This window comes from Emys orbicularis, chromosome 5 (assembly GCF_028017835.1).
Source record: "Emys orbicularis isolate rEmyOrb1 chromosome 5, rEmyOrb1.hap1, whole genome shotgun sequence".
NCBI classification, from domain to species: Eukaryota; Metazoa; Chordata; order Testudines; family Emydidae; genus Emys; species Emys orbicularis.
Window position 1 is genome coordinate 137,074,920 of NC_088687.1, and position 140,530 is coordinate 137,215,449.

The 140,530-nt window shown below is 47.3% G+C and overlaps 1 protein-coding gene across 1 annotated transcript; it reads left to right on the forward strand.

The window, feature by feature from the left end:
* The first annotated feature begins 34,053 nt into the window (after window positions 1-34,053).
* Window positions 34,054-106,702, forward strand: ADRA1D (adrenoceptor alpha 1D). Its single transcript, XM_065405281.1, has 2 exons — window positions 34,054-35,017; window positions 106,137-106,702. The coding sequence occupies exons 1-2, from the start codon at window positions 34,054-34,056 to the stop codon at window positions 106,700-106,702; spliced, it is 1,530 nt and encodes a 509-aa protein (XP_065261353.1).
* Window positions 106,703-140,530: the final 33,828 nt, after the last annotated feature.

Below are 140,530 nucleotides of genomic sequence, written 5' to 3' on the forward strand. Positions count from 1 at the left end.
TTCTTATGTTCTTATGAGCAGCCTTATTAAGCCAACCTAAGTCCCCTTATAGACAGTGCCAGGTTGACAGATGAATTCTTCTGCCAATCTAGCTACTGCCTCTTGGGGAGGTGGATTACCTACTCTGAGAGGAGAACCCCTCCCGTTGGTGTAGGTAGTGTCTACACTCAAGTGCTACAGCAGAGCCACTGTAGAGTTGTATGTGTAGACAAGCTCCTACTTCATCCTCCCTGTGCTCCACTCCCCATCTGTAAAATGGGATCATATTTCCTTAGCTCTCAGGGGTATCACATGGAGAAAATTTGTTAATGATTGTGAGGTGCTGAAGTACAACAGTGAGGAGGGCCATATAAGTACAGGTGGTGCTCGAGTGCTGTACAAACACCTAATAAGAGACGGTCCCTGCTTTGAAGTGCTACCAACCTACATAAACTAGTTTGATGAAAGGTGGGAGAAAGGCCTATGCATGCTTTCTGAGACACAGATGCAGGGACACATCCAACCCATGGGTGTCGAGAGAGGGTAAAAGCAAGACGTTTGCTCAGAGCCATGTGAATTTAGTAGAGAGGAGAATCTGGCCGGTTATGTTTTCACAGGCCCAGTCTTGGTAGTCAGCCAAGGAAGGGACAGAGTGCATTTACTGTGTGAAAGGGCATTGTAAACATCCACTAACTATTTAAAGGGGTTGTTTAGTCAGGTGCCTGGGCTTTCACTTTCCTGTCTTCCTTCCTCAGGCACTGTACAGCCCGTATTTTAGGGGAAAGATTTGTTCTTTGCACAGCACCTCGCGCTCCCTTGGCACCTGCTGACAACACAAACTGAAATGCAGCATAATCAAACCCTCCTGCTGGGAGACACTGCTAAGGGAAATGAAAGGATAATAAGTTATCACCACCAAATAATGCGAAGCAGCCGGTTCACTGATGGAGCAATGGCTGGTTTTTGGGAGGTGTGGTTCTGATTTTTCTAGCTACGCTCAGAAGGACAAACTCCCCACACCAAACACATCCTAAAAGATAGCTATCCATAAAGAGTAACACATAAAGTATCTACCAGAGGTCACCAAATGAAATTAATAGGTAGCAGATTTAAAACAAACAAAAGGAAGTATTTCTTCACACAACGCACAGTCAACCTATGGAACTCCTTGCCAGAGGATGTTGTGAAGGCCAAGACTATAACAGGGTTCAAAATAAAAGATAAGTTCCTGGAGGATAGGTCCATCAATGGCTATTAGCCAGAATGGGCGGCCAGGATGGGCTGGGATGCAAAACCATGCTCTGAAGTGTCCCTAGCCTCTGTTTGCCAGAAGCTGGGAATGGGCAACAGTGGATGGATGACTTGATGATTACCCATTCTGTTCATTCCTTCTGAAGCACCTGGCATTGGCCACTGTCAGAAGGCAGAATACTGGGCTGGATGGGCCATTGGTCTGACCTGGTATGGCTGTTCTCATGTACCAAAAGTTCGTAATTTTTTAAGATTCTCAATCATTTCGAGATGTATGTAAGGGTAATATTTCAAAATAATATATTCATGTTGAAAGTATGCTTTGTAGACTTGGAATAAAAATTAGTCAGTGAGGTAATGTGTCTTGGTGATGGCCATTCAGGCAGGACAGAGTTGTATCCTGTCCTGTTTAGCCAGGGATGCAATGCAAGGCTCAGTTGTTTAGCCTTGTTCAATACCAAAACTTTCAATGGAAACCCATCAAAGGCAACTGCAAACAACCTAAACCACTGAAAGGTAAAACAGGAATATTCCACCAGACAGGGGATCACCTTGTCTACAAATAGAGAGAACAGATTGTTTCAGTGTAACTCAGAGGAGGGAGAAGTACTCTGAATCCTTTCACTGAGAAGACTTTTTGAGGAGAGAGGTGTTCTCATGAAAAAGGGGATCCTGGTTCTTGTGACTCCAAGCAGCTCTGCAACAGACCGGACTTTTGGGGGAAATCTGCTTTATTATCTAGGGAAGGTAGCTATTGATAAGTGTAGAGCCAGGCTTGCATTTTATGATTCTGTTTGGTGTTGTTACCAGTTGTTTCCATCAATCTCTGTCACTTCTAGTTAAAGCTTAACTCTCTCTTAAATAAACCTACTTTTGCTGTATTATAAGTGCTCACAAGTGCTGTGTGGGTTACAGGAGCAGTAGTTTAAGGTATAACTGGTAAACTGAGGCACACTGCACCTTTAAGGGCAGAGAATCAGGGCTGGCCTTACCATGAGGCAAACTGAGGAGCAATGGTCTCAAGTTGCAGTGGGAGAGGTTTAGGTTGGATATTAGGAAAAAGGTTTTCACTAGGAGGGTGGTGAAGCACTGGAATGGGTTACCTAGGGAGGTGGTGGAATCTCCTTCCTTAGAGGCTTTTAAGATCAGGCTTGACAAAGCCCTGGCTGGGATGATTTAGTTGGGGATTGGTCCTGCTTTGAGCAGGGGGTTGGACTAGATGACCTCCTGAGGTTCCTTCCAACCCTGATATTCTATGATTCTATGACCCAGAGTGTAGAAAATTGTGTCTGCTGCTGGTGCATATGTATTCTCTCTGCTCTAGATGCACAGAGATGGTGGAGTGCTGTGCTGGAAGAAGGAGGGCACAAGAGATATTCCGTCTCACCTTTTCTCCTGCCTGCCTGCTATAACAGAAAGCAGCAGGAACTGCAGGGAGAGAGAGGAGGAGGAGCCTCTTATGTACCTCTCTAGCACCCCCAGGAGCCTGGACTGATTAACACCAGCTTCTCAGGGAGCTTCCTGTTTACTGCTGCTTCCCTGAACCCACTTGAGGAGAACAGGCAGTCAACTGAAGTAGTAGGAGCCAGTTAGGCCCTTAAGACACTGATATCGTCCCTCACTCAGACCCTGCTACCAGCCTGCTTATTTGTCCCCTTCAACTGAGTGTTGACAGCCACTATAGCTGGCACAGAACAGCAGTCCTGAGTGAAAGAAGAAAACGCCCCTCTGGGGCAGCATTCAGAAGAAGAAAGAAAGCAAAGGAAGCTTTTCTATCTAAGCAGGAAGGAGCTCTCCTGAGATACATAGACACAAATGTTCACGGTGAGCCTTCCGGCCCCAGTGAGGATGTGAGTGGTGAGGAGATGCCTGATCTTCCAGTTAGTCAGAGTGCAGGTGACCTGGCAGCTACTGCAGCATCCATATCTCCATCTCAAATGGATGTAACCATGTACATTCCTGAAGAAAAGTGTAGATCAGAGAAGAGTGTGGTGGAGGCGCAAGAAACAGCTGCTGCTGAGTTTAGTTCCTTAAGTCTAGATGATCCAGGACTGTGGACCCACTTGAGCAGTAGCCTGAGGGACTTCCTTGTATTGCATGGGCCACAGCAAGTGAAAAACTTCATGTTCCCTAAAGACAATGAAAATAGAAGTTTCCATCCAACATATTACTGGCGTGAAATCCCCAATAGTGACAAAGTGGAGAGGCCATGGCTTATGTACTCAAAAACCCAGAATGCTGCATTCTGTTTTTGTTGCAAACTCTTCCTGTCTAATGTTCCAGCCACATTGGGTTCTACAGGAACAAAGGACTTGAAAAATCTGGCATGCCATGAGAAGGCAGAGATTGATGGCTGAGTTTGATGCTGTACTCCAGGAGCATCTAAGAAGAGTCGCCACCCAAGAAATGTACACACACCTCTACCTTGGAAAAACAATTCAAAATGAGATCATACAGTTACTGGCAACAAAAGTCAAACAGAAGATTGTGGCAGATCTGAAGTCAGCAAGATATTACTCTGTTATTCTGGACTGTACACCTGACATCAGTTATTGGATCGTGTTAGACTTTTCTCTGCCAGACTGAAGAGCCCATTAGTGAATATTTGTTCCCCGTGTAGATATTTATAGACTGAAATGGTCACCCCTTAGCCTTCTCTTCATAAAGCTAAATCGATTGAGCTCCTTGAGTCCACCACTATAAGGCAGCTCTTCTAATCCTTTAATCATTCTTATGGCTCTTCTCTGAACCCTGTTCAATGTATCAACATCCTTCTTGAATTGTGGGCACCAGAACTGGACACCATATTCCAGCAGTGGTTGCAGCAGTGCCAAATACAATGATAAAATAACCTCTGTATTTCTATTTGAGATTCCCTGTTTACGCATCCAAGGATCACATTGGCTTTTTTTGTCCACAGCATCACACTGGTAGCTCATGTTCAGCTGACTATTCACCATAACCCCCAAATCTCTTTCAGAGTCACTGCTTCTCAAGATAGTCCCCCACCCGGTAAGTATGGCCTACATTCTTTGCTCCTAGATGTATACATTTAACCATGTCAAAACACGTTTGCTTGGGCCCAATTTACCAAGCAATCCAGATCTCTCTGAATCTGTGACTAGTGCTTTTATTATCCACCACTCCCCCAGTTTGAGTCATCTGCACATTTTAGCAGTGATAATCTTCTGTTTTCTTCCAGGTTATTGATAAAAATGTTAAAGAATGTACGGCCAAGAATCAATGACACCCCACAGGAAACAGACCCACTCAATGATGCTTCCTCATTTACTTTTACATTTTGAGACCTCTTCACCAGGTTTTAATTTATTGAATGTATGCCATGTTAATTTTATATCTTTAAGAAAACTAGAATCAAAATGTCATGCGGCACCAAGTCAAAATAGATTATGTCAATACTATTACCTTTGTCAACCAAGCTTGTAATACAGGTCTGTCTCATCTTACGCAGGGGTTCCGTTCCAAGGTTAGCGCGTAAAGCGAAAACCGCGTATAGCCAAAATTCCATTGAGTTCAATGGCGGGCGAAATCGCCCGCACTCCAGGTATAGTATTAAAATTGTTATTTTTCTCTTCTTTTTTTTTGTTTTTTGTTTTTGCCGACCGCATAAAGTTGAAATCGCGCGCGTAAGATGCGACAGACCTGTATCATATAAAAAAAAAAAGATCCTATCAAATTAACTATTTTCCATAAACCCATATTTTGCATTAATTACATTGCCCTCTTTTATTCTTTATTAATCAACTCGCATATCAGCCACTCCATAATCTTGCCTGGGATCGATGTCAGGCTGACAGGCCTACAATTACTGAGGTCATCCAGTTCACCCTTTTTAAAAATTGGTACAACATTAGCTTTCTTCTAGTTTTCTAGAATTTCCCCAGTGCTCCAAGACTTATTGAAAAACATCATCAACAGTCCAGCAAGCTCCTCGGCCAGCTCTTTTAAAATTATTGGATGCAATTTGTCTGGACCTGCTGATTTTAAAATGTCTAATTTTAGTAGCTTCTGTTTAACATTCTCCGTAGATAGTAGTGGAATGGAAAGTGCTATTATCACCACCAGGGAGTGATTACCCATTCAGACTTCAAACAGCTGGCTAATCCAAGCTCCAAGGGCTTACTCCGGGGCCCACAAGCCCGCTACACAGCCCATACACACAATAACAACCAACCAACCCACAGATGAACCAAACCACCACTCACCAAGGCCTGCTACCTCCAGGTACAGAGACTGCAGCTGGAGCTACTCCAAACCTCTCCTGTTAGCTGCCTCTCTTCCAGTTCTCCATCACAGACAATTTTAAAATCATGATTGGATGTTTTTCTAAAAGATCTGCTCTAGGAATTATTTTGGGGCAGTTCCATAGCCTGTGATATATAGGAAGGCAGACTAGATGATTACAGTGGTCCCTTCTGGCCTTGGAATGTATAAATTTCCAGTATATCTTTGCAGGAATCCAATCTCCACTTTGACGTGCATCATGCCCCTAGCAATCCAGTTCTTCACACGCTTCCATCCCAGTTAAAGGGAGCACTTTTACATTTCCTTTATTTGATGAATCTCCGAAGAAGGGACCGGGCTGGCGACCCTGCCACTACTTAGATCCTTCTATCCTCTTCCTATTGTGGGGAGACACTCAGGGCCAGATTTTCAAAAGACCTCAGTAGCTGGCAACTCCCAATGAAAATTCAGCCCATAAGAACCTGCTGCAGAAGTGTCTCCAGCCGCTGAAGTGGAGCAGCTTCCGGGGAATGCTTCTGCAGTTGCTCAATATTCCCAGGGGAAAGTTTCCCCCTTCTACACTCCCTCTGCTCATTTGTCCACCACCCAGACCAGCTATGCTGCCTCTGAACAGCGCTGAAACACAATGGGGGTTTTACCAAGGGAAGGACAAAATGATTTGGCTACTGTTGTCTTTTGCCTATATTTTAGCTTCTCCTTTGACCAGCTTGCCTTGTTTGGGGATTTGGTTTTCTTTAATGCTGAAATATACTCTTATGATAATAGAATAAAACACCCTTGTTTTAGGAACATTAGAGGGGGTTTTTATATTGGGATTTTTTTGTGCACTGTATTTTACCTAATGGAAAAAACACATTTGTTAAAGTCCATTAAACCCTTCTCCAAATTTTCATCACCAAAAATAAACAAACATGTATATGTAGCTTGCTGCTCTGTGTGTGCATTTGTTTTCATTCTTTAAAATACGAAGGTGAGAATACAGCAATTAAAATCAGTCTGCATCTGTCTTTCACCATTTAATGAACAATATGCAATCAGAGATCAATGCAAGCAGCCTAGACAGTGACTGTCTGCTCATATTTGGAGGTAATCAGCATTAATTGGATGGCTGACCGCATTTCAGGGGCAGGGGCATGCTTTCTGATTGCAGGTCTTTGACATAATTGTGGAACAACATGCCTCTAGGGGGACATTTCCTAACCCCTGTCAGTTAGTAGATGGCTTATTCCCAGAAGCATTGGGATTTATATCCCGCATATTAAAAGCACAGTAACTTAGTGGTTTTGGAGGTTCTCATTATCCACATAAATGTCTAAAGTTTTTTGGGGTCTTTCTAATATCTTGGCCTCAATGACATCTTGTGGCAGTGAGTTCCACGTGTAAATTATATGATGGGTGATGGTGGGGAGAAATATACTTTTGTCACTTTTATATCTGTTGCGGCCTATTTATTATTCTGATGGGAAAGGGGGATGAAGACTGCCTGATGCACCTTCTCTGCACCACTGGCTATTTTATAGGAATCCTTCTTGTCCCCATTTGTCCTGTCTAAACAGTCCTACTCTTGTAAATCTTGCCTCATATGAAAACTCTCTAGGCCTCTAGTAATTTTCTTTGCCTGGTCCTGATACTTCCTTTTGCTGCTCTCTTTTGAGATGGGGTGGTCAGAACTGAGCACGGTATTCCATCTGGAGGCGGATACTGTTGACTTATATAAATGCATTCTAATATTTTCAGGACTATTGAATTACTCAAGATGGCAGTTTCTGTGACACAGGCTCTGCAGGTAAGAAACCAAAAAAAATAGAATATAATAATTAATAATGCTTTACATTTAGGGGACAGATCCCCAGTGGGTGTAAACCAGCCTAGCTCCAGTGAGTAGAGTCATAGCTCAATCACAGGAGACAGGACAAAATACACTCGGCTGAGCTGTGTCAATTTACACCAGCTGAGGATCTGGCCCAGGGGTTATATCCTTTGAGATGTTTGGCTATATAAAGTACTTTACACATGGACTAGCCCTCTGTCACAAGATTCACCACTTACCTCTGGGGCGCCTCAGTGGGGCTCGTCTGGGGATTAGCTCTTGGCCAGTCTGACGTCCCCTCTGGTGGCTCACCCCATGGCCTCTCTTCCTTTCTGGACTCAATTTCCCCCTCTTCATGGCTTGGCCTTCTGGGCAGGTCACGATAGTCCTCCCCTTCCAGGGTATCAAAACCCTATTCGTCCAATACCCTGCCCAGACTGTGCCATTTCACCAGTGGCTAGTAGGGGAACCCAGGGCTGTCCCCTATGACGGGTTCCAGCCCAGGGAACCTATTACTAGCAACCACAGTCTATGCAATCCCAGGTCCTGTTGCTGTTTCCCTAAGCACCCTCCTACCTTTCTTCTTCTCTTGCTCTGACCCACCTCTGGAGCTTTCTCGGCTCCTGGTGGCTCCTCCACCTGTCTAGGGTGACCAGATGTCCCGATTTTATAGGGACAGTCCCAATATTTGGGGCTTTTTCTTATATAGGCTCCTATTACCCCCCACCGCCTGTCCTGATTTTTCACACTTGCTATCTGGTCAGCCTAACCCTGTCTCAGGTTCTTGCCAGAGACTGTATTCCCAGGCAGGGTCACAGCATTCACTCCTTCTTGTTCTTTTTTTTTTTTTTTTTTTTTTTTTACCAGCTCTCCTCTCTAGAGAGTGACCACAGAGGTTTTTTCCTGCCATACCCTCTTGCTTGCCACTTCCAGGCTTTATACCAGCTCAGCCTGCCCTGCTTCATCATAGCTTATCTGCCCTTTCTCTCCTCCAGGTGAAGCTTGTAACGAGTTAATTGGCTCTTTTTACTTACTCACCCCATCACACACACCCTCTGGAGAGGGGAAACTGAGGCACGGAGCGCTGAAGTGACTTGCCCCAGGTCACCTAGGAAATCTGCAACAGAGTTGGGAATCAAACTCAGATTTTCTGACTCCCAGCATCTTGCTTTTTAACCAGTCTCACACTTGCTCCCTCCAGATATCTGAGCAGGACTGTCTCTAAACAGAATGCTCTGTGCCGTGTTGCAGTGCATTACAGTTACTCTTTAAGGAGAGACCCTCTCTCTCTGCCTATTTCAGAACAGGAGGAAGTTCCACATACAATAACATGAGCTGGAGGCTGAGAAATATTAAAGTAAGAACTGGGGGTGCAGTGGACGTTATTTTTGCCTTGTTGTTTTTCATGTGCCTGTCCCCTTCGACCGTTCTCTTCCCTCCTCTGGCAAATTAAAAAATGTTGAGGTTTCATTTTCAGAGTGTTTTTAAATTGTTTTTTAGATGGCTTTCAAGTCACTTTCTGTCCCGCTGCTGATATAACCCATATATTCCCATTTCTTTCCAGGTGTGAAAGGATGCTATGCAGCTGAGGTAAACGTCTGCATTCGGGGCAGATCATCAGTAATCTGATTTCTGAGGATTGCAGAGCAGAAACGTTCCAAGAGCCCTCGGGTGGGAAGTCCTGTCTCCTGGGGTTGTACCTGTTTTGCAAAGCAGTACACTGAGGCACTGAAAAGTTGGATGATGGACCTGAGGCACAAAGAGAGTGAGGCCCAGATCCTCAAAGGCATTTCAGCACCTAACTCCCTTTGTGGATCTGGGCCTACGTGACTCACCCGAAGTTACACAGAAGCAGAGCAGGAAGCCCCACCCAAATCTCCCAAGTCCGTGTTCTAACCACTGGACTATGCTTCCTCTCTGTGCCTTCCTTGCCTCATTATACTGCGTATGGATATGATCCTGCAAACCCTTACTCCTGTGAGCCAATGGGACTGAGTCCGGGTTTGCATGATCAGGATGCATATACCTGAGAACAGCACGGTCCTGTACAGGAGTTGGTGAGGAGCACCAAGGATCAGCCCCAAAGGCATTGCACCACTAGCATATGATTGAGTAGGCTGGGGGTCGGGAGGGACTTTGTTTTTGTTTTGTGTTTGGACCACGCCTAGCACAAGGGGGTCCTGGCATATGACCTGGGCTCCTAGGCACTACCTTCTGACAAATACTATGCATTAATAATGTTTTCACAATCCCATGCTTTCTGCCCCCTTCTTTGTCACCTGTAAGGATCAGGAAAGGAATCTTCTCCCCACCACCCCCAATGTATTCTGGGTTTGTTTTTTTCTTCTTCCTCTGAGGCATCAGAGATGGCCACAACTGGAGATGGGACACTGGACGGGGTGAGCTGGTAGTCTGAGGGGGTGCAGATGTCTGTCTCTCTCTTAGGCGCTTGGCTGGCGGGTCCTTGCTTACATGCACAGGGCAAACTGATCGCCATTTGTGGGGGTCAGAAAGGAATTTTCACCCAGGTCAGATTGGCAGCAGCCTTGGCGGGGGCAGGGGGGGGAGTTCACCTTCCTCTACAGTGTGGGGCACTCGTCGCTCAGTAGGTTCATCTGGGTATCTCTCACTGCCATTGCAAGTGCCTCGGCACCTCAGTCCCTCCTGTTCTCTCCCAGAGCACACAATAGTTTACTCTCCTGAGGGCTATAATACCGTGGTCTAATTCTGGTGTTGCGCTTGCTATGGGGGTGGCGTCAGTGGCCTGTGCTATACAGGAGGTCACACGAGATGATCTGGGGGTCCCTCTGGCCTTTAGCTCTCTGACTCCGTGCCCTGCACTAGCCTCACTCCAGCCTCATCACTGGCCTGATCCAGCCTGGCCTCTGCTTCCTGATCCAACCCCCTCCCCCGAAACCCTCAGACTCTATCTGGTTTCAACCTTTGGCATGTATCAGGACTAAGGTTACCACCTGGCTGGTATCTGACTGGCCTGGCTAGGTTTCTTATGGATTTGCTAGTTGCCAAAAAAATTTAATCTGCAAGATTTTTATTTTTACGTGGGTCTAAAGCAGGGGTCAGCAACCTTTCAGAAGTGGTGTGCCGAGTCTTCATTTATTCACTCTAATATAAGGTTTGACGTGCCAGTAATACATTTTAACGTTTTTAGAAGATCTCTTTCTCTAAGTCTATAATATATAACTAAACTATTGTTGTGTGTAAAGTAAATAAGGTTTTTAAAATGTTTAAGAAGCTTCATTTAAAATTAAAGTAAAATGTAGAGCCCCCCCAGACCGGTGGCCAGGACTCGGACAGTTTGAGTGCCACTGAAAATCAGCTCGCGTGCCGCCTTTGGCACGCATGCCATTGGTTGCCTACCCCTGGTCTAAAGATTTGCATTATTATCACAACACACTGGGCTATCTAATGTTAAAAGTTTCTGTGTCCAGCTAAAGATGCTGCAGTGTTCCCATTTTCGCAGTGTTAAGAGATAACCGATCAAAACTGTTGAAAATACAGCAGTTGTCTGCCCACCAACACGCAAGTGCCCCAGGTGTGGTTGTGAGAGAGGTTTTGAGTTCACACGACAGTGAGGAGACGTACGAGGCATATTAAATAATGGAAGATCAGGGCGATGGTGCAAGTGATCCTACTACACTCTTGGGGCGGGGGAAAAATACTCAAATCAGAAACTGCACATTCAATGACCACTGGCTAAACGAAACAGACTACAAAGACTGGCTGGCAAAATGTGCTGATAAAACAAACACCCCCTCTTCGTTATCAACGCTAACACATATAGATAAGATTGATATCTCTCTAGATTCTATGAGTTGCCTTGTGGTTAGGGGTTGGGGTTGCACTGGGTTTGTTGTGTGGGGCGGGGGTTGCTTTTTTGTTTGTTTGTTTTGCATTTCAAAGGGGGTAACCCTAACCTGGACGCTGGCTACAGTTCTGATCTTTGTTTGTCTACAGACTCTGATCTTGGCACTAACCCAGCCCGTCCCTGTATCTTGATTCCAGGTCCCCCCTTGGCTCAGGCCCAGTCCTATGCCTAGCTGTGATCCATGCTCCAACCACTAGGCATGATTGTCAGAGGCAATGACATCTTCTAGGAGAAAATCTATTACAATCTGTGACAGCTCGTTGACTGATACCAGCAAATGTTGAACGTGGGCATGTCATTCGAGCTGCCCTCTGTATTTACAGCCATTCACAACGCTGGAGAATCGGGTCCAGATGAAATGGGTAGCATGACAATGACAACTACTGGTTTAAAGAAAATGAAAGCTGCTTTAAGACCGAATGGGTTATATACCCAGCTTCTTCTAAGCAGGGCCGGCTCCAGGGTTTTGGCCGCCCCAAGCAGCCAAAAAAAAAAAAAGCCGCGATCGCGATCTGTGGCGGCAATTCGGCGGAAGGTCCTTCGCTCCGAGCCGGAGTGAGGGACCATCCGCCGAATTGCCGCCAAATAGCTGGATGTGCCGCCCCTCTCCGGAGTGGCCGCCCCAAGCACCTGCTTGACAAGCTGGTGCCTGGAGCCGGCCCTGCTTCTAAGACAGTCTGTCAAAACCTTCTCTCTGATTCGAGGCTGATTGGCCTTGTGTGTCCATTTTCAATTTGACTCAAAGAAATGAGACTTGATTGCATGCCAAGCTACACAAGTGTTGTCAAAGTGTAAAAGACAGGCCACTTGTCTGTCAGTCGTAGGTAAAAACCACCTAGGATAGAAATTCTGGACTTGATGCAGAAATTATTGGGTGAGGGGTTTTTGGCCTGTGTTATGCAGGAGATCACTCTTGATGACCTTTTGGCCTTAAGATTTAAGATAAGCCTGTTTTGGCTAAATATTGTAAATAGCAGTGTGTGTGTGTGTGTGTGTGTGAGAGAGAGAGAGAGAGAGAGAAATTAGATTACATTAGGTTAGTTGCCGAAATCTTATTCATTTACATAACTGGAATTCCCATTCCCTCCCCGCTCCCAGGCAGAATGCAGGAGAGATTATACGGTGGTTAGAGTGGCATAAATGTTTTATTGACATGTTTATGGGACTGATTGCTCAGAGTTCATCACAAATAAGTGCCCGTAAGACTTTACTAGCACACTGAACTATCTTGTAGTCTGTCCCCTGTATTTTCCACTCCATGCATCTGATGAAGTAGGTTCTAGCCCACGAAAGCCTCTGCCCAAATAAATTTGTTAGTCTCGAAGGTGCCACAAGGACTCCGAGTTCTTTTTGCTGATACAGACTAACACGGCTACCACTCTGAAACCTGTCCCATGTGTTATAGAGCAATTGCAGAGTGATTTAAAATGTTTGCTAGTGTTTTCTTGAAGGCAGTGGAGATTAGTGGATAGCTCACTGCTCTGGGATTTGGGATAGCTGGGTTCTATTCCTGGCTCTGCCCATGAACTGCTGGGTGTCCTTAGCGAAATCACTTCACTGCTTTATGCCTCAACTTGCCTATCTCTAAAATGAGAATAACCACAAGTGTAGGGCTGGCAGGGACATCCAGAGGTCATCTGGTTCATACCCCTGTACTAAAGCAGGACCAAGTATATCTTGACCATCCCTGACAGGTATGTGTCAAAAGCCTTACTAAAAAGCAAGATGTGTCTACTGCTTCACCCTATCCACTAAGACGTAAGTCTGTCAAAGAAGGAAATGAGGTTATTTTAGCATGATTTCTTCTTGACAAATCCATTCTGGCTATTACTTATCACTCTATTATCCTCTAAGTGCTTACAAATCAATTGTTTAACAATTTGTTCTGGTATCATTCCAGGAATTGAAGTTAGGCTGATTGGCCTATAAGTCCCCAGGGCCAATTTGTTTCCCTTTTTAAAGATAGTAAGTTTGCCACTCTCCAGGCCCTCACTTGTCCTCCATGAGCTCTCAGAGATAATCGCTAATGGTTCCAAGATTGGTTCAGCTACGTCCTTAAGTACCCTATGGTGAATTTCATTAGGCCTTGCCACCTTGCATACATCTAACTTATCTAAAAATCTTTAACCTTATTCTTTCTCTAATCTCGCTTGTGTTCTTTCCCACTGCCTCCCCCCTCCTTGTTAATACTAATTGTGTTAAATATCCGGTCCCAATTAACTGTTTTTTAACACTGAAGCAAAATAGGAACTAAACACCTCGCCCTTCTTGGTGTCACCCTTTATTACCTCTCCTTCCCTGCCAAGTAATGGGCCTACACTTTCCTTCATTTTCTCTTGCTCCTAATGTATTTAAATAACCTCTTCTTGTTGCTTTTTATGTCCCTGGATATGCCTTAGCCTGATTTTGTCCCTACATACTTGCACTATTTTTTTTTTTATTCATCCTTGGCAATTTGTCCATGTTTGTATGGATAGCAATGACTTTTTCTCTGCCAATCTAGGCTGAATTAAACCCAGAGTCATTGATGTCACAGACCTGTGAAGGTGTTATGCAGTCTCGGGGTCCTTCCAGACTCCACTTTGCCCCTGGATACCCTAATGATATCAGCAGATAGCTGGCTAGGAAGATGTGCCACTTCTTTTCAGATGAGGACTTGTCCACAGTAGTCCAGGTGCTCATCACTTCCATGCTCAACTACTGCAACACACTGCACCTAAGGTGGGAAGTGGTGTCATGGAAAAAGCTACAGATGCGCCAAAAAATGGCAGCCCATGTACAGTGTAAAACAGGGTGCTAAGAACACACCTGTCCAAGGCTTTGCACAGTAGACAGCTCCCTGCCCACTACAAGATTTAATTTGTCTTTGATCCAGATCTTCAAGGGACTAGGCCCTAGCTACTCAGAGACCATCTCCATGACTATGACCTAAGATGATCACTAGAATGATAGTTATCAGAATCAAGAGTGAGATTCATGGCTGGAATAGACTGGACATTCTCATTGGCTGGCCCCCAGTTGTGGAACTTCCTCCCATTAAGCATAAAAGGACCTTGGATCCCACCATGTGCCAGCTAAGATGTACAGCTTCTCTCTCTTTGCACAAGATTTCTCTCAACAATAAGCCAGCAAGAGTCCTTTCTTCCAAGGAGAGAATTGTGTGTTTGGGGATGAAGGGGGGTGTGAATTGAAGCATGCTGCCAATGGTGTCCATGAGGAAGAAATGGAGAATGTATTCTTTTGAATGGTCTGCCTGCATATGGTACTTTATTAGAGCTAGGATACCACAGGGATGGGTAAGTGAGGCAAAGCCAGGCTAAATTTGATGTGGCAGAATAGATCAGAAATGTCTATAAATATTCACCTTCTTGTATATAGTTTCTTCTTCACAACAGATTCCCTCTTATTAAAAACATGAGGTGAAAGTTTTACGGCGTTATAGTTAGAGTAGTCAAATGTTTTCAAACAAATTTGCTTTCATTGAAAAATAGCATATTTGAAAACAAATCTTTGCAAAGACATTTTGGTTCTGTGATGGAGTCTACAACTCTCCCTTCCCCTCCCCCCTGCCCACCACACACACAAAACACAGGTACACAGGTAGGAAGGGGTGGATAAATGTCAGTGATGGAGACACACACACGCGCACACACACACACACACACACTCACAGCTGCTGTAGCTAATGAGGGCAAATCCAAATATAAGAAGAGAGGAACAGGATGAGAAAGGGGCAAAAGAACTTGAGAATTCAAAGGAGCAACTACTCTCTCCCAGATGAGCTAGCACCACATTGGCTCTGAGAGACTTATAACCTCCTGAAAGTACAAGGCGGTAACTGGAGATAGGAGCCCTGAGGACCAAAGGCTTTCATTTATGTTATGTTTATGGACTTTTCCGTTGATCAGATTTAAGCCACTGCTGCTTGGATCCAGGACTGACCTAGGCCACTTGAATTGGGACTTTGCACAAGGCAGTCTTTCACTGCTGACAGGTTCTAATGAAATATTTTGATTATACAAAAACTTAAAAAAAAATGTGTGCTGTTTTTGCAAAAATGCAGGTGTTTTTTTAATGAATATTTTTTGTTTGTCACTGTGCAGCTTTTGACTGGGTACTGGTGTTGTCGTGTTTTCCTGACTGATTGGCTAAGTGTGTATATAAATGCTTGATACACCCATTCCAGTTCTGTCCCACATAGGGGTCCCTGTTTGTAAAGGAGGACACTTACTTCTTGAGTGCCTCCTTGCAGCTGGGTGTGGTATTGTGGATCTTTCTCCACTCCTGGCACCTCTGTAGGTTGCTAGTCAACCTTTGTGGGTCTTCAGTGGTTTGGCCCTCCAGCCAAGTCACGAAGTCTGAATGAACCCCTTTCAGGATATTAGAAACCAATAAATAGTCTTTGCCCTCATTAGGCCCTACTTCAGCCCTGGCTCTGGGCCCTTTAAATTCATCCCCTGTTCAGGCTCCCAAATAAACCCAGTCTCCTTCTTGGGGTTTATTCCACTTTACCTGTGGTGTTGGGGGAACCCGGCCCCACCCACTTCCCCGGATCCCAGCCCAGGGATCCTATACACAGCAGCCACGTAGTGCTCAACTTCAATCCTTTGCTGCTATTTCCCTGGTCCTCTTCCTAGAGGGTCCTTTTACATCCACCCCTGTTTCAGGGCCAGTGTCGTCAGGTTGTTCTCTCTCTGCAGTTCCAGCTATATAAGTTCAGCCAGCCATTAACTCTGTCTGATTGCCAAGCTCCTTTGGCCAGAGAGGAGCATCTTTCTTCACTCCTCTGGTCCCAGTCAGGAGCTGAACAGTTAAGGTCAGCCAGCTTTTTTTTATCTTAGCCAACAGGGCCCTGCTAGCCCCCCTTGGAGGACCAGATCTCTGTATTTTCCAAAATGGCTGCTCTGGAGAGTTCTCTCTAGGCAATCTTGGAGGACGCACCTTCGCTGCTATTTTCCTCCTAGCTGGTTGCTTCCTGAGATGGAGTGTAATAAGACCCAGGGGCCTCCTGTAGGGAGCCACCTGGTCATACTGTGGTTTGGAAAATTTTAGGTAACCATGGAAAAAATGTAAAATATATACATTTCAAAAACTTCAAAATAGAAATGTTTTTGAAATGTTTCACAAATGAAAAGGAAAAATTCCAACCAACTCTAGTTATAGCCTTTCTCCATAAGTCTAGATTATTTATTTAACTGTATGCAGCTTTCCCTTTAGGCTCCACATCAATACATACGATGTGTGTGTGTATATAAGGTAAGCTGGTTTAATTGAGAATTTTAGAGGGCAAGCAAATTGCATTTCTCTGCTGAATTTTAAGAGTATATTTGTCCTGCCAAAAAATCATTCTTTAAATGCCTCCAAATGGGAAATCATGTTTAGCCTTTATGGGACTTGCCATTACTAACCATAGGCTCTGAAAATAACAGCCTTTGCTACAGATATCTGCTCATGTGACATCTATAATTTATAGTACTTGTAAATATAAACAAACCTAATGCCAGGTTTAGGTTTCCAAAGGGCCTGGGAATGGAATATGCTTTAAAAATGATCATTGACCAAGAATCACAGACTAATCTGTTTAAAGGATAAGCCTTTGCCCTGCTTGATCCTGCAAACACTTAGTCACGTGAGTAGCTGTGTTGGACTCGGTGAGTTTACATGCACAAGTAAGCGTTGGCAGAATCATGCCCTTGGTTCCTTCCATTTTATTTTATTTTTGTTTAATTTTGCACAGAGCTGTCTAGATGGATGTGAATAGCTCTAACTGCATCTGATTTTTTATTTTGTTCATGCCAGTCAAAATATTACAGGACTTGGGACATTAGCACATCTGTTATCTTGTTTTCCAAACATTGTAATCATTACAGAATAGAAAAGAGATCAGATGTCCCAAAATTAACTCAAATACCTTTTCCTGTGTTGGTTTCTTTGCTGATGCTAAAATCTTTTGCGCTCTTATTTAACTCTGCAACGCGTTGTGGCCTATTGGCATTGCATGAGCGTATCTTACATTGCCATGATAACAGTAAGACTGAAACTGCTCTCTGTCACTCCACCTGCTTTAAGCTGATCCTGCTGAATTACCTGGTTTAAGCGAGAGACGGGAGTCCTAACAAGCTTGCTCGGTTTTTACTCACTTATATAGTGCCATAAGTTTTACGGGCATACAGCAAGCTATAGTCCTTACCTGAAATAACTCTGTTTAAGATATGTAAATGTGGCATAGGCCTTACATTGGTTTGGGGACTTGTTGCACCCATACAGGAGAGTTTTGCAGGAAATAAGAGTTTCCCAACAATAAACAAGACAAGACCGGAAATCTCCAGGAAGGATGGCAGCCTAATTTAATATAGGAGCAAAGTACTAGAAGGGACCTCCTGAGTCGTCCAGTCTAGACTCCAGCTATTTGCAGGCAATCCCATGGTATCATCCTGTTCATAAACTTATCAAGCTAAACTAATTAGGTTGTTTGTCCCGCACTATTCTTCTTGGAAGGCTGTTCCAGAACCTCACTCCTCTGATGGTTAGAAACCTTCTACTTTCCAGCCTGAATATATTCACAGACAGTTTATACCCATTTGTTCTCGTGCCAACGTTGCCTGTTAGCTTAAATAGCTCTTATCTCTCCACTGTGTTTACCCCCAATATATTTATAGGGGGAAATCATATCTCCTCTCAGCCTTCTTTTTTCTAGGCCAGGGGTCGGCAACATTCGGCACGCGGCTCGCCAGGGTAAGCACCCTGGCGGGCCGGGCCAGTTTTATTTACCTGCTGACGCAGCAGGTTCGGCCGATCGTGGCCCCCACTGGCTGCGGTTCGCCGTCCCGGGCCAATGGAGGTGGCGAGAAGCCGCGGCCAGCACATCGCTCGCCCGTGCCGCTTCTCGCCACCCCCATTGTCCCGGGACGGCGAACCGCGGCGAGTGGGGGCCGCGATCAGCCGAACCTGCCGCGTCAGCAGGTAAATAAAACTGGCCCGGCCCGCCATGGTGCTTACCCTGGCGAGCCGCGTGCCGAATGTTGCCGACCCCTGTTCTAGGCTAAACAAACCAAGCTCTTCTAGTCTCCTAACAAAAACTACTAGTGTATTGGCTAGTGGCTGAATAGTGTAAAAGCCTCTTATCCCACAGTGAGCAGAATTAGAATATAGAATATAATAGAATCATAGAATATTAGGGTTGGAAGAGACCTCAGGAGGTCATCTAGTCCAATCCCCTGCTCAAAGCAGGATCAACACCAACTAAATCATCCCAGCCAGGGCTTTGTCAAGCCGGGCCTTAAAAACCTCTAAGGATGGAGATTCCACCACTTATTAAAGACCAACTTTCACTTTCTGCAGACTAAATAAGCCCAGTTCCCTCAGCCTCTCCTCATAAGTGATGTGCCTCAGCCCTCTAGTCATTTTCATTGCCCTCCGCTGGACTCGCTCCAATTTGCCCACATCCTTTCTGTAGTGGGGGGCCCAAAACTGGATGCAATACTCCAGATGTGTCCTCACCAGTGCCGAATAGAGGGGAATAATCACTTACCTCCATCTGCTGGCAATGCTCCTACTAATACAGCCCAATATGCCATTGGCCTTCTTGGCAACAAGGGCACACTGTTGACTCATATCCAGCTTCTCGTCCACTGTAATCCCCAGGTCCTTTTCTGCAAAACTGCTGCTTAGACAGTCAGTCCCCAGCCTGTAGAAGTGCATGGGATTCTTCCATCCCAAGTGCAGGACTCTGCACTTGTCCTTGTTGAACCTCATCAGATTTCTTTTGGCCCAATCTTCCAATTTATCTGGGTCACTCTGGACCCTATCCCTACCCTCCAGCATATCTACTTCTCCTCCCAGGTTAGTGTCATCCATCAACTTGCTGAGGATGCAATCCATCCCATCATCCAGATCATTAATAAAGATGTTGAACAAAACTCGTCCCAAGACCGACCCCTGGGGCACTCCGTTTGATACCGGCTGCCAACAAGACATTGAGCTGTTGATCATTACCCATTGAGCCTGGCGATCTAGACAGCTTTCTAGCCACTTTATACTCCAGCCGTCCAATCAATACTTCTTTAATGTGCTGGCAAGAATACTGTGGGAGATCATATCAAAAGCCTAGCTAAAGTCAAGGTATATCACGTCCACCGCTTTCCCCATATCCACAGAGCCAGTTAGCTCATCATAGAAGGCAATCTTGCGTTCGTGTACAGGCACCTAAGATAACTAGCTGATTGCCCTTCTTTCTCAGTATGAATCAGGAGGCCTCCCCTGTTGCACCCTCCTCCTTGTGTTTCCTCCTGGTATCCCACTTCCCCACTTACCTAGTTTAAAGCCCTCCTCACTAGGTTAGCAAGCCTGCCTGCAAAGATGCTCTTCCCTCTGTTCATTAGATGGATCCCATCTCTTCCTAGCAATCCTTCTTCATGGAACAACATCCCCTAGTTGAAGAATCCAAAGCCTTCTCTCCGACACCACCTGCGCAACCATGCATTTACTTCTACAATTCGATGGTCCCTACCTGGGCCTTTTCCTTCAACAGTGAGGATGGATGAGAACACGACTTGCGCCTCAAACTCCTTTATCCTTCTTCCCAGCGCTACATAACCTGCAGTGACCCGCTGAAGGTTATTCTTGGTGGTATCATTGGTGCCCACGTGGAGAAGTAGGAAGGGGTAGCGGTCCGAGGTCTTGATTAGGTTCAGCAGACACTCCGTCACATCCTGAATTCTAGCTCCAGGCAAGCAGCACACTTCTCAAGTCTCCCAGTCTGATCGGCAGACAGATGACTCCATCCCCTTAGGAGGGAGTCATCGACCACCACTACCCGTCTCCTCCTCTTGGGAGTGGTGGTCATGGAACCCCCCCCATTCCTAGGACAATGCATCCCAGGCCTTCCGGGCAATGGGGTCTCCTTCTGATCCCTTCCCTCAGATGACTCTTCCAAACCATTCTCCGACGTATTACCTGTGCAGAGAGCCTGAAAACAGTTTCTTACCTACATGGGTTCTCCTCTTTCTTCTTCTGGAGGTCACATGCTGACAATTTTCTTCCCCGTTTTGCACTGCCTTCTCTGATTCTTCAGCATGCTGTGTCTGCAGTACCAAACGGTGACTTCTATCCAGTAAGTCTTCGTTTTCTCTGATGCAACGCAGGGTTGATACTTGGGTCTCTAGAACTTTAAGCTTCTCTTCCAATATGGAGACAAAGACGCTTCTATCCTCTGGGAGAAAGACAAACATGGCACATCCTGTGCAGGTCACAACAGCTGATTGCTCACTCTCCATATTGTCTTCCTTCTAAGAGCCTCTTCACATGTTGTATTTACTGCTCACAGAAGCCTGAAAGGCAAAAAAACTCTGTGGGAACTCCTCCCAGGCAAACTTCCTCTATTTTGCTTCTCTCCCTCTGTTCACAGCTCACTCAGTTTGCAACTGGCTGCTTTTTAAAAAAAAAAATAAGGCTGCTGGCTCAAAGCAGTTGCCCTGGCTCAAAGCCTTTCTTCTAATCAACCACTCAAGGCCCACCTGGAACAAAGCACTCCCAATTCACACTTTTCAAACAAACACATGGTCCCTGCAACCAGCACGAATGAAACAAATGGTCAAAGCAGGCAGCCACTCCGATATTCACCCCACCAGCTCACAACACAGCCCCCCTAATGCAGCACTCACCGTAGCGCCTCTCGGACGGTTCCCAGGCAAACTCCTGCTGCTTTTCTCCTCTGGAGCTTGAATCGATCTTTTAAGTATCCTGGACTGAGGCCATGGAGCACCTGGAAGAGGAGGAACGAGACCTTGAACCAGATTCAAACTTCTATGGGAAGCTAGTGTAGCGAGCGGAGGCCAGAGTGCTCAGAGTAGCCTGTCTGGCTGAGCAGAGCTGGAGTTCCCTGAGTGCTGAAGGCTTCACCCAGGTATTTTGCATTGCTGTAGTCCAGACAGGAGGTGACTAAGGTGTGGATAACTGAGGCCAGGCCACTATCTTCCAGGATAGGATGGAGTCTACTAGCCAGCTGGAGATGGTAGATTATTTTCTCTCCTAATTTGGCACTGGTGCAACTGCTGCTGGAATACTGTGTCCAGTTCTGGTGCCCACAATTCAAGAAGGATGTTGATAAATTGAAGAGGATTCAGAGGAGAGCCCTGAGAATGACTAAAGGATTAGAAAACCTGCTTCATAGTGATAGACTCCAGGGAGCTCCGTCTATTTAGCTTTACGAAGAGAAGGTTAAGGGGTAACTTGATTAGTCTAGAAGTACCCACATGGGGAACAAATATTTAATAATGGGCTCTTCAATCTAGCAGAGAAAAGCATAACACAGTCTAATGGCTGGAAGCTGAAGCTAGATAAATCCATACTGGAAATAAGGCGTACGTTTTCATCTGAGAGGGTAATTAAATATTGGGACAATTTACCAAGGGTTGTGGTGGATTCTCCATTACGGATGATTTTTAAATCAAGATTAGATGTTCTTCAGAAAGATCTGCTCTTGCAATTATTTTGAGGAAGTTCTATGCTCTGTGTTCTACAAGAGGTCAGACCCCAATGGTCTCTTCTGGCCTTGGACTCTATTAAAGTGTTATTTGTGGATGCTGCTATGTGAGCATTTAGTGTCAATGATTAATCCCAGAGCACGCCTAGTCTACAGACTGAATTGGCCAAGTGTGGGCGTGTGTCTCCAACCAAAGAAGACTGAACTGTGGCTGCAAGCTCTTCAAAATACTTTCCTCTGCTCACCAACATCTGTCTTGCTTGAGTTCAGCCACAGCCAGCTGTTCTGCATCCATGAACTGATATTGTTCAAGGACTAGACCAAATTGGTGGTAGTCGTGAGATTGTGTATGGCGAAGGGTAGGTCGAGCTGTCTATCATCAGCATATTGGTGGCACTTGAGTCCAAGTCATCTCTCTAGTTCACCTTGTGGTGATGTAGATGTAGATGTCAAAAGGACCAGAAAAAGAATTGATCCTTGTGGAACCCCACAAGTCAGGAGTCTAGTGATGGAGGTGTAGTTTCCCATCCCTTCCCGTGTGGGTTCATTGCTCCAGGAAGGGCCCTTTAGACTTGAAATGGGATCATATCACCTGTCACCTTTGTGGGAATTTTCTCCATGTTGAAATCCAATTCCTAATGACCCTCCTCCTTTCAATGTAAACTCCTACCTATTTTCGGATCCTTATGCCCCCCCTTCTGTATGATAAGGGACTGTGGTAGGGTGTTGTGTGTTAGGCCCTACACCTTTCATGTTTTCTTTTCCCTACTTGTTCTGCAACTGCTCAAGAACGTTAACCTTCCAGACGCAGGCTCATCTCTCCTTCCTGGCTTGTGGGAGGCAGGGAGAGGAGAGAGGTTGGCAAGGCACACTGGTAGTGGTTCTCTCAGTGGGGTTCATTAACCTTCGGGTTCTCTGTCTTGCCGCCACAATGCCGTTCTTTGTGGGTAATTACTGGAGCGGGGTTATTTTAGGAGATGACCTTTAAGCTGGCTAATATTGTCTCATTGTTTACGTGTTCACCTCGATCTGTCTTCGGGATAGGCACTGACTTTTTTGTTTTGTGTTTGTTCACCACCTAGAGCAGTGGGGTCTTGATCAATGATCAGGACTCCCGCTTGCTACCACAGGAAGCATACCATAACCTAATACAAATCAATATAGACGTCAATGATGAGCAAGCCAGGAAGGATTGGCAGATGCAGGATCGTTTGGATAAACCTCTCAATATTTGTCACACCTGGCGAAGCACCTCGGCACCAGCTAAATGTGCCCCAGGAAGCAAAACTTTGGCTCCCGCTGTCCTCACTAAGCAGCCATCATTGCCATTCACTATCATTAGGTTAAACTGGTTCCTGGGGAGATGTTCCCAGTGAGTGAATTTCCCAACTGGGTATATTCTAGTTAACCAAAGCCTGCTGTATTGACAACATAACTTGGAAGGACGTGAGCCTTGTTCTAGGAAATGGTTGAGCAAGTGGAATCCTCCCTCCGAGCCTGGATGGTTCATTAAACATTTGGTAAAATGAGTGAATCATGCGAGTGCTAAATCATTCCTTGTCCAAACTTCCCTCTTTGCCAGCTGCCTGTAGATCAGTATCTCTTACTGTTTTTTTATTTCCTGAGAATTTTACTAACATCAGAGCTGATTTAAAACCCCTTCACACTTGTTTCTACTGGTGAATTCACTCTGTCTTATTACTCTAGCTACGAATACCTAAACTAGGATTTGAGCAAGATATACCACGTCAGCCTCACTTTTCCAGACAAGGATAAAGATAAGGTATAAAGACAGATGTATGGCTTGATCCAATTCCCATTGAAGTCTTTCAGCTGATGTTAAAGGCAGTTGGTTTGGCCCTTTAAAGCAGTGGTTCTCAACCAGGGGTACATGTACCCCTGGGGGTACACAGAGGTCTTCCATGGGGGACATCAACTCATCTAGATATTAGCCTAGTTTTACAACAGGCTACATAAAATGCACTAGTGAAGTCAGTACAAACTAAAATTTCATAGAGACAATTACTTGTTTGTACTGCGCTATATACCCCCCCATTTTTTAATTACCCCACCCCCGGCCCCGCCTCAACTCCGCCCCTTCCCCAAATCCCCAGCCCTGCCTCCTCCCCCCAGGCTCTCAAGCCTAGGAGGGAGGGAGGGGGAGCAGCGGCGCGCAAAACAGCTGTTTCGCGCGCCGTGGCCGCTCGGGATCTCCCTCAAGACCTCGGACCGCTACCCCTTCCTACTTCTCCACGTGGGCACCAATGATACCACCAAGAATAACCTTCAGCGGGTCACTGCAGGTTATGTAGCGCTGGGAAGAAGGATAAAGGAGTTTGAGGCGCAAGTCGTGTTCTCATCCATCCTCACTGTTGAAGGAAAAGGCCCAGGTAGGGACCATCGAATTGTAGAAGTAAATGCATGGTTGCGCAGGTGGTGTCGGAGAGAAGGCTTTGGATTCTTCAACTAGGGGATGTTGTTCCATGAAGAAGGATTGCTAGGAAGAGATGGGATCCATCTAATGAACAGAGGGAAGAGCATCTTTGCAGGCAGGCTTGCTAACCTAGTGAGGAGGGCTTTAAACTAGGTAAGTGGGGAAGTGGGATACCAGGAGGAAACACAAGGAGGAGGGTGCAACAGGGGAGGCCTCCTGATTCATACTGAGAAAGAAGGGCAATCGGCTAGTTATCTTAGGTGCCTGTACACGAACGCAAGAAGCCTGGGAAACAAGCAGGAAGATCTCCCCCTCCCTCCCAGGTTTGAGAGCCTGGGAGGGAGGGGGAGACTCCAAGTGGCCGCGGAGCGGGCGCCGCTTCTCCCCCTCCCTCCCAGGCTCTCAAACCTGGGAGGGAGGGGGAGACCCCGAGCGGCCGCTGCGCGCGAAACAGCTGATTCGCGCGCAGCTGCTCCCCCTCCCTCCCAGGCTCTCAAGCCTGAGAGGGAGGGCGAGTAGCGGCGCGCGAGCGGCAGCGGAGGTGAGCGAGGGCGGCCGGGGCACATTTTTAGGGGCGGCATTCTGGCGCCAGCCATGCCGCCCCTAAAAATGTGCCGCCCCAAGCACCAGCTTGTTTTGCTGGTGCCTAGAGCCGGCCCTGATTGTTGGTATTCTGAGCAGCAAGAGTAATATATGATGCTTTATCATGGCATTGCTTTTCAGACACCACTAGAGATGCAGGTAACTCCAGTGTAACTTGCACCAGGGCAATATTTGACCCACATCATTTTTAATGGCTATGACATTAAATGGAAAGGACAGAGATGAAGGGGGAAGATAGTAACAAAAGTGGTGAATAGTGCTATTAATGCGGGACAGTTTTCACTTTGGTTCAGAGCCCTATTCGCAGTGAGTACTGCCTTACTCCAGGAATGTCCCATTGAAATCGGTGCAGCTACTTGCCAAATCAGAGTGAGAGGGACAGCGTCTGGCCCTTTGTGACCAACGACAGCAGGCTTTGCCCCTCGTCAGCATGGCTGTGGCCAAGGCAATCCGTTCAGTCCAGGCAGGGGCGTTAATGCTGCTCGGGGGGCTGTTGTGGGGAGGAGGTACAGCCTGCAATTGTGGTTAACACCACCACAGGAGCTGTGTTTTCTGATCACGCTGACAGTTACCTTCAAACAGTTTCACTCCATTATTTCCTGTTGGCTGCTAATTCGTTTGATCAGCAGCTAGACCTTCCCCCGCCTACTCTTTGCCAGCCTGCTCTGTGTCAATACCGCTCTGGTGGAAGCTCTAGGAGTAGCTTGAAAACATTCTCTTTCCCTGGCCTTGTGTACATTTTCCATCCTCCAGCTCTTCAGACCTTGGGATGCAGTCTCAGCCGTACACAGGACAGGACCACTGAAATATTATCTTCATCAGCACTGCCTAGTACGTAAGGGCTTACCCTGACTTACACCTCTATGGCTGCATTAGCTTCAGTGGGCTTCCATCAGTTATAACTCAGCAGGGAATTTGGCCCTAATTCGCTAATAGTTTAGCCAAGTTCTACTGAATACCTGCATATTTCTTTTGCAATGAAGGTAAAACCAAAAAGGAAACCCAGACATCTCTTTTCCCAGGGTGGACTGATCAGAATTTTGACCCATCATAGGATAAGTGTAGAGTTAATTTTGCTTACTCCTAGAAGAAAGGACAGCAAATGTACAGAATCCAGATTGTGGTGGTTAATTATAGCCTAGGTCTGTGCCACCTGTTTTCATGTTGTTTGTTTACGTGTGTTTGCATCTAATGTGGGTTACATTAAATATTCGCCATCTGAAATATCCTTATGTCTTCATGAGGAAGTGAAAATAAGTTAAGGGAGCCTGTAAAATGTATACATGACAGCTTTATTTTAGGTAGGGTCTATGATGCAAACTGTATCTCCAAATGTCTTAGGGCCCAATCTAAAATCCATTAAAGTCAATGAAAGGACTCCCATTGACTGCATCGGGCTTTGGATCGGGGACTTAAAGAGCTAGAAAAATCCATGTTTTGCCCAAGACGTTAACAGAATCAGGATCATTGTCCCTTTAAATAACGGCATGAAGGAAAAGAAATGAAGAGTTGGAGGCAAGGAAGCAAGGGAGAGAAGACAGGGGGTTCAGTGGAGACTTGAAATAAGCTGCACAGGCAGAAGCAAACAGGAAGGCTGTACTGGCAGCAGGAGCTGTCCAGAAAGCAGCTGTCCCATCGACAGACTGCCCAAAAGGGCCGAGCGGAAGCCGGGTATTAGCAGAGTGGAGGGGACAAGGAGGGAGTAGAGGTTGGTAACAGAAGCTGGAGCAAGTTCAAGGACGATTTTGAACTGGATCCAGAAATGAGGGAGCCATGGGAGGTGGCTGAGGCTTGGAACAATCCATGCCTGTCACAGAGGAGGGCGATATCATTTTTCCTCCATCGCCATTGGTTGCTGGTCCACTTTTGTCCCATCCTCTCCCAACAATGCAACCCCTCCACTGCCCCTCCTCACTCTCCTGTCCTGCACATTGTGCTTCTCTCCCTCCTCCTCTCCCACTTTCCTCTTGTCTAATTTTCGCCCTTTCCCCCTTTTACTCCCACAAAACCTTCCCCTTCCTACCGTTCCCCTCCCCACTTCCATCCCAGCAAGCGCTCACCCAGAAAACCCCCAAACTAAACATACAATTGGTTGTAGCCTACGTATCACATTAGCTAAGACACACTGACTCCAATGCCTATTCAGACATTGGCATTCCTCTCTTAACAACCACACCGTCTGATAACCATTATCCTTCTTTCATCCAACCCACCCTTTATATTCGCTTTTATCCATTTGCAGTCTCATGTCTTTTTTTAGATGGTAAGATTTGGGGAACTTTGAATGCTGTGAAGCAATGATGCCATTGCTATTCCAGAGCCATAATGCAAATCTCTGGGCCAGATTCTGATTCGGCATCTTTTCTCAAAGCCTGAGGCTATATCACTGATTTTGGTGCAGACCGTTAAAGGTAGAAGGGCCAGCCACGAGTTTTCCAAAGTATAAGAGTTTTCAAGATCCAGGCTTCTACGGTATCTATCCATTAGAGCGGGTCAAATCTCCAAACTTCCCAAGAAACAGACATTTCAACATTCTGAAAACTAAAACAGAACTCATTCTGAATTGGAACAAAAAGTCAAGCTTTTGAAATTTCCTGTGAAATGAAATTTCTGGTCAATCATTTATATTTTGACATTTTCACACACACACACATATATATATATTGTTTCTCTTTCTCTCTCTACAAAATATTTGATATATATATAAACTTGATAAGTGGTATCCTAATTGGTAATTGGTTTGCTCAACCAGTATTCTACGTGGTAATTAGTAATTGGTATTGTAAATGATGTAATATATGATTTTTGAAACAAGGCATTTCAGAACATTACTGCTTTATTTCCATTATCTTCTGTAGAATATTTTGTGAAAATCAGCATGTTCCTGTGAAACATTTTGATTCCAACAAATCGTCATTTTCAAATAGAAAAGTTTTCCGTTGGGAAATTTTCAGCCAGCTCTACTATTCATTTGCTCTATCTCAGCATTGATAGGACACTCATCCCTGCATTGTGTGAGCTTCTTACGGAAACCCTAAAAACACACCAGTAGATCCTAATTTCTTGGTTCTCTTCCATTCTAGAACATATTCAAGGTTTTAGGTTTGGGGCTGGTAGTTTTCCCTACACTAGACTCTATCCCACCTATAGCAAGAGCTGATGAGTTCCAACACAGCCACACTTCAATTTGGTTTATGTTACTTATTGGACAAGCTGAGTTCAGAAGCCTCTTTGCACAGCACAGGATTAGTTTGCAGTGTCATGTTGCTGTCCTGGTTGTTTTATCCAAACTAATTCCTACTCAATAGTATCTTAACTGTTAGTCCAGAGCTGGCTTAATACCGCAGTCTTCTAGGCTGCCCTAAGAATGCAGCTTGAAAGTGTAATACCTCCATAGGCGCCGACTCGATAGGTGCTCCAGGGCTGGAGCACCCACGGAAAAAAATGAGCGGGTGCTTAACACCCACTGGCAGCCAAGCACCCACCCTCCCCTCAGTACCTCCCACCCACCGGCAGCCCACTGATCAACTCCTCCCCTCCCTCCCAGCGCCTCCTGCATGCTGCGGAACAGCTGTTGTTCCCCAGTGTGCAGGAGGCACTGGGAGGGGTAGGAGTGGTGACGGGGTGTGCTTCGTGGAAGGGGTGGGAAGATGTGGGACAGGGACAGGAAGAGGCAGAGTGGGGGTAGGGTCAGGGGGGGAAGGTGTGGAGTGGGGGCAAGGGCAGAGCAGTTTTTTCAGTCTTCCCTCATAGGTCATGTTTTCTAGACCTTTAATCATTTTTGTTGCTCTTCTCTGGACTTTCTCCAATTTGTCCACATCCTTCCTGAAATGTGGCGCCCAGAACTGGACACAATACTTTGAAGGGTTGGGTCACAGAAACCCTTGGGACTGTCAACTGATGTGCTGAGACTACCTCTGAGCCCGTTTTCTTTGCCAGTTTGGGCCTCCAGAACCCTGCCTTGTTGAGCCAGACACACCAGTCTGCTTCAACACAGACCCAGGGTCTGAGCCACGCACCCCAAAGCTGTAGACTTAACTGAAAATGGCTTAGCAAGTGCTCCTGTCTCTAGCACCCAGACACCCAGCTCCCAATGGGATCCAAACCCCAAATAAATCTGTTTTATTCTGTATAAAGCTTATACAGCGTAAACTCATAAATTGTCCACCTTTTATAACACCGATAGAGAGAGATGCACAGCTGTTTGCTCCCCCAGGTATTAATTGCTTACCCTGTGTTAATTAATAAGCAAAAGTGATTTTATTAAGTATAAAAAGTAGAATTTAAGTGGTTCCAAGTAATAGACAGAACAAAGTAAGTTACCAAACAAAATAAAATAAAACACACAAGTCTAAGCCTAATACAGTAGGAAACTGAATACAGATGAAATCTCACCCACAGAGATGTTCCAATAAGCTTCTTTCATAGACTGGACTCCTTCGTAGTCTGGGTCCAGCAATCACTCACACCCCCGTAGTTATTGTCCTTTGTTCCAGTTTCTTTCAGGCATCTCTTTGGGGTGGAGAGGCCATCTCTTAAGCCAGCTGAAGACAAAATGGAGGGGTTTCCAGGGCCTTTTATATTCTTTCTCTTGTGGGCAGAAACCCCTTTGTTCTCCTGTGCAAAATCACAGCAACAAGATGGAGTTTGTAGCCACCTGGGCAAGTCACATGTCCAGGAATGATTCAGCTTTCTGCAGGCCGACGCCATTGTTTACACGTTAGTTTGAATGTTACCAGGAAAGCTCAGCTGTGGATTGGCATCTCCCAAAGTCCATTGTCAGTTAAGTGTTTCTTGATAGGACTATTCTCAGTAAATGCCCATTCTCAAGAAGCTGACCAAATGCTTCACTGAGGCTACTTAGAATCAAACACATTAATATACAAGTACATAGCCAATATTCATAACTTCAAATACAAAAATGATATACACATACAGACACCATAATGATAACCAGCAAACTACAACCTTTCCATAGACACCCCACTTTACCTCCTCTGTACAAGACCTGGTGCAACCATAGGACCCTGGTTGCAACAGTACGGTCTATACGGTCACAGTTCATTTCAATAACATCACAAATACAATACATGTTCAGCCCTATGTATTGTACATAGAAAAAAATGTATTCCCTTTTTAAAAATATGTGTCTGCTTTGTTTCCTCCTGTGGTGTAACTACAATACTAATGTTAATAGGAAATAATACCAATCACTTGGTGGTTTAAAATTTCTTATTTTAATTTTAAAAGTTACCCTGTGCTCAAGAGTGCATTTAGCACTATGTCTCCATAAAATTCCAAATGTTATCAACAAAATCAATAGAAAGCTAGAGGAGGCTGAGGAAGTGTGAGACAACAGCCTTAAATGTCAAAAGAGGAAGCAATTGTCATTAAAACTGGTCAAAACTCAGAATTTCTGTTTCATGGGATATTCTGACATTTCAGAATTTGTTTTCGTTAATTTCATCCATTCGCAATCAAAATGAAAACACATATTTTCAAATTTCCTGCAAAATAGAAATTCCAAAATAAAGTTTGTTTAGAAAATTTTGTTTTGAAAAAAGCTCAAAAATTTGTTTCAAAATGAAATGTTTGTTTCAATTTTAATTTAATTTTTGAATTTTTCCATTATTTTCCATTATTTTATGTCATGCGAGTAATAGTAGTGAATGATGTCATATCATAATATGACATAATACAGTAGCTGAAATATTTTATTTATTTTGTATTTTATTTTTATTTAATTTCATTTAAAAATAAGCATTAAGGGAAACAGCTATTTAGTACAGATTGAAATATCTTAATTTCTAGATCAAAGTATCTTCTGTTTGTGTTATAATGAAACAATTTGACACTTTCGATAAGCACTCAATGTATTAATTCGCTGAGCTGCTGTTTTCAAGGTCCTTGTGTTAGCCTGAAATCATTTTTTTTCTAAGATAATAAAAACAGCTGCTCCTCTATAACAGTGGTCTCCAAACTTTTTTGATCGTGCACCCCATCAGTAAAAAAATGTTTGAGCATGCACCCCCTGCCGTGCCAGCTCTACCATTTTTGCCAAATTAAAAAACAAAAAATGCTCGGACTCCCGCCCGAACTGACGAAGCGGAAAAAAAAAAAGCGCTCCTCCTGCCGCGCACCCCCAAGGATCCTCTTGCGCACCCTCTGGGGTGCGCGCACCCCACTTTGGAGACCACTGCTCTATAATGTAACAGATATATTACATACATTTCAAAATGTTTTGGTGCAGGACATTTTATCATACCTGTACGATGTTGCAGAAAAAATCACTTTCATTGATACGGCATTTTCTGACAGAAAACTGTTTCAACAAAAAATTTCCAACCAGCTGCAGTTGCAACTCCTTTGAATTCTTAAATAGAACAGATTGACTTGCACAGTGTTATGTACACACAAAGTGGCACCTGTTTAGTTAAACCAATTGAGTTTAACCAGTGCAAAACCCAATGTAGACACTCTTTTCTCTGCTAAAGAGTGGCTTATTTGGTTTTAGCTCAAACCTGTTGCTAATCAATTTAAATTAAACCAAATAATCCTGGTTTAAATTGAAATAAGTGGCCACACAGCCATTTGCACCCGTTTAACTAAATTGGTCTTAAATCAAACATTCAGTTTAACCATTGCAACTCTGTATAACAACAAGCACCAAGGCCCACATCCACAAAGGTAATTAGGTTCCTAACGTCCATACCTTTGTAAATCAGGGCCACAAAATCCAGAAAATTAAATAATTTTAGGGTAAAGATTTAGTGTAATTTTGATTGTGAGCAACATTCTATTCTATTCTGTTCTATGTAGGTTTTTATACCACACCCACCACCATAGTATCAGAGCACGGTCCAGTAGTGCATTAAGCAATCTGTCTACACATTAAAAAGGAAATTTAAATACTGCTTTACATAAAAAGTCAACTCCTCCTTAACTATGGGAAAATGTAGGTTTTTCATCTCTGTGCATGCACATAGATTAGATTAGATATATTTATCGAGCACGATAGACACCGTGAGATCTATCTAAAGCTGTACAGATATAGCTACAAAATTTGTTGGGCTAAGATGATAGCAAACTAAACTTGGCTTCTCAGGAAGAAACAAAAATAAATAGGACAGGTTGAAATGTTTTCCTCAAAACATTTTCTTTTAATGAAAATGGCTTTTTGACGAGAACAGAAAATTGTCATTTTGCTTGAAAGGTTTTGTTCTTACCAAATAAATAAATAAATTACTAAATAAAAATCAGTTTGGGCATGTTTGGGGGGGGGGGGTTTCAGGTTTTTGCCCTTGCCCCCTTCTTCTCCATTGGGGAAAAAAAGCTGGAACGTAAAGGAAGGAGGATGAAAATCTCCCTTTCAAAAATAAAACTTACACACACACACAACATTCAAATGGAAGGAATTGTGGGGTTGTTGTTTTTTTTTTTTTCATTTCCTTCAGAAAAATACACAACATTTTTGACCAGTTCTGCTCATAACATGAATCAGCAGCCTCTGCTCCGGCTGCAGTTAAATCACTTCCCTACAAATGTTTGCGGCCACTGGGGGGGAAAAATAGTTGTTAAAATGCAAGATAAACATAATGGAAAGCAAATATTTCCTGTGTACAGTAGGAACTAGCGTCGGAACCATGCCAGCGAAACATACAGGTCACTGCCCTGCCATAATGTATGGAGGCAGGAGGGGAAGAAGGCTCGTTAGAAACAAATCACTGGAAACGGGGCTTGGGTTTATCCGTGGGGAAAGTGACTGTATAAACAAGCCCCCAAGCAATGCCTAGACATTTTAACCACAAGCTGTCTTGCAAAAAGCTTTACAGCACCGGGGGTGATTTCCTGGTCGCGCAATAGCCCTGCCCAAGTGCCTTTCTCCTGCCCTATACTTTTGGGGGGTTGGGGCTTTGAAGGCAGTGCTGCCTACGTAGGCTTGCGCTCCGGCACCTGGCTGCAGAGGGAGGGAGGGCGCTCCTGGGGGGGGTTGGTTAAAGGAAGGCTGGACAATACCTGGGGGTTAAGGGGAGTGGTGGATGGGAGGCAGCCGGGCTGGGACTGGGAGCTCCCGGCAGGATGGGGAGGAGATGAGAGAAGCAGAGGGCGGTTTGGGGAGGTGGCAGTGCTGGGGCCGTGCCAGGTAGGGGGGTTAGGGAGGAAAGGGGGCTGCCTGGCGGAGGGGGCGGCTGGATCGAGGCTAATGGGCAGGGGGGCGCTAGCTGGAGGAGGCAGCGATGCTTGGGGCAGGAAGGGGAGCAGCAGGAGGGGGTAGAAGCCAAGCCTGCGTCAGCAGCCCTCCCCCGGGAGGGGGGTGTTCCCCCAAAGGGGCTCGGGACCGCTCCGCAGCGCGCCACGGGCACCACTCGTGCCTAGGGAGACTGGGGCAGGCCCCGGGCGGCAACCCCCTGCAGCAGCCTGGCGCTGGGCTCGATCCTCCGACTCCCTCCCCTGGAGTCTGAGCCCAGGTGGCTCTGGCGGGAGAGGATTCCAGCCATTTGCTGCCCCCTAGCGTTGGACGGGGGCCTCTCTCCTGCCTCGGTAAACGCTGAGCGTCGACTCGGTGCAGCTGCAGCAGGGGGTAGCGCGGTATATATTTAGCGGTGTGGTTGCCTCTTTCTTTAAAAATGCCCCGGAGTGGCTCCTTCCCCCAGCGCTTGCCCAGCAGAGAAGTTTTTGCATCCTCCTGGCGTGGAGCTGGAATGGATCCTCGTGGATGCCAGACTCTGGGATCCCTTTTCTTTCCAAAGTAACAACTCCCTCCTCTTCCTCCTGCTCCTCCAGCATCCCCCCCCCTCCCCGATCAGCAAGGGAATGCAACAGAAGCGTTAGGAGGAGTTTGGAGAACTGAGGTTGCCACCACCCCGGGAAGCGAGGCACAGAGCTCGCTCTCTCTCAGCCATGCCACCAATTGAATGCAAAGTTTGAGCATCCGAGGAGCTGGTACTTTCCGCCCCTCCCTCCGCCTTAGAGCTGGGTTTTCCTTTCTGCCTCCTGGACTGGGAAGGGAGGGGAGGATGGACGTGAAATTTACAAGCGGTCTCTTGTTGCATCCGTCCGGCCAACTCCTGCATCCTCAACCGAGGCATCTTCTCGGATGAAGGCGAGCCAAGGGTACCCCATGCTCTTCCTTTCCTTTTGCTCCCCCCATCGCTTCCCGGGAGACTTGCCCGTCTCGGGTGGGCTGGAAAGCTGAGACACAACCTCCCGGCTGGGGACTTGACTGGGGGTGAGTGGGGGAGGAAGAAACTCTTTGCGGTGCAAGGGAGGGCGGCGGGGGAGCATGCCCGGCGTCCCTTTCACAGTGGAGCCATCCTCCATGGAGACCGGACCCTTTTAAAATGACTTTCCCTGATCTGATCAATGCCAGCTTGAATGGGAACCGGACGGGACAGGGCAGCGCTAACCGGTCCTGGAGGGAGTGGGGGCTGCCGGGGGAGGACGCGGAGACCAATGGCACCTCCCTGCCTTTGGCCCTGGATCTCCAGGCGGTGGGCGTGGGGGTCTTCCTGGCCCTCTTCATCCTTTCGGCCATCGTGGGCAACATCCTGGTCATCCTCTCGGTGGCCTGCAACCGGCACCTGCAGACGGTCACCAACTACTTCATCGTCAACCTGGCCATCGCGGACCTGCTGCTCAGCACCACGGTGCTGCCCTTCTCGGCCACCCTGGAGGTGCTGGGCTCGTGGGCTTTCGGGCGCATCTTCTGCGACATCTGGGCGGCGGTGGATGTCCTGTGCTGCTCCGCCTCCATCATGAGCCTGTGCATCATCTCGGTGGACAGGTACATCGGGGTCAAGTACTCCCTCAAGTACCCCACCATCATGACCGAGAAGAAGGCGGTGGTCATCCTCGGGGTGGTCTGGCTCTCCTCCATGGTCATCTCCATCGGGCCCCTGCTGGGATGGAAGGAGCCGCCTCCCCCGGACGAGAGCATCTGCAGCATCACCGAGGAGCCGGGCTATGCCCTCTTCTCCTCCCTCTTCTCCTTCTACCTGCCCCTCATGGTCATCCTGGTGATGTACTTCAGGATCTACGTGGTGGCCCGGCGGACCACCAAGAGCCTGGAGGCGGGGGTCAAGAAGGAGAGGGGCAAGTCCATGGAAGTGGTGTTGAGGATCCACTGCCGCAGCGTGGTGGAGGACTCGCTCTCCAGCGCCCGGAGCAAAGGGCACAACTTCAGGAGCTCGCTTTCCGTGCGCCTCCTGAAGTTCTCCCGGGAGAAGAAAGCGGCCAAGACCCTGGCCATCGTCGTGGGGGTTTTCATTCTCTGCTGGTTCCCTTTCTTTTTCGTCCTGCCTTTCGGTAAGTGAACCCCCGCACTGCGCTGTCGTGTCCTCCCCAGCTAGGTGGAGGAGCGCGACCCCTCTCGCTCTTCGCGGTTGCTCTCTGCCATGAGTAAACTTCCAGGCTTCATTTCAAGCGCTGGTTGCAATTAAAGGGGGGCGGGGTCCTTCTCAAGGGCGGAATAATAATGCTCCTCGCCAAAGAATTTCGCAATATCTGCGCGCCCTGTTCCCCACCGCCGTGGAGTGTCCATCAGCAGCTGGCGCTAGTCTGGGTCAGAAATTGACCTAAGGGTGTGGTAAAGGGGGGGGGGAGGGGTAACACGCGTTTTATGCTGTGATCATTCTGAAACTGCCCAAACTGTCCGGAGAGCGCGGCATCATTTTGGCAAAGAGACACTGAGAGAATCAAGTTCTTTAACATGGTCTGGTCAGGAGCATCAGTGGTTACTTTGGTGTATTTCTCCCAAGTTTTGTGCTCTTGGATTGGGTTGTCCTGGTAAAGCCCTCCGGGATCAAACCTAGGACCTCTGTTGCATGAGCTAAAAGCCATGTGGCCCTGAGCTAAGGCTGTGGCCGACTCATTTAACTCTAAGTGGTCTCGGTGTCACTAGATAGGACAGAACATCACACCCAGGAGGGGTGTGGGTTACACTGGTCCTTTCTCAGTTCCCCATGAGTCAGGCTCCTGATTGGCAGCCCTGAGCCTCATCACAATAAGTTGCCAAAGACTAGAGGCCCTGAGCCAATGTCCGCACAGGTCAATGGGGAGCCTCTCCTTGACTTGGCTGGGCTTTGGATCCGGCACCACATTTGCAAATGAAGAGGGCAGACATGGGCAGAAGGCATCCTCCTCTTGACTATGGCTGCAAAAATATTGGGCTAAACCCGTGTCTGGTGTAACTCCATTGCCTTCAATGGAATGTGATGCCAGGGGAGTATTTTGGACCATGAGCCAAAGTCTTCTCTAGAATGGTAGCATTTTTCTGGGTGATTTCCCATGGCTGCTACCAGTCTCTATGCTGATTGCTGAGAGACGAAACTCTTGTTTTGTCTGCATTTCGCTGAGACCTTGTGATGGGCCAGACTATTTATCAGGGCCTATTGATTTCCTCATTCTCTAGCCTAGTGGTAGGAACTCCTAGATTCTATTCCTGAGTCTGCTTCTGGCTTATTCTGGTGCATTTGGCAAGTGATTCCACCTTTCTGTGCCTCAGTTTACCCTCTGTAAAATTAATAAAGTATAGACCCACCTACCTTACACGGAAGATGTGAGGCTTAGTTCCGAGTGTCTGGGAAGCACTTTGAAATCCACCAATGAAAGGTGCTGTAAAATGCAAAGCAGTATTAAGATTATCATCCCTGTGCCGCTTAGTGCATTTCCCCAGCCAGTATTCTAAGGGTTAAAATCTTTGTGCCAATATTGCTCTGGCATGCAGGCAGCCTCTGTAGTTTTGGGAAGAAGAGCTGGCAACCCCCTGCTCCAAAGCCAGGTTTCATTACCTTGGTTAGAAACACAAGTACTAGTTCGCAAGGTAGAACAGAGGCATCTAGGCCCATGCCAGCAGATCTTCCCCTTGGAGCAGCATAGCTAGTTCATAAAGAAAAGGGAGTTTAAATACCCCTTATTCTCTTTCAGACCCCCCAAAATATAGTTAGTGGGACAGATCCTCAGCTAATGGAAATCAAAATAGCTCCTAGAAGTCAGTGTAGACTATCTACACCAGCTGAGATCTGACGCCGCATCGTCAACCATCCCTCTCCAGTCACAGACAACTCATTAAATAAACAGCTTTAGGGAAGTCCTAAGGGCCAGGAAATCTTACAGCCATTCTGCATCAGATTTTCTCATGCCCTTAGTTATTGTTGAGTGGGTGCTGGAGGGGTCAGAATGCATCCTCTTGACACTAGCCAGGCCTTTTTCCCATCCTGTTGTCATCTGAGCCTACAGGGAGGTGTCACGTGATCAAAGGCTGTGTATCTGAGATTCAGATGACACGAAATGCCTCATTGCTTATTGTAGGCAGCATAATAGCCAGATTTGTTTAGTCCATTGGAAAAATCAATTACAAAAAGCATGCAGGGACACAGCCGCTCCGTCGGAACACTTTTAGAAGATATTTGTGGTGGTGGGTTTGTCCCTTTTAAAAATCATTTCTGGACTTACCGTTCCTAACAGCACTTTGAAAAATTGAGATTTAGTTGAGTAACTCATGGTTTAAGGTCATAGCAGGGAGCCAAGAACTTGTGAGTTCTAATCCTGCCTCTGGCCATGTGGCCTTGGCCAAGTCACTTATCTGCTTTGCCTCAGTTTCTCTTTTGTGATGATGATGGTGCTATTTTCTCTACCTCATCAGGATGTTGTAAGGATTAATTAGCTATATTTAAGAGCCAGTTCTCACCCTAAGTAAAAGAAGAAGTATAAGAACATAAGAACAGCCATATTGGGTCAGACCAATGGTCCATCTAGCCCAGTATCCTGTCTTCCAACAGTGGCCAGTGCCAGATGCTTCAGAGAGAATGAACAGAAAAGGGCAATTCGAGAGATCCATCCCCCTGTCATCCAGTACCAGATTCTGACAATCAAAGATTTAGCGTGGGGTTGTGTCTCTGACCACCTTGGCTAATAGCCATTGACAGACCTATCCTCCATGAACTTAACTAATTCTTTTTTCACCCACTTTTGTCCTTCACAACATCCCCTGGCAAGGAGTTCCACAGGCTGACTGTGCGCTGTGTGAAGAAATACTTCATTTGGTTTGTTTTAAACCTGCTGCCTCTTGATTTCATTGGGTGGCCACCAGTTCTTGTGTTATGTGAAGGGGTAAATAGCACTTCCCTATTCACTTTCTCTGCACCGTTCATGATTTTACAGATCTTTATCATATCTCCCCTTAGTCACATATTGCATGTTGCTCAGAGCATGGGACCGGGAGCCAGGATTCTCATTCACTGTGTGACTTTAAGTAAGCCACTCAACCCTCTCTGTGCCTCAGTTTTCTAGTGCACTAAATGGATGTAATGTTATTGACCTACCTCCTGGGGAGTATTGTGAGGCTTAATAGTTTGTAAAGAGCTTTGAGATCATTGGACTCAGTGTGCTACGGAAATGAAAAGTTTGATTATAGAAACACGAGTGGAATAAATTCAATCGCTTTGTATTTGACATGTGGTCACAACCTTATGCACGCCCCTTAGAAGGGCCCGGATGGTCGAAACTCCGGCATTAAATCCTACCCCAACTCTTTTGCATGCTGTTAAGGAGCCTAGGAGTTTGGAAGTTCTACTACAGAGTTATTTCAAATAGGAAACAGAGGGGAAAGATTGTCCAACAATATCTCTTTTTAATAAACATGTTTTCTGTTTCCAGTTGGAAAGTTGGGCTAGATCCTCAGTGGGTGTAAATCATTGTCGTTCCATTGAAATCAACAGAGTGATGCCAATTTACACCCGCTGAAATTCTGGCCCTTCTCCTTGGAGCGTATTTCCTAACTACGTTTTTCTTTCTCCGTTTGTGCAATTTGACAGTTTCAGTGTAAAAACGACTTTGGTGTCAGCTTCCCGGTGGCTTTTAGAGATATTTTTCTAAATTGCACACGTTCATTTATGGTTTGACTTTCAAAAAAACAACCCAGGCTGCCTTTGATTTCTTTTCATTGCGTTGCACCATTTCAAATGTGTGAATGCCTAAACAGTGCTTAGCAGGAGAGTTTTTGCAAACATACTGTGTGGCTTTACAGACACAAATATAGCCCCTCACTGGATATAAATCAGTAGAGCTCCATTGCAATCAGTGCAGCTACACCATTTCCCACCAGCTGAGGATCTGTCCTCTGTGGAAAAGAGCAATTCTTAGTGATTAGCAGGAACCTAGCAATTAGGACTGGTAATTAACTTCCTGTGTGACCCTGGACATATCACTTGACCCTGCTGCTTACTCACCAGTGAAACAGGGATAATAGTTACCTAATTTGTTGGGGTTGGGAAGCTTAACTAATGAATATTTTAAAAGCACTGTGAGAGCTTTGATAACTCTGCATATAAGTGCAGTGGTGTTATTCATTTTTTGGTCCTAGACTGATCTGCAAAAATATTGCTTGAAATCTAAATGTATTCCCTAGTACCTCCATGGAGTTTTATCAGCTGAGTAACCTACACCCTTCTTGGTATTGTGATACATATCCCCAAGCATACGATGCAATTGTCAAGAGTATTGGTGCAATTAATAAGAATATGTTTGCCTGGCTAATAAGGCACTTTAGGAAGCTGTTTGCTTAGCAAGGGACAAAACCCTAATCACACCAGGAGTATATGCTTCCCTTTCTGGGCATGTGCAGCTCCTGTTGATAGTAATAGGAGTTCTACGTTCCGATGGAGAAGAGAATGCATGGACTCTGTGAAGTAAACCACTGGAGTTAAACTTACTCTCTGGCTGGATATGCCATAGCACCCTTCCCATTAGCAGGGATCCAGGTGAATGCCTTTTGAGGCTAGGGGCTGGATTTCTAAAGGTGTTTAGGCATCTAAAGATACAGATAGGCCCCTAAATACCTTTAAAACTCCAGCCCATAATCTGTATCTGATCTCAGGCCACCTGTGTAGTGCTGTATAGTTCTGATGCTCCCCGGGGGTTGGTTGAGGGCAGGCACCTCGCTACCACCTACCCTTAGCGTGAGGGAGCCTTAGCTGCGTCTGGCAGAGGTCAGTTCCCTGACACCTCTGGGCACAGGCCGCACAAGCACGCCCCTCTGCAGGTAAGCAAGAGATATGCTCCACGCCCCCCAGCCCTCCAGCATTCCCTTGGAGCGCAAGTATTGCTCACCTGCAGCGGGACCATGGAGCCGGCCTGGGCTGAGAGGGGAAGGCTTCTGTTCCTGGGACAGGGAGCTGACCCTGGGGCAGGCACAGACAAGGCTCCTACAGGGCAGGTAGTACATTAGGCTCACATTAATTATCCTCCTTAAAGGGCAGCGTAGCCAGCTACCTTATCCTTCATGCGTGGAGAGGGCCCATTCCTGCTGTGTTTGTTATCTAAAAGGAATGTCCCAAAATCAGTTGCAGGGTAGAGGTTAGAGATGGGACCAAACTGAACACAGGATCCAGTTGTCGGCCCCCACTCCAGGCCAGAGCAGAACGTGTCAACTGGGCCGATGTCTGTTTTTACCAGTAAAGGGCTAGATTCTTACCCAGGCTATGCACCCATTCAGGGGAGAGTAAGAATGCCCCTGCCCCCTTACATCCCTGCTCTATCTGGACCTTGGGTCTCTGTGCATAGAAGTAAATGGGGCCTGTCACCTGCTTACTCCAGCCCCGGGGCACATGGGCAGAGAGGGAGGGAATGGGCGGAGCCTTGTCTCCTACTCATTGGGCAGACTGGCTGATCCAGCACAGGTACTCTGCCAGCAGTACATTGCTACCTCCTCTGCCAGCAATACATTGCTACCTCCTGAGAGCAAGGAGGGAGCGGGGTCAGGATCAGAGGCGTGTCTCTGAGGGCTTGGCTACACTTGCGAGTTACAGCGCATTAAAGCAGCCCCGGGAGCACTAGCTCACTCCCCGTCCACACTGGCAAGGCACGTAGAGCGCTCTGACTCTGCGCCTAGAGCGCTCCTGGTACTCCACCTCGGCGAGTAGAATAACGTTTGCTGCGCCCCCGCTGGAGCGCCCCAGCGTCAGTGTGAACGAGGTGTTGCATTACTGCGCTCTGATCAGCCTCCGGAAACGTCCCATAATCCCCTTAAGTCAAGTGGCCACTTGTCATTGTTTTGGATATGCCCTTTGAAAGCTCCGTTTGACAGCCAGCTGCTTATCTCCTCCGAGACAAAGCAACCATTACTGTGGAATGCTGTGTGTGAGAGAGAGAGAGGCGGGGGGGGAAGGGGGTCTGTTGCTGTCTGAACTTACAAGACAGCATGCTGATATGCTCTCACCCCCCCCAAAACCCACTCTTTCTCCCCCCACATACACACAACACGCTCCCTGTCACACTCCACCCCACCCCCATTTGAAAAGCACGTTGCAGCCACTTGCATGCTGGGATAGCTCCCACAATGCACTGCTCTCTGTGGCCATTGCAAGAGCTGCTAATGTGGCCAAGCCAGTGCGCTGGCAGCTGTCAGTGTGGACAGATGGCAGCGCTTTCCCTGCTGTGCTCTATGAAAGCTGGTTTAACTCAAAGCGCTCTACATCTGCAAGTGTAGCCATGCCCTGAGTCACAAAGCTTCCAGGTGCTACCTCCAGGCTGTCTACACCCTTACGGCAGCATTTAGAGAACAGGCACTACACATGGAGCTAAACACTGCAGGAAAAGACTCCAGCAGCAGAGAGGTAACAGGACCCTGTACTGCTAAAAATAGCACAGTAGACGTGGGAGGCGCTGCTTGGGTGTGTAGAGAGCCCATGTAAGCGTTGGCCCTGGGCATTCAGACATGTAGGGCACTGTACTCTACTCACCTAACCTGCGGCTCATTGTCTACACTGCTCTTTATACCCGTGCTCGCTGGGCTTGACGTATCTGTACTCTACGCACAGCTGTAAGTGTAGACGTACCTCTAGCATGATGCACGTTATTCACTCTGCATTGCTCAAATCTGTGCCTAGAGCCACAGCCTAGCCCTAAATTTTAAACCATCTCAGTCCAAGTCAGGTTTTAGATTGTCATTTGTATTCTTTGGGTTGTTTCTCGATGGATTAAAAATCTACCTATGTATATTAGACTGCTTTCCCAAGGGGTTTTGCAGAAAATCCAGGCTTATGGCACCACGACTGTGGCTCTGACTTCAGTGATTACATCATTTGTAAATTATGTGACAGGGAAAAGGTAGTTGTTTTGCAGCGAATCCGAGAAGGATTCTGTCAGTTTTGTCATGAAGGGGGAACGTAAACCTATATTGGATGCATGGAGGATTGTTTTAAATGGGGTTCAGGAAGGCTGTGGGAAAGGATGTATAGTCAGTATCATTAAGTATTACTCCGGTTTTATTCCCTTTTATATAAGGTGGTCATCAGTCCTAGAGATGGCAGAACTGGTATGGAAAACACAATGCACTAAGCTGAACCCTGGTGTAAATCAACTGGGCCAAATACATCCGGGGTGTAACTCCACTGGCTGATTTGGGTTTATACCGGGGAAGAATTTGGACTGCTCCTTGGTCTAAATTAGAATCAAACAATTTTATGGACGCTATTGTAACTTACAGTCAAGTCTGCTATATGACCTCTTCCGTGCCTGATCCAGGGAGGATATAAGTCTGCTAGAGATACAGCTGGGGACTTAAGGTACATCTATACTGCAAAAAAAGGCCGCCAGCAACGAGTCTCAGAGCCCGAGTCAAGTGATTCAGGCTCACATGATGGGGCTAAAAATAACAGTATAGATGTTCCCACTCAGGCAAGGTGGGGCGGGTCTCAGAGCCCAGGCTCCAGCCCAAGTGGGAATGACTACACTGCTATTTTTAGCCCCAAAGCGTGAGTCCCCGAACCCACATCAGTTGACCCAGCCGCTGGGACTCTCTGCTGAGGGCTTTTGGTTTTTGCAGCGTAGATGTACCCTCAGTCCTTCAACTCATGCTGTTGAAGTTCATACTTTAGCCCTCAGTTCGGTCCCTGATGAGGATTGAGGTGATGTTTGTTACAGCAGATCACTTGGATTTATATTTATGTATTTTGTTCCTGAAGGGGGGCTCCAAAGAGGATGGAGCTAGGCTGTTCTCAGTGGGGCAGATAACAGAACAAGGAGCAATGGTCTCAAGTTGCAGTGAGGGAGGTCTAGGTTGAATATTAGGAGAAACTATTTCACTATGGGGGTGGTGAAGCACTGGAATGGGTTACCTAGGAAGGTGGTGGAATCTCCATCCTTAGAGATTTTTAAGGCCCGGCTTGACAAAGCCCTGGCTGGGATTTAGTTGGGGTTGGTCCTGCTTTGAGCAGGAGGTTGGTCTAGATGACCTCCTAAGGTCTCTTCCACCCCTAATCTTCTATGATTCTATGATCATGAGAACAGCCATTGAGTCAGAGGGTATTTCTGCCTGGGAGCGGAAGAGGAGATGCCGAGAAGCCCATGAGAAACCCCCTTCTCTTGAGTTTTCCTGCTCCATTTTTCAGAAGCAGGAGGCTCGGATAGTATGGCTCAGCTCTAGACCTCTGGAGTCTGATCTGAACCAACCCCATCAAGACCTTGTAAACTTTTTGGAGGTTCATCCCACAATAAGGGCCTGCTGGTATAAGGCGTTGAACGTCCTTGATTCCCATTGACTTCAGTGGGAACTGAGGGCAAAGCTGGGCGAATAACTGATTGTTCAGTTCACTGGCCATTCAGAAAAATTGAAAAACAGTCTTTTTCGGGTCAACATGAAAATTATTTTTTTTTCAAATTTCTGGAAGATCGAAAAGTTAAAAAAATAGTTTTGGGTTGAATTAAATGTTTCATTTGACCCAACACAAAACATTCTGGTTTGATTTGAGCAGGGTTTTTTGAACGTTTAGGGGTTTTTTTACATAAAATTGAGGGAAATTTCTAAACATAAAGTCATCTTGAACAAAATGTTGCATTTAAAAATATCAAAATGAAACTTTTTTTCAGAACTTTATTAAAGTTTGTTTTTTTCCAACCAAAATAGATTGGCAAAAATCAACACAAAGTCAAAAAAAGTTTACACAAACCTGAATAGGCATTTTTTGCCAGAAAAAAAGTTTAGGTCAAAAAATTTTACCGAGCTCTAATTGAGGGTGCTGAACACTTTATGGGATCAGTTCCTAAAGGAGATACACCCAAGCCCTAAAAGCCTGGATCTGAACATACCTACCCAGTGCTTGAAACCTAAACTGAATGTTGCAAATAGACCTATTAATTCCGTACCCAAACTCTGACAAACGAGGATGTTTGAAATCTGGATCAGAATCCCCCTCTTTCCTTCAGTTTCACTGAGTTCTCCTAGGCTGAAGTTGAGGATTGGCCCTGCATGTATGTCTTACACTTCACTTTTGAAACGGCAAATTGCCCTTTGTCCTTTTAGTAACTCATTTGGGCCTTCCCAAATAAAGAACCAACCCACTGAAAATCACCAGGCTTATTTCATATCTCCTGGCTGAAGGTTGGGAAAGAAAGAGCACCAGATGTTCTTGCTGAGGTTAGAACAGTCTGGGATACATTTCCCATGTGAAAACTCCCTGATAGTATTAAAAAAACAAAAGGGTTGTCATATATTTAATTATAGGAGTTTTGATATAAGGCATTCGTAAATGGTTTTTTTTTAATTTCCTTTTAGAGGGAAGGAGTATATAGCGCATAAGAATTGAGTATCATCTCTTTAAATAGTTTGGGGTCCATCCAGCGGTCCTCTGTTGTTTTCTATCACATAAGCCACCAGAATCTAACAGAGCGGTGGTATATATATATATATATGTAGTTAGGTTTTGTATGTTTGTGTATGGTTAGTAAAAATTATATATTGTAAACCAGCTGTATCCGTGTGCTTTCCTCCTAATCATAATGTTGTGTAGAGCAGTGGGTCTCAACTTTTTTTTTCATTTGAGGATCCCCCTACAAAATTTCGAATGGAGCTGTGGGCCCCTTTGGAAATCTATGGTCTGTATAGATAGACTGGAAACTGAATGAACAGAATTCAACTAAGTCTTTTGTGGACCCCTTAGACATAGGGTCTGTGGACCACAGGTTGAGAGCTACTGGTGTAGAGAGCAAAGCTACAGCAAGGGTCCTAGTGGTTTTTATGGTCTCTGATTCTGCATAAAAGACTTGGCATTTAGGTGCCTAAAATGGACATTTATAATTTTGCCCAACTCTAGTTGGAACCAGGCTGGGTTGGGGACCTTGATAACAAGAATCCAGTGACTATGAACTATTTATAGTCCCTGTGCCCTGTCTAGTCCCCTGAACCATAGGGTGGTAGCCGTTTTGCCTGGGGACATGGCTTTGATCTCATTGAAAACAGTGGGAGATAGCAGCCAACTTTATTAAGGGCAGCTTCACTTCCACATGCAGGGAGACTGTAGGGAAATGGCAGCCATCTTGCTGGCTTGAGCCCCATTGACAGTAATAAGAGATGGTGGCCATCTTGAATTTGGGAAAATTCATGAGTTGGCAACTTTCATCATATTTTCTTGAGGCAGATAAATAAACACCACAAAATTCCTAGAGTTGTAAGGAAATCGCAAGAATTGGCAATAAACTCCATCAGATGGCATGCACTGGGGTCCCATCCCCCACTGCAGGCCACTGGCTAGAAGAGCAGCAGTAGAAAGGCTGGGGAAATGGTAGTCTCTCTCTCCCAAATATCCAGTTTAGGCACCCCAGGTTGAACATTGGGTCTGCTTTGGCTTGCCCTAAGTGAGGCGCTGAGGCAGTGACAGAGCTGGGCGTGGAAACCATCGAGTTATTCTGCCACCAGACCACAGCAGCCAATTGCCAAACTGTCCCAAAGCGAGACAGTTAAAGCCAAATGGCTGTTTTAGGTTGGTGCCTGTCACTGACTCTGAATACAGTTTCTGTAATGGGAAATGCCGTACAAACAGGGAAAAATATAGAACCTGAAAGATTTAAAATGACTGATTCAGTGAGCAAAATCCGATAAACCTCTAGACAAACTCTATGAAACCAGGGAAAAATGTACTCTGTTAAATAAACTATCTGAAGCCTGGATTATGCAGCACTCTGGACTCAACAAGCAGCAATAGAGCAGTTTTGCAGTATATAGGGTTATATGGGCATATATCAATTTAATTCATTTCTGCACCAGAATCTATAATGTCAGGCAACACTAGGGTTACCATTCGTCCGGATTCTGCCGGACATGTCCGGCTTTTTTGAGTTAAAAATAGCTTCCGGGGGGAATTTGTAAATGTCCGGATTTCCCCCCCATACAGAGCGCGCGGCTGACAGGGCAGCCGGCCGGATCGTGCCACTCGCACGGGGCTCTGACAGCCAGAGCCCCTCCTCCGCTTCCCCCTCCTCTCCCCTGCAACTTGAGACCACTCACCTCCCCCTCCCTGCATTCGCAGATCGCCGGCCGGCCGTTCGCCTCGGGCCTCCAGCAGTCTCCTGCGCGCCGCTCCGCAGCACTCTGAGTGGCACGGTAAGGGGGCCAGGGGGTCGGAGAAGGGGCAGGGAGGTTCTGGAGGGGGCAGTCAAGAGACGGGGAGCAGGATTGGATGGGTCGGGAGTTCGGGGGGGGGCTGTCTGGGGTTTGGGGGTGTAAGGTTTTGGGCAGTCAGGGTACAGGTAGGGGGTAGGGTCCTAGGGGGGCAGTTAGGGTGGGGGGGGTCTCAGGAGGGGGCAGTTAGGGGACAAGGGACAGGGAGGCTTAGGTAGGGGTGGGGTTCTGGAGGGCAGTTAGGAGCAGGGATCCCAGGAGGGGACAGTCAGGGGACAGGGAGCAGAGGGGTTTAGATGGGTCAGAAGTTCTGGGGGGAGTCAGGGGGTGGGGAGTGGTTGGATGGGGCGTGGGAGTCCCTGGTGTCTGGGGGTGGGGGTGTGGATAAGGGTTGAAGCAGTCGGGGACAGGTAGGGGGTAGGGTCCTAGGGGGCCAGTTAGGATGGGGGGAGGGTCTCAGGAGGGGGCAGTCAGGGGACAGGTAGGGGATAGGGTCCTAGGGGGCCAGTTAGGATGGGGGGAATGTCTCAGGAGGGGGCAGTCAGGGGACAAGGAGCAGGGAGGCTTAGGTAGGGGGTGGAGTCCTGGGGGGCAGTTAGGGGCAGGGGTCCCAGGAGGGGGCAGTCAGGGGACAAGGAGTGGGGGGGAGGGTTGGGGGTTCTGAGGGGGGCGGGAAGTGGGAGGGAGTGGAAGGGGCAGGGGCAGGGGCGGGGCTAGGGCAGGACGGGGCGGGGCTAGGGCTGGGCTCCTCCCGTCCTCTTTTTTGATTGTTGAAATATGGTAACCCTAGGCAACACACAGTTTCGATAGGTAGTATATTTGTTTCAGCAGGGTGTATTGGTTAACACTATCACATGTAATAGTATCAAGGGCAAGGGCTAACGTAAATAATATGAAGTAAGAGCAAGACATGGGGCTGAAGCCTTAGCTGTGTATATTAAAGGCCCATCTGAGATAGGAGATAGAAAAGGTGGCTTTAAGTCACTTTTACATTTCCAGATCCTGGGACTGTCCAGGAGCCACTCTGGTCCCTTCGTAATCTAGAACAGCCTCAAGATTGTATCAGGCTGTTCTAAATTATGTCCAGTTGCCTTATGGACTGCTGCCATATGGACACCCTGTCAATGTTGTCTTTCTCCTGGGAAATCCCCATGTAGAGGAGTCTGGAAGAGGGTGGCATACAGCCACAAGGGGGCTGCTCAGGGACCCACTGAAGCTGGCTTTCTGGCTGCTTTTTGCTGACAGAGTGTTGCAGAGGAGCTGGAGTAGACCCGAGAATCAGACCCATAGCTGAGTGAACTGTACACGCGATTGGAAGTGAGAAATTCTCATTTTGCCTCGCAGACCTCAGCTAACCTCCCAGGAGTGTTTTGTAGATATATTTATTAATGCCTGTGATGTGCTTTGAAAATAAGGGTTGCTATTATTGGGCCAGACTCTCTGTTGACGTACAGATAGTGATGCTGTGACAGTTTACAGCAACAGAGACTTTTGCCCAGGGTAGCTAGTTTGACATTTTGCAGGGGAATTGCTTTGACACTTAACATTTCTTTGTTCCTGATCTTTCACCCTAAATATTTTGGATTTCTTATAAGGGGCAAAAACTGATGAATTAAAACCAATCTGTGCTGCATAATAAATAGATTTTTTTAAACTGGCCCCATGGCCTTGTTACATTCAAATGCATAGAATTTTGTCCAGGAGTTCATGGGCAGTCGGTGACCCGGCCGCCCAGGGAGACTAGCCCCCGGCCATCCCCTTCTGCCTGAGGCCCTGCCCCTCCCCTTCTGCCCCTCCCCATCTACCCCCTCCCCCACAGGAGCCCAAAGCACCCCCACAACAACCACCTGGCCAGTGCCAGGCAGCCACGGGGGGCAGGCCCCAGCTCCGGTGCACCGGGCGGTGCAGTCTCAGTGCCCCCAGCCTCTGGGCGGTGCGGCCGCAGTGCTCCCAGCCCTGGTGCTCCAGGCAGCATGGCTGCAGTACCCCCAGCCCCACGGTTCCGAGCAGCCAGTCCCAGGGCTCTGGGCGGCCAGCTCCGGAGCACCAGGCGGGCAACGCGGCCCCAGAACCAGCCGCCCTGAGTCCCTGCAGGAGGCCAGCTGGCCCGCCCCAGCCAACCTGGCCCAGCCAGGGCAGAGCGTTAGGAACAGCAGGAGGGGGCCTGGCCTGGGGGCGGAGCATGGGCGGGGCCACAATAGGCTGTTTGGGGAGGCACAGCCTCTCCCTTCCTGCCAGAGTTCTAGAATGGAGCATTTAATGACCTGTTCCTTTTCCATTAACCCAAATTTTGGCCAATATTTGCTGATCACATCTTGTAATGTGGTTAATGAGACATGATATAAGCTTGATGCAACGTTAAACCTGGGTGCAGATGCACTTTTGAATGATATTACAGTGCAGCTACTTAATCATCTTTTATCAGCTTGTTTTGAATTGATTCTGCCAGAACAAATAGAATTATCTACAGCTACTAACAATGTTGTGGTGATAACAAGCCAAGTAATAAAGGCATCAAGTGATGCTGTCTATAGCGCTGTAATTTTGGAAAAATTCAGCTAGCATGGCTAAAATTGCTCAGCCACTTTTGAGAATGAGGCTAGGAAAAAATTACATTGTTTTGCCCATGTTAAATTGTGGTGACTGTTTAAAAAAAAAAAAAAAAAAGACTCCAGTGCTACCATTCTTTGGCGCAGGGACTTGACATTTTGCAGAGGGGTGGTTGTTATGTCAGGGATGTGCCTTTTGCCATCCCCATGAAAATCCACTCAATTGTAGCCAGATTACAAGCCTTTGAAAAATTGCAGTGTGCACTTGTTCAGTAAAGACTTCTTAGAGCGAAAATCTCGGAAGAGTCCATGTGCACTACGCATACTCCCGGGGGTGAGCAGGACTTTCCCAGCAATTGCTCATCTGGAATGTTTTGGGTTGTGCTGGCTCTGGGTCCCGGCACCAGAACTGAAGACAGGGAGTCTTTCTCTCCTTTGCTTTCAATGACTCCCTTGCTGGGCCCAGGCAGCTCGGAGGAGGAAGCTGCCTGATTTGACTGCAGAGTGGACAAGAGACAAACTTATAGGGCAGATGGAATAGATTGAGACAAGGAACTGAGGGGAGCGGGGGCGGGGGACACTGAGGCTGGACAAGGAAGCCAGGGAGGGAGACTGGGACTGGGAACCAGTAGGACTGAGAAGTATGGGCAGGGCACAACTGGGGGGCAGGGGGAAAGCAGAGAAACAGATCAGATGAGGAGCTGAGAGATGGGAAACTGGGACTAGACTGGGACTGGCTGCGTGAAGGGGGAAGTCTGGGATAGCAGGGTGGGAACTGAGTCTTGGACAACTTGTCCAGAGAGGGAGATTAGGACTGGCTGGGCAAGGAGACTGGGACTGGGTTAAGAAACTTGAGGAGTGGGGAATGGGACTGGCTAGGTGAAGAGAATGGGAGTCGGATGAGGAGCAATGGGTAGGGAAGACACGAGCCTCTCCTAGGCAGGTTGGAGGGGACACAAGAGAAGGGGACAAGTTTGGGGGAAGAAGCAGAAGAGGTTGTGCCTAGTAGAGAATATTCCCCTCTAGAGCCTAAAATGGAATCCAAGATTCCAGAGTCTCATCATTCCTCTGCGGTCAGCAATTATCTGTGAAGCCTACTGGAAGTGTATGTCTCATCTCCCTCTAGTGCTGGTCCACATAGAGGATAACAACTTACTACTGCTGTCCGTTACTCCCTAAGCTCAAGTGGCAGGTGTCTGTGAGGTAGATCTAAAGGTTTCAGCCTTGCTGTTGATCCATGTGGGCATGGGTTTGATTTTTTAAACACCTAAGAAATTACACACACAAAAAGCTACACAAAAAGAACTTTATTAAGGTTGCAAAGTCAAGCACTCAGAAGTTAGGACATGTCAGAATTAATGTTTCCCAAGTGACCTTGGAAAGGGGGAAATGGTGCATCATGAAAGTCTGGCTGTGGTGCATTATGGGAGGTGTAGTCCAATTGGGGGACCCATTCTATAGAGGAGAATGAGGAGCATGAGGCACTCAAACCACAACTCTCATAAGGCACCATGGCAGAATTTCCAGATTGAAACATTGAAGCTGTTTGGGAAAATATCGACATTTTCACAGAAAGTGGACACTTTTCATACAAAATTTCACTTTTGACAGAAACCCAATTTTCTGTCAAATACAAGTTTCGATGGGAAGTTTTTGCCCAGCCGTAGTAAGCATGTCCCAGCGTTCCCCTCTCCACCCCTTTCACACAAAGTTTAGTCACCTTTAGTTTAAGCTGAGGACTGTAGGTGATAGCCAGTGGAGTTCTGTTGGTTTCTTGGACCAACAGAAACCAACGGAACTCCACTGGCCATCACCTACAGTCCTCAGCTTAAACCTCTCCAATGCATCATCAGTGATCTACAACCCATCCTGGACAATGATCCTTCTCTTTCACAGACCTTGGGAGGCAGGCCAGTCCTCGCCCACAGACAACCTGCCAACCTTAAGCATATTCTCACCAGCAACCACACACCGCACCATAACAACTCTAACTCAGGAACCAATTCATGCAACAAACCTCGATGCCAACTCTGCCAACATATCTACACCAACAACACCATCACAGGACCTAACCAGATCAGCTACAACATCACCGGTTCATTCACCTGCGCGTCCACCAATGTTATATATGCCATCATGTGCCAGCAATGCCCCTCTGCTATGTACATTGGCCAAACTGGACAGTCACTACGTAAAAGGATAAATGGACACAAGTCAGATATCAGGAATGGCAATATACAAAAACCTGTAGGAGAACACTTCAACCTCCCTGGCCACACAATAGCAGATGTAAAGGTAGCCATCTTACAGCAAAAAAACTTCAGGACCAGACTCCAAAGAGAGTCTGAACTGCTGAGCTTAAGTTCATTTGCAAATTTGACACCATCAGATCAGGATTAAACAAAGACTGTGAATGGCTAGCCAACTACAGAAGCAGTTTCTCCTCCCTTGGTGTTCACACTTCAACTGCTAGCAGAGGACCTCACCCTCCCTGATTGAACTAACCTCGTTATCTCCAGACTGATTCTTGCCAGCATATTTATACCTGCCCCTGGAAATTTCCATTACATGCATCCGACGAAGTGGGCATTCACCCACGAAAGCTTATGCTCCAATACATCTGTTAGTCTTAAAGGTGCCACAGGACTCTCTGTTGCTTTTTACAGATCCAGACTAACATGGCTACCCCTCTGATACCTGAATATTGTTGTGATTTTTGGTGTCAGGTGACCATTTATCCCATAGTCCAGCTTGCCCTGGTGGCAAGATAGACTGGAATGCCCAAGGGGACTGTCTGTGACTCCAAGACTGTTACAGTGCTTTAGGAGTTCACACTCACACTGGGTTGGTGAAATCTAATGATAGAACATACAACCAGTTTGGCGTGTCTGCCCTGCTTTTTGACAGTCTACCCTCAGGTTGGCAGTCATGGTCATGAGCCACTTCCGACAGCGTGACAGGGGTGGTGTTTTGTGAGTGGAGAATTCTCATTGGGTGGTGTTTTGTGTTGACTCTGCGTAGATGTAGATGACCACATGAGGTACAAAGGCAGTGGAGAATCAGGTCCGTTCTGTCTCAGTGTCCACATCTGTAAAACAGGGATGAGGATACCAAAACACCTCTCTAGCAGGGTGGGAGATGCTGGGGGGAGGGGAGGAGTTGATCGGGGGGCTGCCGGTGTTCAGCACCCACCCTTTTTTCCCCATGGGCGCACCAGCCCCAGAGCACCCACCGAGTCGGCGCCTATGTCTCCAAGCCCTTAACAGATATTAATGAATTATTAAGCTTTTCAGACACCCCTAGAAACTTCACTATTGTCACTTCGCAACTTGAAGTCTTTAGGTGATCATGGATTTGTGGCAACATTTAACTGCCTTGCAGGGATGTTGTTGTACTGGTGTTGGTCCCAGGATATTGGAGAGACAAGGTGGGTGAGGTAATATTTGTTTATTGGACCAACTTCTGTTGGTGAAAGAGACACGCTTTTGAGCTTTCACGGAGCTTTTCAAAAGCGTGTCTCTTTCACCAACAGAAGTCGGTCCAATAAACAAATATTACCTCACCCACCTTGTCTCTCTTACAGGGAGGTTGTCAGGCTGTTCTGAACTTCATGGTGATAGAATTCAAATCTTCCTGCTCACAAAGAATGGGGCTTTACTGTTTGCGTTGAAGAAGAACTTCTGCTAGTGGGACCAGTTCTAGGATTAAAAGCATGCAGCACAAGGAAGAGGTACACATGCATGTGATTAATGTGCATAAGTCTTGTCAAGTACTGTTAGGCCTCAACCTTCCGGAAGTTGTAAGAAGCGGGTACAGTTGAATTCTGCAAGCATAAGCATAATCTATCTAGGAAGCTTTATAGACTAAAAAGGAAACTCTGTAAAGATAGATACAGACTTGTGGTTACTATGCTCTGCAACCAAATACCTCCTTAAGCTTACTCGAGCATTTCTGAGTCTAGCAAATTGACCACAATTAGCCGCATAGAGAAGAGATGAGCTGAGCACAGGTGCACAGTTCATAAAATCAAGACAACCGCAAATACCACCCTAGAACATTTGGCCACCTTGATTGGTTGACCTGTTTTGAAACGTGGCCAGCAAATACTGTATAAAATAGGTGTAAAGACACAAGTGTGTGTGTGTGTGTTGACCTAAAAGAGATCACTCTTTGTCAGGCTCACATACACCCGCTTCACCGACTATCTGTGCCTGGCCAGTGCAGGAAACGGTCGACTGAAAAGTAATGTATCTTTGGAAGAATGCAGGGTAAGATTTTGGACTGAAGAGGTCTGGTTGTGCTCGAGCTGGTTAAGCTTAAGTCTGTATTAATACTATAGTGTAAGTATATTAGTAAATTGTTTAAGTTGTTTAAAAATAGTAGTAGTCAATAGTTAATCAATATATAGTAACTGTATATGTTTTGTGCCTTGCTGGAAGCAGGTACAGCGCTGGTAAAGTTAGTAGTTATAAATCATAGTGGCTTTACAAGTCGCTGTGCCTGTCTTCAGTATAAGTTACCATCAAGTTTATCATAAAAGTCAGTAAAAGTTTATAAGTTGTTAAATAAGTTAATAGGTAGGTTAAAATTAGTAAACTATAGTTGATTAATGTATCAGTATTGCATATGAATTTGTGTTGGTTGGGGATGGTTACAGTACACGTGAAGTCGCTAGGCACTTTCTGTCTGTGTTGCCTTTATAGTCATAAGTCATTAAAAACCTTTCTTGAGGAATAATTAGTTGTTTAGTTTCTCTTTTGCGGACACTGCTCAACCTCATTACATCTGTGTTGGGTGGTGGGAAATAGCAATCATCCAGAGCCCCATTAGGGTCCTGACATGTGCCTCCTTCTTCCATTAATCTCCACAATGCGGACCAGCCAGATCTTTACAGCTTTTACTGTACGTAGTTTGCATCAGGGGAAACTGAGGCACGGCAAGATTATTAGGTCACTGATGAAGTCAGCAGCAGAGCTGGGGCTAGCCCACAGCTCAGCAACCTCACATTCCCATGCCTTAACCACAAAGCAGTTCCCATATAAAAGTTGCCCTGCTGACACAGAATGCTGTATTTTATCATGTCCAATATTCATTGGCATGGTTAGTGCAAGAATGGAATTACTGGAGTGGCTGGAGGATATGGCTCTTTAGCTAATCCTAATGGATAGCTTTTTGTTGATAAGAGTCCTTTGCTAATGCATTTGGTATGAAGCCAGAAAGCCGTAGGCTCCCATAGCAAAAATTTCCCTGCCAGCTCACAGAAGAGAGGTCATTTCTGATGCCTGTGATGTCCTAAATGGGCTGCCTGTCACAGATGAGGCATTAGAGGCTTGAACTGATCCTTTTCGCACTGTGAGAAAAATCCCAGCTGCTTTTAGAGCATTTTAGGGGAAGATTTACAACAGCACAATGAGCAGGTAGGGACACAATTCCCGCTGCCTTTGAAAATCTACCCCTTAAACATTGGGATGGCACAATACAAGACCGGGAGTCAGGAAGCAAAGGTTCTAGTCCCGGCTCTTCTAGTCCCTCGCATGATGTTGAGCAAGTCATTTTGCCACTCCGTGCCTCGGTTTCCCCCTATATAAAATGCAGATCATGAGACTCATCTTTGTAAAGCGCTGTAAGATCTATGGATTCAGCTAGTGAACAGGAGCAGAAAACGGGAGTTTGGCGAGGCAGTTCTCTGGGGGAAGGAGCAGCGACTATGTGACCCTTGTGGTGAGTTTGTTGTCTGTTGTTGTGTGCTTCTTTGCATGCCCTCTGCCTGCTTGTTGAAGTATATAGTGTGGTCTGCTAGGGGCATAGGCCCAGGGAGTGGTCAACCTCCTGCTCTGCCCCACCTGACCCCTTCTCCCAAGCCCTCGACCCGCCTCTTCCCTGCCTCTTCCCACTCAGTTCTGCCCCGTCCCCTGAGCGTGCCTTGTCCCTGCTCCTCCTGCTTCCTCCCAGAGCCTCCTGCATGCCGTGGAACAGCTGATCACAGCGGCCAGGAGGTGCTGGAAGGGAGGGGGAGAAGTTGATCAGCGGGGCCGCCGGTGGGCACGAGGTGCTGGAGGGGAGGGGGGAGTGCTGGCTGCTAGTGGGTGCTAAGCACCACTCATTTTTTTCCGTGGATGCTCCAGGGTGGGCACATGTCACCTCAGGATGGGCTGCAGAGATAAAATTTCTGAACACTGTTAATGACTGCTTCTTGGAGCAACTAGTCCTGCAATCCAGGGGAGAGGCAATTCTTAATTTAGTCATAAGTGGAGCACAGGATCTGGTCCAAGAGGTGGCTATAACTGAACAGCTCGGTAATAGCAACCATAATGTAATTAAATTTAATATCCTTATAGAAACCCACCACAGTAGCATTTAACTTCAAAAAGGGACTTACACAACATGAGAAGGCTAGTTAAACAGAAATTAAAAGGAACAGTCACAAGAGTAAAATGCCTGCAAGCTTCATAGAAACTAATTAAAAACAACATAATAGAGACTCAAGCTATATATATATATACTTCAAATCAAATAAACAGCAAGAGGACCAAAAAAATCCGCCATGGCTAAACAATAGATTAAAAGAGAACATAAGAACATAAGAACGGCCATACTGGGTCAGATCAAAGGTCCATCCAGCCCAGTATCCTGTCTTCCGACAGTGGCCAATGCCAGGTGCCCCAGAGGGAATGAACAGAACAGGTAATCATCAAGTGATCCATCCCCTGTTGCCCATTCCCATCCCAGCTTCCAGCAAACAGAGGCTAAAGTCACCATCCCTGCCCATCCTGGCTAATAGCCATTGATGGACCTATCCGCCATGAATTTATCTAGTTCTTTTTTGAACCCTGTTATAATCTTGGCCTTCACAACATCCTCTGGCAAGGAGTTCCACAGGTTGACTGTGCGTTGTGTGAAAAAATACTTCCTTTTGTTTGTTTTAAACCTTCTGCCTATTAATTTTAAACCTGCTGCCTATTAAAGAGGCCTCAGTGGGTCCTGGATTTCACTCATAGACTTTAAGATCTGCAGGGACCATTACGATCATCCAATCTGACCTCGTCCATCACACAGGCCGGTAGCTATGGTCTCATCCTAGGGGTGGTAACTTGATGGGGGCGGGGAAGGAGATGCAGCAGCACAGGACTGTAGGTATTCAGTATTGCTATTGTTAAAGAGTGACTGGTTGGACTACCTCAAATGTCACAATCCTGCCACCTATTATAGATTCACAGATTATACGGCCAGAAGGGACCACTGTGATCATCCAGTCTGACCCGCAGTATAAAGGCCATGGGACTTCCCTGAATTAATTACTGCTTGACCCAGAGCAGATCTTTTAGAAAAAACATTCAACCTTGATTTAAAAATGTCCAGTGATGGGTAATCAACCCTGACCCTTGGTAAGTAGTTCCAAATACTTGACTAGTAGCCACATTAGAAGAATAAATAATAATCCACTTGTGCTGTCTTTCCATTTTTCCTTAGGGGCTGCATACAACATACTACAAAAAATTACAAAGCCAGAGTGATATTTTTCATCTGATTTTAATATCCAAAATGGTTTTTCCCTCATTCAAATGTAGGGATATTGTTTAAATATATAAAGTATGAATGCGACCATGGCGCGGGACATGCAGTGAGCTCTGTAAAAGAATTTAGCTAAAATCTTAGAATCATAGAGTCACAGAAATGTAGAGCTGGAAGGGACCTCGGGAGGTCATCTAGTCCAGCCCCCTGCACTGAGGCAGGATCAAGTAAACCCAGATCATCCCTGACAGGTGTTTGTCCCACCTGTTCCTAAACACCTCCAATGATGGGGATTCCACAACCTGCCTTGGAAGCCTATCCCAGCCCTTAACTACCCTTTTAGTTAGAAACATTTTCCTAATATCTACCCTAAAGATTCCTTGCTGCAGATTAAGCCCATTACTTCTTGTCCTACCTTCAGTGGACCTAGAGAAATCTGATCACAGTCCTCTTTATAACAGCCCTTAACATATTTGAAGACGGTTAAAATCTTCTTTTCAAGACTAAACAGACCCAGTTTTTTCAACTTTCCTCACAGGTCAGGTTCTCTCAAACTTTTATCATTTTTGTTGCTCGCCTCTGGACACTCTCCAATATGTCCACATCTTTATTAACGCAGGGCTCCCCAAACTGGACACAATACTCCAGTGGCCTCACTAATCCTGACTAAAGTGGGACAATTACCTCCCAATCTTTACATACAATTCTCCCATTAATATATCTTTAGCCTTTTTTGCAACTGTGTCATATGATTGACTCATATTCAATTTGTGATCTACTATAACCTCCTGATCCTTTTCACCAGTACAACCACCTAGCCAGTTAATCCCCATTTTGTAGCAGTGCATTTGATTTTTCCTTCCTAAGTGTAGTACTTTGCACTCGTCTTTATTGAATTTCATCTTGTATATTTCCGACCAATTCTCCAATTTTTCAAGGTCGTTTTGAATTCTTATCCTGTCCTCCAAATTGCTAGCAACCCCACGCAGACTGCTGTGATCCACACATTTTATAAGCATTCTCTCCACTCCATGATCTAAGTCATTAACGAAAATGTCCAATAGTGTCTTCTATTATTATTATTCTATGTATTGTAATAGCACCTAGGAGCCTCAATCATGAGCCAGGACCCCATTGGGCTCGATCCCGTACAAACACAGAACAAAAAGTGGTCCCGGCCCCCAAAGGGCTTGCAATGTAAATATACAGCAAGAGGCAACATGTGGATACAGACCGACTGACAGGGGGGTACCAGGAAACAAAGGGATCATTCTAACTTTCCCCTCTGGCAATTTGCTCCTGATTGATGCAGTCTCAGGCTTTGTGCTTCTGTAACCCAAAGGCTGGGGGGGCTCTAGTACCAACATCAGTACTAAAAATAAACCATATTGTGCGTGTGTGCGCGTGCGTGCGTGCGTGGTGGGGTGGGCCTCGGCTTGGAGTTACTCCCCAAAGTAGTTAGATGGTCTGATCCTTTGTGTAAAAGGATCCAGACACAACAGTGATGGGCACGCAAGGAATACAGGTCATACATCACCAGAGTGATATACTAAAGCACTGTAGAAAGGTTCTGGATGAGGAGATGAAAGGTGCATTGTAAATGTAGGCTATCATCTCCAGGTAATAAAAGTAACTGAGAAAAATGAATCTGACCCATATCAGGAATGGATGCAAACTTTTGCCTGTGCGTTATCAGCTCTCAGGCAAAGAGACGTCCCTGCTGTTTAGTGCCAGAATCAGGTATGTGTGCCGCAGGGCAGCAGGGATGAATTATAAAAGGTATAGCTCAGGTCTCATTTCTGCCACTTACAATGGAGTCCAGTGGTTAGAGCACTAGGCTTGGCTGTGGGAGACCTGGGCTCAAATCTTGCTTTACCACAGACATCCTGTGTGACCTTGGCCAAGTCACTTAGCCTCTCTGTGCCTTAGTTCCTCGTCTGTAACAGGGGGACAATAGTAGTGCCCTACCCCGCAGCTTTTGTTGTTTTCCAAAGATCTGTAACTCTCTAGTGTGCTTTGTTACGAGTGAACAGCCTGTGGCTAACAAACTCCTTTGCTAGGCCTGTATCCCTTGCTTTCCTGCCATGTTGTCACTGAAGGGGTTACTTGAGAAACCAGAGTTCCCCCAGGTGGATGGACTCTGGGGAAGTGTGTATGACTGACAGGGGGCTTAGGAGGACTGTGGCACTGGTTTTGGGATCTAGATGGCTGGGCTGTGGGATCTCGCTGCCCAAGGAGGGTGTCAGATACAGGAACTGCACCTGAGAATGCATCTGAGAGACCCAAAAGCTAGGAACAGTGACCAGTCACTGCTCAGACCTAGGGTGCTTAGAAGCATGTGAGATCTAGTCCACTCACAACAGATGGGTGTCTGTCCAGACAGGGGCACCAGGCCAGCTTGTGACAGGGGCTATATAAGTACCTTAGATAGATGGATAGCTATAGACACTTGGACATATTTCCTGTGTGATCTTGTCTCTCCTATCGGTGCGGGTTGATTAGAAACAAAAAGCTGCAGCGTGGTTCCATGGCATGAGATTCCATGTCAGGGGGACTTCCAGTATTTGCAGGCAACATCGGCTTTCCTGCTATGGCAGATCCATGCAGCTTCCATAGGCTTGCATCAGAAATCAGTTGATGCTCCGTTCTGAGTGACAGTCCTTTGTACATGTGTGATGTCTTCCCTCTGCGTCTGTTAATAGGACCTAGCCCCTTCAGACACACCCAGATTGAGTCTCACAACACCCCTGTGAGGCAGGTGCATTGCTATCCCTATTTTACAGATGGGGAAACTGAGACACTAGGCGTTTCCCTCCATACTGACTGAGGCAGCATCCCAGGGGCAGTTCGACTGTTGGAAGGGAGAGTGCAGTGGCACAGGGCACCTGCAGCCCCCACTCCACTAGGGGGTCGAGAAGCAGCCAGTGCAGCCCAAAAAGTGGGCGGGGCTGACTGGAGAAGGCTTGTGACCAGTGCACCAGACATAGGCACTGATTCATCCCTGGCTGCCTTCATCAGTAGCTTTTCAGAGCTGAATGAAGTCAAGGGAGATCTGTTCATTGACTTCAGTGGGTTTGGGATCAGGCCACTCTAAAGCCCCTGCTATACATCCAGGCTTCTGGGGCCTGGTCCTAAACCCACTGAAGTCAATGAATAGATGAGGAGTACAGTGGCACCTTAAAGACTAACAGATTTATTTGGGCATAAGCTTTCATGGGTAAAGCTTATGCCCAAATAAATCTGTTAGTCTTTAAGGTGCCACTGTACTCCTTGTTGTTTTTGTGGATACAGACTAACACGGCTACCCCCTGATACTTGACACAATGAATAGACGTTCATCAGCTTTCAGTCCCCACTCTCATCGCTACCCCATGGGGATGACTCAGGCTAAAACAGATTAATTGACTTGTCTAAGTCACACAATAATTCGACAGCAGAGCTGGGATATGAACCTAGGAGACCTGACCCCTAAATCCCTGGTTTCACTAGGCCTCCCTGTCTCACTTATGCTTAGAGAAACATAGCAGGGTTAGACAGGGAATGCTCAAGGCACCAAAAAAAAAAAAAGACACCTCAGAAACAAAGAAGACTGTCAGTTGCTTGGTCTTGAGGCCCTATCTGAGCACAGCCTGTGGAGGTCTTGGGTTCAAACCCCAGCAGGCAGCTGCCAAGGAATCTATGTTTTTAAAGTGAAATTAATTAGGAGCCACATTTACAAAATGCACCAGGAAAGTTCTCTGAACTCCTGCTATTTCTGTACCTGGGGTCCTTTCTGTAGGAATTAGCTTGAAGGCTGCGAGGCAGCGTTGTGAAGTCGGGCTGGCACACCGCCACAGGCTTGCCTGCCTTCTTTGCTAACAAGATCGGACGGCGGATTTGGGAAACGAAATCCATTAAGATACAGTGTTTGCCTTCAACGTGCTTGTCGCTGAGACCAGAATACGCCGAGGCTGTGGGACGGAGTTCATCGTGAGTCATGTCAAATCTGCCTCAGTGCCGGCTTCTCTCTGCCACCGCTCTGTACTGGAAAAGCCAGAATGTTCTAAAGTCAGTCAGACACAGGGCCTCATTTCAAGATATACTGTGCTACTTTAGCACCAGATCTTGCACACCCTTACGTGAGTAGCCCTTACTGCCTGAGGACCTGATCTATCTATCTCAGGTACTTATAGGACCCCATGACTGAAGTCCCTGTACGCCACACACTTTTTAGTGTATTTATCCTCACGATGTCTCTGTGAGGAAAGGCAGTGCTATTCTCCCCCGTGTAAAACAGGCTATAGAGCAGGGGCGGGCAAACTTTTTGGCCTGAGGGCCACTTCGGGTTTCCAAAATTGAATGGAGGGCCGGTTAGGGGAGACTGTGCCTCCCCAAACAGCCAGGCGTGGCCTGGCCCCTGACCCCTATCTGACCCCCCCCCCCCGCTTCTCACCCCCTGACAACCCCCCTGGGACTCCTACGCCATCCACCCCCCCCCCCCCGTTCCCTGTCCCCTGATGGCCCCCCGGGACTCCTGCCCCATCCACCACCCCCTGCTCCCTGTCCCCGACCACTCCCGAACCCCCCGCCCCTGACTGCCCCCCGACACCCCATCTAACCCCCTTCTCCTTCCTGACTCCCCCCCTGGACCTCTGCACCCCTTCAACCCCCCCTGTTCCCTGCCCTCTGACCTCCCCGACCCCTATCCACACCACCACCCCGACCCCCCCCCCCCCGAACTCCCCTGTCCTCTTACCGCTCTGCCTGGAGCACCGGTAGCTGGTGGCGCTACAGCCGCGCTGCCCAGAGCACCGGCTCAGGACGCTGCTCTGCAGCTGCGCTGTCCTTGCAAGTCCATGCCAACCACTAAACCATCTTTGATCCCCTCAGCAGCGCTAGCGCCCATTGAGATTAATAGGGGTACACGTTTGTGGGGTAAGTTATTTATGATAGTTATTATTGCTAATGCTTTGTATTACAATAGCAACCAAAAGTGGGGCCCCACTGCACTCGGCCCTGTACATACACACAGTAAGAGACGGCCCTGCCCCCAAAGAATTTAGGCGCTAATCTCTCTAGTGCATGAGCTGCAGAAGTGTGTGAAATATTTGCAACAAGATGGAACGTATTTTAAAATAATATTGGGATTTCATTATGAATGCAAAATTGCCCCATTGTTTTGAAAATGTTCACAATGTTGGGGCACTCCTTTTCAAGGTGGAGCAAAGAGTTCTAGCTACCTACGGACACGCTCTGGTTTCCCCACAGTATCTGAGCACTTCAAAGTTTCATCCTCACACACTCCCGCGAGGTAGAGAAGTATTATTGTTAGCCCCATTTTACAGATACACAGAGAGATTAGGTGACTTGCCCGAGGTCCTACAGGAAGCCTGTACCAGAGCCAGCCATGTGGACCCAAATCTTTTGAGAGCCCCGCCTGTGCCTTTCCTTTCTGAGCTCTTCCCCATCCCAACTTCCACTCATGATGCAAGATTCCCAAGGGATCTAGTGAAACAGGTGTGGAAATCAGGCAATAAAACAGAAGGCTTGAGCCTTGTCTCACCAGCACTTCTATAAATCAGGAGTAAATCCACTAGATAATTACAAGCGAGACCAGACACCCTGCAAGAGGCATTTATGGGATAGCTTTCCCACAGGGAAAGCTTCTTTCAACTCTCCCATTAGTTACATGTTGTTTGTGCCCTAAAGCATGAGATCTTGGTACCTGAATAATATCCTGTGACAATGAGTCCCACAGGTTAATTTTGGAGCCGAGTCATGAACAGCCTGAAGGCATAACTGCTGCTTTCCTGCCAGGCTGCTTAAATCGTTACACTTGTACCGCTGTGAAAGGAAAAAAGCACTAGGACTAACGTCTTGATGTACTTAGCAGCATGACTGCAAATACAATGCCAGTATGCTTTAATCTGTGCTTGAAGATACAGATGTGTATGGGAAGGGGGGAATAAGAAAGGAAGAGAAAACCATGCATGATAATTTCCCTGGAGCTTGAATTCTGTCGGTCAGCTCCTCAGCTGCTGGCATTCTAGTGGGGCTGGGTTGAGTCACATCGGCTGAGGCTCTGTGTTTAGCAATATTGTTTTCTTTGCTGAGAAATGGTACTGGAGCACAACACTAGCAAGTGCACGTCCTTTGAAATAAGATTGTATTCCGCGGAGTCCAACTATCTTGCCCCATTTACAGCTTTGCTGCACTCTGCACCTGGTAGCACTGAGATGTGGAAACTGGGCCAGGAACCAGAGGCAGCCAAATGGGGCACGAGGGGGCTTCTCTGGTTCCATTAGCATCACTGCTCTCCCGACACACAAGGCAAATCACTTGGATTGCACACTGCTCAGTTACTTTGTGTCTCTCTGTGTGGAGATGGGATCAGGGGAGGTCCCATTCTGAACAGCCTCAAAGCTCAGGGGTGGTTTGTGTTCAGATCAGAGCTTCCCCAAAGTTTGGTGCTGTTTGGACTGGGGCAGGGGAGGGGAGTTATTTCAAATCTCTCTCTACTATCTTGAATATGCTATTCACTACTTAAAGAATTATTCTGCATTTTTCTGCTCCCTCATGTTCTCTCCTGCACTGTTGTGTGGTGTTGCTGTTGTAATGCATGTGAGACCACATATTTAAAGCCATTGTGGTCACCAGCTAAACCACCCACCTGGAGCATGGGTGATAAAACCATCCAGCTCCAAAACCACAGGCATCTGTCTCTTGATCTAAAGGAGAAGCTCTTTAAATGGTAATAGTATTAAGACTAGCCTCTAGCAGCTGACATAACCACAAACACTTGGTGAGGTCTGATATTCCACCATGTAGAGGACAGCAAGTGGAAACATGTACACTCTAGCAATACACTGGTAAAAAGCAGCAGCCTTCCACCCCAGAGATGGCTGCATTTCAGTACTGCGTGAAGCGATTCCTTTGTAACTCGTTGGTAGAGTGAGTGCTTTGGGATCATTCCGAATGAAAGGCCCAATAAACAAGCAAGATATTATCCTCCTAGCTAGCAAAGTGGATAGAGACATCGCCAGCTGTGTTTTTGACCCTGACACAGTGGTTGTCACTCATTTTCATTCTGCACAACACTTCCTACGAGCCAGCCTCTCATGGTCCTCGCCTCTTAACCCACCAGCCCCTCACTGATCCTTGCTTCTCCACGTGCTAACCGGCAGATTGCTGCTGCTCTGGCTTACAGATACCACTGGAAATCTTTAATTTGAGACTCGGTGCCTTTGTAAAAGGGATGCTGTCGGTCAACCATACATTTTGGGGGCTCACTTGTGTAGGAAGGGAGGCCAGTTCATGGAGTGGGGTTGTAAGGCTTGGGTTCTGCCAGAGGTCAGAGTAGATGTCCATAATGGTCCCTTCTGGCCTTACATTCTATGAATCTGTTGAGCCAAAGAGTTTTGACGACCTCTGGAACCTGGGGCTGTACGGGAGAACAGTCCGTCATGCTCTTGTTATGATGATTAGAGGACGGACTACGCTTGCCCTCCTGAAGAGGGCAGTGAATTATGGCATTGAGCCAGCTGCGAGGAATGGACAGTTCCCCACAACTCAATATAAAAGGCACTCTGGTATTTCAAGCTTGATGCTTGGCCAACTCCAGCTTCTGGTTCCTGAGAGTGTCATCAGCTCACCCACAAAGCCAGTTACAAATCCCAGAGTAGAATCCCTCCAAAAAAGCATGCCACCGCCTACCCCCAACATATGTGCTTGGAAGGAGGGCTTCAGATTGTTTATTTCATATGATTGCCTCTCCTTCCTAGAGTCTATCTGCTTACTGGGGCCCAGGCTTGTCCAGTCAGCAGCATTCTGCCTCCCTCCAAAGTCAGGTTTAAAATAGCTCTGCAAATCGCACAACTGAAAACACATGTCGGGGGCTTTTTAAAGCCTTCCGACTCCACAGCAGCCAACAGTGACATGCAGTTCATGAGGGGGAGGTGGATGGGGGGGGGAATACTTCTCTGTGTCTGACTCCTGATGCCGCATCAGAAAGCTGCCAGATGGGCGTCATCTTGTCTCCAAATCTCATGGGTACAATCACCATGGCGACTGGGTCAAGTGGGTTGGAAATCTGAGCTGGGAAAGTCAATTTTATTTTCTCCTGATTTGTTTGTTTATTGTCACTTTCACGTCTCTTTTTCTCTCTTCCTCTTGGGAGTGCCCCGTCCACCAAGGATTGAGGTGCGTTTAATCCTTTTGGAAAGGCACTCGCTGATTAGCCGTTCTCTGCTGCTCACATTCTCAATACCTGTTGCCTTCCAGAGATCATCATAAGCAATTTGCTTCTGAAGGACAGAGTGGCAGAGGAATTGAGAGCGCAGGAGAGATCATCTCCCCCAGATTCTGTCCTTCTTTGCCCTCAGACGCACTTGAGATACATTTGCCAGGTTGCAGATAGGATGTGCCACACTAGGTGGATCCACCTAGGCTCCTATCCTGCCTCTCCCACTGTCCAAGCTCCGAAGTATCAAGGAAAAGCAGACACGCTCACAGAATGCACCAAGACAATTTGTCCAATGGTGTGCATGGAGGAGATAGCAGCCTGTAGCTTTAGGACTGACACCCTGAAGATTGATGGGCATCCTGCCATTGTTAATGGCATCTTAATAAAAAAGGACCCCTCTTTTTCAGCTTCAAAACAGTGATGAGACAAAAGCAGGCTGGGAAGGATGCATTTGTGGCTAAGGCACTGGTTTGGCATTCAGGAGGGACAGGGTCAGTTCTCAGCTCTGCCACAGATTCCCCGTATGAGCTTGATCAAGTCACTCAATCTCTCTGTGCGTAGAGGTTCCCTATATGTAAAATGGGGATGCGAATACTCCAATCCCTCACAAGAATGAGATGAGGCGAAATCCATTAATGCCTGCTAGGCGCTTATGTGACTGCTGCTATCTTGGCTGAGGCGATGCAGATTAGACTGGGGATGTGGAGAGCTAAACGCATGAGCCGTTAAAGCACCAAGATTCAGTAGATGGGTCTGTAACAGAGTCATATCCCCTGCAGATCAGGCACCTGTAACACCGGTGGTTTCCACTTACATACGTCAGCCAGGAGTCTCATAGGAAAACCTATAAATAAAAAACAAAACCGTCTGTAAAATGAGGAAAGGGCGGTCTTGGCTAGTTGGACTAAGCTCCTCGAGGCAGGGACTGTCTCTTACTATGGGTGTGCAATGTCTAGCTCAGTGGGACCTGATCTCAGGCAGAGGCACTCCTCTAGGTACTGTAACATAAAATATAACCCTGCATGTGTAATGCCGTTTGATAGGGTTTGTTGGCTTGACTTCAGATCCCTGCCGGTGTGATTTTGGTCACTGGTGGAGGTGAATTTCCCTTTCCCAGTGCTGGTTCAAATGCAGCTGACATCTTTCCAACCCAGGAAAGGAGGAATCTCGTGCAAACAGCTGATTTCATGACAGCTTTACTATTCAATGGGGTGGAAATCTGGTGAGAACAGACTGCAAGATCTCAGCGCCATTCAATCCAAGTCCTGATTTGGCCTGAACTTGACTGGATCTGGGCCCATTTGTAGCTTAAAGTGCTACAGTATTTATAGTACTGGCATTTCTTTTTCAATCATTTAAACATAATGATAAGTGTTGGACTCCTAATCACAGAAACAGTGATGGAAAAGACCGATTCGGCCATCTCATCCTGCCACCACAAGGTTGTTCTTAACCGTACATTCTCCTTCAAGTTTTAAACATCCCAAGCAATGAGGCTTACACGACTTCCCTCGGGAGACTATTTTGCAGTTTAGAAAGTTTCACAGTTAGGAAGTTTTTCCCTGATTTTCTTTTTAATTATTCAATTTCATCTCTTTAACTTAATTTCTAGTGCAGAACAAATTTGCAGCTTTTGTACAGACCTTAGAATTTGGATTCGGCACATTTTACCAGATCCTGCTATCGGCGTAAATCTGGAGTGCCTCCCCTGACTTTACTCCGTTTAGCACTGATGTCACTGAGAGCACAATTTGTCCCTAGGCAAACGTTTGAGCTGAGCACCGAAATGGTGGCAAAACCGAGGTAAAAAGGTCTAAGCAAGTGAAAGAAGGAAAAGGAATTTAGCAATGATCATTTATTAAAACACAGAGTGTGAAAAGGTTGATCATTTGAGAGTATTATTATTATTGTTATTATTTACTTGTAGTGTGGTAGTAGTGCCCAGGAGTCCCAGTCATTGACCAGCTCCCATGACGTGCAAGGTGCTGTACAAACAGAACAGAAAGATAGTTCCTGCCCAAAAGAGTTTACAATCTGAGGCCTGGTCTACACCAAAAAGTTAAATTGACCCAACTATATCACTCCGGGGTGTGAAAAATCCACACCCCTGAGTGAGATAGATAGAGAACCCAGCAGTTCTCAACCAGGGGTCCGGGGGCCCCTGAGGGGCCACGAGGAAGTTTCAGGGGATCCTCCAAGCAAGGATGGCATTAGACTCACTGAGGCCCAGTGCAGAAAGCCAAAGCCCCACCGCGCAGGGCTGAAGCCCAGAGCCCCGAGCTCTGCCGCCTGGGACTGAAGCCGAAGCCTGAGCAACTTAGCTTCGTGGGACCCCCTCTGTCAGGCAATTGCCCTGCTTGCTGCCCCCTAACACTGACCCTGGATTTTATAGGCACAAGTGGGTCATGGAGTTTTTATAGCCTTTGGGGGGGAAGGGCTCAGAAAGAAAAAGGTGGAGAACCCCTGAGTTAAACCAACCGAACCCCCAGTGTAGACAGCCCTAGGGCGAAGGACGAATTCTTCCCTAGACACAGCTACCGCCTCTCGGGGAGACGGAGTAACTATGCTGACAGAAGAGCCCTTCCCATCACTGCCGTGAGTGGCTACATTGAAGCACTACAGCAATTTAAGTGTAGACACAGTGTAGGTAATCCGGAGTAGTCTCTGTCTCTGCCAAGCTGTGTGAAGAGGTGATCTCTCTGTACACACCCGTCTGTAAAGCTCTCGGTATTCCTTCTGAGTAAAAGGTGCTATGCAAACACCTGTTATTCTTAGTAACAACCAGCCTGTGATGCAGTATTGTTGTGAAATTTTAAAAGTTCCTTCCCCTTGACCAGGCTGGGGAGCAGCCTTAGGGCTCGTAACCTCTCAGGGCTCAAGGACAAGTTGATGAGCTCTCCAGACTCTGAAGTCACGGGGGAAACGAGGGGTTGGAGCCTATCCCATGCTGATTGGCCATGGCATTTCATGAGAGGGAGGAGGATGGGGGGGGGGATATTTATCTGCATTTGCCTCCTGACACCACACCAGAAAGCTGCCAAATGGGCATCCTCTTGCATTTGCACGCTCTGCTGCAAATCCAAACCTAGGAAGTGAAGGAGGGTTGTGGGCAATCATAAGAGGGTCTCTCGGCTTTTAGAATGAAATCCGTGCGCCATCCTGTTTGGAGGGGTCAATGGGACATTCTTGGCTTGTGAGGTATCTGCCGTCTTGGCTGTAAGAGCCATGAGAAATGCCAAGAAAAGCAGCAGCAACAACAGCAAAGGCCTGGGGCTAGCTGCGTTCTGTGGCTATGCAGGATTCCAAGCTCTCTGCCTCAGCCTCACGCATGCTGGACGGAGAGAGATGGGGCTAGATCCTCAGTTTTGCGTACATGGCTGAAATCAATAGAGCTACGTAAATGGAGCTTAGCTGGCCACTGGCGATTCCCCCTTCATAGTGCCACTACAGCTGCTCCTTTGCCATTGGCCCTTCAGCCATTGGTATAGGGGACCTGACTTGAAGGGAAAGGGTCATAGCTGGGTGACTGGACACCCTGCCAATCCCCAGCTGCTGGAATACCCTCAGGAATCCTCTAGCAGCAGCTGACATAAATTAGAGCAGCTCTCAGGCTGCTCTAGTTTATGCCAATGACCAGCCAGCTCAGGATCAGGGAGGTAGAAAGAGGACATTTGTGTCATCCGTCCCCCCGTACACACAGCTGAAACAAGCCCTCCCAAACCACAGCTGGGGGGTCAGGATATTCTTGTTGTCCATAGTATGTCTAATTCCTAGGCCTCGGTCTCAATGATATATTGGGGAAAGGCTTTCAAAAAAGGAGCATGGCTGGTGTGGAGTTCCGGGGGCTAACCCTGTGTGGTGCAAGACAGTTCGAGGCCTTGCACAGGACTGGCCTCTAAAGGGGAGCGACCAACTCTCATCCTCTTCTCGAAGCCCCGGATGGATGGATCATACAGAGAGCTTTGACACACACACACACCCCGCCTCCATATCACTTTATCGCAATTGAGTTGTTCCTTGTGTCTGACTGAGGAAAACAAGGCTCTTCTGTACAACAATTTCTTCTTTTAGAGCCTTTCTTTCCATTTTCCATTCATGGTAACACAAACTAAGGTTGTGCATTAGGCATGATCTTGGATTCATACTGTAAAAAGAAAGATTTGGGTTTTTTTCTTTTCATTCTATTTTCCATTTTCAGAGAAGGTCTGTTTTCTTTCCAGGAATAGGAGGAAGTGATTCAGTTTGAATCTATAATGATGTGTGATGTGTAAGTCTGGGCCCATATGTTACGTTGACAGTTTGGTGTGGGAGGGGAGGTGGCATTTTTATTTTTGTAATGAAAAGGGCTTGTTGAAGGTTGTGTCTTATAAACTTGTTTCAGTGGTGGGCGCTCAAACATAAGCGGTCCTTACGGTATGCCAGCCAAGGGATTGTTGTGTCACCAGTTTAACTGTTGTACCATTACTTCTCCACATTGTAAAGCATGATACTTATCCCCGGTGGAGGACAATGTATGGTCCAGGACAGTGGTTTACGTTAGACAAATGCTCTGAGATGCTCAATGCCCATTAAATTCAGCTGCATTGAGGATGCTCCTCCCCTTGCAAAATTAGTCCCTCAGGGTTTTACACAATCTGATCCACCTGTCACCACTTGCATCCTCAGTCAACTGATGGCATGGGGCAAGGAGAGTCAGCCTGCAAGCTCTTTGGGGCGGGGAATGGCTTTCCATGTGTGGGGACAGTGGCCAGCACATTGCAGGGTATGAAAGATAATGGTGACGGGCTGAGCAAAGAGAGGTCCCATGCTCAGCTCAATGGTATTTCTCTTGGGAGGGTTGGATGGAGTAGGAGGGGGTGGGGCGAGGGGCTTGGTTGGGGGGGATGGATGGAGTGTGGGAAAAGCTGGGGGGAGCTGGTCAGAGGGACTTTGCTGGTGGGGGCAGGGAAGCTGACTGGTGGGAGGGGCTGCTTGGAGTGGGGTTTGAGCCCTTGGTGGAGCTGGGTTGATCTCTGGTAAGCTTATTATCACGCATGTAAGTTCTTTTATTGTTTTTACCATGTTTTCTCTGTAGTGCTTTTACCTTAGAATAAAAGTGCTTCCTTAGAAAGAGCCGTGTGGTAACTTAAAAGTGACAACTACGCTGTTTAGCTATTAAGTGGGGTCCAGTGAACAAGCCATTTTGTGCAACTTGGCACATTCTAAAGACAAAAAATACATATTGCTCAGAAATATTTATATTGCTATTATATTATATGCTAGCATCATCTGGGTATATCTCACTAAATCAGTTCCGTGTCATTGCAAGGGTCTTGGGCATTGATGGACCTTGGTGTCTTCTTTTCTCTACCTGTGGTAGTGTAATCTCCTGAGGGCTGTAATACTTTGATCTAATTCTGGTTGTTGGGCTAGGTCTGGGGGTGGCTGGGTGGTGTTGGTGGCTTGTGATCTCAGGAGCTCAAACTAGATGACCTGGCGGTCCTTCTGCCCTTCAACTCCTTGACTCTGCATCTAAACTGGGCTAATTTGTATGGGACCTCCTCCTTATAGACTCCCTCCATCTGGGAAATATCTGGTTTGGTAACACATTGCCCTGTTGTACATGACCTCAGAAGGTGCAGAGCAATGGGTATAGTCTCTTGTTTTGAAACCTTTAGGACCGTTCAAGACTGAGCAGTATTCAGGTGCTTATGGCAGCATGTATCACATAGCCAGGATATGCCTTTTGTCTTGCCTGATGCAATGTCCTGGGAATGTCCACCAGATTCCTGAGCAGGACTTTGGAACAATCCAAGGCATGACAGTCCCCAAGCAATCAGGGACGGCTCCAGCATTTCTGCCGCCCCAAGCAAAAAAAAAATCGCGATCGGCGGCGGCAACTGAAAAAAAAAAAAAAAAGCCGCGATTGGCGGCGGCAGTTCAGCGGCAGGTCCTTCGCTCCTAGAGGGAGTGAGGGACCTGCCGCCCCCGAATTGCCGCAGGTGCCGCCCCTCTCCCTTGGCCGCCCCAAGCACCTGCTTGTTAAGCTGGTGCCTGGAGCCGGCCCTGCAAGCAATCCTTCTAGAGATGTACCTTTGGCCCGGTGCACAGGGAGCTAGTACTGGGTGGATACTCATTCAACACAGGCACATTCAGTGAAGCAGATAGTCTCTTACTTCACCACTGAGCTGCAGTTCAAGAATCTCAGTTACTTAGGACCCTGAACCCATCTCTCGCTCTCTCTCGCTCTCCCTCTCCTATTTCTGCTTGAAACAATTTTACTCAGGCTTTTGATGAGAATTTCCAAAATCTAGGATGGTGTAAATGCCTTTTCCTAACCTTGCTGCGTTGTGACCTGAGTGTATTCCACCAGCAACATAGTCGATTAACTCCCATGCCTGTGCCTGTTGAATACTGTCTAGCTGTCAGGTTTTGGGCCTCTACTCTTTGAGTACCTGAAAGACTTCTCTCTCTTGGGCCGATGCAGTCGCAGTTGCGATCGGTAGAAGTGCTAGCCCCTTGTTCAATTGGCAGGACATTCTCACGGAAGGACACTCAACTCTGAGCTCACACCTCCACCCCCTCTTTGGCCAGACAGAGCCTAGATCATTTGACCTTCAGAGCCTGCTGCAGGGCCTGGCAGCTTTCCCTGAGAAGGTGGAACAAAGCGATATATGTGGGGCCTTAGGGGAGGATCTGCCTCGTGGTGGGTTAGGGAGAGCTTATTTTGTGGATATAGATGCAGCTGATGCTCATATAAAATTACAGTGTCTAGCATGCTAGGTGGGCAGGTAGTACATTTAGAACACGAGCCGGGAAAGCAGTGGGATTATGAGCAGTGGGTGGCAATAGTTTGGCATCCAAAAATCATCTCCCTGTCGCCTCTTCTGTATAGCTCATAGTTTTGCTTTTCAACAGCAAGGCTTAGAGCTGTTCATGCAGATTGGTCCCTGATTAGCGAAACCTGGATTAAGCAGCTCCCAGGGGCCAGCAAAGGTCGCCTGACCCCACACACACACTAGGGTGACCAGACAGCAAGTGTGAAAAATCAGGACCGGGGATGTGAGGGCAATAGGAGCCTATATAAGAAAAAGCCCCAAATATTGGGTCTGTCCCTATAAAATCAGGACATCTGGTCACCCTACCCCCACCCCCACCCCCACCCCCCCACACACATAACCTGCACCATAGTGGCATACAAGGAATGAGACGGGGGAGGGGGAAGAGGGAGGGGACTTGGCTGAAATACAGTGTGTTCTGGCCCTTCGGGGCTGCTGTGGTGGCCCATAGACACCCCCCCTCCCAACAGAACAGGGTTCGGATCAACGGTTCTGGTCTCAGCATCATGCTGGAGTAAAAGCAAGTAGGTTGTGAACGGACGTTCCCAGAGACCATGTGAATCATACTGCTAGCTCACAAGCCCTTTGTGAGGAGGCCCCTCTAACCATGGTGAGCACACCTACTGAAGTCACCTTCGCCAGGAGCTGCTCAACAGTGTCACTAAGGGGTCGCAATCTGGCCCTTCATTTCTAGCTGGACTGCCTCCTTTAGACACTTTGGGCCCAGGTCTCTCCTCACACCGATGTGTCATCCTTGTAACCCCATGGACATCAGAGCAGCCACCCCTGTGAGAGGAGAGAATCAGACCCCGTTTCCCCCCACAGACAAAGGATCAGTTCGCTTGCCCTTTCTCCTGGTTGGTGGGAGTGATGCCAGTAGCACGGTTACCTGGGGGCTTGTTCATGAAGCACACGCAGCAGCACTTCAGCATTTCAAATACTGTTGGTTGTGTCTGTAATTAAAAGTCATTAGCAAAAGGCTGGACCACTATCGCCTTCTTAATTTGTTACAAAAATAGCACTTACTGGAGCTGATATGGATAGACACCACGGCGGTGTCGCCAACCTGACATGGAATTTCTAGTCCTGAGCCTCTTAAGTTACGTCTACACAGCAAGCAGCAGCGAGTCTCAGAACCCTTAGGTTTTCAGACCAGAAGGGACCACTGAGATCATCTAGTCTGACCTGTCCATCGCAGGCCACAGTACCTCACCCATCCACTCCTGTAATAGACCCATAACCTCTGGCTGAATTACTGAAGTCCTCAAATCATGATTTAAAGACTTCAAGTTACAGAGAATCCACCATTCACTCTAGTTCAAACCAGCAAGTGACCCATGCTGCAGAGGAAGGCAAACAAACTCAGGGTCTCTGCCAGTCTGACTGCAGGGAAAACTCCTTCCAGCCCCCAAATATGGTGATTGGTTAGACCCCAAGCATGTGGGCAAGACCCACCTGCTAGTCACCTGGGAAACAATTCTCTGTAGTAACTCAGAGCCCTCCCCATCTAGTGTCCCCTCTCTGACCGCTAGGGATATTTGCTACTAGCAGTCACAGATGGGCCACATGCCTTTGTAGACAACCCCAATCACACCATTCCCCTCCACAAACTTATCAAGCTCAATCTTGAAACCAGTGAGGTTTTTTCCCCCCGCTGCTCCCTTTGGAAGGCTCGACTACAGACTCAGGCTTGAGGGGCTGACACTACAGCTGTGTAGACATTCTGGCTCAGGCTGGAGCGTGGGCTCTGAAGCTAGGGTGGGTTCAGCGCCTGAGCCCAAATGTCTACCCAGCTAGTTTTAGTGCCATAGCGCGAGCCTGGGTCTTAGGGTCACACGCTCTCAGACTTGCTACCTCAGGCTGCTGCTTGCTGTATAGACATACCCTTTGAGGCTGAAAGCCCTGGTGAGCTGTGGGTGATAGAGGGACATGTGTACACAAACACAGGCTATTGGTGAGATATAGAGCTGCTTGAAAATTTTTCCAGAGAACGGTTTCCCATCGGAAGTTGCAGTTTTGTCAAAATCAAAATATTTCATGGACTCATGTAGATTCTGATTAAATTTTCAACGGGAAAGTGACAAAACCAATTGTTTTGACTTGCTCGTTTCAGTAACGTCGAAACATTTTGTTTCAACTTTATCATTTCAATTCATTTAGATTTGAATTTTAGATTGTATTAAATTATTGATTTTAATAATACATTACATTTATCTATTTAATACTATATATATTGTATTTAATGTTTCACGTCAACATTATAATATAAAACAAGCAAAACATTTTTACCTTATCAAAACAAAACGATGGATATTTCCTAATGAAATGTTTTTGGAATTTCTGTTCTGCGAAAAATGTTGACTTTTCATTCATTCAGAGCTAAACCAAATTTTGAAAAGACAGAATTTCACACAGAATGCAAATTCCATTTTCTAACCAGTTCTACTTATATATGCAGTAGGAACATTATAATTAAGGTCATCAATTTCATTTTGCCTTCGAATGTAAGGCAATATTCTATCCTCACATATTATTATTATTATGTGTGTTATTGTGGCACCAAGAGAATCCAAATGGGATCAGGGACCCATTGTGTAGACAGTTTATCTGAAGAGCTAACAATCCAAATAGACAAGACAGACAAAGGACAGGTCTACACTACGGGGTTAAGTCGACCTAAGTTACACAACTCCAGCTACATGAATAACGTAGCTGGAATCGACATAGCTTAGGTCGACTTATTGCGGTGTCCACACTGTGCTGGGTCAATGGGAGAAACTCTCCCGTTGACTTACCTTATGCTTCTCATTCTGGTGGAGTAACGGAGTTGATGGGAGAGCGACCCCCAAGGGATCGATCGTCACAGCTTCGATCCACAGTAGTGTAGACATACCCTAAAGAGTGAGAGGAAGGAAGATCATTCCCAAAGATATCAGCTCCCATCTGGGCACCAAAATATGTGGTCAAAATGTCAAAGGAGCCCAGCATGTCAAAGTAGATAGGATACAATAAGAAGCCCCAAGAATGACGCTGGATGATCTGAGGTTTCCATAAGGGATGATCAAACAAGTGTCGAGGTTTTTCTAGGTGGTGGATGTTTTATTTGTTTTAAACCTGCTGCCCATTAATTTCATTTGGTGCCCCCTAGTTCTTATATTATGGAACAAGTAAGTAACTTTTCCTTATTCACTTTCTCCACATCACTCATGATTTAGTAGGAGCATTGCCAGCAGATCGAGGGAAGTGATTATTCCCCTCTATTCGGCACTGGTGAGGCCACATCTGGAGTATTGCATCCAGTTTTGGGGCCCCCACTACAGAAAGGATGTGGACAAATTGGAGAGAGTCCAGCAGAGGGCAACAAAAATGATCAGGCGGCTGGGGCACATGACTTAGGAGGAGAGGCTAAGTGAACTGGGCTTATTTAGTCTGCAGAAGAGAAGAGTAAGAGAGGATTTGATAGCAGCCTTCAACTACCTGAAGGGGGGTTCCAAAGAGGATGGAGCTTGGCTGCTCTCAGTGGTGGCAGATGACAGAACAAGATGCAATGGTCTCAAGTTGCAGTGGGGGAGGTCTAGGTTGGATTTTATGGAAAATTAGTTCACTAGGAAGGTAGTGAAGCACTGGAATGGGTTACTTAGGGAGGTGGTGGAATCTCCATCCTTAGAGGTTTTTAAGGCCCAGCTTGACAAAGCCCTGGCTGGGATGATTTAGTTGGGGTTGGTCCTGCTTTGAGCAGGAATTTGGACTAGATGACCTCCTGAGGTCTCTTCCAACCCTAATATTCTATGATTCTATGATTCTAAGAGACTGAAACAAATATCCACTAGCATTTTAGGAAAGTCCAGATTTGTCTGTGCCCTCTGTGGCTTGGGCCAATCAATATTTTCTGAAGCCCCTCAGACATTTGGGTTATTTTATAAGTCAGAAAAACAACTTTTTCAAAATCAGAAGAACCATCTGACTGCAGCGTATAATTACTGCACTGTGTCTGCTGCCTTGGGTCATGCCCTCTATCAGCCAGACACAAATAGGGAAAGGACCAAACTACCTGATTGTCTTCCAGTTACGCACAAATGATGCTGCAAGAGATACCACATCTGAATGGCTGTTTGGAGAGCGGGGAATGTCTCTCTTCTCCTGGATGCAAATGCCAGCCGGTCACTTTGTGTGACATCACTGTATAGCTCAACAGCACAGAAAGCACCAAGCCCAGGGATGCCTGGAATAGAATGCATTTATTCAAGCATTCATCAGCCATAGCTACTTGGCAGGCCGTGTGAGCTACAGGGCCAAATGCATCCCTGGCATAACTCCAGAAAGCTGTCTAGATCGTCGGGCTCAACGGGTAGTGATCAACGGCTCGATGTCTAGTTGGCAGCCCATATCAAGCGGAGTGCCCCAAGGGTCTATCCTGGGGCTGGCTTTATTCAACATCTTCATTAATGATCTGGATGATGGGATGGATTGCACCCTCAGCAAGTTCGCGGATGACACTAAGCTGGGGGGAGAGGTAGATATGCTGGAGGGCAGGGATAGGGTCCAGAGTGACCTAGACAAATTAGAGGATTGGGCCACAATAAATCTGATGAGGTTCAACAAGGACAAGTGCATAGTCCTGCACTTAGGACAGAAGAATCCCATGCACTGCTACAGACTAGGGACTGAATGGCTAGGCAGCAGTTCTGCAGAAAAGGACCTGGGGATTACAGGGTACGAGAAGCTGGGTATGAGTCAACAGTGTGCCCTTGTTGTCAAGAAGGCTAATGGCATATTGGGCTGCATTAGTAGGAGCACTGCCAGCAGATCGAGGGAAGTGATTATTCCCCTCTATTCGGCACTGGTGAGGCCACATCTTCTATGATTCTATGATTCTGTGATTGCACAGAGGCCAGTGAAGTTATGAATTCAGCACCTTAATATGATTTCATCTCCTCCCAAATGGGGTGCACAGCTAGGCAAAATAGGAGATCCTGGCTGTTCAGGTAAGTTTGGCTGATCCAGAGGCCACTGATGTCAAAGGAAAGATTCCCATTGACTTCAGTGGGCTTTGGACCAGGCCCATGGAGTTTAATATTGTTCAGAAATATGGGCAACAGGGTTTTACAGCTAATGGCCCTTTGTCTCACCTGCTTGGGGTAAGTCTAGCACCTCAGCAGTGATGCTAGGACTTCCTTCTCCCCCAGGGGCTGAGTGCCCTATCTCAACAATGCTCCCATGTCCCAAGGCATTAGTGGCGGTCTTACTCCATCCCCACTTTTCTTAATATCAGAGGTGGATTAGGGTATTGCGGGGCCCTGGCCCAGAACAAGTGGGGACTCCTCCCCACCCCTGCCACCTGCAGTCCCCGCCCCCCAGTCACCTCACCGGGGCTCCTGCCGGGGAGTGGGGTCAGGGCACGGGGGCTTGCCCCACTCACTGGCAGGAGCGCTGGGCAAGCAAGCAGGGCAAGCCCTCCTACCCCATCCCCGCTCCCTGACAGGAGCTCTGGGCCAACGGGGGGAGTGGGGTTGGGGCACGAGGGCACCCATTTTTCCGGGGGCCCCCAATTGGCCAGGGACCCTCGGAATAGGCCCCGTTGGCCCAGTGGCTAATCCGCCATTGGTTAATATGATTCCTAGGCTGGCTTTCAGCACAAGCAACTGTTCTCTGAGATCCTTCCGTAGCCTCAGCAACTGACAGCCTTCCTTAGCTGCTGGAGTGAAGAAGGAAGGAGCACGTGGCCTAATTCACCCTCTCCGACCCACACACTTCTGGCAGTAGGTCTGGAGTAGGAGGCCATGTTTGGTAAGGAGGACCAGATGGGAAGACCTTAAAGGACCTACTCTGAAAGTGAGAATGGAGGAGGAGGCTTCTCACAGTCCTATTCCCCCACCTCCAGCAGAAGAATCGCAAGGCGGGGCATGGGAAAAGCCCTGCAAATCCTAAAGCCAATCCTGTTCAGGATTCTGGCTCTGCTGACCAATGGGCAGTGTTTGCCAACTACTGGCACCAGCAGTGCCACCCTGGGATTGAGTTCCCTCATTGGGCTGTGGCCAGGAGCTAGCATGTGTCCTTTGCCCAATGTCCCTAGTGTGTGCGAGCAGCACCAGCAGCGAGGAACGAACTGACAGCAAAGGCTCGATGGGCATCTGAAGAGGCAGCCTGAGAAGGACACATGCAGAGAGCTCGCTGTCTTCTGCTAGGGCAGGGAACAGACTGTTCCCTCAGGATTCAAGCACAGATTCCACAGCCCTGAGCAAGCTCAGCCGCTCTGAGGCAGAGTCTGAAAAATGTTGTGAAAGCCCCAAAGGAGAGAGGAGGAGATTTATGAGCTGTTCATTCCTGTTGCCATTATTGGTTGTAAGAGTGGACAGGGAGAGCTCATGTCTGAACAGATGAGGGAGGAGATGGGAGTGTCTGGGATGGAGGGACATAACTCATGAAGGCCCAGTTCAGTAATCCTAACTCAGGCAAATCTCCCACTGATTTCATTAGCCCAGCCACCTCTCCTGCCTAGGCCCTGGGTGCAGTGCCCAGAGATACAGGGCAGGCCTATAGCACAAGTAAAATAAGTGACTGGTTGGGTGGCCATTCTTATGGGGGCGCCGCCACCCATCAGCTCACATGCTCGCCCTCTCTTTCTACCTCCAAAACAGGAGCATGCAGAGAGGAAACTGAGCCGGGCTCCCATAATCCCCCGCGGCAATAGTACAGGAGTGAGGAAGCAACTCAAGGCCTGGTTTTCCCCATTCCAGCAGCAAGAGCCATACTCTTGACTGGGGCCCATCAAGTGGTAACCCACCCTTGACACTACTACTGTCTGCACCCTACCGTGCTCAGTGCTAACATTCCCAGGACCTTCCCTACATACTGCATTGAGCCTGCTCCTGCATTCCTTATTCAGACAGAATTCCCTTTGATTTTGATGGTGAATTTTACCTGAACATGGATTTCGCATCAGGTCTGTAGTGCCCCGGGGGAGTGGTCAGGAAGGTCAGTGACCCATTGCTGACTCTTAAAAGACCCACAGACGAACATCCCCGGTGATCATTACACCTGGGCATTCACAGGAGTGAATAAGTAAGATGCGGGGTGGGACATACAGTAGTTGGCTTTGTGGGGAAGAACATGAGAATTTCTCCACAGAGTTTGGTTTGTTTACTGCTGGTATTTACTAGCAAACCAAAGGATATTTGCTCTCGACATGAGAGTGCAGAGTGAGTTCATGATTTCAAAAGCCAACATTAAATCTCATATGATCCCTAATGACCAAAACATTCATTATATGCAATTAAACCTCTTAGCAGGGACACTTGATTCATTGTAATTTCTTGCTCACACAGAGTACACCCTAGTGTAAGCACTGTGAAGAGAACACAGCAAAGGACCTCGTGGTGGATAATAAGGCTCTGTTGCTATATATAATTAGAGCAGTTTCAGTAATTCATCAGTTGTGGTGAGCTAGAGTGATTGTACCACATTGCTGTTTTCCACAACTACCTTCCACAGCTCTTTGAACTTTGAAGTCTTATCTGTACCAGTTCTGTTAATTCTGACCACTAGAAGGAGTGCTCTAGCCAAAGCCAGATTCATAGATTCAAGTATTTTAAGACCAAAAGGGACCATTATGATCATCTAGAACATAACATAAGAATATAAGAGCAGGCATACTGGGTCAGACCAAAGGTCCATCTAGCCCAGTATCCTGTCTTCCGACAGTGGCCAATGCCAGGTGCCCCAGAGGGAATGAACAGAATAGGTAATCATCAAGTGATCCATTCCCTGTTGCTCATTCCCAGCTTCTGGCAAACAGACTAGAAACACCATCCCTGCCCATCCTAGCTAATAGCCATTGATGGACCTATCCTCCATGAACTTATCTAGTTCTTTTTTGAACCCTGTTATAGTCTTGGCCTTCACAACATCCTCTGGCAAAGAGTTCCACAGGTTTACTGTGTGTTGTGTGAAAAAATATTTCCGTTTGTTTGTTTGTTTGTTTGTTTGTTTGTTTGTTTGTTTGTTTGTTTGTTTGTTTGTTTGTTTGTTTGTTTTAAATCTGCTGCCTATTAATTTAATTTGGTGACCCCTAGTTCTTGTGTTATGAGAAGGAGTAAATAGCACTTCCTTATTTACTTGCTCCACACCAGTCATGATTTTATAGACCTCTATCATATCCTCCCTTAGTTGCCTCTTTTCCAAGCTGAAAGTCCCAGTCTTATTAATCTCTCCTCACACGGAAGCCGTTTCATACCCCTAATCATTTTTGTTGCCCTTTTCTGAGCCTTTTCCAATTCCAATATATCTTTTTTTGAGATGGGGCACCCACATCTGCATGCAGTATTCAAGATGTGGGCGTACCATGGATTTTTATAGAGTTAATATGATATTTTCTGTCTTATTATCTATCCCTTTCTTAATGATTCCCAATCTAGTCTGACCTTCTACATAACACAGGCCAAAGAGCTTCACTCAATAATTTCTGCACCAAGCCCATAACTTCTGTGTGAGTTGTTTCATATCCTTTAGAAAGACATCCATCCAGTCTTGACTTAAAAACTTCAAGTGATCGTGAATCCACCACATCTCTTAATAAGTTGCTCCAGTGGTTAATTACTGTCACTGTTAAAAATATGTGCTTTATTTCCAGTCTGAATTTGTCTAGCTTTAGCTTGCAGCCACTGGATCTTAATATAGCATTATCTGCTATGTTCAAGAGCCATCTACTATCAGAAATCCCTTGTCCGTATAGGTACTCGTGCCCTGTGATCAAGCTACCTCTTAATCTTCTCTTGGATAAACTAAATAGATTGAGCTTCTTTAGTCTGCCACTATAAGGCAGGTTTTCCAAACTATGACTCAATCTCACGGCTCTTTTCTGAATCGATTCCAGTTGTTTAACCTCCTTTTTGAAGTGTGGGCTCTGAAATTGGACACCTATTCCAGATGAGGGGTTTCCATTTTGTCCTCTTCATTGGTCCTGTTCATCTGTTCCCATTCTTGACTTGTTACACATTATTCTGTGCTTTGGTTGTTAGTTGCCTTATATCTGTACCATCTTTTATATGTGGATGTCAAAGAGCTTTTATAAACATTAGTTAGTTAAACATCACCAGAGCTGGGCAAGAAAGGGTTTTTCCCGTACCATAAGTGTTTTTGAGATTTCACATTTTTTCCCATCCCTAAATGGGGCAAATGTCAAAAATTTTCGTGAATAAGCTGGGGAAAAAAATCAGGGTCAATCAAAACATTTTGAAACATCCTATTTTGTTTTTGACCTTTTATATTTTTTATCATTTTTTAAAAGTAGAAATTAACTAACATTTCAAAACAAAATGTTTCAAAGCAAAAAAAAAAATGAAACCCTTCATTTTGAAAATTTCAAAACATCACGTTTCAGCAATTTTGGAACTCTTTTTGCTTCCAAAATTGTTTTTGACTTGGGAGATTTGTCAGAATCCACCATTTCCCACAAACAGTTCTAGTTTTGACAAATCAGCATTTTCCAACAAAAAAATGTTTTGTCAGAAAATTCCAAATCTGCTCTAGTGTCTGTCCTTCTGTGAGGTAGTTAACAATAGTCATAGCATCAGTCAGTCAACAGAACCAGCATTCAAACGCATTTCTCTGAAGTGTCATTTTGCCCAGTGTTGCAGTTGAGAGAAGCTGTGGCAGATAGCAGAGAGTTTGTTCATTTCTTTCTTCTGTATAGCTGGAGACAATTCCTGAGGACAGACAAGCTTCCTGGGAACCAGGTACTGATGTGTGGGCTGGGATTTCTCAAAGAGGGTGTTTCCTGCATGTCATTTGTGACTGCCTCTGTCTGATATATGTGTGTAAATAAAGCATATCTCCACGTCATGGATCTTCCTCCGATGAGAAGCCAATCTGCGAGGTCCCAGAATTCTGCTGCCACTCATCAGGGTAGCAAGATTGTCAGGGGGAGGGATAGCTCAGTGGTTTGAATATTGGCCTGCTAAACCCAGGGTTGTAAGCTCAATCCTTGAGAGGGCCATTTAGGGAAGCAGGGTAAAAAACTGTCTGGGGATTGGTCCTGCTTTGAGCAGGGGGTTGAACTAGATGACCTCCTGAGGTCCCTTTTAACCCTGATATTCTAAGATTGGTATAAAAAGCAGGAGACTAATTTCAGAAGACAGGGCAAGAGAAGTTATGAGATTATGATGTTTAATTTGTTATCTGCAGTATGAGAATTGTCACAGTCATCTGGCTTTTAATATGGATGACTCAAGAGGCCGGGGACTGTTCCTTTTGAGTATTCAAACAGTAATTAACAACTGAGGACACTTAGTGACATGAAAGTGTAACATGGATGCCTTAGCTAGCCCTTAGGCTAGTGAATTAAAGAACAGAGTAGGCAAGAAGTCTTGCTTATCCAGCTTGAAAGGCAACAGTGAGGAAGGCAGCTACCACACAGGATGCATTTAAATTGGAGATGGGCCCATGCCAAGATATACTGATGGAGCTTTGACCCTGTTCTCCTCAAGAACACAGAATAAAAAAGGGGTGGGGCATAGACTGAGAATGAATGTGCCAGTGAAGAAAAAGGCTCCAGCTTGACCTCATCATGATAACAAGGCACTTAGCTACACCTTGCTTTTAGGCCTAACTCTTGCTACGAGGCTGAATTAACGTGGCAGCGGCAGAGCTCCACTCTCCTTGTCACAGCATCCCTATGCCCTGTACCTCGTGGAGCCATTTACACTAGCGCTCCAGGCTACCTCATGATCCTCCTTCAAATCCGTACCAAAAACTTGACAACAGTGAGGCTGCTGGTGCACGGAGACCACTGCTGATCGTGCTGTCCCATGTCGTCTCATTGTTCTCTCTTCTCTGTATCAATCTGTTGTCTCTTATCTGATACTTTGTAAGCCCGTTGGGGCAGGGACCGTCTCTTTGCTCTGTGTTTGTGGAGAACCTACCACAATGGGATCCTGGTCTATGACTGGTGCTCCTAGCACAGTTGCCAACGTTCACGCGGTAAACAGGGACCCCGACTTTCATAATAAGCCAAAAATTAAGCTAATCTCATTTCAAAAGAAGGCCAAAACAAGCCAGTCCCTAAGAACCCCAACACTCTATGTGACTAGATCCCCCTGGCGTGCAGTCTGGGACTGTGGCGGGCCCGCTGTGCACCCCTGACTCTCTCCCTCCCTTGCCCCTGCTTGCCCCTTCTCAGGCTTGCCGGGAACCAATCAAAAAAAAAAGAAGCAACAAGCTACAAGCCAAACAAGCTACAAGCCAAAAACTAGCCAGTGAGCAACTCACAAGCCAATTAAGCCAAAAATAAGCTCAATTTCTGCGTGTTTTTTTTTTTTTTCCATGGGTTTGGCGTGTCTGGCTCCTAGGTGCTATTGTAATACAAATAATAAATAATAACATAACTGGATGTAACCAGGCCTGGCCTTAGGGAAAATGGCACTCTGGGCGAACTTGTATTTTGGTGCTCCTGGCCCCCGCTGCCTCCCCAGGCCACCCACCCAGCTGCCTCCCCCCACCATTGCCCTCAGCTCCCTTCTGTGGCCTCACACCCCAGGCCCACCCCGCTCCTTGCCTCTTGACCATGACGCCCCCCTGACCTAGGCAGTCACCCACATCACCCACCCGTAAGGCCAGCCCAGGAGGTAAAGCACTGCCCAATCAGAATGGTTACATACAACCACTCGTGTGAATATCTGCACAAGGTGCAATGGCAAAGTTGGGCCTGAAGGGCTTGTTCCTACTGAAGTCCATGGGAGCCTTTCCACTGACTTCAATAAGAATTGGATCAGGCCCTAAATAATAATAATTAATATTATTATTATTATTTATTTATTTGTATTACAATAGCATTTAGGAGCCCTCGTTATGGACCAGGGCCCCATTGTGCTAGGTGCTGTACAAATCGTGTTCCATACCTTCAAGAGGATGATATAAACCAAAGCAGGAAGTTATTCAGGGCCTCAGGAAGTGGTCGGAGGTGGTTCTTCTTCTTCTTGTTAATTGGTATCACCTCGGAGCCCCAGTTCTGATGTTGCTGTTGTTGTTTTATTTGTGCATGGTAGAGAATGTCAAAGAGAAGGCTGCAGAACAGCTTCATTTATAGTGACCTGTGTTTTGCCTGCTCCTCGTTGTCTGGAAACGTCTCTTTTGGGGCTTTGCAGCCATGTTGGTCCCAGGATATTAGAGAGACAAGGTGGGCGAGGTCATATCTTTTATTGGACGTGCTTCTGTTGATGAGAGAGACATGCTTTGAAGCCACACAGGGCTCTTCTTCAGGTCTGGGAAAGGAACTCCCAGCATGACAGCAAAAGGCGAGGTGGAGCAGATTTTTTTGGCATAAGTAATATTGTAAGGGGCTATTCAAGGTAGAGTGGCCCGTTAACACCTCAGCAGTCATAGGACAAAAAGAGGTGGTTAATGGGTTATAGAGTGTTGTAAAAAGCCGTAAATCCATAAATCTCTCTCACCAACAGAAGTTCGTCCAATAAAAAAGATTACCTCCACCACCTTGTCTCTCTTTGGGGCTGTAATTTTCAGGTCTTGGTCTCAGCCAAAAGATTAATATCTTTTGGCAGTTTGAGAAATCGTCGTCCCATCTTTTCTGAATTATACAAGGTTGGCAGGGGAGTGGGGGTGGATGGAGGGGACCAAACCACCAACACTTTTCCCACTGCAAAAAATGATGGGAAATGATACACATTTTTTCACACAGACTAACTCAGGAAGGGCTGAACTTTTAACCTTGGCGACTCACTAGTGCTCGTTTGGAGAATACCCAGGGCCATGAGGAATTGCTTGGCTGGTTCTAAATAACCACTCTTGAGCACGCTCAGTAGGGATCCGCTAAGAGGTTTAGCAGAGCCTCAAAGATCCCGCCCCCCCCTTCCTTTGTGACATCACAATGCCCATTCCCTCTGCCCATACCCAGGGCTTGCTGCTGTCAAGCCACCTGGGTGAGAATTTTTGTGCTCTAGGGTGACCAAAGGTCCCGATTTTATAGGGACAATCCCGATATTTGGGGCTTTGTCTTATATAGGTGCCTATTACCCCCCACCCTCTGTCCCGATTTTTCATACTTGCTGTTTGGTCAGCCTATTGTGCTCTTACGTGGCATTTACAGTCAGAGCCACGGTGAAGGTGCAGGAGTCGAACTGCACTGGGAGCAGCAGCTGGTGACGTTCTGGCTGTTGAATTCTGATGAAGGCAGAAAGCCCCAGTCATCGTTTTCAGGTGTGCAGTTCTCTGCCCTCAGTAGTTCCACCTATTCTTGGACTCAGGAAACATTCACCCTAGAGCAGAGAGCATGCTTGAGGCCATGTTAAGGGCTGAAGTGGGGCATGGGGGTCATATACACTGAGTGAATTTCATCCAGGAAAGGCATTCCGGCAGGAGAGGGGGTGGAACTCACCCTTCTCTTGTGACGCTAGGATCTGGCCCCAGAGCGTATAAATATGCATGTGTTCCCAGTGGGATTCAGATACTCCAGAGCTGATCCTGCAGCCAAGTCTAAACTTCATATTTATGAGTGTTTAAACAGGAGCAGGGAGGGGGGGTGTGTCTCCAAGTTCACATTCTTAGAAAACCAAGAGAGAAGACAAGAACTTCTGAGTTAGAAAAACAAAGAGTCGTCTTGGGACGGGCCCAGCAAACACAGAGGTTTTTCCAAGCATCCTGCGATTTGTTTGAGAATCTTTTATTTCCTTTTCCCCAGGATTCCCCAAGCTCTTGCTTTAAAAAAAAGGAGAGAGCTTGATTGCAAGTTACCTTTTATCGTGGAGGTATGTTGAAACCAGACTTCTTCTGGTCTTCTCCTCAGAAAAAGCAGTGGTTAAATGGGGAGGGAGGTTGAAGAGCGTGTTAGGACCTGCACAAAGGAAGCCATTTGCAGGGCACCGCACAAAGTTTTATTGGTCCTACAAAACCCAGGAGCTATGTGCCAGAGTCTTGAGTGTCACCTACTGGCACCTTATCCGTTATCTATTTATGTATATGCAGGCACAGAGCACTCTTGTAACAGGGTCTGGCAACAGTCTTCTCTCCAAAAACCTTTGATAGCTTTCCAATTTCCCCTTCATTAAAATATACGACTTCTGGTAACAGGCTCATAGCAGAAATCGCCTAGCTCTGTCTACTTATCTATGGGCTTTCTATTGCAACTGTTGTCATAGTATGTAAGCATTTCTCAAGTAATTTACATGGCATGGTGTGCTTCTAGTGGACTTCCTGGAGTCTTCCGTTCTTTTCTCTTCCTAGGTTAAGGAAGGTTCTGCTTGGTTAAATACATATTCAGCCTAGTTCCCCTTCCACCAGCCTATACACACACTTTCTTCCATCCTGGTCTTTATTTATTGTTGGTTGTTCAATTATTTTTAAAATTTTGAATCGTTTCAGTTGTGATGGGAACGTTTTCTCAGAGAGGAGGATCTGGCAAAAGGCCCTAATGCTGGTTAGGCTCTGGATTATTCTGCCTTCCTCTGGGAGTTTCCTCCACAGCCAAACCCACTCAGCTGAGAACACTTCATTTCTACCTTCCACACGTGTCACGCTGGGCTTTGCGAATGGCCTTTTCCCGAGGAATGCGGCTGCCTGAGGGTGTCATGGATGAAGATGAGGCAGTCACTGATGTCGCTGAGCTGATGACTTTGCAGATCAGGTCCAAGGTCTTGCACTGGCACTGGAAGCAAGTTGGCAGCCCACAAGAGGAACTATAAGCAGGGGTTATGAGCCTTCTCCCCCATACAGTTGTAGGGGATCTCTGCAGAGAGATCACTGGCAGCAAGACCTTGATGTGGGGGAGGGCTTGATGCTGGTAAACCACTACTCTCCCAAGCCCGTAACAGCTGGAAGAGGCCAGTGTGGCTGACTTTGACTACTCAGGTAGTAAGGATTTGGGGGATTAAACTGCTGATTCTGGCAATGCCCTGGCTCAACGCTGGTTAGCTTCGGAAATAGGAGAGGATCACAACACAAGGCGGTAGAGCTGCCAATGAACTGCAAAACTGTGTGGCCGATTTGACTGAACTCGATCTGGCGCTGTCTTGAAGGTCAGCTGCTGGGAGCTGATAAAAAACATCAGGATCTCCCAACCCCCAGCACACTGGTAGGATACAGGTAGCCAAAAAAGGCTATTTTTGCAGAAGCTGCTGTAGCCCACAGACAATTTAACCCCTCCTGCCTCCCCCACACCCATCCTGAGAGCAACATATGGAATGGAAGTTGCTTTATATGGAATGGCAGCAAACAATCCAGTTGTCAAGGGTAAAGTTATTCAGTGTTCTGACAATTCATAGGGGGGAAATACACCCCTATGCAGAGAGCCAGAACAGGGCTTAGGCACCAGCTGAATCACATGTCAGCTTAAATGGAACTTAAGTGGTTCAGAGGCCTTTTGCCAGCCCTCTGCATAAGAGTGGATTACCCCCATGGTGCATTTCATAGCTCACCCATTGCACTCTGTCACTGCTGTCAATCAGCTTTGAACTAAACGCTCCCTGTCCCACTAGAGTTGGCTACAGCATCCCAGGATGTGGTTGCAAAGGATCAGACAGTCGTGTGTGCACAGATTCTGCGATCAGATGCTGCGAGTTCTTCAAGCACCGATGCTTAAAAAACACCAGAGCTCGCACAATGGAAATCTGCAGGAGTTGTAATGGAACGCTAAACTGTATCATTCTGTTCACCCACGATATGGCACTGTATGTAAAATACCTTATTTAAATGAACCTCAGCCCTACCGGGCAGAGCATTAAACGATCTTATGATGAACACATCGATGTGTATAAGCAAGCTCTGTGACCAGTCCATATCTGGTACAGGAACATGACATGGTGTCAGGAGTAAACTAAGAACAGCAACAAAGGGTACAGACAGAAGGAACAAAGCAACAAAATTTGCATGATCTCATCAACATGCCAATGCTCCCAGAGAACTTCAGCTTCGACAAACCTACAGAATGGACAAGCTCGAAGCAGTATTTTGCAAGATTTCAATTTGCAAACAAATGCCACAAAGAAACTGGAGATATGCGGATATCTAATTTATGCTATGGGGAAGCAAGCAGGGTATAGCTTTAAATACTTTGACTTTACTGAAGACAGTCATAAAGATGACTATGAAAGGGTTCTGGCTATATTTGACCCATACTTTATACCCTTCATAAATGTGGTTTATGAAAGAGCCTTTTTTAACTAGAGAATTCAAGAACTGGGGCAAAGTGTTGAATGGCTTATAAGAGCTCTGCATACATTGGCTGAAAATTATGATTTGGGGAATGCAAAACATGAAAATATCAGAGGCAGGCTGGCTACAGGGTTACCAGAAAAAAATCTTTCACAGCAGCTACAGTTGAAAAGCGATTTAACCTTAGCCACACCTATACAGATAGAAAGCATTCAGAATTAGTCAAACAACCGAATAAAAGGCAGGAGCAACATGAAAAACCTAAAGCTAGCTTACAAGCTATAAACAGCTACTTGAGTATTAAAAGTCATAATCGTAAAACCCCTAAGGAAGGAGAGAGAACTCCCAGGCAAGAGGGACAAAGTCCAGCCTACATGCACAAGGTGTGAACAAAGTCCTATTCCAAGAGACAATGCATGTCCAGCTAGAGGCACACAGTGTAATAAATGCATGAACTATGGACATTTTGCAGCTGTTTGCCATGCCAAAGCAATCAGGGAATTGACTCATATTACAGAAAAACAAGAGCCCTTGTTTCTGGGATCATCACCTGTGATGGCATAGATCCTGCATGACTCATTTATTCTGAACCATCCTTAAGGGCTCCTGGGAACGTCATGCATCACTTGTGTTCATTCAGCCCCTGATGCAGATGGAATTTTTCTGAAGACCATTGAGTGCTTGAAGCTCAAGGCTCTTTGGCGTCACCCGGTGTCATCTGAGCAGATGAAATACAAACCATCCAAACAAGGATCTTATAATAATCTCTCTAGTGCATATTTACCTTGTATTAGTTCCATCCAATGACTTCCGTTCTTCTAGCCCTGTGACCTCTAGCAAGATGTAAACACTAGAAGATAACTCAATTATCTTGAGTGTTCCCTGTTCTCAAGAGACAAATTATGTCTTTTATTTGGAGTCCCTGGTTTTTCTGCACAAATAACAGTCACCCTGAGGCCTTTCCACAGATTTCCAGGGTGGCCAATTCTCACAAGTCTAGTGACCCGAGGGTTTTTCTGGCCCATGACTCAGGCTGTTTCCTGAGAGTCTCAGCTTTCAGTTAAAAAGAAAGTTTATAATCCTCCTGGTTGTGAGGAGAAGTTTAAAAATATGACCCTTAAAAGGCTCCAAAATCAGAACTCAAATAAAAGAACCTCGTTTTAAAAAAATCTCATGATTTTTCAGTCAATCTCATCATTTTGGGGGGAAGGGACTGATATGATTTTTGATAGTTTGGGATCGGCGATACTGGAGTTGGTCTTGGCCATTACTACTGCTGTGTAACTAAGCACTCAGTTGTGACTGTTCCATAAAGTTATTGTTATTGTATGTTATTTGTCTTCGGATACAGACCACAATGTGCTAGGGGCTGTCCATGCACACAGCAAGACACAGTCTCTGCCCTCAGGGGCATACAATCTATGATTCTGTGGGCCTGATTCTCTGCTGCCTGTTGTCATTTCCACCTGTGTAAAGTGCATGGCAAGTGAGTATAAAAGGCTGTCCCTGGTGTGAATGAGTGGGTTGGTGATCCTGACTTTGTAGCATTCTGCATCCTCTTTTTACTAGTGTAAATGACCAAGTGCAAGCCAGTGCAGTATCAGGCACTGTCTGTATTCTTTACCCATTTCAGCCTTAACCCTTTTTAATTGTTGACACAGTTCACAGCAAGGCTGTTGCACTCCAGTGCACGTGGGAGCACAGGTGACGGGGGGGCACAACTAAGATTGCGTGTTATCTGTGGCCCACTGCACCGAGTTGGAGTAAATCGCAAGCCCCTTGCAGGCTGGCTCCATTACTCTCAAGAGCACACATTAAACAATGGGTGTGTCTGGGGAGACATGCTGTGATCCTCAGCACGCAAATGAGGCACTAGCTGTACACTGTCTCCCTGTGCATGATTCCTGCTATTAAGTGTTTCATGTACCACACACGGGGTAAGAATATGTGAGGACTCCATGCTTATAAACTAAACTGGCTTTTTATTAAGAGAACTACATACAGTGATTTTGCAACCGCAGCTAACAGTCTAGCCATGTGCACACAGACTGACTTCCCAGTGCCTCCTCCAAACTATTCCCTCCTGCAACTTGGGCTCCTCCCTCCAAGTTGCATGCAAGTTGCTACATTAAGTAAAAGTAACACGACAGCTGCAGAGCAATGATCTCATAAAAGGCTTCATCCTACCCAGCACGGGTGCAGGATTGCGTGTATAAGCACAAAGTAAGTAGTGCTAAGGAGGTACAAGAGCACAAGGAAACCCAACTCTGCACTGGGACCACTGCACTGCACCGAGGCCAATCACCTGCCTAATCTAGCCAAGATACTGACATTTATAAAGTTTATTACCCTTGTGTCCAAACTGCATAATTGCACTAGGTCTAAATACCAAGTAAGGTTACGCGATAGGCTTGGCCCTTGGTGCTGAGCAGCGGTCAGTCTCAAAGCCCTCAAATACCTACTCTGGGGTGACCAGATGTCCCAATTTTATAGGGACAGTCCCAATTTTTGGGTCTTTTCCTTATATAGGCTCCTATTACCCCCCACCCCCATCCCGATTTTTCACAGTTGCTATCTGGTCACCCTAACCTACTCCCTTACTAACAAGAACACAGAGAACCTGCCTGAAACTTGGAAGGCGGAGCAGAGGCTGGAGGAGGTGACAAGACATCAGGTTGTGTGCACATGACTGGGAATGCTAACCTGCAGCTGAAGTAGCTGTGTAAATAGTAGCTTTCATAGAAGAGCCAGGTGAGTTTAACAAGAATAGCATCCTCTCACGTCATTACCCAGCACATGGTACATGAAACAGGGTAGAAAAGAGATGTGGGGGAGACATGAGTCAAAACAGTCATCACCCTGCTAATGAAGTGCTTGCCTATGCTGTCCCCTCTCAGATCTCACTCACTAAGTGGAGTGATCTGATGGCGGTTACAAGAGTTGCAGATAAAGCAGTAAAAAGCAACCGAGAGTCCTGTGGCACCTTTAAGACTAACAGATGTATTGAAGCATAAGCTTTCGTGGGTGAATGCCCACTTCGTCAGATGCATGTCTGTCTGGCTATGTACATGGCGTCAGTATATGCAAAGAGCACTATCTAGTGGCAAGTAAGAGTAACAGCACGTGTTGTATCATTCATAAGTTTGTCTATAAAGTTGTTGTTGTTCTACATTAAAAACGGCTTCCTGTGTGCAGCTGTTGCTGATGGCCATGCAGCAGGTCTCTCTTGAAAGCCCTCTGTTTGTAAAGGGTTTCCAGATCCTACTGGATGAAAGGTGCTGTCTAAATATGAGACCCAGAAGTTCTACATACTAGAGAAAAGGGGCACTAAACCAGGTGCTAATGGGCGCTTTAACCTATGGGAGAAAGACATAACAAGAACCAATGGCTGGAAGTTGAAGTCAGACGAGAAATGTCACAATTTTTACCAGTCAGGGTGATTAACCATAGGAACAAACTGCCAAGGGAAATGATGAATTCTCCATCTCTTGATGTCTTCAGATCAAGACTGGATGGCTTTCTGGAAGACATGCTTTAGCCAAACGCAAGTTTTGGGGCTCACGTTAGAGGGAACTGTGTGAAATTCTGTGTCTTGTGTTATACCAGAGGTCAGGTGAGATGAGCTAGTGATCCCATCTGGCCTTGCAATCTATGTTCTGGGAACAGTTAATTCACCATTACAGTCAGACCTGCTTTAACAATTTGGAGAGGCAGTGCGAATCACTGAATTCAGGTATGGTTACATAGCAAAAAAACACAGTAGCAAATCTGAGCCCGAGGCAACTGACTCAAGCTTGCGGGACATGCCCTGCAGGGCTAAAAATAGCAGTGTAGACATTCAAGCTTGGAGCCCGAGGTCTGAAACCCAGCGGGGGCGGGGAGGAGGAAGCGTCTCCGAGCTTGGTCTCCAGCCTGACTCCTAACGCCTGCGCTGCTATTTTTAGCCCGGTGAGCCTGAGTCAATTGACCTGAGACTCAGTGCCACAAGGTTTGGTTTGGTTTTTTGTTGGTTTTTAGTTTTTTTGGCTCTGTAGCTGGAGCCTGAGCGACTCCCGCGTACAAATCAGAACAAGGACCAGGAATTACACAATTGCTTTTGACAGCTAGCATTTCATTTTAAGTGTTTCGGACAGTTCCTCGTGCTGGCCCCGTAAATGCACGGTTTCAAAAGTAACCAATTCTTTTTAATGTGCGCCCTCACCGCCACCCTCTGCTAGCCCATCGTGAGATGGGGAGAAAGGCTGTCATGGCTCTGCGTGTGAATGGTGAAGCTTGCAGATTAATGGCATGTGTAATAGGGGGAGGGATGGTTTTGTGGTCACACCGCAGGGCGGGAAACCAAGAAATGTTGGTTCTGTTCCTGGCTCTTATACAGACCCTGGGCCATATCCATCCCTGAAGTAACTCCCATGGAGTCAATGGCATTACAGCAGCGAGGCAAGTTGGCCCTTCCTGTGTTGCCTTGGTTGAGGCATTCACCTTCTCTGTGGATTAGACTTTCCATTACTAACATCAAGGCAATGATATGTCCCCACGGCACAGGGGTGTAATGAAGCTTAATGTGTTATGCCAGCATTGTGCTTTGAGATCCCCAGCTGGCATGTGCTGTGGAAGTGCCTGGTATTATTAGTGCAGTATCTTTTTGGGCCCCTTCTGCTGCAGCTTTCAGATCTTTGTCCCCGTATAAGAGCTCTGGTGCTCATTGTTCTCACAGACCAGTTTCTTTGGCTTGCACCATCCATTGCCCTGGGAAGTGATGTATCACTAGGTGGCGCTATTCCATCACTATGGCCTTTTCTACCCAAAAGGAATTTGACACCCTGTTTGGTCCCTCTAGCCCCGCTCTAATATATCACACACACAGACAGATGCTGCCAGTAGTGCACAAGCCATCACAACACTGGGTTCAGAGGAAGGCTAACCACAGAGTTGTCCTCCACCGGGCCAACGCCCACCAGCACCGGGCCAGTGTGGATGGATACCTTGGTGGAACAGCCCTGACAGGGAGAATGGTTCTCCCGCTACCCTCCGTAGTGCATCGGTCACAGCTTCGGAGGCCTGTCTGGTCTACTTTCTGCAGTCCATTGCATAGGGGTACAGTTTGCTGGAAGCCCCTGAGCTTTACAGCTAGCCCTGCCCAGAACAGTGAGCAAGGACTCTAGAGATCTATGGCTACTGTTCTGGGCTGATGCCGGGTTAAACAGGATCACCCATGAGCTGGGTGAAGTGTGAGGAAATGGAAGACAGGGAACAGTCCTGCTCTGTTGGAGGAGTGAATAGTGCCCCTGAGCACATGCACATCTCTAATACTGTCCAGCTGAGGATCTCAGCAGGCTTTACAAGCATTCATCAGTTTAGCCTCAGCTCCCGCCTGTGAGGCAGGTATGTCTTATTAGTCCCATTTTTGGATGAGGAAACGGAGGCCCAGTCCTGCAAGATACTGAGTGCCTCCTGGGAGGGCGTTGTGCACCTTCAATTCCCATTGAAATCACTAGACGGACAATTATCTGGTGATTTTCTGCTGTGGACGGGCATCAGCAGGGAACTAAACTAAACTGCTCTGCCCCTGTTATCTGTGCCTTGCAGCACATTTGAACCCAGCTCTTTGGCTGTCAGGAGCTGCAGTGGAGAAGTGTGGGCAGCTAGTGGGAGACATTCTGGCTGAGGACCTGGGGACAAACCCCTACTTGTACCACACAGTGAGTCAGGACTTTTAATGTTCATGCAGAGCAGACGTGGCCTCTTTTCTTTAAGGTGTCATCTGGAAACAACACACCTGCTAAGCTGCCCGGAAATCATATGACAACGAAGGGCTTTCCAGCGACCCAGCTGCAATCTGAGCCCCTAGATCCACGGCATATTCTAAATCTGCAGATCCCAAAACATCACCTTCAGGGATAAGGTGGGCTAGCGATTAGGGGCAAGGTCAGGGGACCGGGAGACTGGAGTTGCATTCTGGCCTCTACCACTGGCTAGCTGTGTGACTGTAAGCAATTTGTTTGAACTCTCCCTGTGAAAAGGGGATAGAGACACCTCCTTACCATGCCGGAGTGCTTTGAGATCCCCAGATCAAAACTGAGCAGTGCCGCTGCTGATGGCAATTTACAAGCAGCCACCCATGGCTGTGGACTTACAGTCACTGGGGAAGAGTTACATGATCCATGCTTTCGCTCCTCACCACAGCACTGAATTCAGGGAACGTACCTCTTAAAAGCCTCTAGCAAATGCCATGGTGTTTGAGTTTGTGGTGGCATGATGGAAGCCGTTTGTTATTGTTAGATTGTTTATGGGGCTGAGCTGCATCTGGGACATTTACAATCTTTGAGGAATTCCAGTGCTGGGCCACTTGAGATCCTAGCGCCGCTACCTCCAGCGAGCAGCAGCTCTCATCACTGTATACATGCTGTCAGCTGCAGCGTCCCATGTTCCTCTCTGCCCTAGACGAGACAACTCCCTACTGCCATCCTGACAGTGGAGTGACCGCCACAACCACCCCAGTATAAACGACCATCCCTGTGCGCAGTGAAACATTGGCCCCTACCAATCCCGCCACTCTCACAGAAGCTGGGAGGAAGAGGTTTTTAGGGGTTGGAGCGGCAGGTCGGTCAGGGTCTCCCAGCAGGCAGGCGGGAGAGTGTCGGGAATCTTGACCCACCCACACCTCCAGAAACCCTCACTGATTCCCTGCCCTTGTGGCCAATTCTTGACTTGAATGTCAAGGCGGTGGGATGCAGGTCGGTCTGGAGCTCACATCCAGTGGGGACCAGCAGGACAAGGTGAGGCAGGTGGATAGGGAGTGAGAGGCACAGCCAGGCCTCCTTGGGTTTGGGGGATTAATTGGGCTAAGGAAGTGAGAGCAGGGGCGTAGCCCTGTGGGGGGGTGCCTTGTGGGGGGCGGATCTGGGCAGGGCTAACACTGGGGCTGGAGACAGGGTCAGCAGCATCCGGTGCCAGCAGGAGGGGGACACATCCGGGCTGACAGATACTGAGCTTGGGTCAGGAGAGGTGGGCAGAGCTTGAGCCCCAGCCGGGCCCCCATCTGCCCCATGGGCATGCCCCACAGCCTGTGTGCCCCAGGTGCCTACTGAGCAGTAAGGGGGAAAGAGGGGAGGCAGGCCCCCATCCCTTCTGTCCCCCTCCCCAGGGCCTCCCATCTCTCCTGCTCCCCCTCCTCCCCCATCAGTGCCCACCCACCCAAAAGCCGAGGCCCACCCAGTTTTCCTGTCCTAGCTATGCCAGTGAGTGAGAACCCCCTTGTTCTGTTGTGGGGAGGGCATGGGGGAGATCAGAAGGTAAGGGAGGCCCTTTAAAGTCCCTCCAGACCATTATCTCACCTTTCTGCTGGCAGGGTCATGTAAACTGGTACTGGGTCAGTATGCAGGGTGCTGTCCACCTGGGACAAAGCCCCTGTGCAGTGGCGAAGTGTCGGTATCCCCACTGGGGAAACCGAGGTATAGAGAGAGAGGTCAGGGCCTCGACCCTGCCTGTCTAGATTCTGTGTTGTGTTATCTGAGCATCTCGATACCACGGTGAAGGGTGTGGGCTGGATGGACAGATAGAGCTGATTTGCCCAAGGTCACACCGTGACTTAGTGTCAAGAGGCTGGGGTTCCCTCTCTGATGCCTTTAGTATCTCTGGGTTTGGCGCTAACACCCACTTCTGAACAGCAGTCGTCACGTGCCTGCGCCTGGAGACACTGTGGCATTTCTCTTCCGCAGTTATTCAGGGCATGCTGTAACCAGTGTCCTTGTGACCAACCAGTGTCCCCGTACCAACTGCGTCAGGAAGGAAGCTGCTCAGAGATTCTGGCTGCATCCAGGGAGCTGAGGCCAGAATTCGATTGGAGTCAGTCCATTTCATTTGTGCATTTGTCATTTTCACTGAAAACCGTGACTGGCAACTCACAAAACAATCCAATGATAGCACCTTAAACTGATTCACTGCCTGGGGGAGGAGCAAAGGCCATGGGATGGAGGCAGCATAGGAAGGGTCAGGGCTGGTCAGTGTGTGAATCATAGAATCATAGAATATCAGGGTTGGAAGGGACCTCAGGAGGTCATCTAGTCCAACCCCCAACTCGAAGCAGGACCAATTCCTAACTAAATCAGATGGATGGGAGACCTCCATGCGTGGCTACATGGTGAGCCAGTGGGTGACGCTCTGCCCATACAGGGACGGGAAACTGTGGTTTATAACTAACTAAGCTTCCCACGAGACATCCTGTGAGACAGCCAAGGGGTATCCCAGTTGGGAATGTCCGCATGAGGTGTCCTCAAAACCCCATGCTAAGCAGAAGGTGAGGGTGTTCACCCATAAGCCAGAAGGAAAGCTGCTGGTGAGAAGGAAAACTAACTGGCCTCCTGGATGCTCTGTGAACATAATTCAGCCAGGCCTCTATGATGTAGGAAAACATCAGTGTCCTGATGGACAACTGAGGGGGAAAGGGACTTACCCGAGGTCACAAAGTGACAGCCAGGACTGGAGCTCCTGGTTCATAATTCTACCTTTAACCCATGAGACTGCAGCATTTCCCACCCACGCAACTTCATTTCTCTAGAGCACATTTGTCCCATTGCCGTCCTATGTACCACGCAGCCCCATGCCCGAGGCCTCAACCTGGGAGAGGAGGAGGGGCTGGGGTCAGCTGTCATTTTTGAGGGAAAGGTTGCTGCCGATGTAGGTTTTAAAGCCATGGCACATTTAAATCAGTGCCTTTCTCCAGGCATTTCACTATGCAGCCATCCCACACATGGGCGCCACATCCACTGTGTAAGATCAGCCCTTATAACTGAAGGCTGCACGTACACCGCCGTGTATTTTCAAACATTCGTTACTTTCAGATTCTGCACCCACATAGTCTCAGACTCCCCAAAGCCCATACTCAGGACAGGCCACGCACACACACACAAAAATGTGTTTTTTCGCCCTCTCCTGACCCCAAAACACTTACACAGCTATTGCTCCAAATTCACCTGCAGGCCGAATCCAAACATAGCCCAAAGGTGAATGGTTTGGACAGTTAGGAGCACAAAAACAAGAGGGTTTCATGGAAACTGTTCTGCGGTTTTATTTATGGCAGGTACTACTGGAGAATAGGATAATGATACATAATTATAATGGGATCCCATCCTGCTGTTCTTACTCATGCAAAACTCCAAATGAAGGACTGTACAAGGGTTGCAAGATTTGGGGCAAAAACTTCAAAAATGCCTAAATGCGGTAGGCAGTTAAGAGTCAACATTTTAAAGGTAGCTATTGATTTCGGTAACAGTTAGTTGGCCTTTAGTTGCTCAGGTGCCTAAATCTCACTGAAAATTGCTGGGATTTTGACTTTTTAGTGCTTAAATCAGTTTTGAAAAGGAGACTATGGCTCCTAACTCACTTAAGTGCTTTTGGAAATTTTATCCTGGGTCCTTAGTGTATTCAATATTCAGTGTTCTCACTCCATGCCTGAATAACATCTGCAGTGTAACTATTATATAACGTAGACCCAATCCTGAAAGCCCTCCCTCTCCATGTGGCTATGTGGGTGAGAGATAGAGAAAGCTAGTTCTTTCTTACTAATGATTTTTCTGCCTTATCTAAGACTCAGCATTATTCCTCACTACCAGCCTGATGAATTCTTAAATGTATCTAGTTACTAGCCAAGGACATAAAATATGAGCTGCATAATCACACTGCAAGTGGTGGGATGAATTATGGATGCACTCAATATGTGTCTCTTTCAGGGGCATGCATATTTGCATACTAATAGCGATGCTAATGAGCCCCTAGGTTTGGTATGTACACAAAATTCTGCTGGGAGAAAAACAACCAGTGTTAAACTTCAGTGAACTCTCCTACTGCTTTTAAAATGCACAGCTTTTCCAACACTGCAAGAACAAGGGATAAGCTACAGTAGCCACATTACACCAATAGGTGATAAGTGTGTGGGGATGTGTTTTTTCCCTAAAATGTGCTATTGTAAGCATGAATTGATCTCTTAGCTGGCATGACTCAAGACGTAGGTACAGGATTCATTTTTAAAGAGCCGCTCCTTTTTTCTTTATTGTTGTAGCTGTGTGTTCTTTTCCTCTTTTTTTCCTTTTAAATAAGAACACTTTGCACTTCTACCGCTTTTTTCATCTACAGAACTCACTGCACTCAACAAACAGTCCTGAATTAAGCCTCACAACACTGCTGGGAAGTAGTAAAAGGTTGTTATACCCATTTTGCCTGTGGGGAAACTGAGGCACAGAGCTATCAGGTGATCTGCTGTCACACAGCAAGTCAACGGTGCAGTCAGGAGTAGACCCCCACAAGATCCAGCACACAGGCCTGAGCTCCAACCACTGGACTGTCCTCCTACTCTTTGTATTTAAGAAACAGACACACTCACTCCTACAGAACCACATTCAAATTAGAACTGGGTCTAAGCTGGAAAACATGGGTGGGGCTCGAGAATTCGAACCTTCCAGAGGTTAGGGCCATCCAGATCTGGGGTTTGTTTCAGTGCATAATAATGATGAGAAGCAGTTGTGAAATTCAGAGCAGGATCTGGGTTTGGAGTCCAGTCGCCCGCACCAGCACTGATGTATTTAAAATAAACTGGCTAAGGGCAGGTGAACCTGCCTATTTCTAGTAGCTGACCTCAACCATCTCACACCACCAATCCCTGCTGCCTTTTTGCCATCTTCGACTCATTCCTAGAACCTTCGCCTCCTCCTGCCTCCACTGCTCTCTCGGCACAGGATATCACTGATGTCTTTCAAGAGAAAATTAACAACATATGACATGACCTTCCCCGACCCCACAGCTTGCCTTCCCTTCCCCTCCTACAACGGTCTCCTTCTCCCCGGTCACAGACGCAGAAGGTTCTCGTCTGCTCTCCTCTTCTAACTCCTTCGCGTCTACTGATGTCCCTCCTGCCCACTCGCATCCCCTCCTGGCTCCTTGACTCTTTCTTCTCTTTAACCACACATTTTCCTCTGGCTCTGTCCTCTCACAACAGAGGCATAATATAAGTTTCTCCCATCTTGGGAAAAACACACCCTTGACCCACTTCCCTTCAACTACCCCCCATCTCCCTTCTGTCTTTCCATCTCTAAGCTCATTGAACATACTGTCTAAAATTGCTGTCTGGAGTTCTTCTCCTCCAATCCCACCCTAGACCCTCTCCAGTCCGGCTTCCACTCCTTGCACTCCACTGAAACTGTTCTCAACAATGACCTCTTCCTAGCCTAAGCTCAGAACCAATACTCCATCCTCCTCCTCCTTCACCTGCCAGCCCCCTTCACCACCATGGAACATGCTCTTCTTCTTGAGACCTTGTCTTCTGTGGGCTTCAGTGACTCTGTGCTCTCCTCCTACCTCGAATCGCGCGGTCTGCAAGCCCTTCAAAGGATCCTCCTCATTCCCCCTCCAGCTTCCTGTGAGGGTTCCCTGGGGCTCTGTCCTTGGTCCCCTTCTCTTCTCCCTCAACACCTCATCTCTGGGTAATCTCATCCGCATGCACAAATACAGCTACCATGATTGATAGATCTACCTCACTACTCCAGACTCTTCCTGTCCAAACTACAATCTCGGCCTGTCTTTCTGACATCTCCTAGCCACCAGCTCAAGCTCAACGTGGCTAAAACAGAGCTCTTAATCTTCTTAATCTTCTCCCTAAACCCTTACTACTACCTCTGTTCTCAGTCACTGTGGAGAACACCACAATCCTCCCTCTTACTCAGGACTCTAACGTGGGCATGATCTTCAACTCGGGCCTCTCTCTAGGACGGCACATCCAAGCATCTTGCAGAGTCTGTCTGTGTAACGCGTCTAATAGGGCTGCTGAGCCCCAATTAAAGTATGTGGGAGGAAACCCAGATTTCTCCTCCTCTTCCCCTCTCAGGTACCCCAACACCACTACCAGCCTGTTCCCCAGCCCATGAGCCCCTACCCTCACCCCTTCCAAATCCAAGTGAGTATCATTGCAACCCGGCGTGCAATGCCACTCAGACTAGGGTGCAGGAGCTCATGGGTCAGGAGTTCGTGAGGGAGGAGGGGATGGCTGAGCCAGATCAGAGTGAGTGGCTGCTTGGCCAAATTTGAGTGAGTGGTGTTGCAACCAGGCACATGGGGTCACAGTGCCACTCAGTTTTGGCCTGGCCAAAAGGTAGTAGTCGGACCATGGTCCAGGTGGTGTCCCCGGCTCTGCAGCCTATGTCTATGATACAGCCTTTCCTATCCATCTGCACAAAACTTTCTTCCGGGCTCCCATCATCTCACGTCTCAATTGCTGAAACATCCTTCTCTCTGGCCTTGACAAATGCAGTCTTGCCCCACTCTCATCCATTCAGAAAACAGCTGCAAAGATGATTTTCCCAGCCTGTCGCTTTCACCAGGGCACCTCTCTCTTTGCATGCCTCCGGTGGCGCCCCCTTCTGGTCATATCCAACATAAGCTGTTTTTCTTCACTTTCAAGGCCCTTCACAATCAGCTCACATTCACTACAGAGATGTCGAATTCCCGCTCCGACTGGCCCGTGATGCCAGCCTACAGCACCCACTTGTTACATTTTCAAACAAGCGCCTTCTTGCTTTCTCCGAGGCTGCCCCTCATCCTTGGGGGGGCATGCCCCAGAAACGCCCACAAAGCCACTTCATTGTGCTCTTTTCCATTCCTCCTTAAAATGCTCCTTTGCCAGGATACCTTCAAAAACACTTGACAACAGTTAGGCCACTGGCGTGCCAAGACTGGCGTGCCTGTCGTGCTGACCAGCATTGTCTCTGTTTCCTTGTACTCCCCCATCAGTCTGCATCCAGCTGATGCCTCTTGTCTTATATTTAGATTGTTTGCTCTTTTGATGTTTGTACAGCCCCTAGCACAGTGGGGTGCTGGGCGTGACTAGGGCGCCTATGTGCCACAGTATCACTCATAATTGTACCAGGGTAAAACCCGGCCACTTAATCATAGCTCAAGTGGTTTTGGTGCTGCACATCTCTATTGACAATAGCGTTGCTTGTTTCAAAGAGCAACAAAAGCCTAAAACGTTCAGAGTTAACTGCTGTAAATCGCCACTTGGCCCCGATTCAGCACAGGGTTTTGGTCTCGATTGAAAGCCTCACTATTCAGGCTATCGCTTAAGCACATGATTAACTTTAAGCACATGCTTAAGTCCCACTGAGGGCAACGGAACTTAAAAACATGCTTACATTTAAACACATGGCTTGAGTGCTTTCCTGAACGGGGTCTTACGCACATCCTTAACTTTAAGAACATGCTTAAGTCCAGCCTTCCCTGTCACATCACTTAAACATGTGCCTAACTTTATGCGTGTGCTTAAATCCATCCCTATTCTGCCCAGAACTTAAATACTTTGCTGAATTAGGGCCCTGGGTTTTACAGAGTATATTTTCGTCTATCAGACGATTTTGGAAGCTCCTCACTGGGGCATGGAAGGTTTTCTCCTGAACGCTGAATTTCTGGATCTCTGTGGCTTCACGCCAGACTCTCAACACCCTTTCAACTGTTTTGACACCAGGGCTATGTGTGCAGATAAAATAATAATGATACCCAGAGCTAATGATATTTACTAAAATACAAATTAACGCTCAGTCACACAGTGTCGTGATTTGTCATCCAGAGCTAAAATTAAAAGAAATTAAGGCTGAGTCAGAAAGTTATTTCAGGCTTTTCTGTGTAATAGTGAGCAGCAGACTCTGCGGGTGCAACAGTCCCACCTGCTGGCTACGACGGGAAGTCCTGGCCTTTTGTGTCAAGAAAAACATTAGAAACCAAAAAAAGAACAGGAGTACTTGTGGCACCTTAGAGACTAACAAATTTATTTGAGCATAAGCTTTCATGGGCTACAGCCCACTTCTTCGGATGCATAGAATGGAACATATATTGAGGAGATATATATACACATACAGAGAGCATGAACAGGTGGGAGTTGTCTTACCAACTCTGAGAGGCCAATTAAGTAAGAGAAAAAAAACTTTTGAAGTGATAATCAAGATAGCCCAGTACAGACAGTTTGATAAGAAGTGTGAGAATACTTACCAAAGATGCAAAGCATAAAGCAGTTATCTGTTTGCATTCCTTTGCAGTGATGCTGGAATAATGTTTAATTTAATCATGCTAAATTAATTATTAAGATATGTTAAATTCATTAATATTAAATTCCTGGTCGATTCAATAACATTAATTTAGAGAGGGGTTGTCACAAGTGCCTACTTGAATTGGGATTGAAAGTCACTGGGACTCATGTTCCTAAATCCCTTTGGCATTTGTGACAATCCCATCCTTAAGTCTCTTGCTCATTGCATTGTATTTTTTTTATTTTTGCTTGTGTGTTTCTTCTAAAGTTAATAAAGCAAACAGCAAGCAAAAAATATAACTGGGAAGATTTGAGAGGTTATATTTTGTTTGAAATTTTTTTTAAAAAGCTCAAGAATGAATAACAGTCAGCACTTAAGTTGCAATTTTATATCTGCAGATCTCCAAACACTTTGCAAAGAAAGATCAGTACCATTTTGCCCCTTTTACAGATGGGGAAACAGAGGCACAGAAAGGTGAACTGAGTTGCACAAGGACAGTGCCAGAGCTGAGAATAGAAGCCAGGACCAGTGCCTTATCAACTGCTTCCAGGTCCAAAAAGCACTCCAATAAGTTTAATTAATATCCAGTTCAAAAGACAATAGTGATGCTATGAAGATGGACGCCTAGAATCACAGCTGCTGTTGCAGGGAATTATATCTCTCTGAATTACGCTGGAACTTAGACTGCACCCCTGGTCTATAATACCACCACTCACCCCCTCTCAGAGTTTGTGCTGTGGGAGGCTGCTGCTGCCATGTGCTGAATCTGCATATCTTCTTGTCCTGCCCCACTCCTGAGCCAGCATCTAAGGCTTTTCAGGCTGGGCTGGAACCCCATCTGGTCCCCGCAGTGATAGGGAAGTTGTGGCTATTCTGTGCCACTGCATTCTTCTCTTGGTGGACTCTCCATTCAAGGGCCATCGTACAGGTTTACATGGGTCGAAGCCAGTGTACATTCCTGTCAAGAGCTGGCCTATGATATCTGTAAAAGCAGTCATTTGTTAAAATGGGCAAAGTAAAGAAGACATAATTAGAGGATAACTTTGTGCCCCAATTCCTTTTCCTATGCCAGAAGGGGACACACACATTCAAGGTATAAATTAGCAGTAAAACAGTGTTCCCAGGGCTCATGCTATTCACTTTTTTTCTTTAAGTCCCAGCTTCTGGAGTCACGTGATTATGTGAGAATCTCAGCTTTCACTTAAAATAAAAAGTATGTTTCTAGCCCTCCAGGTTGGGGAGACAAGTTTGAAAAAGGGAACCCTACAGGCTCCAGTGCCAGATTGTAAATTAAAAGAACCCCAAATTTATTTATTTTTTTAAATCTCATGATTTTGTGGACCTGGTTCATGATTTTTGAAATTTTGGGCGTGGTAATCTTGGGAATTACTTAACCATACAGCCAACTCCATGCAAAAGCAGTGATGTCACAGTGTGGTGCATGCTGGGATGCCACAACAGAATGGGGAGCCAGCATCCTCTGTGATGGGGGGTGGAGAGAGAAGGTAACTTTTGGTTGTGCAGGATGCAACATAGCCTGGTTAATGGTAGCATTTGGCACCTGCCTATCACAGAAAACAGAGCGACAGCCTACCTCTCTGTGGACTTTTTAAACCAGACTCTTTGGGTTTTTCCCTATTCAGCTCTACAGGGCGGTTTCAAAGTTCTATAGAAAAGATTTCATTCTCTGTTAAATCATGTAAGTTTTAGAGTAACTTTGCAAGGAGACCTTGAATATCAGTCCCTGATAAACGTCCTAGCTGGTAGGGCTGCCTCTTCTTTTTCAGTCCATTCTTTGTTTTACAGAAATGATACGCATTTTGAAGGCAAATCTATTTTGGTTATGTATCCCTGGCCATAGCTCCTTGAGTTATTGGTGAGGTTCTGACGCTCCCAACAGAAGAACAAAATTATTATCCCAATACACCATCTACTGTAAATCTCTCCTGGGAGTTAAAAAGAGTCTTGGCATACGTGCATGCTTTGGCTATGTACAGCTAAACTAGACACTTAAGAAACCTAAAGAAAGATGCAACTAAGTACTGTAGTAATAAATAGTGTGCACTAGTTAGGGTGACCAGATGTCCCGATTTTATAGGGCCAGTCCCGATATTTGGGGCTTTGTCTTATATAGGCGCCTATTATCCCCCACCCCCTGTCCCAATTTTTCACACTTGCTGTCTGGTCACCCTAGCAGTAGTAAAGCACTATTCAGCTCAGGATCCCAAAGCACTTTAGAAACGCTATTGAACTAAGCCTCATCAAACTCCTGTGAGGTAGGTTTACATCACTATCCAGATGGTTCATCTGGTGCCCAAATGGCCTCATGAGTCAGTAGCAGATCTACAGCTATAATAACCCAGGAGTCCCCCCGCTCCCCACCACACCTCCCCCACTTCTTTGCCATATATACACATTTATAGTTCACAACACTTTTTTTCAATTCTCTCTAGCTAGAATCCAAGCTGCAAGGACCTTGAGGATTGTATAAACTGGCCACATGCCTCCGCTCTCCAAACAGGAGAGGAGCAGCAGCTCGGGACAGAGTTCTCCATAAAAGTCAGCGAGATCCTGTACATGCACCGTCCGTGGGTACAGATTAAAGTCTTCCCTCAGAATTTATTAGTGTTTCATCTGCCTTGAAACGGGAACTGCCTTCATGTTGATAACTGACTGCACTCTGTGCCTTCCCCAAGCACCTCAGTCTCGCTTGTTCAATTGCTCTCTTCTATAGTTTGCAAGCCTGCTGCAGTGTTTGTCAGTGACTGGCATCAGCTGTCCCTTGGGGACGAGTTCTTTGTCTGGCGCTAGCATTGGGAAAACCATTAGTGTCACACACAGCTACGCTGTCTATCTGCCTGGGTTCATATACCACACTCACTGCTGCAGCAGCCTGGTGCCGCAGTACCCATTCTGAGCCCTGGCTCCCTGTTCTCATTGATCACAAGAGCTCGGCAGTTAACGTGGTTAACCTGCACATCAGGAGCCAGAGCCAAATGAGTGATATCCTCTAAGACGTGCAGATAAAGACTCTGCACTGGGGAACTGGATGACTCCGGGGATTGGTAGATCGGCTCTAGGAGAGTTGTGCCAGCCCGTGCCGGCGTTGGGCAAAAAGCAGTTGTCCAGTGGCCCGCTTGGGCTGGGTTGAAACGTGTGTCTATCATAGAAACCTTCATCACAACCCGCTCGCCCCACTGTCTGGGAGTCTGTGGCGGGGCGATGACTCACCGGCGCAGCGCCTCCTGCTGGTTGTCCAGGGAATTAGCTCTTTCCAGCCCGGAGCGCCCCCTGCAGGCCAGTGTCTCGCCTGCCTCTGGCCCCCCGTGTCCCTCCTGGACCCCGGTGCCCTCCTAGATCAGGGTTCTGCCCCCCTGGCAGTACCCCCTCAGTCTGAGTCTCCCCTCCTGGGGGAACCCCCAACCCTCTATCTCCACCTCGCCTCAGTGGCTACTGCCAGTCATCGTCTAGCCCCCGCTCACTGGGGCAATCTGCAGTCTATAAACCCATCATCATCAGCAATGGGGGTTGGACCAGCTGCCTCTGCCTATCTCTGGGCTGCCCCTCTGCAGCCCTGGTACCCTCCTGTGGGCCCTTAACTCGGCCTGCAGCCTGGGACTCTGCTAGGCTGGTGCTCCCCAGCTCCCTCTGCCCTTCCCCAGCACTGCTCCACCCTAGGTACCCTCCTCAGCTTCCCAGGCAGCCAGGGCCTTCTCCCTCAGAGCTAGAGAGTGTCTCCCTCTTCTGGCCCCCAGCCCTCTTATAAGGGCCAGCTAGGCCCTGATTGCACGGGCTACAGCTGTGGCTGCTTTCCCCATCAGCCCAGCTTTTCCCCTGCCACAGCCCTCTCCCAGGGCTGCTTTAAGCCCTTCAAGGCCGGAGCGGGGTGACCACCCCACTACAGAGTCTCCAGCTGTGCCGGGTTTTGGAGGCTCTTTCCTGTGAGGGCATCAAGGCAGCGGGTGGTCTGATGTGCTGCCACATCTGTTCCATTTAGAAGACTTGGATTCCAGGCCTGTCAACCAGATACTTTCCTGAAACACCTAGTTTACTCAAAGATGATATCACAGGGGCCAGATCCTCCGCTGGTACAAATGGGCATGGCTGCATTGACTTCACTTGCACGGTGCTGATTTGCACCAGATGAGAAGCAGGCTTTGTACCTTTACAGGTAAGACAGGAAACGTTGCCTTGTGGTCTGGATTGTGGCTTCTAAGCCTGTCTCTCTGTGAATCATGGAAAATGGTTTAGGCCCAAGTACTGTCCCCAGAGCCCAGCCCAAGCAGCCAGGATGGGCACTGGGCAGGCATGTGGGGGGATGGGAAGAGAGATATTTCCCTGACGCTGAGCTCCTTCAGCAGCGCTGCTGTGGTGAAGCTGGTTCATCCCTGATGTTGTCCCATGGTGCGGTGGATGCTGTAGTTCCCATCTCCTGTACAGTCTGACTGCACTGTTACAAGCACCTAGGGCCCAGGCCTGCCAGCCTTGCTTCTGCCGAGCACTATCTCACTGAGCAAAATCACGCTGCTCAACCTGGGGCATCGAAACAGAGAGTCAGACCCTCAACTCTTGGTCTATGGTGCATGCCGATTTTATGCAGGGTTACAATCAGTTTCGCCCTTCCTTGCAGAGCTTGATATTCTGACCTTCAGTTCAAGTTCCCCAATGGCCTTCCTCTAACCTTGTTTGTCCCCATTTCCTCCAAGGTTCCTTCTTTCCTTCCCTGAAGCCCTCCGACATGGTCTTCAAGATCATCTTCTGGCTGGGGTACTTCAACAGCTGCGTAAACCCCATCATCTACCCCTGCTCCAGCAAAGAGTTCAAGAGAGCTTTCATCAGGCTGCTCAAGTGTCAGTGCCGCCGGCGCCGCCGGCCCATCTGGAGGGTGTATGACAACCACTGGCGTGCCGCCTCCATGAGCAGCTCGGGGCGGGATTCTGACATGGACATGGGGCCCAGAATCGCCACCCTCAACAGCTCTTTCATATTGAACTCCACCTCTCAGGAAAGAACCCCTAAGAGGCGACTGCTAAGCTTCAAAGGGTGGAAAATGGTCACCGCTTTCCAAAAACCATCCTCCACCCAACTGAAAGAAAAGATGAACAGCCTCTCCAACAAAATAAGGGGCTCCAGCAAAGGGGGCATGACTGCAGCTTATAAAATGGAGGTGGAGTCCGTTTCCTTAGGGATCCCTAATGACTTCATGGAGGCTATTGACTACCAAATGTACGATTTACCAGACTGCTGCGGGCTCAGAGAAACGGATATTTAAAGCCCAGGGACAACGATTTGTTTGTTTTTAAATGTGCATTACATGTGGGTAGAGGGGACGAAAACGGAATGCAATCAATACGTTTGTCAGGCAGGCTGGAAAAAGCGATCGGGTGTCAAATGAGCCACCGGCAGGTCTTGTGATCACCACCCACTAAGGTTACAGGAATAAGGAATAAGGGTTTAGTATAAGGGCAATACTAGTGCTCTAATGGAATGCCAGAGTCTGATCCGCTGTATTGCCAGGTGAAGGAAGCAGTGGGACTGTGGGGTCTAGGGAAACGATCTGTTTCGTCTGCTGGGGTGATGGTGTTTCACAGCTGCTGTGCAATTCATGGGAAACTAGAATGCATCCTTCGCCATTACAAAAAAATGGAAAGGTCAACACCATGAAAGCCCCAAAGCTGGGTGTAATTCTCCTGTCTTAGTGCATGTGACCACGTCTCCTTCCAGAGGCTGTTCCCAGCCAGGATTCAGCTGCTACTTAGCGACAGCTGACAGAGCTGTTCCGTTAGCTCACGGGTAAGGGCTTATGGTGAAGGGCCCAGGATTTGATTCCTGCTGTCGACTCTGGGGTCTCTGATATATCTGGCCACAGGTTACTACATATGCGTAAGATGAGTTTATGCCTGAACAGTCCTCCTCACTTACACACTGAAGCAAAGGGAAGTGCGGGTCCTTTTTCTAATCCAAATCTGAGCTACACGTCTCATTTTACTTTGAGTTTGAAAAGCACCCTGAGCCTCGCACAGCACCCACCGCCAGCACCATCGCTAGCACATGTTGCTCTGGGTCAGCAGTGAGGAAACACTGCCAGACATGCTTTTGGATATGGGACATGTCTGGCTCTTCTGCCACCACCTCTTCTTCTCTCTCTCTCAAACTATAGGAGAGAAATGGTGGCAGCGAAGTTCAGCTCAAGCCTCAAACTTCCCCATAGTTTGGGATGGAGGTTTCCATGTAGGCCCATCTCTGAGGTTAGTGTGTCGGAGCTAAAGTCAAACATCTCTCCATAGAGGTTGCCGTTCCCCCTTGTAATGCATCAGGGTTCTTGAGCTGAGGCAGTCCAGGATGATAGTCAGCACTCTTGTGCCCTTCTGATACAATTCCTTGCCGAGACGGCAGCGCTACCCAAGCTGAAACATTCAGTGGCCCTCAGTAATCGTCGGTTTTGTTTGCTCTTGCTGTGGCCAAAAAGGGTAGCAATGATTTTTTTTCCCCACCATGCACAGATCCAGATTGAACCCACATCCAAGAGGATGTAGTGGCCTTCAGTGCCCTAGACTATGTGGAGAAAGAAGATGTGTGACCCCCCAAAAGGGCAACATCGGTAGCACCAACAGAGTATGACCAGGCACAGTGTTGTGTGTTATGCTTTGTTGTATATTTGCACTCAGCCAATTAGTTGGTCAAGCCACACCCCGCTGTGTATTCCCTGTGTCTATTTTGTTGCATTTTGGGCAGCTGATAAACCCAGTATGCTCCACAAAGAATCTCTGTTAATCTTAGAAATAGGCTCAGCCCACAATCCCTGAATTCAGATACCCTGGGGACTTGGGCAGAACGTGGATCTGAGTCTAAACGTCTTATCTCAGGTCTGTTCTCTGGTGCAAATAAAAATATGGGAAAACATGCTCCATAGTGGAGACATGCTGTCAAATTCATCCCAGGTGTAATCCCACCCTGGTCAGTGCAGTCCCACCTGGAGCAAATTTGGCCCATTAAGACTAACATGGCTTTCATTACTGGGGCCTGACGTATGTTTACCCAGCCGCTCTGACTAAGCTTTTGCAAGAAGAGAAACCAAGCTGCCAGGCTCACAGTGTTAGGAAAACTGGGTGTTATGGTTTGTCCTCCTTTCTCTTTGTTTTCAAATGGAAACTCAATATACAACGTGTAAAAAAAAAGAAAGAAAGAAACTAATCTATTGGAGGCCGTGTATGGAGCGGGTAGTAGCTGAACTCTGCAATACCCTTGTCAAGCTGACACTGAACTAAATGAATTATTGCACAAGCAAGTCTGGTGTGTGTCAAACTATTTCCCTGCAGGAAGCCAACAATATCAAGCAGCACCGGCCAATGGTGCACTCACTGTGAACCATGTCTGGTTTGTTACGGTGTGTGTGCAAAGATTGCTAATGGGCTTGCCAAAGAGCGCTCAGAAATCCCAGTCAGCCCAGTCCTGCCAAAATTCCCCAGGGGAACCCAGTTGGGCCGTCTCAGTGGGAAAAGTGTATTTCTTTTCGGGTTTGTAGGAGCCCTGCGGTGACCATAAATAAAGGGAGAGCTGAGAATAACCAAACAGCCCTTTAGCGGTGTACGAACAGTGCCTGCAAATGGTTAACATACAAAGCTTGACACAGGGCCTAACCCTGCCCCCTCCAAATTCCCACTGCAGTTGACGGGCGCTTTTCAATTCGCAGTTATTGTTTATTTACCGCTAATTGTTTGGGGCCCAAACCCCCAGCCATTCAAGTCAGTGGAAAGACTTCCGATGAGTAGGAGCATTGTGTAGCCACGCCCGGGACAGTACAGCCATGCAAAGACTGGAGCCAAGGAGCTTGCAGCTTAAAGGCACTGTTGGGCGCATAGCACTATGAGACAGCACCAGGCAGGCAAAGCCAGAGCGGTGTGTAGTCACTGGCGCTGGAATCCAGCCCAGAGCAGATGCTTGTCAGGAGCTCTGGAAGGAGAAGAATCCATTCACCCTGCCCTTCTCCCCCGACTCCAGACACATGTGCATGTATTCCATTGATGTTAAGGGGAGATCTGCACTGACAATGGGACTAATCCATTGGACAGGTAAGGTGCTGTATGGAAGCAGCTACCTAGTCTAGATCTGCTGTATGCAGAGGAAAGAAAGCACCAGGGGCAAAAGGTGCTTATAATCATGTGCCCACGTTAGTAGCTGTGGTAATTTGCGGACATTTAACCATCTAAATACCTGACCTCCAGGTGCAATCAGGCTGAGAGTTGTACAAGTGATGTTAATTGCACCCACCAAAATGGAGGCCTAGTTAAGGGCAGGATGGAAATTTGAGCTTAAATGGGAATTTCATATAATATTAATGGATTTATGCGGGTAACTTCCCATACAGTGAGATGAGAATACATCCATCCATCCATCCATGTGTATATGTGTGTGTACATTTATATGCTGCATACAGATACACACACCCATATATATAAATATATATATACCAACATACTGTCATTTCCCGAATCACAGACATTTTCTCATAAACTGAAGATTTTCCAGGGCTGTCTAGCCATTCCTGGCCAGCATTTTATCAAATATTCCTCCCAAGTTGCTGAGGCTGTTGCTAACACTTCTGCTTGACCTTTTAAATTAGCTTCTTCTGTTTCATTATTATGATTTCATATACCTGAATTTATGACCTCTGATCACTTGAAAGCGTTCAGCAAAGCAGTGCCTAATTGTTGGGTGTTTCACCGTTTCTCCCTCCGGGTTCTAGTCAGAGCCGCAGGGGAACGGAGGAGATAAAAGTCGGCTTAAACACGCAAACAAACCCCACACATCTCCTTTGTTTTGTTAATTACAGCTGTCCTGGTGTTTGAATTAAGACAGCTGGAGATGCATAGAGCATAAAGTAGAATTATGTGGGGGCATTCACTATAAAGTTGTTTGATAATACCTGCTACTTGCTGTAGCCTAGTGCATTTAGGCAGCATTTTTGTTCTTCATTTAAACCAGGAATGCAAGTTCCCCCTAACAGGGATGGCTTAGTTTTGTGCAGAGAGACTGAATCCATCAGAGGAAAGGATTCCAACACTGACTGCTGTGCAATACTTTTACAGTGTCTTGCCAAATTCTGCCCTTCTGTCAACCGATTCTGGTTGCCTTCGAGATCACTGTGGGGATTAACTAAGCACATATGGAAGCTATAACACCATTCAGGACAGGCTGGGACATCAGAACTGAATCACCCGAACATGGGCAGCTACAGTTTATATCTTCCTGGTCAGTCTGGAGACCAAACCTTAGCATTGGTTAAATATGGATTACAGAAAAATTTAACTTATTTGAGGGATTTTGTTTGACTATTTGAGATAAATAGAAAATAAGCATTTCTAAAACAAAAAAGCCAGATCCTCTGCTGGTACAAATTAACATCACTTCCTTGAAGTTGGAGTCCATTAGCGCTACGCTGATTTATACTTACTGGGAGTCTGATTTAGATCTTGATTACACTGGTGTAAATCTAGAGTCACACCAGTGAATTCAGTGGAATTACATTAGAGGGACACCAGAACAGAATCAGGGTCATAAGCTAGCCTTATCTCTTCACACAAAGCTCCCGTTAATATTGACATGCAGGATATCAGTGGGTCAGAATATGGGCTGGAGTTAGAGTCCAAAATTCCTCTCGAGACCATCCCAGTCTATCAAGGGAACCAATATCTTGGCTCATATAAATAATTATTATGAGAAGTGAAAAAACACTAATGTGGGAATTTGGAAAGATGCAGATTTTTTACCTGATTGGATAATGACTTTGATAAACACTTTATAAATGACATTTTCCTGTGACTGATTTAATTGCAACGTGGAATGACATATATTTTGGTACAAGCACTCATTTTGAAAATGCATCTTATTTACATAATTGATCATAATGGCTCCTTAGGAAGGGTTATGACATATCCAGTTAAAAAAAAATAAAACCCAACACAGAAAGTAGATATTTTACCCAATAAACTATAGGGGTCCATATGATATAATCTGTAAATCCTGTATTTACAAATTATTGAACCAATATACAATTGAATTAATGCAGCGGTCACATGTATCAAATTCACATTCAGTTAAAAACCCATGGAAACCCATGGAATATTTAATTAGCATAAGGTTCATGCAGTCTGGTCTCCATGTCGTGGCCAACACCTGATGTTGAAAAGGAAGGAGAAAATAACCCTTAATGCATGTACCCAACTGTGCAACAATGTCCATCAGAAAAAAGTTCCTTCCTGACCCCTGCAGGGAATTATGCCCTGAAGCATGAGAGCTGATCATCATTATCCAAACTAGAGATGGACCTGAGCTGTAACATATAGCTCTGAATGCAGTTTAAAAAAACAACACTTCCTCCAAATTTGAACACCCCCTGTGTTAGGACACAGAGGTTTTTGATTCAGACCCAGCTTAAGTTTTTCAAACAGCACTGTAAAAATCAGTTGGTAAAGCCTAAGGACACCAGCTCCCAACCCCTTGCACTAAGATCAGAGGAAAGTGTTGTTAGGCTCTTGGATTAAAAGGAGCATATGGCTCTGGCCTAACCTTCTCCTGCACAAAATATCCCACTGCAGAAAAGAGTTCACACTCTCTCCACTGAAAAACTCTCTGACCTTGTTCCTTTTCATGCTGTGCATAATAGGGACCCCATTCTCCCTGCCCTAGGGGAACAGTGACTCCACCAGCTGAAATTAACATGGTTTCTCTCTCTTTCTGTCAAGGAGACAGAATTTGTTTCTCCTCCCCTCCCCCCACACCCACATAAGGAGCCAAACACAAGGAACAGCAGACTCAGCTCCTGCTCGTCCCCCCCCCCCTCCGCCCCCCGGCCCAAAGCACTCAGATCCTAACTATGGTGATGGGGGCCATATAAATACCTAGATAGCTAGAACCCTGCAGATCTTGTGATCTTCCAAAGGCAAGTGGCTTCCTTGCAAAATGGACCCTTGCTTTTCATTACCAGCTGCCCTCCATCTCCATCTTCTTGCAGCCCCTGGAACTCCATCGGTGTGCCCTCACCCCCCAACCATAATCCACCAGCACTGGCTTCCTTCCTCTCATGTTGAACTGAAATCCTGAACTGTGTCCTATCAGGCTATGATTGGCCATTCCCAAGCATTCACCAGAAGAACGTTTTTCAGCATAGGCAGTTTGCAGGGAGAGAGGGACATCTAGATAAGGTGTCTATAGCCAGTGCATTGCCCTGTGATCCCATCACCAATGGAAATCAGCAGGGGCCCTCCAAAGAGCAGAACGTTTGGAGGAGACCTTTCCTCATTCAGTTTTCCTTTACCAGTGTGAGGAAATGGGTCAGATACTTAGCTGATGCCCACGTCACAGCTCCATTGACTTCAGTGGCGCCAGGCTGGACCCAGGTGAAGCTCTGTCCCAACATCTCCAAACCTTCCAAGTGGTTAATCATTGGGCCATTTCATAAAGCGTGTGCATCACTGGTGTCCAAGAGCTCTCACTTCATTCTGCTGGCTTTCTGGGGTCACTTTTAGCATTGTTATATTTTGTTGCTTCAATGAACTAATGCTAAGACTGGTTGGCCGCAGCACTTATGTCAACAGAACCTCCCAGCTTCCATTCCTGGAGGGCAGAAGGTTTTATCTGCCATTAAGCTGGACTGAAGTTTGGTTACATTTCTATTGTTTACAGTGTGTATATAAGTGTACATTTCCTTTACCAACAGCTGGATTTTTTTTTTAATGTATAGATTTTTATTTTTCATCCTCAGATGTATTTATTAGTCAAAGTATTTCTGTTCCGTGATTCAAGGTACGTTGGATTGATGTAAAGTCTACAAAACTGAATGCACATATTTTGGTTTGTACCAAATACACACACAATGCTGTATAAAAGGTGCAGTATTATCGTTAAGGTGCAGTATTGTTGCTTTATATAATTTTTGAAATATGGGAGGGAGGGTTGTGATAAAGCGCACATTTTTAATTCATGTATTTTCACCCACATATAAATGGTCTAAAAAGATTATAAAAGTTTGACCAGCTGGTGTATACGATGGGAGTTTGAAAAGAAGCCATTTCTTCCTGAAATGATCTAAACTCAGGAATTCCCAGGCTGAGGATCACAAACAGTGTCAGAGGGCCTGACAACCTTGCTCTTCCCACATTGCTGAATGGGGGAGGGCATGTTCTGGAGGGAGTGTGTGTCCTGGGGTGGGGTGGGGGCTCTGGTATGGAAAAGGGGACCCTAGTATCATAAACGTTAAAAATTAGGTCTGGTTGAAAATTTTTCCATTGAAACTGTTGTTTGATGGAAAATTGGGGGGGGTGGGGTTAATGATTTTTTTCTGAAAAATGTCTGCTTTCCTTGGAAATTTTCAATTTTTTGTTGAAAATGTACGAAAACTGAAATAGTTCCATTGTGAAGTGCTTCACGGGACTTGTCACTTGGGTGTCTCATGCTCCCATTCTCCTTTATGGCTCAGGCTCCCTGGCTGTACTACATCTCCCATGAAGCATCACGATCTCCCTTCTGGGTAAAGGGAGGCAGTGCGTATATTGGCAGTCATATGGCAGTAGTGCATTATGGGAGATGAAGTTCAGCTTGGGGCCTAGCCTATAAGGGAGAATGGAATCATGGGGCAACCAAACTATAACTCTTGTGAGGCACCACAGCAGCATTTTACAATTGAAATATTTTGGATTTGGGACAAAGTATTTTGCCAAAAAGTTGAATTCTTCTGTGTGTGGAGGGAGTGGGGGACCAAGTGTTCCAACCAGCTCTACTGAGAGCCTCTGTCCCAGGGAGACAGAAATAGGTCCTTACAATGCGAGTGATAAACCACAGCCTGAGTGGATCCCATGTTGCTTTAGCTGTACAAAAATCACAGATATTAGGGATGAAAAAGACTAAGAGGTTCAACCTTTTTAAAGGGGCTTCTTCTGCCTACAATTTAGTACCCACTTGTCGGGGTGAAATTTTAGATGCAACAGGAGCAGGGGAACACTCTTTTATTCCCTTTGTTAAATATTTGTAATGTTGCAGAGGCCTGGAAAAAAAAATAAAGGAAGTTGTCATTGTCACATGTACTGTACTTAATAATCTTTCTGTACCCTAGAATTTGCCTGGGTAAAATGTCCCATCTCAGCTTTCACACATGCCCTTCACCTTGCCTTGCCATTGAGTTTGTGAAACACTTCCTCTGGCTGATCCATGTGGAAGGTTACATACCATTAGCTGCTAAGTCAGAGGCTCAAAGGCAGATAGCCTGTGGCTGTCCTTTGAATGTAGCACGTCTGTCTGGCACCTGGGTGTGTTGTGTGGTTCGCCTGATGCACATGGTAAAAAGAAGACAAAACTCACTCAATTCCCAAGAGCCTGCTGAAGGCAGTACTATGATTCCGAATGCCAGAACCACGTACACTGGTCAGCCGAATTAATAAGTGTTGGCCTGGTTATGTGAAGAGCTAAGCTCCGTCAGTTCCCATAGACTCCATTGGGGCATTGGAGATAATCAGCACTTCAGAGGATTGGGACATATAGCACATCTCAATCGGCAAAAGAACTATTACAAAACTTATATCCAGAAACATCATGATTGACACAGTGTGGCAGGGAAAATGGGAAGCATCTTTTCATTGCTGGCCACTGCTAGCAATAGCTGAAAGATGTCTCCGCTCAGCAAGGTCCAAAGGACAGCTCCTGCGTGTTATCAGACCAAAATAATGAGCATCTTTACTTCCCAAATGCCCTTTGCTTGCCAGTTAAGAGTTATAAAACCTCTAATGTTAATCAGCATCACTAAAGATCTCATGGCAGCTATATGACCAGCTATATGACTATATTATTCATTTCTTTTTTTAAATACAACTCTGTTGACACTAGAGCTAGTTGGAAAACGGAGTTTCTGTTCCATGGGAAATTCCAACATTTCAAAAAAAATTCCACCCCCAAATGAGGGGGAAAAGTACAAGTTTTCCATGAATAGAAATTCCAAGTTTTCATTTTAGAACGATTGAATCATGTCATGCTCATAATATAGACCTGATTAATTTCAACAACGTCAAAACATTTCATTTTGCAAAGGTAACGCTGTTTTGTTTTGATAATGTCAAAACACTGTCATCATATTTATATTAATTAAAGCTATGCATACAGTAAAATATTGAGATATTATAATGTAAAAGTCAAAATGAAATGAAACAGAACAATAAGGTCAAAGCAAAATGTTTTGACATTTTTTCACAACGTTAGACAGTCGAAAGGAATTATGTCAACCTTTTCCCATCGAAAATTTTGCTGAAATCAACATATTCCTGCAAAATGTTTCAATTTCATCAAAACTGCATTTTCCAATGGAAAACTATTCTGCCAAAAAAAAATTGATAATCACTCATATAAACCAATAGTTGAGCTCAATGGCTCAGGGGTGAGTAATGGGCTACAAAGCCTTTTTCATGTAGGTCACTGGTTTGAATCCAAGTCTGGGTAATAGTAACCTCAACCTCAACAGTTGTTCGGTGACCTATGTGAAATGGAATTGGCAATCAGGCCAACAGCCAAGGCAGATATTTTCAACACAGTCTAGGAGATTTAGACACATCTATTTTAATGGAAGATATGTATTACATTTATAATTAATAAATTCCAAGGTCAGAAGGGACCATTGTGATCATCTAATCTGACCTCTTGATTAGCACAGGCCATAGAACTTCCCCCAAATAATCCCTCGAGCAGAGCTTTTAGAAAAACATCCAATATTGATTTAAAAATTGTCAGTGATGGAGAATCCACAACAACCTTTGGTAAATTGGTCCACTGATTAACTACCCTCACTGTTAAAAATGTACGCCTTATTTCCAGTCTGAATTGGTCTAGCTTCAGCTTCCAGCCAATGGATCATGCTATACCTTTCTCTGCAGATTGAAGAGCTCATTCTTGATTTGTAACATCAATGGTAGAGTTACTGCAGTAATTGAACCCAGGAGTCCAGCCCTCCAGTGACTTCTAGATCACAATCCATCCTTTAGCACAGGGGAGGGCAAACTACCGCCCACAGGCCGGATCCGGCCCATCAGGGCTTTCAATCTGGCCCACGGGATTGCCAGACCTGTGGCACAACAGGGCTAAGGCAGGCTCCTTGCCTGCCCTGGCCCCGCTCCGCTCCCAGAAGTGGGCAGCACTACGTTCCTGCAGCCCCTGGAGGTGGGGGGGGGGGCAGAGGGCTCTGTGCACTACCCTCGGCTGCAGGGACCGCTCCCCGTAGCTCCCATTGGCCAGGAATGGGGAATGGCGGCCAATGGGCGCTTCAGGGATGGTACCCACAGGCGAGGGCAGCATGCGATGGAGCTGCCTGTCCCACCCCACTCCCAGGAGCCACTGCCGGACATGCTGGCCACTTCCAGGAGCAGCGCGGGGCCAGGACAGGCAGGGAGCCTGCCTTAGCTCCGCTGCGTGCCGCTACCACCCTGGAGCTGCTTGAGGTAAGCGGCACCAGACTCAAGCCAGCACCCTGAACCCCTCCTTCACCCCGCACCCCAACCCACTGCCCTGAGTTCCCTGCCACACCCCGCACCCCTCCTCTACTGCCCCTCCTGCACCCCATACCCCTCCTGCACCCCAACCCCCTGCCCTGAGCACCCTGCCACACCCCGCACCCCTCCTGCACTGCCCCCTCCTGCACCCCAACCCCCTGCCCTGAGCCCCCTGCCGCACTGCCCCCACCTGAACCCCATACCTCTCCTGCATCCCAACCCCCTGCCCTGAGCCCCCTGCCACACCCTGCACCCCAACCCCCTGCCCTCAGCCCCCGCTGCACCCCACACCCCTCCTGCACCCCAACCCCCTGCCCTGAGCCCCGTCCTGCACCCTGCACCCCTCCTGCACCCCAACCCCTTTCCCTGAGCCCCTTCCCGCATGCCCCACCACCTCCCACACCCCAACTTCCTGCCCCAGCCCTACATTCATGGCCCTGCATGCAATTTCCCCACCCAGATGTGGCCCTCCGACCAAAAAGTTTGCCCACCCCTGCTTTAGCAAACTGCTAGTCATGTGGGATGTTTATGTGTTTCTAGTGAGTTAGTCTCATCACAGACTACTGTTTAAAAAGGCTACTTCTTAGTATCTGGGAAGAGATTTCTGATAGATAGCTCTTGAGCAGAAAAACACATAAGATCCACGGAAGGTGAAACGAGACAAATTCAAACTAGAAATAAGACACAATTTTTAACAGTGAGGGTTATTAACCACTGAAACAAATTGCCTGTGGAGCGGGTGGATTCTCCATCACTTGAAGTCTCAGTCAGGACAGGATATCTTTTAAATTATAGATGCTCTAGGTCAAACAGAGGTTAAGGGCTTGATGCAGGAATCACTGGGTGAGGTTCTTTGGCCTGTGTTATGCAGGAGGTCATATGAGATGGTCGTAATGGTCCCTTCTGGCCTGAACAATCTATAAATCTATACCTGGCCTAGGGGATGGACAGTACATCCTACTGAACACAGGACGCATTGCCCAGAAGAGCACGCCTGCTTTGCTCAACAGAGCAGACTTACCTGGCCATGGGGAGTTACCTGCTGCCATTCTGAAGCTCCAGAGACAACTACACTTTCGCTTGCTTTTGACAGAGTGTCAGTCGTTTATTTATTTATGTTTAGATGCTGGTTTTTGTGGTTTAACGTCTATCCATCAAGGGGATCGCTCCTGGGAATTGGCCGCGGGGTTAGAAAAAGCGGTTTTGATTCATTGTATTTATGTCTGTAGTTTTCAGAGTGAGTTATTGCCAGGGAAAGGTGCCACGAGGACAGCCCTGGGGGCCTCTCTCCCTCCCCCCACCCTCCCATTAAAAAACAGATTCTGCCTGTACCGTCACGACGGAGGCCACCCTGTACGGCCCCACCTACCGCTATGCCACGTAGCTGCATCCTGGAGCAGATTACCTCTCAGACCATGGCCCAGGCTGGTGTTATCTCTGCTGAGATCGCCAGCCACGAGGCCAGTGAGTGCCAGCTGTGCTTGTTCACTCAGGCTGGGATTATTCAAAAGGGCCTAAGGGGGGGAGGGGGAGTAATGGGCCTCCTCTGCCATTAAAAGCCAATGGGAGATGGGCACCTCCTTTCCTTAGGCAATCCCGGCTTTAAGGCCAAATCCAACCCCCCTTGAGGTCAATTGAAGATGCCCACTGACTTCAAGGGGAGCTGGAAAAGGCCCTAAGCACTAGGCCGAGACCAACAAGCTCAGTTCACATAGGTCACCAAGACAGCTGACAAGGATTTCTACTCTCCTGAGCTTTCCTGGATTCAAGCCATTGGCCTAGCGATAATGGGGGCCTAGCTTAAGAACATAAGAACGGCCACACTGGGTCAGACCAAAGGTCCATCCAGCCCAGGATCCTGTCTACCGACAGTGGCCAATGCCAGGTGCCCCAGAGGGAATGAACAGAACAAGTGATCATCAAGTGATCCAATCCCCTGTCGCCCATTCCCAGCTTGCCACCTGTCCCCTGAACCAGCTGCCTGTGAGCCATGGGTGCTTAACCCTTTCCTCGTGGGCCACAAAACGAAATGAGGATCAAGCAGCAGGGTTAATGGTGGGTTTGGCCAGGAGGATCTTTCCCATTGTAGGTAGGTAATGACTTTACCTTGGCATCTTGCTAACCACAGAGCTTATTGCTGGTGGCCAAAGACATAATGAGGAACAAATATTCCCAATGCAGTGGCCTGCAGACTGGAAAAAAAACAAAAACACATCCCTATGGATCCATCACAGCCATTCAGTCCCTACGGGTGCCTAGGTCAAGAGGGCGTCTGAAAATAGAATTAACGAGGCTTGTGATATGGACACTGCCAAAAATGCAGAGAAGCTGACCAGTCTTCCTCCTATTGCCAAAGGGTGTGCGATGTTGGAAGAGGGCCAATGTTTAGGACAAAGTGTTTTTAAAAAATGCTCTGGGTCAACTATGCGGCCTGTGGTGAGGAACTTTTACGGCTGTGCTGCACTTTGAGACGTCAGACACCATCTCCTCGGCCAACAGAGAGCTGCAGAAAGGCGCCGCTGTCAGCATTCATATGGTATTTTTAGATGACAAGCACTGAAGTAAACTCATGGGATGATTTTGCAGCCTCATTGGCAGAGCGCTATATGAACAGAGACACATGCAATTGGCACAAGGCCCCAGAAAAACATCTTTCAAGGGTGGGAGCAGTTTCATTTTCCCCAGAGGGCAACGTACACACAGGTTGGTATGTGCCATGCTACCACTACCCCTGTGGACAGACTCAGCCCTGCTCCGGAGTTATTAGCTCCCTATCCAGTGGATGGGCTAGAATGAGGGGTGAGCAAACATGTAGCCTATGGAGTCCTTAAACCCACAGCTGCTGTAATCTTTAATATGAGGATGGGGCCTGGGGAGACTACAAGTCCCAGCATGTATTGCTCCATCTATAATCTTCTCCAGTTCATGTAATTTATGTGATGACCTTTGGGCTCCTGACAAGCTGTTGGTTGGGCAGAATGTAGACACCTCAATATAAGCCCCAATACCACTGACTGCTGAGGAGGTTCCTCACGAAGATTTCCTTTCCCAGAGCCTCCTCCAATGGGTTTTTCCATGAGAAGGGATGATTTGGGCCTCTATTATTTATTTCCTAATGTGTGTGTGAAAGTTGGTGGTAGAATGAAATGATCATTATAATATTAATATGAGAAAATGTTAGAAAAGATGCTCAGATACTATGCTGATGGATGGATGGATGGATGGATGGATGGATGGATGGATGGATGGATAGAGGTAGAGGCTGCCCCTGTTAAATGTTCACCATTAGAATTCTCATTAGATGAATTTCCAAGAAAAACCATTCTGCTGAGGCCCTGATACTAAGCAGCCTGTTTAAAAACAAATATCTGGTCTTGTCTACATGGGGATATCCAGGAAAATTAATTTGAATTAACTAAAGGTGTGAATTTGAAGTAGATTAGTTAAACTGCTTTAAATCCCTGTGTGGATGCTGTTAATCAGAATGAAGGTGGCCTTAATTTGATTTAGTTTAAGTGAATTAAGCTAAACCGAATTAAGGCTATTTTCATTCTGAATAGGGCTTTAAGGTTGAGGGGTTGTTTGAAGGCCAGAAGAGGGGATTCAGGAAAGATTTCTTCCAGGATGTCATCCCCTTTGAGTACGGGTTGTACCTGTTTAATGATACCTGTATGGGTTCCAGTGTGGGGTGGTAGGTGGCAATTGGGGTGTGCTGCCAGGGGGGATGTACCTCATCCAGTGTACACAGTAACAACTATGTCTGGTTTCACCCACAGTCACTATGCTCTTGAATGAACTCACACAGAAAAAGAATACAAGACACATACATCCTATCACCCATGGGCGAACACTTTTCACAAAACGATCACTCATTAGCTGACCTCTTAGTCCTCAAAGGAAACCTGCACAACCCCATCAAAAGAGGAGCCTGGGAGCTCTCATATTCATAACTACTTGTCACAAAAAATCATGGACTGAAAAAAGACACTGGGTTTATGGTCAATCATTACAACAATCTGTAACCCATTAACCTGCCTTTGTCCTAGCACTGTAGAGCTTAATTGCCCACTTCACCTTGAATAGTCTCTTGCAACATGTGTTAACTCCTTATCTGTTCTACCATCTATTGTGACAATCTGAGTACCCTTCCCAGGCCTGAAGAAGAGCTGTGTAAGCTCAAAAGCTTGTCCCTTTCCCCTACAAAAGATATGACCTCACCCACCTTGTCTCCCACAAAATTAACAGGGCACATATTAAATGGATTAAAAACTGGCTGACAGATCTCAAAAAGTAATTATAAATGGGGAATCATCATTGAGCAGATGTGTTTCTAATGGAATCCCGCAGGGATCAGTTCTTAGTCCTACACTATTTAACATTTTTATCAGTTACCTGGTGGAAAACGTAGAATCATCACTGATAAAGCTTGCAAGTGACGCAAAGACTTAGGGCAGGGCTATACTACAAACTTGCACAGATGCAGCTGTGTGGCTGTTGCGTGTCTGGTGAAGACGTTCTAAGGCCTTGGCTACACTTGCGAGTTACAGCGCATTAAAGCAGCCCCGGGCGCACTAGCTCACTCCCCGTCCACACTGGCAAGGCCCGTAGAGCGCTCTGACTCTGCGCCTAGAGCGCTCCTGGTACTCCACCTCGGCGAGTAGAATAACGTTTGCTGCGCCCCCGCTGGAGCGCCCCAGCGTCAGTGTGAACGAGATGTTGCATTACTGCGCTCTGATCAGCCTCCGGAAACGTCCCATAATCCCCTTCAGTCAAGTGGCCACTCTTGTTATTGTTGTGAAATCGGCTGCAGGAATGCGGAAATGCCCTGTCAAAGCTCCATTTTGGAGAAGCCGGCTGCTTATCAGCTCCGAAAAAAAGCAAACATTTATTGTTTGCTTTGAGTGAGTGAGAGAGAGGCAGGGGGGGTCTGAACTTACAAGGCAGTGTGCTGACACACTCTCAGCACCCCAAAAACCCACTCTCTCTCCCCCAACATACACACATAACACTCTGTCACACTCCACCCCACCCCCCATTTGAAAAGCACGTTGCAGTCACTTGCATGCTGGAATAGCTGCCCATAATGCACCGCTCCCAATGCCACTGCAAGTGCCGCAAATGTGGCCACGCCACTGAGCTTGCAGCTGTCAGTGTGGACAGACTGCAGCACTTTCCCTACTGCGCTCTACGAAGGCTGGTTTAACTCACAGCGCTCTACATCTGCAAATGTAGCCATGCCCTAAGTTGACAGGAGAGAGCTCTCCCGTCAGCTTAATAACTCCACCACCGCAAGAGGTGGTAGTTATGTCAGCAGGAAAAACTCTCCCGTCAACATAGTGCTGTCTACACAGGGGGTTACGGTCGGTATAACTACGTCACTCAGGGGTGTGGATTTTTCACACCCCTGAGTGACCTACTAATACTGAAGTAAGTGTGTAGTGTAGACCTGGCCTGAGGGAGTGGTGAATAAAGAAGAGGACAAGTCACTGACACAGAGTGATCTGGATCGTTTGGTAAGCTAGGTCACGGGCATTAAACAAAAATTCATGACCCATGACCTGTCCATGACTTTTACTAAAAATACCCGTGACTAAAACTTGGTGGGGGGGCTGCCTGGGGGCGCCGCAGGTGCTGTGGAAGGGCGGCCCCACTGCTGGGAATGGGGACGGGCGGCAGCGTGTGGCCCGGGACCCCGCTGGTGCTGGGGGTGGGGGTTGGCAAGGCCAGCAGGCTCCCTACCTGGCTTTGTGCCTCCCCCGCCCTACCAGCAGCAGAGTTTGGGTGTGGGAGGGGGCAGGAGGTTGGGGCACAGGATGGGGTGAGGCAAGCTCTGGGCAGCGCTTACCAGGGGGGCTCCCCGGAAGCGGCGACATCTCCCTTGCTCAGCTGCTAGGTGGAGGCGTGACCAGGAAGCTCTGCGTGCTGCCTCTGCCCAGAGTGCTGGCTTCACTGCTCCCATCACAGCCTTACTAATGGGCACTCAAAGCTGGCCTCACTGGCCAAGCAGAAGGGCCAAGGAGACAATGTGATAAGAGACAGATGAGTGAAATAGGGCGGCTTGCAGGATCGGAGCCCAAGAAGAGATCTGCTTGTGTCCTTGCATTGCTTGGCATCCTTATTGTGCCCATCACTGTGGTATCTAAGAACCTTGGCGAGACAGATTAAAAACAAAGTAAAGTGCTCAAGATTGGGGCCAGTGTGTGCATTTTTTCATAAACTTCTTTTTTTCATTGAAAAGCCAACACACAATATGTGCTTGACGTGAATTTGTTTCCCCTGGTTCTCTTCGCCATAAATGCCTTTGGAAATTGCTTTCTATTTTTAAAAGCCTTTTTGCCCAGAAATAGCATAAACTTCCTAGGCCGTTCAACAATAGGTTTCAAAGATTTGTTTCCCCAGCCACTCTCCTATTCTGAATGTATTAATCCCTTAGTGAGGTCTTCTGTTAAGGGCATACCTGTGTTTATCACTCTTTCTTTGCCTGTCTCACTTTGCAAGGGTATAGAAATCGCCACTCTAGGAGAGACCAATCTTCCAGCTAGTCTGGGGTCCTGTCTCCAACAGTGAGCCATACAAGAGGTTTTAGAGAACTAGAAAAGGGCTAGCAAGATGATACCAATGGAAGAATGGTGCTGCGTCATTCCATTAGGCACAGAGCTTTATGGATTGAAATCTCTCCAGGAAATCCTTGTTGCTTTGTAGAGGAGTAGCACTTAAATATTTCTTCTGTTTCAGAAAGTTGCTGTCACGACCTGGGCTTGGACAGTCAGGCCTAATGGTCAGAGCATTGGCAATCAGCCTAATAGTTAGAGCAGTGGCAGTCAGAGACCAGGAATAGCACCAAAGGTCAAAGCCAGAAACCAGGAGTCAGAACCAAGGTCAGGAATGTGAGCAGAGAGGCAGGTCCAACTCTAGGTGGGATGGGACGGGAGTCCACCTTCTTGCATGGACACTTCTTGGAATGTCTCCTGAGCTTAAATAGGATGCTTGGACCAATCAGGGGCCATACAGGAAGTTGTCAGTCTAGGCTTCCAAGGCAGTACTTCCTGTGAAGTTTATCTCCCCAGGGTCTATGTGATAATGCATACGACTCTATCACGGCTGTCGGGTAGTGATGTGGAGGTGTTGGCTGTTCCACGGACCCAGCAGCTAGTCCCAGCAGAACCTCACAGTCGCACCCAGTTAGAGAGAGAGAATGGGGAATACCACAGGAAATGGAAGGAAAGCTTGGAGTGCATCCACCATTGCTTTGCACCCAGAGTGGCGCCACTAGACAATAGTTGCTCTTGGGGGGTCGGGGGGAGGATGTTTTCTTCACCTTCATAATATACACAGAGAAGATTTCTTAAAAGCATCGTGCAGCAATCAGTCAACTCCAGAATGGAATGACTTCTGTAGACACTATCCTCTCCACCCTGTGCCTTCCATCCGTTGCAGGCCATTTACATACCCCTTTGATGTACGGGAACAGAGTGTGGGGAGAGGATGTGTAGGCGCCACCATATTGATGCCCTAGTAGACCATCCACAGAATGGCGAGCTGGCTGTACCACGCTTTCCCTTAGAGAGATCAGAAGCTGAAGAGGTCCCTTATTCTCCACAAGTGGACTAATGCAAGAGGGTCCTCTGCCCTGGCAGAAGTAGAAGTGATCCCTGACTGCAAACTGGAGGAAGAGCTAGTCAGGCCATGGCAAGAGCCTGCTCCTCACCTCACCTCAATTTCCAAGCCCAGTCCAGAGCGTGACCACCTCTGTGCATTGAGTCTGAATGCCTCTTGGGTAACCCTTCAGCTGACATGATTTACAAGCGATCCCCAGTCTACCCCAAAGAGCTATCATCTGCATGAGCACTGAAGTCACCCAGGACCATAAGCCCTATGGACTCCAACATGAAGCCGGGTAAGGACTCAGTCGGTTCACCAGGGGAAACCAAGGTGCAGCAGGGTGGCCAATATGACACAGCTGTTCCTAAGCACTGTCCTGTGACTTATCCATCAGCACAAACAAATCCATCTCTGGGAGGCAGCTGCTGTATTTGTCCTCAGGCTTTTCCATTTTGTCTCTAATGTACAGAACTGAGTCATAGACATTAGCAATGGAGAAAAACTGCTAAGTCCCCCACGGCTCCCCCATGGCAGTGTGCATAGGCACTGACTTTTGTTTTTGCTGGTGGGTGTTTTTGAAGACGTGTGTGTTTGTTTGGAGGGGGAGAGGGCGCTCTGCCAGTTTTGGGAAGGAGGCTATTTTCAGCATTTTTATATGCTTCTTTCATGTTCTAGTTATTGAATGTGTCTATCATTGGTATCTTTGCTATTTTAATAATAATTAAATGGTTATGAACTATATAATTACCAGTGGTGGCTCCAAGCACCAGCGCACCAAGCGCGTGCCTGGAGCAGCAAGCCGCGGGGGGCGGCCTGCCGGTCGCCGTGAAGGCGGCAGTCAGGCTGCCTTCAGCGGCATGCCTGCGGGAGGTCCACCGGTCCCGCGGTTTCGGCGGCAATTCGGCGGCGGGTACGCTGAAGGCGCAGGACCGGCGGACCTCCCTCAGGCATGCCGCCGAAAGCCGCCTGCCTGCCGTGCTTGGGGTGGCAAAATACATAGAGCCGCCCCTGATAATTACATTACATAGAATCATAGAAGATTAGGGTTGGAAGAGACCTCAGAAGGTCATCTAGTCCAACCCCCTACATGAATTACAGTACACTAAAATCAGTGCAATCACCTACAAGCTGTCTTCACTAACGTCCCAGTTTAAAGACATAATGTCTCACTATAGCTTTCTGGATGAAACTGTCAGCAATCTTATTTACATCTAGTTCCCTGGTATGGACGTTAAGGGCAGCGATATTATTCAGTTGTGTCTGTCCCATTGATGCCTGGAGATAATTTTTAATTCTTCTGAAGCTGGAGAATGAGCATTCCGCAGTGCAGGATGATACAGGCTAGGTCTACACTGCAGCGGGGGTCCGACCTAAGATACGCAACTTCAGCTACGTGAATACCGTAGCTGAAGTTGCGTATTTTAGGTCGGCTTACCTAGCGGTGAGGACGCGGGAAAGTCGACCGCTGCCGCCGACTCCGCTGCCGCCTCCTGCCGAGGTGGATTTCCGGAGTCGACGGCAGAGCGATCAGGGATCGATTTTACCGCGTCTTCACTAGACGCGGTAAGTCGATCCCCGATAAACCGATTGCTACCCGCCGGATCGGCGGGTAGTGAAGACAAAGCCACAGGCACTGTGAGAAGGATTCTTATAAATTTGCAGAACTCTGGAAGCATAGTGCTTCCAGAATACTGCAAATGACTCCACAATCTCTTTCTTGATGGGTAACAGCTAATTTAGGTCCCATCATTTTGTATGTATAGATAGGATTATATTTTGCCATGTGCATTACTTTGCATTTAACACTGAATTTCATCTGCCATTTTGTTGCCAAGTCACCCAGTTTTGTGAGATTCCTCTGTAACTCTTTGCACTCTGCTTTGGACTTAACTATCTTGAGTAATTTTGTATCGTTTACAAATTTTGCCACTTCACTCTTTTCCCCTTTTGCAGTATTTATGAATATGTTGAACAGCACTGATCCCAGTACAAGCCCCTGGAGGACACCCCTATTTACTTCTCTCCATTCTGAAAATGGACCATTTATTCCTACCCTTTGTTTCCGATCTCTTAACTGGAGTTCCTGGCAATGCTTTCAGGATCATCTAACGCTCCTTAATTTAATTTAAGGACAAGCCTTTTGTTATCTTAATCACCCTGCCTCTGTTTATAAACAAACGCCCTGCCCCAAGGGCAGAAGCTGTTAGCAGCACCAAACTCATCACATTGCACACTCAAGCTCTGGCTCCTGGTTGCTGCGCACCCTCTGGCCTTGGCTACACTTGCGAGTTACAGCGCTGTAAAGCCGCCCCCAGCGCTGTAACTCACTGACCGGCTACACTGGCAGGGCACGTACAGCGCTGTATCTCCCTGGGTGCACCGCTGCAGGTACTCCACCTCCCCGAGAAGCATAAGAGATACAGCGGAGTGGCTACGACTCTCCCCTGTGAGTGTGTATCAGGAATCAACCTGCAGCGCTGTACTGATCACCTTGTCAAGTGGCCAATCCTCTCCATTGTTGTGACCGGCTGCAGGAATGCGGAAGTGCCGATTTCAAAGCTCGTACCACAGAGAAAAAGCAAACAGTTTGCTGTTTGCTTTGAGTGAGTGAATGAATGAGCAGGGGGCCGGGAGTTCGGAACTTGCAAAAGACAATGCTGACACGCTCCAAAAAGCACTCTCTCTCCACACCACCCCCCCATTTTGAAAAGCACGTTGCAGCCACATGAATGCTGGGATAGCTGCCCATAATGCACCACTCCCAACACAGCTGCAAATGTTGAAGTGTGGCCACGCCACTGCGCTGTCAGCTGTAAGTGTGGACAGACTGCAGCGCTTTCCCTACTCAGCTGTACGAAGACAGATTTACCTACGGCGCTGTACAGCTGCAAGTGTAACCAAGGCTTCTACTTTTTTCCGTGGGTGCTAGAGCCCCAGAGCACCCATGGAGTCGGCGCTTATGCCAGTGCGGGATTGCTCCCTGGCTACATGACAAATAACAGTGCCAGAAGATGACTTAGCATTTACGTAGCACCTTCAGGAGCAGATCTGCAGCTAAAACGGCATATCCCCGTCAAGCTCAGTAGCATTATGCTGATTTATCCCGGCTGCAGACTGCCTGGCCCTCCATCTCCAGAGCACTGTCAAACATTTGATCATTCACATCGTACATTTTCTCGTGCTTTAGCCGCCTAGTTTTTGCAAGTCAGGAGGTTTCCACCACTTCCCTTGTGTCAAGAAGTTTCCCTGGATGTTTATGGTCAAGTCCTCAGCTGGCATGACTCAGCAGAGCTCCGTTGAAGATAAGCGAACCAGGCTGATTTGCAGCAGCTGAGGATGTGGCCCTTAATCTACAGCCTCCTTATTTTAATTCCATCCCATCGCTACTAGCTCCCCCTGGCACTGCAATCAAGAATGCCTCTCCTTCCCTGATGGGAACGCCCTCCAAGTATTCAAATGTTGTAGGCCCCACGTCTCATCCCTTAGCTGCTGCTCGGTCAAGCTGTAAATATTTTGCTCCTTTTCTTTTTTAATCTTCCATCACAAATCCCTCCAGCTCCTTCAACATGTCTGTTGGGTTTGCCTGTCCGTGAGGTAATGCTGCTAATTGCAATTTGTCAGCCACCCGGCCGGGCTCCCATTACACAGGAGAACTTGTTTACGGTTGTTTCGCCTGGGTACATAATAGTTTTCGGACCATTTTATCTCTGTTTTATGTTGTTTTACTCAGTCGGTTCATTTATTTTCCAGATACCAAAAGCAAACAAGGCAATGCTGAAGTGCCCAGGCTGAGCCCAGACAGGAAGCCTCTTTAAAGTCATTAGGACAGGTTGATTTAGGCATGGATTTTGCATTGCTTTGAGTAAATGGGAGACTGTAGAGAAAGGCAATGGATTGCGGCTCCTGAAGAGGGAAATCCTCTGTTGTCGGCAGGTGGACAGCAAGTTTCACCTACACTGGCCTGCCACGGTTCTCCTGTCTGGATTTGGAGGGCACCACATCTAGGGATAAGAGCATAGGCGTGCGCAGCACATTTCATTAGGGCGTGCACCCAGGGAATTTTTTTTTTTTAAAGGTGAACATTTATTGAATACTCAATCATAAAGGACATTATTTTTATTCATCAAACAAACTAAAGAAACTAAAACTTGACTAAGCTTAATTTTTTTTAAATTAACAACTAAACTTTACTTAAAAAATACAAACTTAAAAAGTGAGACACAAAATACCAAATTTTTGCTGTAGTGATAACCAGGCGTATACAAAGATACAGTCAATTTCCATGATCTTTATCTTTAACCAGATAATGAGCTAATGCAAATTGACCAAAACAGATTAAGGTTTCTTCAGCTTTCTGTCCTCGAGACGTTGCTCACCAGGTGGACTTGCTTCCAGAACGAATCAGTGAAACCATCTCAAATCATGAACATGCTCGGCACTACCTGACTATTATGCAAAAAGAACAGGAGTACTTGTGGCACCTTAGAGACTAACAAATTTAGTCTCTACGGTGCCACAAGTACTCCTGTTCTTTTTGCGGATACAGACTAACACGGCTGCTACTCTGAAACCTGACTATTATGTGGTTATGTGAGAGATGACGCTGTGAATATCAGCACCTGGCACAAGAATCATTTATTTGCAAATAAACAGCTTGACCTAAAGCCCGAGGAATTCATGCCCGACTTGACCCCCGTTGTTTGGTTGTTTTTTTTCATTTTTGTAACCAGATCTCATAGCTATCTAAATTTGCCACAAGATGGCAGCATTCAGGCACTTTATAATCCAATTAACATGGCTGTAATAGGTACCTTTGGAGCCTCTAACGTTAGAGATGGAAAAGACCTATTCAGTCATTAAAGCTCTCTCGTAGCTAGTGTCAGATTGCTCCTTACAGGACCGTTTTAGTCCAGGCTGCCTTTAAAGGTTGTTTCAACTGGAAAAATCAAAACTTTTCAGGTCAAAACTGCTGAAACAGGACATTCCGAAAACGGCAGAACTCCTTCACACACACACACACACACACACACACACACACACACACACACACACACACACACACACCTCGATTTTTTGGAGTTGGGAGAGTCATCGAAACCGATGACGTTTCATGAACAGTTTTGGTTTTGACAAATCAGCTTTTTTGGCAACAAAACCCTACAGTTTGTCCAAAAATTCGCCAACAACCCTAAGAGCAGCCTGACATTCAGCAGATGCAGTCCCCAGAGGATCTCCACAGGTAGGGGGGTGCTCAGGTGTAGCAGAGATGCCATAGCAGTTCCCACAACCCCTCCCACAGCCAGCTTTTCAGCCGGCCCAGGAAGCATGTGTCACTGCACCTCAACAATGCCCAGCTGCTGTAACAGCCGCTTGTGGCTATTGACAGCTGGTACAGGTTAGAGACCTGTGCCCAGGGACCAGCCCAGCACAGAGTGGCATGCAACGCCCACCTTGGCGACCCCTTCCCCCAAGCTTCACCTGAGAATCTGGCCCCTTTGCTGCACTGATTTGCACTATGCCCAGGGGCAAATCACTTGGGCCCAAGTTATTTTAAGCATCCGTGTAAAAGAGCATGTGGCCAAGTAATCCCCACTCTCTGGCCTCAGTAGCAGGTGTGTGTGTGGGGGGGGGGGGGTAGGGGGGTTGTTCTTGTCCTGCTGACCCTCCCACCCCCGGCATGTTTCCAGCTTGCTCGGCCCCTCACCCCAGCAGCCTGGCCTGGGCAGGGAGCGGAGGAGGCAGGATGGAGCCGCTTCTCACACCTGTTGTGGGTGGCCACTCCGGGTTGCTGCCTCTGTGCCTCATGAGAGCTCCCAGCTGTGGCAGGTGATGGGGGTCCCCCAGAGCTCCAAGCAGCTGGCAAGCAGGGGGACCCCGCAGCTCCCAGCCTCTGTGGGTGGTGTGGAGACCCCAGACATTTCAGCCACCGTGGGTGGCCGGGGCCCATCCCAGAACTCCCTTCAGCAGGTGGGGGGAACCCTGGATCTCCCAACCACTATGGGGAGGGGACTCCTGCAGGCAGCGGGGGACCCCAGAGCTCCCAGACGCTGCAGATGCTGGATCCTCTCCCCTCCCCATTTCGTCAGGGATATTTTTAGTAAAAGTCAATCACGGGTTTCCGTGAATCTTTGGTGATTGCCTGGGACTTGTCCCTGACTTTTACTAAAAATATCCGTGACAAACTCTTAACCTTAATGATGGCTGTCTGTGAGCGAGCCCGGCTGGGGAGGTAGCGGTGGCCCACCCCCTCTGCTCCCTGCCCAGGCTGAGGTGCTGGGGACAGGGGCCGAGTGAGCCAGAAACATGCAGGGGGGAGGCACAAAGGGAGAAGGACAGAGCCGTCCCCCGCCCCCCCCCCCCCCCAGCAATGCGAACAGGGCAAGCCCTGCAAGGGCACCTTGGCATTCGCAGAAATCTGGGGTGGGGGGAGCACTTGCCCCCCCATGCATCGCCTCTGCTTTGAGGCCTTTTCAGAGTCACTGCTTTCCAAAATTCAGTCCCCAGCTTGTTAGTGTGACCTATGTGCTGTTTTAAGTATTTACCCAATATATAATTTATCAACTGCAGAACTGCATTAGTGCCACTAATTCAATACATCGGTGTAGTGAGGCGGTGCGGCTCCCCGCCACCCCGGAGAGAGACGAGCCTATCCGGAGGCCGGGATGGGCGGAGCTAGGGAGCTCTGAGCCCGCCCCTCAGAGGGTCAGGCGGCGACCCGGAAGTATAAAGGCTCGCCCTCGTTGCTCAGTAGAGGGCCAGACACCAGGGAGGCTAGACGGCCGGCTTTAGGCACTGCGGGGCCTGATTCGAAGGAGCTGCCGCCGAAATCCCGCCGCTGTCTTCGGCGGCAGCTCCTTCGGGACATTGCGGGGCCCTCTTAGGGGCGCGGGGCCCGATTCCGGGGAATTGGCTGAATCGCCCTAAAGCTGGCCCTGAGGCCAGACACCTCCAGCCTAGCCCGCGACTGGGAAACCCCTGCGGCCCAAGATGCCCGCCAGGACTGGCCAGCCCTGCCCTGCGCCCGCTACCCGGAGGAGTTGCCGGGCCTGCCGCTCGCCCACTACCCCGAGGAACCATGACTCAGGTACCACATGAGGGGGAGACTGGAAGTAGCCCGGGGGCAGCCGACCCTAGTCTGGCTGCAGCACTGCCAGAGCCCATGTCAGTGTGTTGTGGCCAGGATCCCCACTGAACCAGCAGCGGGTCTTCTGCCGCTGCTAGGGCCCGGGCTGGGACGCAGTGGAGCGAGAGGGCCTGCGTCTCCCCTGCCACCCACCCCGCGGGTGGCCGTCTCCCCCTCTCCCAGGCCTTTTAGAGGCTTGGGCCTACTGTTATTGCTCAGCCCTGTCTGAGGGCCTGAGCTCCTGACTTATTATTGCCCCACCCGGGCCTAGGCCTGGGGCTCACTACTGTATATATTGCTACTGCGATTGCGTTATTGCTCAGCCCCTGCCCGAGGGTCTGAGTCATTGTTGCCCGCCCTGACCTAGGGCCCCATCATAACTGTACTTATTTCTGCCTCCACAAGGGCCGCCAGGGAAGGGTCCCGTGGCCGGACTAATTCCCCCAACCTCAGCTGTGTGCAGTGAGCCGGTGTGGCTCCCCACTGCCCAGAGAGAGTCAAGCCCCAGCCAGCACCTCTACACTCAGTTTAAGATCCTCCCAGCTGTACTACATAATGCTCTCCAGGAGATGGTGCTCAGGGACTGCTTTGCTGAGTGAAGGGTCCGATGAAGCGGAATCCCAGGAAGGCAGCGCTGATATGGGATCCAGCTGATGATATAACCAGGAGGAATGAGAGAGAAGAAATGAGAGGAGCTGGATGAGAGACGGCTCATGATATGACCTTTGCTTTGTAGGCCCCCTACTTAGGGTGGCCAGGAACAGGGGTAGGTGGCAGTCTCTCTCTGCAGAGCAAGAGCCACCCCCAATGTGATACAAGAGCACAGAGACTGACCCACAGATTAGAAGCACCCCCAGTAGACCAATCAGCCTGGTAGCAGCCCTCGCCCGGGCAATGCAGTGGGGCTAGCAGCGCCCCCGAGAACAGACAGGTGGGGGACTGAGTCCACGGCTAACCCCAGGGAGGTGCTGGCATGGGACCTGGGTGGCTGCTGAGGTACCCTAGAGCTGCCAATCAATGGGGTTTGCAACCCAGCCAAGGAGACTGGCCCCCACAAGAACAGCGAGAGTCAGCGTGAGCCAGGAGAAACTCTGGCTTCTGGGGCCAGGCGTCAGGTATAAACCACTTCTACCCTCACATCCCCTCTGTGTGGAGAACACCCTGCCGACACTGGGAGCTCACCTCCAGCCACAGGGCCCGCCTTGAGGACCCCACACCTCTGAGGGGATGGCACACCCTGGGGAGAGCAGTGTGTCAGCCGTACCAGTGCACAGCTGGGGACGGTGAGGGCATGAACCGTGGGCTTTAGAGCATGAGGAGGCCAGAGGGGAGTGAGGGGGCGGGGGAAGGTGGCAACAGACATGAAACCCCTCCCCCACCTGAGGGGGGATATAATTGAGGCCACATTAGGGAAAACCCAACACTCGGATCCCAGCAGGACCCTGAAGTCTGGGTCTTGTTCCGCTTGGGCCCATCCGTCCCACGAACCCCTCCAAAGAGCAAAGACCGCGGCGCAGCGTCCCTGCAAACAGGGCCAGCTAAAGCAGCAGCAGCAGCCAGGCAGGCCTGGGGTGCCTGCACTGGGATGCTGCAGTCGTGTTAGCCGGCACAGGGCGGAGCTGCTGAGTGTCCGGCATCTCACGTGACGCTCATGCACCTAGCAGCCCTGTCCATGTTCCTGCAGCCCAGCTGGACCCTCCTGCGGGAACTGCCGTTTGGCCACCAGAGGTCACTGAGGCAGCTGGTGCAGATAGCTGGGCAACCTCTACGCTCCCTTAGGGAACCTGGCCAGCGTGGAACCCCTGGATGCGGGAGGTGAAGTGGCATCAGCAGTGACAGTGGCTAGAACGGTGAGGAAGGCCATGGGATCAAAACCAAGGTGGGGGTTATGGGTTCCCCGGGCTGTAACCTAGAACTGGGGTACCACTGAGCCCTCTGTCTCACCAACCCGGGCTCCCGCTCACACTGTGATGCTGTGACAAGCTGCAAACCCCTCCAGGTCCTGCACGTACACAGACATCCACAGGCAAGGACACATCCAACTGAGTTACATGAATGCTTCTCCCAGCCACTCATGAACCAACAATAGAGAAGACTCCAGCCAACTCCCCCAGCTGCCCAGCCTAGAACCCCAGAGCTGTACTGTCTTGCCCTGGTCAGGAGCCTGACCAGTGTCTGTTTATTACCCAGTCACCCTCACTAAATAATCTCCATAAGAAGTCACAGATGAAGCTGCACCAAGCTGTTAGCCAAGGACAGGAAAGGAGCAGCAGGCTGGCCATTGGAGGGGAAGGAGAGAAGAGGGGCACATGGGTTTTGGAAGGGCCACAGAGCCGGCTAGGGACAGGCAGCTGTGTGCCAACAAAGGGCACCACAGCCGGGAAGTGCTGCAGCCCTTTAACCAGAGAGCCACACGGGGGTAAGTTAGCACATCTGGAGGGGCTGGCTAGGGTTTTTAGGAGCATCCAGCACACAGAGATTGCTTGGTCCCTGGGTTTGACTCGTAAGCCTGACAAAGTGGGGACACTGGCAGTATGGCCAACTCTTGTGCTTTTATTGTGTGTCATGCAATCTCTCCTGTTTTCTTTAAAAGCCCCAGATCTTGGAGTCAGGTGATTACATAAGAACCTCAGCATTCATTAAAAAAAAAAAAAGCAGAGAAAAACTTGAAAATGTGACTCACACACTCACCCCGAAGGCTTAAAAACCTTTCTACAAACGAAATTGCCTCAAAATCATGAGATCTATATGAATAATTTTGGTGATTTTTATTATCTTTTTTCCTTAGGCCTGGCTCGTGATTTTTGAACACTCAGGGTTGGCGATACTGTTCTGGTATAACTCCCCAGAACTTTGCTCTTTTCAGGGGAGTTATTCTGGATTCACACCACAATTTGGCCCTCTGCTGTCAACAACAGAAAGACCCAATAGGAACTAAGGCCTGGTCTACACCTAAAACGTAGGTCTCCATAGCTACGTCACTCACACCCCTGAGAGACATCATTAAGCCGACCTAAGCCCTGGTACGGACACCACTAGGCCAATGGAAGAATTCCTCCATTGACCACACTAGGGTCAATGCCTCTCCAGGGGGGTGGATATACTGCAGCAATGGAAACATCCCTTCTGTTGCTGTAGTAAATGTCTACACTACAGTGGCGCAGCTGCAGTTCCATAGCTGTGAAGCTGTAGCACTAGTAATGGAGACAGCCTAGGAGAAATTTCCTGAGGAGAAACGGGGTGAAGCAAAAGAATACATTTAAAAGGAAAAGAAAAGTTAAAGTATTTCTCCTCCTAAGGCAGGAACCCCGCAATATTCCTTCCCCTCTCTCTCTCTCTCTCTCTCTCACACACACACACACACGATACCTGCACCACCTAGATATGGCAGCAAACTGAGCCACATTTCCCATGTCTAACTGAAATGGTTAGGCCCAGAGGGGTACTCACCCTGAACCCTGTACTTAGGCCTTGTCTACACTACATAGTTAGGTCGATATAACCTGCCTCGCGTCAACCTAGCTGTGGAAGTGTCTTCACTTAAATTTGGCTCCCATCGACGCTGATTTAGTAACACCACTTCCCCGAGCGGCTCAGAGTCAAGGTCAATGTAGTTAGGTCGACGCAATGTCAGTGCAGACATTGCGTTCTTACGTCGATTGTTACTGGCTTTCAGGAGCCGTTCCAGACAAGAAGCCAAATGTGCGCACACAAGCCATGTAATCACTGCGGAGGCTGTGTGCCGATGTAAGCTCAGTCGACATAAATTTGTAGTGTAGACATGGCCTTGGTTACTTGCTGCAACATGTGACTCGTGTCTCCCAGATAATCCCTCCTATTCAGAAGAGGCTCCCTGTTTACTGGCCCTTCCTATGATGCCGGAGTGGGTTCATACCAGGTACTCAGGTTTAGGTGCAATCAGAACATATAGCTGCAAAAGACCCTACCTGTTGTCGCCTAATTCAGTGACAAGAGGCCAAAACCAACACTCCAGATAAAGAACATAAGAACGGCCATACTGGGTCAGACCAAAGGTCCAGCTAGCCCAGTATCCTGTCTTCTGTCAGTGGCCAATGCCAGGTGCCCCAGAGGGAATGAACAGAACAGGTAATCATCAAATGATCCATCCCCTGTTGCCCATTCCCAGCTTCTGGCAAACAGAGGCTAGGGACACCATCCCTGCCCATCCTGGCTAATAGCCATTGATGGACTTATCCTCCATGAATTTATCTAGTTCTTTTTTGAATCCTGTTATAGTCTTGGCCTTCACAACATCCTCTGGCAAAGAGTTCCACAGGTTGACTGTGCATTGCATGAAGATATACTTCCTTTTGCTTGTTTTAAAGCTGCTGCCTACTAATTCCATTTGGTGACCCCTAGTTCTTGTGTTATGAGAAGGAGTAAATAACACTTCCTTATTTACTTTCTCCACACCAGTTATGATTTTATAGCCCTCAATCATATCCCCCTTTAGTCATCTCTTTTCCAAACTGAAAAGTCACAATCTTATTAATCTCTCTTCATATGGAAGCTGTTCCAGACCCCTAATCATTTTTGTTGTCCTTTCTTGTAACTTTTCCAATTCCAATATATCTTTTTTGAGATGGGGCAACTAGATTCCAGCCCCACTGAACTTTGGGGAAATTTGGATCCAGAGCCAGCCTTGGTGGCTTGGGGCCATCTTGATATTTACCCATCAAAACCAAAACTACATCTAGCTATTGAGATCAAACTGAAAGTCTCCTCTTCCAGCCTGTAGAATGAGCCAACAATCAGGTGCACTACATATTCCACCCAGCAGAGGCCAGACACACAAATCATTCATCACCAGGTGGTGCTTAAACCTATCAGTTCTGCATGCTGCAGAGGGAGTGAAATGTAGGCGTTGGATGATTCCATTGACAAGTGACACATCAAGCAGCATTACAGCTGCCTGGATCAGTTGCTGTCATTTTTTAGGTCAGCTTTAATCATAACGTTATACCAGCTAGAAGGCTGACAGCAAACAGCCATTGGAGGCCCAGCTCTGACTTTGTGTTGCTCTTCTGAGTTAGTTACTAAGGGAGAACTTTCCCTAATTATTTCTCTGTAAGTGGGGGCTGCTGGGAGATTGCCTGTGATCAGAGCCATCATCCCTCCTTTTCCTCCAGTGTTTGGTTCAGTAACGAGTGCCCATCTGGGTGAGGCTGTAGGTTTGTTTGTCTGCTGTGTGTATCTTGGATCGTGTAGTAGGTTGTAGGGAAGGGGGAGGGGGAGTTGTAAGGTCATCTTTTGTTAGGTATTTCATGCCCTCTGACTGCTGCAAATGCTCCTCAGGGCCTGTCTGGAAAAAACGGCTACATTTAGGGCATCAGGATAGGGGTGGAAAAATGTGATATTACTACGGCTGTTTGGGGGAAGCAACTAATTGCAAACAAGAAATTCCATCCAACAGGAGGCGGCCCGGTTCAAAGGACTGAACACAGGACTGCCACCCAGGAGACCAGGGCTCTCTTCCCAGGCCTGCCACACACCTAATGTGAGGATGTGTAACTGCATATCAGGTTCCTCGTCAATTTACACCCCCTTGAGCTCAGATTTCAGGGCAGCGGGCACGGAATCAAAGCCTGAACAGAACAGGGGTTTAGCTGTGATTGTCCAAAGAGGGCAGTGGATTAGTTGGGGAAGCAAGTTCCAGAGAAATGGCTCTCCATTAAACAAAGTGTCTCCAGCCCCAGACATTCCAGATGACCTCAGCTGCCACACTGGCATATGGGGAAAGAGCCAGGTACCTAAGGCCCAACCCACATAGGGCTTTACAGGTGAGAGACAGCACCATAAATTGCCTCCGGAAGCACAGAGGGAGCAGGTGCAGTCTTTGAATGGAGTCAATATGTTCTATGTGGTAGCAACTGAGTGTGCCCCCTGCAAACAGCTAGGTAATCACCAGAGACATGATGCCTCTCCACATTGTGTGTTCAAGAGATGGGGCTTCCACTACTTCATTTGGGAGATTATTCCCCTCTAATAGATCTGACCGCTAGGAAATAATCCTAAGGAGTCCTTGTGACGTACACAGCGTGTCATGTGTGGAGACGATAAACTCCCCAGGCGTGGCTTGTTCCGGCTCTTCTGTTGGCATCCATATTAGAACTGGATGAAATATTCATCATGGACATGTCTTGTTTGTGGAGCTCAGTAGAATTAGTTTGTTTTTTTAGGTGCAAAACTCCTGCAAAACTGGAGCAGCCTTATGAAATGGAGACATTTTCCAGCTTCATTTTGCAAGGGGTATTTTTCACTATACACATACCCAGGAAGAATCGGAAGGCCATGCTATGTTGCACTGTGCTGCCACTCAGAACTTCACAGCAGAGGCATTATTTACCCACTAGTCACAGAAAGTTAGGTGCTTTGCAAAAAAGCATGAAAAGAAGATCCCCATCTAGCAGAGTTAATAGTTTAAACTCCTAATCCTGCAAGTATGTGCACATGTGCTCCACTTTAGTGCCAAAGCATAATCCCCTTGTCCAGGTAGACAGACAGACAGTGGACAGAATGCAACAACAAGCTAAGGGATTAAGCAGGGGCACATTGCATGTGTCCTTTGAGATCCACGTTTTGTTTAGAACAGCATTTTTGTTCGTTTTAAAGATAATCTCATCTCTATTTTTGTTCATTCATCTTTAAAAAGAAAAGATGTATAGTTCTCAGAAAAACAAAATGATTTGTACTCCAAAATTACAGACCCCTGGGTACATTATTTCAAGATTCATTACCACAGGGTTTCTTTCACCTTCTTCTAAAGTATCTGATACCGGTCACTGTCAGAGAGACAAGCTACTGGACTAGATGGCTCCTAGGTCTGACCCAATATGGTCATTCCTGGTGTTCTAACCCGATGGCAGAGGAGACAGGGGGTGGATGTGGGTGTGTGATTACCAGAGTGACATTATAGGCTTCAACTATAGATTTTTGGTTTTGCAGTAAAGGGTCTAAACCAGACCCATTTAGCCAAACTGTCCACAGAATTCAGGGGAGCCGAAAAACCCTGAACGACAATCTGCCTAAACCAAAACCACCTCTGCATTTGCATCCAGATCCCTGTTCAGTATTTGCTGAAAAGTCGGGCTTTGTTTTATGGCCCATTTGTGTTTACAGTATAAAAGGAACATATGCTCTGGCAAATATTTGCTTTACACAAATAAGGAAAAAACTTCAAGAGAAGTAAATGACACACATAGGCACACATATGCTTCAGCCTGTTGCTAATGCTAATACCCAATTAAGCACATTTTTAAAATAAACAGTGAGTTTCTTTTTGAGAAGCCTAATTAGACCTTAGGAGAATTCTCTGTTAAACTGATAAGTAGCTCTGGGGATTTGGCACAGATGGTTTCTACTAATTATGCATTTGGTGCCCTCCTCCTCATTTCACAGTGAAACAGATTTTCATGGTCCAGATTGCATTGCTGGAATACAAACTACAGCTGGAAAATCTGATCACTGAGGTGCCCCTTCAGAAACCATTTGGTACACTGAGGAATGACTATGTGTAGAGACCTGCAAATCTGCAGATATCTACGCACCATTGTTGCGGGTCGCAGATCGGCTGTGGATATAAATGTTGTATCTGTGCAGGGATCTATGTGTTACACTGACCTCTCCTGGATGCAAACAGAACTGTTCAACTGTATGTCATACGGTTTATATGGCTAGTTGCTAATGGAGATAACACAAGAACCAGCGGGTCACCCAATGAAATTGATAGGAGCAGGTTTAAAACAAACATAAGGAAGTACTTCTTCATACAACACAGAGTCAGTCGGTGGAACTCATTTGCAGAGGACGTTGTGAAGGCCAAAAGTATAACTGTGTTCAAAAAAGAATTAGCCATTGATGGACCTATCCTCCATGAGCTTCTCTATTTGCCAATATGGTCTGGGCCACAACCCCATGCTCCAGGTGTCCCTGAACCTCTGACTGCCAGAAGCCGGGGCTGGGTGACAGGGGATGGATCACTCAAATTACCCTGTTCTGTTCATTCCCTCTGAAGCACCTGGCATTGACCACTGTTGGAAGACAAGATACTGGGCTAGATGGACCATTGATCTGAGCCAGTATGGCCTTTTTTAGGTTCTTACGAGCTTCTCCTTTAGCTCAAGTAGGAAGGGTCCTTTTGGTGCTGGAAAATTTAAGTTCTAGCTCAGCTGTCCTTGACGTTTTGAGAGGCCCATGGTGCAATAGATGGTTGTATCATTTTTCAAGCTCTCTCCCTCTTTAATTACATTTTCAAGGCTTTGTACTGTGGGCTAGAAATTTAATCTAACTTCAGTTTTAACCATTTTTCAAATAAGCCAAATGTGGCTAGGACTGAGCTGTGCTGGATTACTACTGCTGGTATCATTACCTTGGGATGCTCCCCTGATAAAAGTGTATTACCCCAGTCAGTGCCGGACACCAGGGTCATACATGCAAGAAGAAGGAGACAGAATACACCATAAACAAACCTTGGCAGAGAGATTCCCTAATCTTTTGCATGATGTTTAGGCTCCTCATGGAACGTGGAGTTGGATTGTTAAATCAGTGGCAGGCTGTCAGTCCGAGGCATAATGGAATATGAGCTTTCAATAAAACAAAGGTAGGGGGAAGGTGTCATGCCATTGTTTTATCCGATTGCCCCAGAACCTAGGCCTGTTACAGAAAGCTGGCCTCACAAAGGGATCACCGAGACACGCAAAAACCAAAATCCTCCTACCCCCACATATATTACAAGATTAAGCTAGGTGGCAACCCAAAGGTGTTTGAAACAGTTAGCCCCAACCTGAGTGTACAGTAAGCATCCGCCTCAAACAACAGAGCCCACACT

What these genes read in the sequence shown, in the direction of transcription:
- ADRA1D (XM_065405281.1), top strand. Translation starts at nt 34,054, where the DNA reads ATGACTTTCCCTGATCTGATCAATGCCAGCTTGAATGGGAACCGGACG. An exon ending in CTTTTTCGTCCTGCCTTTCG is followed by an intron (nt 35,018 to 106,136) that starts GTAAGTGAACCC and finishes ATTTCCTCCAAG; the next exon opens with GTTCCTTCTTTCCTTCCCTG.